The sequence below is a fragment of the Lactuca serriola genome, chromosome 9, assembly GCF_051521515.1.
Source record: "Lactuca serriola cultivar US96UC23 chromosome 9, Lser_US96UC23_V15, whole genome shotgun sequence".
In the NCBI taxonomy this organism is placed as follows: Eukaryota; Viridiplantae; Streptophyta; class Magnoliopsida; order Asterales; family Asteraceae; genus Lactuca; species Lactuca serriola.
This window is the reverse complement of record NC_136416.1, coordinates 91176533-91320711: the sequence shown is the minus strand read 5'-3', so window position 1 is coordinate 91320711 and position 144179 is coordinate 91176533. Positions and strand designations below refer to the sequence as shown.

Below are 144179 nucleotides of genomic sequence, written 5' to 3'. Positions count from 1 at the left end.
TCATTTTATTTTTCATTTATAAATAAGTTAAATAACTCAAAAGAATAATATATATATATATATATATATATATATATATATATATATATATACATATATATATATATATAAAGGATAAAATACTCACTATAACTTATTTCAAATCTTTCATGGACCAAAGCTAAAATAAATTTTTTATATGGGGCCGACGGTACAATCCCAAAATATTTTGGAAATAAACCAGAAGGACCAAATTTGCAATTTGGTCTTAAAAGTTTAAAAAAGAAAAATTCACATGATTTGTCAATAAAAAAAAAGAATTGAAGGACCGTTTTTTGTAATTTAAATATTATAGGATTAAAAGAAAAAATGTGAGGGGCTATTTCTGTAACGATGCATCCGTAATTAACATCATCATTCGATTCAGGCGCACAATAGCAAATCCCATTCTGACAATCAAATATTCTCCTCCCCAATCACACACCACCTTCGTCAAATACACGCGCCTCACATTCTGGTTCTATTTCTACAAAGCTATACGAAGCTGTCATTTCAATTATCCTCTCGACGCAGAAGCAGAAGGCGTTAGCTAAATCGAGAGACTCTGAGCTTTTATTACGAATTCAAGAACACTGTGAGTATGTATTAAATCATTAATGCATGTGTTATTTTTGTGTATTCTATTGATTACAAATTCCGAATATTTAGAGATTTGTTTTCTACGTGGAAATTATGACATAATGTTTGTGTAAATCGATTATTAAAAATGTTTGAAATATATATACAAGTCAATATGATGAAAATTAGCAGGTAATCAATTGAAATCTCATTTGAACTTAAAATAGAAGATATCATGCTTGAAAGTGTATTTGTTCATAAAAATATCTGAAACTTTTGAAATTTGAAATTAATAGTTTCCGAGATTTCAACATATAATGTATTTGGAAAGCAATTTTGAATGGAAATAGAGCCTAAATTTAAGGTTTACATTAATAAGGAACCAATTTTGTAGTTGTAAGTTTGGAAAGAATTCAAGTATCATTTTCATTCAATTCCTACATTTAATTTCCTAATATAACGGATTGACTTCTTGTTTGATCAAGGTGACGTAAGCAAATTGATCTAAGGGTGTAAAACCTATAAAGAAAACACAATCAACGATCCAGATTGTTTTAGATAATGCATAAGGTATCTCTTCTAATTATATTTAGATATTTCTTTCCTACGTGGAAATTATAACATAATGTTTGTGTAAATCGATTAGTAAAAAGGTTTGAAATATATATACAAGTCAATATGAAGAAAATTAGCAGGTAATCAATTGAAATCTCATTTAAACTTAAAATAGAAGATATCATGTTTGAAAGTGTATTGGTTAATAAAAATATCCATAACTTTTGAAATTTGAAATTAATAGTTTCCGAAATTTCAACATATAATGTATTTGGAAAGCAATTTTGAATGGAAATAGAGCCTAAATTTAAGGTTTACATTAATAAGGAACCAATTTTGTAGTTGTAAGTTTGGAAAGAATTCAAGTATCATTTTCAATCAATTCCTACATTTAATTTCCTAACATAACGGATTGAATTCTTGTTTGATCAAGGTGATGTAAGCAAATTGATCTAAGGGTGTAAAACCTATAAAGAAAACACAATCAACGATCCAGATTGTTTTAAATGATATCATAAGGTTTCTTTTTGAATAATATTTAGATATATATATATATATATATATATATATATATATATATATAGAGAGAGAGAGAGAGAGAGATACATGTTGGGAATGAGCGAGTGGGTTTGGAATTTTCATTTTATTTTTCATTTAAAAATATGTTAAATAACTCAAAAGAATAATATATATATATATATATATATATATATATACATATATATAAAGGATAAAATAGTCACTATAACTTATTTCAAATCTTTCAAAGACCAAAGCTAAAATAAAATTTTTATATGGGGTCGACGGTACAATCCCAAAATATTTTGGAGATAAACCACAAGGACCAAATTTGCAATTTGGTCTTAAAAGTTTAAAAAAGAAAATTTCACATGATTTGTCAATAAAAAAAAGAATTGAAGGACCATTTTTGTAATTTAAATATTATAGGAATAAAGCATAAAACGTGAGGGGCCATTTCTGTAACGATGCATCCGTAAATAACACCATGATTCGATTCAGGCGCACAATAGCAAATCCCATTCTGACAATCAAATATTCTCCTCCCCAATCACACACCACCTTCGTCAAATACACGTGCCTCACATTCTGGTTCTATTTCTACAAAGCTCTACGAAGCTGTCATTTCAATTATCCTCTCGACGCATAAGCAGAAGGCGTTAGCTAAATCGAGAGACTCTGAGCTTTTATTGCGAATTCAAGAACACTGTGAGTATGTATGAAATCATTAATGCATGTGCTATGTTTGTGTATTCTATTGATTACAAATTTCGAACATTTTGCAAAAATGAATTTTGTTTTAGAGGATAGATACACAATCAACGATACAGATTGTTTTAGATGATGTCATAAGGTTTCTCTTTTAATAATATTTAGAGATTTGTTTTCTACGTGGAAATTTTGACATAATGTTTGCGTAAATCGATTATTAAAAAGGTTTGAAATATATATACAAGTCAATCTGATGAAAATTAGCAGGTAATCAATTGAAATCTCATTTGAACTTAAAATAAAAGATATCATGCTTGAAAGTCTATTGGTTCATAAAAATATCTGAAACTTTTGAAATTTGAAATTAATAGTTTCCGACATTTCAAAATATAATGTATTTGGAAAGCAATTTTCAATGGAAATAGAGCCTAAATTTAATGTTTACGTTAATAAGGAACCAATTTTGTAGTTGTAAGTTTGGAAAGAATTCAAGTATCATTTTCATTCAATTCCTACATTTAATTTCCTAATATAACGGGTTATTTTTTGATCAAGGTGACGTAAGCCAATTGATCTAATGGTGTAAAACCTATAAAGAAAAAACAATCAACGATCCAGATTGTTTTAGATAATGTCATAAGGTATCTCTTTTAATAATATTTAGAGATTTGTTTTCTACGTGGAAATTATAACATAATGTTTGTGTAAATCGATTATTAAAAAGGTTTGAAATATATATATACAAGTCAATATGAAGAAAATTAGCAGGTAATCAATTGAAATCTCATTTAAACTTAAAATAGAAGATATCATGCTTGAAAGTGTATTGGTTCATAAAAATATCCGAAACTTTTGAAATTTGAAATTAATAGTTTCCGAGATTTCAACATATAATATATTTGAAAAGCAATTTTGAATGGAAATAGATCCTAAATTTAAGATTTACATAAATAAGGAACCATTTTTGTAGTTGTAAGTTTGGAAAAAATTCAAGTATCATTTTCATTCAATTCCTACATTTAATTTCCTAATATAACGGATTGATTTCTTGTTTGATCAAGGCGACGTAAGAAAATCGATCTAAGGCTGTAAAACCTATAAAGAAAACACAATCAACGATCCAGATTGTTTTAGATAATGTCATGAGTAATAATATTTAGAGATTTGTTTTCTACGTGGAAATTATAACATAATGTTTGTGTAAATCGATTATTAAAAAGGTTTGAAATATATATACAAGTCAATATGAAGAAAATTAGCAGGTAATCAATTGAAATCTCATTTAAACTTAAAATAGAAGATATCATGCTTGAAAGTGTATTGGTTAATAAAAATATCCGTAACTTTTGAAATTTGAAATTAATAGTTTCCGAGATTTCAACAGATAATGTATTTGGAAAGCAATTTTAAATGGAAATAGAGACTAAATTTAAGGTTTACATTAATAAGGAACCAATTTTGTAGTTATAAGTTTAGAAAGAATTCAAGTATCATTTTCATTTAATTCCTACATTTAATTTCCTAATATATCGGATTGACTTCTAGTTTGATCAAGGTGACGTAAGCAAATTGATCTAAGGGTCTAAACCTATAAAGAAAATACAATCAACGATCCAGATTGTTTTAGATGATGTTATAAAGTTTCTTTTTTAATAATATTTAGATATATATATATATATATGTATATATACAGAGAGAGAGAGAGAGAGAGAGAGACGTTGGGAATGAGCGAGTGGGTTTGGAATTTTCATTTTATTTTTCATTTAAAAATAAGTTAAATAACTCAAAAGAATATTATATATATATATATATATATATATATATATATATATATATATATATATAAAGGATAAAATAGTCACTATAATTTATTTCAAATCTTTCACGGACCAAAGCTAAAATAAATTTTTTATATGGGGCCGACGGTACAATCCGAAAATATTTTGGAAATAAACCACAAGGACCAAATTTGCAATTTGGTCTTAAAAGTTTAAAAAAGAAAAATTCACATGATTTGTCAATAAAAAATAGAATTGAAGGACCATTTTTTGTAATTTAAATATTATAGGAATAAAGGAAAAAACGAGAGGGGCCATTTCTGTAACGATGCATCCGTAAATAACACCATCATTCGATTCAGGAGCACAATAGCAAATCCCATTCTGACAATCAAATATTCTCCTCCCCAATCACTCACCACCTGCGTCAAATACACGCGCCTCACATTCTGGTTCTATTTCTACAAAGCTCTACGAAGCTGTCATTTCAATTATCCTCTCGACGTAGAAGCAGAAGGCGTTAGCTAAATCGAGAGACTCTGAGCTTTTATTACGAATTCAAGAACACCGTGAGTATGTATTAAATCATTAATGCATGTGTTATTTTTGTGTATTCTATTGATTACAAATTCCGAACATTTTGCAAAAATGAATTCTGTGTTAGAGCATAGATACACAATCAACGATCCAGATTGTTTTAGGTGATGTCATAAGGTATCTCTTTTAATAATATTTAGAGATTTGTTTTCTATGTGGAAATTATAACATAATGTTTGTGTAAATCGATTATTAAAAAGGTTTGAAATATATATACAAGTCAATATGAAGAAAAATAGCAGGTAATCAATTGAAATCTCATTTAAACTTAAAATAGAAGATATCATGCTTGAAAGTGTATTGGTTCATAAAAATATCCGAAACTTTTGAAATTTGAAATTAATAGTTTCCGAGATTTCAACATATAATACATTTGAAAAGCAATTTTGAATGGAAATAGAGCCTAAATTTAAGGTTTACATTAATAAGGAACCAATTTTGTAGTCGTAAGTTTGGAAAGAATTCAAGTATTATTTTCATTCAATTCCTACATTTAATTTCCTAATATAACGGATTGACTTCTTGTTTGGTCAAGGTGACGTAAGCAAATTGATTCAAGGGTGTAAAACCTATAAAGAAAACACAATCAACGATCCATAATGTTTTAAATGATGTCATAAGGTTTCTTTTTTAATAATATTTAGATATATATATATATATATATATATATATATATATATATATATATTTAGATATATATATATATATATATATATATATATATAGAGAGAGAGAGAGAGAGAGAGACACGTTGGGAATGAGCGAGTGGGTTTTGAATTTTCATTTTATTTTTCATTTAAAATTAAGTTAAATAACTCAAAAGAATAATATATATATATATATATATATATATATATATATATATAAAGGATAAAATAGTCACTATAATTTATTTCAAATCTTTCATGGACCAAAGCTAAAATAAATTTTTTATATGGGGCCGACGGTACAATCCCAAAATATTTTGGAAATAAACCACATGGACCAAATTTGCAATTTGGTCTTAAAAGTTTAAAAAAGAAAAATTCACATGATTTGTCAATAAAAAAAAGAATTGAAGGACCATTTTTTGTAATTTAAATATTATAGGAATAAAGGAAAAAACGTGAGGGGCCATTTCTGTAACGATGCATCCGTAAATAACACCATCATTCGATTCAGGAGCACAATAGCAAATCCCATTCTGACAATCAAATATTCTCCTCCCCAATCACTCTCCACCTGTGTCAAATACACGCGCCTCACATTCTGGTTCTATTTCTACAAAGCTCTACGAAGCTGTCATTTCAATTATCCGCTCGACGCAGAAGCAGAAGGCGTTAGCTAAATCGAGAGACTCTGAGCTTTTATTACGAATTCAAGAACACTGTGAGTATGTATTAAATCATTAATGCATGTGTTATTTTTGTGTATTCTATTGATTACAAATTCCGAAAATTTTGCAAAAATGAATTCTGTGTTAGAGCATAGATACACAATCAACGATCCAGATTGTTTTAGGGGATGTCATAAGGTATCTCTTTTAATAATATTTAGAGATTTGTTTTCTACGTGGAAATTATAACATAATGTTTGTGTAAATCGATTATTAAAAAGGTTTGAAATATATATACAAGTCAATATGAAGAAAATTAGCAGGTAATCAATTGAAATCTCATTTAAACTTAAAATAGAAAATATCATGCTTGAAAGTGTATTGGTTCATAAAAATATCCGAAACTTTTGAAATTTGAAATTAATAGTTTCCGAGATTTCAACATATAATATATTAGAAAAGCAATTTTGAATAGAAAATAGAGCCTAAATTTAAGGTTTACATTAATAAGGAACCAATTTTGTAGTTGTAAGTTTGGAAAGAATTCAAGTATTATTTTCATTCAATTCCTACATTTAATTTCCTAATATAACGGATTGACTTCTTGTTTGATCAAGGTGACATAAGCAAATTGATCCTAGGGTGTAAAACCTATAAAGAAAACACAATCAACGATCCATAATGTTTTAAATGATGTCATAAGGTTTCTTTTTTAATAATATTTAGATATATATATATATATATATATATATATATATATATATATATATTTAGATATATATATATATATATATATAGATATATATATATATATATATATAGAGAGAGAGAGAGAGAGAGACATGTTGGGAATGAGCGAGTGAGTTTGGAATTTTCATTTTATTTTTCATTTAAAAATAAGTTATATAACTCAAAAGAATAATATATATATATATATATATATATATATATATATATATATATATAAAGGATAAAATAGTCACTATAACTTATTTCAAATCTTTTAAGGACCAAAGCTAAAATAAATTTTTTATATGGGGCCGACGGTACAATCCCAAAATATTTTGGAGATAAACCACAAGCACCAAATTTGCAATTTGGTCTTAAAAGTTTAAAACAGAAAAATTCACATGATTTGTAAATAAAAAAAAGAATTGAAGGACCATTTTTTGTAATTTAAATATTATAGGAATAAAGGAAAAATCGTGAGGGGCCATTTCTGTAACGATGCATCCGTAAATAACACCATCATTCGATTCAGGCGCACAATAGCAAATCTCATTCTGACAATCAAATATTCTCCTCCCTAATCACACACCACCTTCGACAAATACACGCGCCTCACATTCTGGTTCTATTTCTACAAAGCTCAATTAAGCTGTCATTTCAATTATCCTCTCGACGCATAAGCAGAAGGCGTTATCTAAATCGAGATACTCTGAGCTTTTATTACGAATTCAAGAACACTGTGAGTATGTATTAAATCATTAATGCATGTGCTATGTTTGTGTATTCTATTGATTACAAATTCCGAACATTTTGCAAAAATGAATTCTGTGTTAGAGCATAGATACACAATCAACGATCCAGATTGTTTTAAAAGATGTCATAAGGTTTATCTTTTAATAATATTTAGAGATTTGTTTTCTACGTGGAAATTATGACATAATGTTTGTGTAAATCGATTATTGAAAAGGTTTCAAATATATATACAAGTCAATATGATGAAAATTAGCAGGTAATCAATTGAAATCTCATTTGAACTTAAAATAAAAGATATCATGCTTGAAAGTCTATTGGTTCATAAAAATATCTGAAACTTTTGATATTCGAAATTAATAGTTTCCGACATTTCAAAATATAATGTATTTGGAAAGCAATTTTGAATGGAAATAGAGCCTAAATTTAAGGTTTACGTTAATAAGGAACCAATTTTGTAGTTGTAAGTTTGGAAAGAATTCAAGTATCATTTTCATTCAATTCCTACATTTAATTTCCTAATATAACGGGTTGACTTCTTTTTTGATCAAGGTGACGTAAGCAAATTGATCTAAGGGTGTAAAACCTATAAAGAAAACACAATCAACGATCCAGATTGTTTTAGATAATGTCATAAGGTATCTCTTTTAATAATATTTAGAGGTTTGTTTTCTACGTGGAAATTATAACATAATGTTTGTGTAAATCGATTATTAAAAAGGTTTGAAATATATATATACAAGTCAATATGAAGAAAATTAGCAGGTAATGAATTGAAATCTCATTTAAACTTAAAATAGAAGATATCATGTTTGAAAGTGTATTGGTTCATAAAAATATCCGAAACTTTTGAAATTTGAAATTAATAGTTTCTGAGATTTCAACATATAATATATTTGAAAAGCAATTTTGAATGGAAATAGATCCTAAATTTAAGGTTTACATTAATAAGGAACCAATTTTGTAGTTGTAAGTTTGGAAAGAATTCAAGTATCATTTTCATTCAATTCCTACATTTAATTTCCTAATATAACGGATTGACTTCTTGTTTGATCAAGGTGACGTAAGCAAATTGATCTAAGGGTGTAAAACCTATAAAGAAAACACAATCAACGATCCAGATTGTTTTAGATAATGTCATGAGTAATAATATTTAGAGATTTGTTTTCTACGTGGAAATTATAACATAATGTTTGTGTAAATCGATTATTAAAAAGGTTTGAAATATATATACAAGTCAATATGAAGAAAATTAGCAGGTAATCAATTGAAATCTCATTTAAACTTAAAATAGAAGATATCATGCTTGAAAGTGTATTGGTTAATAAAAATATCCGTAACTTTTGAAATTTGAAATTAATAGTTTCCGAGATTTCAACATATAATATATTTGGAAAGCAATTTTGAATGGAAATAGAGACTAAATTTAAGGTTTACATTAATAAGGAACCAATTTTGTAGTTATAAGTTTAGAAAGAATTCAAGTATCATTTTCATTCAATTCCTACATTTAATTTCCTAATATAACGGATTGACTTCTTGTTTGATCAAGGTGACGTAAGCAAATTGATCTAAGGGTGTAAAATCTATAAAGAAAATACAATCAACGATCCAGATTGTTTTAGATGATGTTATAAAGTTTCTTTTTTAATAATATTTATATATATATATATATGTATAAATATACAGAGAGAGAGAGAGAGACGTTGGGAATGAGCGAGTGGGTTTGGAATTTTCATTTTATTTTTCATTTAAAAATAAGTTAAATAACTCAAAAGAATAATATATATATACATACATATATATATATATATATATATATATATATATAAAGGATAAAATAGTCACTATAATTTATTTCAAATCTTTCATGGACCAAAGCTAAAATAAATTTTTTATATGGGGCCGACGGTACAATCCCAAAATATTTTGGAAATAAACCACAAGGACCAAATTTGCAATTTGGTCTTAAAAGTTTAAAAAAAAAAATTCACATGATTTGTCAATAAAAAAAAGAATTGAAGGACCATTTTTTGTAATTTAAATATTATAGGAATAAAGGAAAAACGTGAGGGGCCATTTCTGTAACGATGCATCCGTAAATAACACCATCATTCGATTCAGGAGCACAATAGCAAATCCCATTCTGACAATCAAATATTCTCCTCCCCAATCACTCGCCACCTGCGTCAAATACACGCGCCTCACATTTTGGTTCTATTTCTACAAAGCTATACGAAGCTGTCATTTCAATTATCCTCTCGACGCAGAAGCAGAAGGCGTTAGCTAAATCGAGAGACTCTGAGCTTCTATTACGAATTCAAGAACACTGTGAGTATGTATTAAATCATTAATGCATGTGTTATTTTTGTGTATTCTATTGATTACAAATTCCGAACATTTTGCGAAAATGAATTTTGTGTTAGAGCATAGATACACATTCAACGATCCAGATTGTTTTAGGTGATGTCATAAGGTTTCTCTTTTAATAATATTTAGAGATTTGTTTTCTACGTGGAAATTTTGACATAATGTTTGTGTAAATCGATTATTAAAAAGGTTTGAAATATATATACAAGTCAATCTGATGAAAATTAGCAGGTAATCAATTGAAATCTCATTTGAACTTAAAATAAAAGATATCATGCTTGAAAGTGTATTGGTTCATAAAAATATCTGAAACTTTTGAAATTTGAAATTAATAGTTTCCGACATTTCAAAATATAATGTATTTGGAAAGCAATTTTGAATGGAAATAGAGCCTAAATTTAAGGTTTACGTTAATAAGGAACCAATTTTGTAGTTGTAAGTTTGGAAAGAATTCAAGTATCATTTTCATTCAATTCCTACATTTAATTTCCTAATATAACAGGTTGACTTCTTTTTTGATCAAGGTGACGTAAGAAAATTGATCTAAGGGTGTAAAACCTATAAAGAAAACACAATCAACGATCCAGATTGTTTTAGATAAAGTCATCAGGTATCTCTTTTAATAATATTTAGAGATTTGTTTTCTACGTGGAAATTATAACATAATGTTTATGTAAATCGATTATTAAAAAAGTTTGAAATATATATACAAGGCAATATGAAGAAAATTAGCAGGTAATGAATTGAAATCTCATTTAAACTTAAAATAGAAGATATCATGTTTGAAAGTGTATTGGTTCATAAAAATATCCGAAACTTTTGAAATTTGAAATTAATAGTTTCCGAGATTTCAACATATAATATATTTGAAAAGCAATTTTGAATGGAAATAGAGCCTAAATTTAAGGTTTACATAAATAAGGAACCAATTTTGTAGTTGTAAGTTTGGAAAGAATTCAAGTATCATTTTCATTCAATTCCTACATTTAATTTCCTAATATAACGGATTGACTTCTTGTTTGATCAAGGTGACGTAAACAAATTGATCTAAGGGTGTAAAACCTATAAAGAAAACACAATCAACGATCCAGATTGTTTTAGATAATGTCATGAGTAATAATATTTAGAGATTTGTTTTCTACGTGGAAATTATAACATAATGTTTGTGTAAATCGATTATTAAAAAGGTTTGAAATATATATACAAGTCAATATAAAGAAAATTAGCAGGTAATCAATTGAAATCTCATTTAAACTTAAAATAGAAGATATCATGCTTGAAAGTGTATTGGTTAATAAAAATATCCGTAACTTTTGAAATTTGAAATTAATAGTTTCCGAAATTTCAACATATAATGTATTTGGAAAGCAATTTTGAATGGAAATAGAGACTAAATTTAAGGTTTACATTAATAAGGAACCAATTTTGTAGTTATAAGTTTAGAAAGAATTCAAGTATCATTTTCATTCAATTCCTACATTTAATTTCCTAATATAACGGATTGACTTCTTGTTTGATCAAGGTGACGTAAGCAAATTGATCTAAGGGTGTAAAACCTATAAAGAAAATACAATCAACGATCCAGATTGTTTTAGATGATGTTATAAAGTTTCTTTTTTAATAATATTTATATATATATATATATGTATAAATATACAGAGAGAGAGAGAGAGAGAGACGTTGGGAATGAGCGAGTGGGTTTGGAATTTTCATTTTATTTTTCATTTAAAAATAAGTTAAATAACTCAAAAGAATAATATATATATATATATATATATATATATATATATATATATATATATATAAAGGATAAAATAGTCACTATAATTTATTTCAAATCTTTCATGGACCAAAGCTAAAATAAATTTTTTATATGGGGCCGACGGTACAATCCCAAAATATTTTGGAAATAAACCACAAGGACCAAATTTGCAATTTGGTCTTAAAAGTTTAAAAAAAAAAATTCACATGATTTGTCAATAAAAAAAAGAATTGAAGGACCATTTTTTGTAATTTAAATATTATAGGAATAAAGGAAAAACGTGAGGGGCCATTTCTGTAACGATGCATCCGTAAATAACACCATCATTCGATTCAGGAGCACAATAGCAAATCCCATTCTGACAATCAAATATTCTCCTCCCCAATCACTCGCCACCTGCGTCAAATACATGCGCCTCACATTTTGGTTCTATTTCTACAAAGCTATACGAAGCTGTCATTTCAATTATCCTCTCGACGCAGAAGCAGAAGGCGTTAGCTAAATCGAGAGACTCTGAGCTTTTATTACGAATTCAAGAACACTGTGAGTATGTATTAAATCATTAATGCGTGTGTTATTTTTGTGTATTCTATTGAATACAAATTCCGAAAATTTTGCGAAAATGAATTCTGTGTTAGAGCATAGATACACAATCAACGATCCAGATTGTTTTAGGTGATGTCATAAGGTTTCTCTTTTAATAATATTTAGAGATTTGTTTTCTACGTGGAAATTTTGACATAATGTTTGTGTAAATCGATTATTAAAAAGGTTTGAAATATATATACAAGTCAATCTGATGAAAATTAGCAGGTAATCAATTGAAATCTCATTTGAACTTAAAATAAAAGATATCATGCTTGAAAGTGTATTGGTTCATAAAAATATCTGAAACTTTTGAAATTTGAAATTAATAGTTTCCAACATTTCAAAATATAATGTATTTGGAAAGCAATTTTGAATGGAAATAGAGCCTAAATTTAAGGTTTACGTTAATAAGGAACCAATTTTGTAGTTGTAAGTTTGGAAAGAATTCAAGTATCATTTTCATTCAATTCCTACATTTAATTTCCTAATATAACAGGTTGACTTCTTTTTTGATCAAGGTGACGTAAGAAAATTGATCTAAGGGTGTAAAACCTATAAAGAAAACACAATCAACGATCCAGATTGTTTTAGATAATGTCATCAGGTATCTCTTTTAATAATATTTAGAGATTTGTTTTCTACGTGGAAATTATAACATAATGTTTATGTAAATCGATTATTAAAAAAGTTTGAAATATATATACAAGGCAATATGAAGAAAATTAGCAGGTAATGAATTGAAATCTCATTTAAACTTAAAATAGAAGATATCATGTTTGAAAGTGTATTGGTTCATAAAAATATCCGAAACTTTTGAAATTTGAAATTAATAGTTTCCGAGATTTCAACATATAATATATTTGAAAAGCAATTTTGAATGGAAATAGAGCCTAAATTTAAGGTTTACATAAATAAGGAACCAATTTTGTAGTTGTAAGTTTGGAAAGAATTCAAGTATCATTTTCATTCAATTCCTACATTTAATTTCCTAATATAACGGATTGACTTCTTGTTTGATCAAGGTGACGTAAACAAATTGATCTAAGGGTGTAAAACCTATAAAGAAAACACAATCAACGATCCAGATTGTTTTAGATAATGTCATGAGTAATAATATTTAGAGATTTGTTTTCTACGTGGAAATTATAACATAATGTTTGTGTAAATCGATTATTAAAAAGGTTTGAAATATATATACAAGTCAATATAAAGAAAATTAGCAGGTAATCAATTGAAATCTCATTTAAACTTAAAATAGAAGATATCATGCTTGAAAGTGTATTGGTTAATAAAAATATCCGTAACTTTTGAAATTTGAAATTAATAGTTTCCGAAATTTCAACATATAATGTATTTGGAAAGCAATTTTGAATGGAAATAGAGACTAAATTTAAGGTTTACATTAATAAGGAACCAATTTTGTAGTTATAAGTTTAGAAAGAATTCAAGTATCATTTTCATTCAATTCCTACATTTAATTTCCTAATATAACGGATTGACTTCTTGTTTGATCAAGGTGACGTAAGCAAATTGATCTAAGGGTGTAAAACCTATAAAGAAAATACAATCAACGATCCAGATTGTTTTAGATGATGTTATAAAGTTTCTTTTTTAATAATATTTATATATATATATATATGTATAAATATACAGAGAGAGAGAGAGAGAGACGTTGGGAATGAGCGAGTGGGTTTGGAATTTTCATTTTATTTTTCATTTAAAAATAAGTTAAATAACTCAAAAGAATAATATATATATATATATATATATATATATATATATATATATATATATATATATAAAGGATAAAATAGTCACTATAATTTATTTCAAATCTTTCATGGACCAAAGCTAAAATAAATTTTTTATATGGGGCCGACGGTACAATCCCAAAATATTTTGGAAATAAACCACAAGGACCAAATTTGCAATTTGGTCTTAAAAGTTTAAAAAAAAAAATTCACATGATTTGTCAATAAAAAAAAGAATTGAAGGACCATTTTTTGTAATTTAAATATTATAGGAATAAAGGAAAAACGTGAGGGGCCATTTCTGTAACGATGCATCCGTAAATAACACCATCATTCGATTCAGGAGCACAATAGCAAATCCCATTCTGACAATCAAATATTCTCCTCCCCAATCACTCGCCACCTGCGTCAAATACATGCGCCTCACATTTTGGTTCTATTTCTACAAAGCTATACGAAGCTGTCATTTCAATTATCCTCTCGACGCAGAAGCAGAAGGCGTTAGCTAAATCGAGAGACTCTGAGCTTTTATTACGAATTCAAGAACACTGTGAGTATGTATTAAATCATTAATGCGTGTGTTATTTTTGTGTATTCTATTGAATACAAATTCCGAAAATTTTGCGAAAATGAATTCTGTGTTAGAGCATAGATACACAATCAACGATCCAGATTGTTTTAGGTGATGTCATAAGGTTTCTCTTTTAATAATATTTAGAGATTTGTTTTCTACGTGGAAATTTTGACATAATGTTTGTGTAAATCGATTATTAAAAAGGTTTGAAATATATATACAAGTCAATCTGATGAAAATTAGCAGGTAATCAATTGAAATCTCATTTGAACTTAAAATAAAAGATATCATGCTTGAAAGTGTATTGGTTCATAAAAATATCTGAAACTTTTGAAATTTGAAATTAATAGTTTCCAACATTTCAAAATATAATGTATTTGGAAAGCAATTTTGAATGGAAATAGAGCCTAAATTTAAGGTTTACGTTAATAAGGAACCAATTTTGTAGTTGTAAGTTTGGAAAGAATTCAAGTATCATTTTCATTCAATTCCTACATTTAATTTCTTAATATAACAGGTTGACTTCTTTTTTGATCAAGGTGACGTAAGAAAATTGATCTAAGGGTGTAAAACCTATAAAGAAAACACAATCAACGATCCAGATTGTTTTAGATAATGTCATCAGGTATCTCTTTTAATAATATTTAGAGATTTGTTTTCTACGTGGAAATTATAACATAATGTTTATGTAAATCGATTATTAAAAAAGTTTGAAATATATATACAAGGCAATATGAAGAAAATTAGCAGGTAATGAATTGAAATCTCATTTAAACTTAAAATAGAAGATATCATGTTTGAAAGTGTATTGGTTCATAAAAATATCCGAAACTTTTGAAATTTGAAATTAATAGTTTCCGAGATTTCAACATATAATATATTTGAAAAGCAATTTTGAATGGAAATAGAGCCTAAATTTAAGGTTTACATAAATAAGGAACCAATTTTGTAGTTGTAAGTTTGGAAAGAATTCAAGTATCATTTTCATTCAATTCCTACATTTAATTTCCTAATATAACGGATTGACTTCTTGTTTGATCAAGGTGACGTAAGCAAATTGATCTAAGGGTGTAAAACCTATAAAGAAAACACAATCAACAATCCAGATTGTTTTAGATAATGTCATGAGTAATAATATTTAGAGATTTGTTTTCTACGTGGAAATTATAACATAATGTTTGTGTAAATCGATTATTAAAAAGGTTTGAAATATATATACAAGTCAATATGAAGAAAATTAGCAGGTAATCAATTGAAATCTCATTTAAACTTAAAATAGAAGATATCATGCTTGAAAGTGTATTGGTTAATAAAAATATCCATAACTTTTGAAATTTGAAATTAATAGTTTCCGAAATTTCAACATATAATGTATTTGGAAAGCAATTTTGAATGGAAATAGAGACTAAATTTAAGGTTTACATTAATAAGGAACCAATTTTGTAGTTATAAGTTTAGAAAGAATTCAAGTATCATTTTCATTCAATTCCTACATTTAATTTCCTAATATAACGGATTGACTTCTTGTTTGATCAAGGTGACGTAAGCAAATTGATCTAAGGGTGTAAAACCTATAAAGAAAATACAATCAACGATCCAGATTATTTTAGATGATGTTATAAAGTTTCTTTTTTAATAATATTTAGATATATATATATATATATATATATATATATATATATATGTATATATATACAGAGAGAGAGAGAGAGAGAGAGAGAGACGTTGGGAATGAGCGAGTGGGTTTGGAATTTTCATTTTATTTTTCATTTAAAAATAAGTTAAATAACTCAAAAGAATAATATATATATATATATATATATATATATATATATATAAAGGATAAAATAGTCACTATAATTTATTTCAAATCTTTCATGGACCAAAGCTAAAATAAATTTTTTATATGGGGCCGACGGTACAATCCCAAAATATTTTTGAAATAAACCACAAGGACCAAATTTGCAATTTGGTCTTAAAAGTTTAAAAAAGAAAAATTCACATGATTTGTCAATAAAAAAAAGAATTGAAGGACCATTTTTTGTAATTTAAATATTATAGGAATAAAGGAAAAAACGTGAGGGGCCATTTCTGTAACGATGCATCCGTAAATAACACCATCATTCGATTCAGGAGCACAATAGCAAATCCCATTCTGACAATCAAATATTCTCCTCCCCAATCACTCGCCACCTGCGTCAAATACACGCGCCTCACATTTTGGTTCTATTTCTATAAAGCTATACGAAGCTGTCATTTCAATTATCCTCTCGACGCAGAAGCAGAAGGAGTTAGCTAAATCGAGAGACTCTGAGATTTTATTACGAATTCAAGAACACTGTGAGTATGTATTAAATCATTAATGCATGTGTTATTTTTGTGTATTCTATTGATTACAAATTCCGAACATTTTGCAAAAATGAATTCTGTGTAAGAGCATAGATACACAATCAACGATCCAGATTGTTTTAGGTGATGTCATAAGGTTTCTCTTTTAATAATATTTATAGATTTGTTTTCTACGTGGAAATTTTGACATAATGTTTGTGTAAATCGATTATTAAAAAGGTTCGAAATATATATACAAGTCAATCTGATGAAAATTAGCAGGTAATCAATTGAAATCTCATTTGAACTTAAAATAAAAGATATCATGCTTGAAAGTGTATTGGTTCATAAAAATATCTGAAACTTTTGAAATTTGAAATTAATAGTTTCCGACATTTCAAAATATAATGTATTTGGAAAGCAATTTTGAATGGAAATAGAGCCTAAATTTAAGGTTTACGTTAATAAGGAACCAATTTTGTAGTTGTAAGTTTGGAAAGAATTCAAGTATCATTTTCATTCAATTCCTACATTTAATTTCCTAATATAACGGGTTGACTTCTTTTTTGATCAAGGTGACGTAAGCAAATTGATCTAAGGGTGTAAAACCTATAAAGAAAACACAATCAACGATCCAGATTGTTTTAGATAATATCATAAGGTATCTCTTTTAATAATATTTAGAGATTTGTTTTCTACGTGGAAATTATAACATAATGTTTATGTAAATCGATTATTAAAAAAGTTTGAAATATATATACAAGTCAATATGAAGAAAATTAGCAGGTAATGAATTGAAATCTCATTTAAACTTAAAATAGAAGATATCATGCTTGAAAGTGTATTGGTTCATAAAAATATCCGAAACTTTTGAAATTTGAAATTAATAGTTTTCGAGATTTCAATATATAATATATTTGAAAAGCAATTTTGAATGGAAATAGAGCCTAAATTTAAGGTTTACATTAATAAGGAACCAATTTTGTAGTTGTAAGTTTGGAAAAAATTCAAGTATCATTTTCATTCAATTCCTACATTTAGTTTCCTAATATAACGGATTGACTTCTTGTTTGATCAAGGTGACGTAAGCAAATTGATCCAAGGGTGTAATACCTATAAAGAAAACACAATCAACGATCCATATTGTTTTAAATGATGTCATAAGGTTTCTTTTTTAATAATATTTATATATATATATATATATATATATATATATATATATATATATATATAGAGAGAGAGAGAGAGAGAGAGAGACGTTGGGAATGAGCGGGTGGGTTTGGAATTTTCATTTTATTTTTCATTTAAAAATAAGTTAAATAACTCAAAAGAATAATATATATATATATATATATATATATATATATATATATAATATATAAAGGATAAAATAGTCACTATAACTTATTTCAAATCTTTCAAGGACCAAAGCTAAAATAAATTTTGTATATGGGGCCGACGGTACAATCCCAAAATATTTTGGAGATAAACCACAAGCACCAAATTTGCAATTTGGTCTTAAAAGTTTAAAACAGAAAAATTCACATGATTTGTAAATAAAAAAAAGAATTGAAGGACCATTTTTTGTAATTTAAATATTATAGGAATAAAGGAAAAAACGTGAGGGGCCATTTCTGTAACGATGCCTCCGTAAATAACACCATCATTCGATTCAGGCGCACAATAGCAAACCCCATTCTGACAATCAAATATTCTCCTCCCCAATCACTCACCACCTGCGTCAAATACACGCGCCTCACATTCTGGTTCTATTTCTACAAAGCTCTACGAATTTGTTATTTCAATTATCCTCTCGACGCATCAGTTGAAGGCGTTAGCTAAATCGAGAGACTCTGAGCTTTTATTACGAATTCAAGAACACTGTGAGTATGTATTAAATCATTAATGCATGTGCTATGTCTGTGTATTCTGTTGATTATAAATTCCGAACATTTTGCAAAAATGAATTCTATGTTAGAGCCTAGATACACAATCAACGATCCAGATTGTTTTAGGTGATGTCATAAGGTTTCTCTTTTAATAATATTTAGAGATTTGTTTTCTACGTGGAAATTATTACATAATGTTTGGGTAAATCGATTATTAAAAAAGTTTGAAATATATATACAAGTCAATATGATGAAAATTAGCAGGTAATCAATTGAAATCTCATTTGAACATAAAATAAAAGATATCATGCTTGAAAGTGTATTGGTTCATAAAAATATTTGAAACTTTTGAAATTTGAAATTAATAGTTTCCGAGATTTCAACATAAAATGTATTTGGAAAGCAATTTTGAATGGAAATAGAGCCTAAATTTAAGGTTTACATTAATAAGGAACCAATTTTGTAGTTGTAAGTTTGGAAAGAATTCAAGTATCATTTTCATTCAATTCCTATATTTAATTTCCTAATATAACGGGTTGACTTCTTTTTTGATCAAGGTGACGTAAGCAAATTGATCTAAGGGTGTAAAACCTATAAAGAAAACACAATCAACGATCCAGATTGTTTTAGATAATGTCATAAGGTATCTCTTTTAATAATATTTAGAGATTTGTTTTCTACGTGGAAACTATAACATAATGTTTGTGTAAATCGATTATTAAAAAGGTTTGAAATTTATATACAAGTCAATATGAAGAAAATTAGCAGGTAATCAATTGAAATCTCATTTAAACTTAAAATAGAAGATATCATGCTTGAAAGTGTATTGGTTCATAAAAATATCTGAAACTTTTCAAATTTGAAATTAATAGTTTCCGACATTTCAAAATATAATGTATTTGGAAAGCAATTTTGAATGGAAATAGAGCCTAAATTTAAGGTTTACGTTAATAAGGAACCAATTTTGTAGTTGTAAGTTTGGAAAGAATTCAAGTATCATTTTCATTCAATTCCTACATTTAATTTCCTAATATAACGGGTTGACTTCTTTTTTGATCAAGGTGACGTAAGCAAATTGATCTAAGGGTGTAAAACCTATAAAGAAAACACAATCAACGATCCAGATTGTTTTAGATAATATCATAAGGTATCTCTTTTAATAATATTTAGAGATTTGTTTTCTACGTGGAAATTATAACATAATGTTTATGTAAATCGATTATTAAAAAAGTTTGAAATATATATACAAGTCAATATGAAGAAAATTAGCAGGTAATGAATTGAAATCTCATTTAAACTTAAAATAGAAGATATCATGCTTGAAAGTGTATTGGTTCATAAAAATATCCGAAACTTTTGAAATTTGAAATTAATAGTTTTCGAGATTTCAATATATAATATATTTGAAAAGCAATTTTGAATGGAAATAGAGCCTAAATTTAAGGTTTACATTAATAAGGAACCAATTTTGTAGTTGTAAGTTTGGAAAAAATTCAAGTATCATTTTCATTCAATTCCTACATTTAGTTTCCTAATATAACGGATTGACTTCTTGTTTGATCAAGGTGACGTAAGCAAATTGATCCAAGGGTGTAATACCTATAAAGAAAACACAATCAACGATCCATATTGTTTTAAATGATGTCATAAGGTTTCTTTTTTAATAATATTTATATATATATATATATATATATATATATATATATAGAGAGAGAGAGAGAGAGAGAGACGTTGGGAATGAGCGGGTGGGTTTGGAATTTTCATTTTATTTTTCATTTAAAAATAAGTTAAATAACTCAAAAGAATAATATATATATATATATATATATATATATATATATATAAAGGATAAAATAGTCACTATAACTTATTTCAAATCTTTCAAGGACCAAAGCTAAAATAAATTTTGTATATGGGGCCGACGGTACAATCCCAAAATATTTTGGAGATAAACCACAAGCACCAAATTTGCAATTTGGTCTTAAAAGTTTAAAACAGAAAAATTCACATGATTTGTAAATAAAAAAAAGAATTGAAGGACCATTTTTTGTAATTTAAATATTATAGGAATAAAGGAAAAAACGTGAGGGGCCATTTCTGTAACGATGCCTCCGTAAATAACACCATCATTCGATTCAGGCGCACAATAGCAAACCCCATTCTGACAATCAAATATTCTCCTCCCCAATCACTCACCACCTGCGTCAAATACACGCGCCTCACATTCTGGTTCTATTTCTACAAAGCTCTACGAATTTGTTATTTCAATTATCCTCTCGACGCATCAGTTGAAGGCGTTAGCTAAATCGATAGACTCTGAGCTTTTATTACGAATTCAAGAACACTGTGAGTATGTATTAAATCATTAATGCATGTGCTATGTCTGTGTATTCTGTTGATTATAAATTCCGAACATTTTGCAAAAATGAATTCTATGTTAGAGCCTAGATACACAATCAACGATCCAGATTGTTTTAGGTGATGTCATAAGGTTTCTCTTTTAATAATATTTAGAGATTTGTTTTCTACGTGGAAATTATTACATAATGTTTGGGTAAATCGATTATTAAAAAAGTTTGAAATATATATACAAGTCAATATGATGAAAATTAGCAGGTAATCAATTGAAATCTCATTTGAACATAAAATAAAAGATATCATGCTTGAAAGTGTATTGGTTCATAAAAATATTTGAAACTTTTGAAATTTGAAATTAATAGTTTCCGAGATTTCAACATAAAATGTATTTGGAAAGCAATTTTGAATGGAAATAGAGCCTAAATTTAAGGTTTACATTAATAAGGAACCAATTTTGTAGTTGTAAGTTTGGAAAGAATTCAAGTATCATTTTCATTCAATTCCTATATTTAATTTCCTAATATAACGGGTTGACTTCTTTTTTGATCAAGGTGACGTAAGCAAATTGATCTAAGGGTGTAAAACCTATAAAGAAAACACAATCAACGATCCAGATTGTTTTAGATAATGTCATAAGGTATCTCTTTTAATAATATTTAGAGATTTGTTTTCTACGTGGAAACTATAACATAATGTTTCTGTAAATCGATTATTAAAAAGGTTTGAAATTTATATACAAGTCAATATGAAGAAAATTAGCAGGTAATCAATTGAAATCTCATTTAAACTTAAAATAGAAGATATCATGCTTGAAAGTGTATTGGTTCATAAAAATATCTGAAACTTTTGAAATTTGAAATTAATAGTTTCCGAGATTTCAATATATAATATATTTGAAAAGCAATTTTGAATGGAAATAGAGCCTAAATTTAAGGTTTACATTAATAAGGAACCAATTTTGTAGTTGTAAGTTTGGAAAAAATTCAAGTATCATTTTCATTCAATTCCTACATTTAATTTCCTAATATAACGGATTGACTTCTTGTTTGATCAAGGTGACGTAAGCAAATTGATCCAAGGGTGTAAAACCTATAAAGAAAACACAATCAACGATCCATATTGTTTTAAATGATGTCATAAGGTTTCTTTTTTAATAATATTTATATATATATATATATATATATATATATATATATAGAGAGAGAGAGAGAGAGACACGTTGGGAATGAGCGAGTGGGTTTGGAATTTTCATTTTATTTTTCATTTAAAAATAAGTTAAATAACTCAAAAGAATAATATATATATATATATATATATATATATAAAGGATAAAATAGTCACTATAACTTATTTCAAATCTTTCAAGGACCAAAGCTAAAATAAATTTTTTATATGGGGCCGACGGTACAATCCCAAAATATTTTGAAGATAAACCACAAGGACCAAATTTGCAATTTGGTCTTAAAAGTTTAAAACAGAAAAATTCACATGATTTGTCAATAAAAAAACGAATTGAAGGACCATTTTTTGTAATTTAAATATTATAGGAATAAAGGAAAAAACGTGAGGGGCCATTTCTGTAACGATGCATCCGTAAATAACACCATCATTCGATTCAGGTGCACAATAGCAAACCCCATTCTGACAATCAAATATTCTCCTCTCCAATCACTCACCACCTGCGTCAAATACACGCGCCTCACATTCTGGTTCTATTTCTACAAAGCTCTACGAATTTGTTATTTCAATTATCCTCTCGACGCATAAGCTGAAGGCGTTAGCTAAATCGAGAGACTCTGAGCTTTTATTACGAATTCAAGAACACTGTGAGTATGTATTAAATCATTAATGCATGTGCTATGTTTGTGTATTCTATTGATTACAAATTCCGAACATTTTGCAAAAATGAATTCTGTGTTAGAGCCTAGATACACAATCAACGATCCAGATTGTTTTAGGTGATGTCATAAGGTTTCTCTTTTAATAATATTTAGAGATTTGTTTTCTACGTGGAAATTATTACATAATGTTTGTGTAAATCGATTATTAAAAAGGTTTGAAATATATATACAAGTCAATATGATGAAAATTAGCAGGTAATCAATTGAAATCTCATTTGAACATAAAATAAAAGATATCATGCTTGAAAGTGTATTGGTTCATAAAAATATTTGAAACTTTTGAAATTTGAAATTAATAGTTTCCGAGATTTCAACATAAAATGTATTTGGAAAGCAATTTTGAATGGAAATAGAGCCTAAATTTAAGGTTTACATTAATAAGGAACCAATTTTGTAGTTGTAAGTTTGGAAAGAATTCAAGTATCATTTTCATACAATTCCTACATTTAATTTCCTAATATTACGGATTGACTTCTTGTTTGATCAAGGTGACGTAAGCAAATTGATCTATGGGTGTAAAACCTATAAAGAAAACACAATCAACGATCCAAATTGTTTTAGATAATGTCATAAGGTATCTCTTTTAATAATATTTAGAGATTTGTTTCCTACGTGGAAGTTATAACATAATGTTTGTGTAAATCGATTATTAAAAAGGTTTGAAATATATATATACAAGTCAATATGAAGAAAATTAGCAGGTAATCAATTGAAATCTCATTTAAACTTAAAATAAAAGATATCATGCTTGAAAGTGTATTGGTTCATAAAAATATCCGAAACTTTTGAAAATTGAAATTAATAGTTTCCGATATTTCAACATATAATGTATTTGGAAAGCAATTTTGAATGGAAATAGAGCTTAAATTTAAGGTTTACAGGAATAAGGAACCAATTTTGTAGTTGTAAGTTTGGAATGAATTCAATTATCATTTTCATTCAATTCCTACATTTAATTTCCTAATATAACGGATTGACTTTTTGTTTGATCAATGTGACGTATACAAATTGATATAAGGGTGTAAAACCTATAAAGAAAACAGAATCTGCGATCCAGATTGTTTTAGATGATGTCATAAGGTAAGGTTTCTTTTTTAATAATATTTATATATATATATATATATATATATATACAGAGAGAGAGAGAGAGAGAGAGAGAGAGAGACACGTTGGGAATGAGCGAGTGGGTTTGGAATTTTCATTTTATTTTTCATTTAAAAATAAGTTAAATAACTCAAAAGAATAATATATATATATATATATATATATATATATATATATATATATAAAGGATAAAATAGTCACTATAACTTATTTCAAATCTTTCAAGGACCAAAGCTAAAATAAATTTTTTATATGGGGCCGACGGTACAATCCCAAAATATTTTGAAGATAAACCACAAGTACCAAATTTGCAATTTGGTCTTAAAAGTTTAAAACAGAAAAATTCACATGATTTGTCAATAAAAAAACGAATTGAAGGACCATTTTTTGTAATTTAAATATTATAGGAATAAAGGAAAAAACGTGAGGGGCCATTTCTGTAACGATGCATCCGTAAATAACACCATCATTCGATTCAGGTGCACAATAGCAAACCCCATTCTGACAATCAAATATTCTCCTCTCCAATCACTCACCACCTGCGTCAAATACACGCGCCTCACATTCTGGTTCTATTTCTACAAAGCTCTACGAATTTGTTATTTCAATTATCCTCTCGACGCATAAGCTGAAGGCGTTAGCTAAATCGAGAGACTCTGAGCTTTTATTACGAATTCAAGAACACTGTGAGTATGTATTAAATCATTAATGCATGTGCTATGTTTGTGTATTCTATTGATTACAAATTCCGAACATTTTGCAAAAATGAATTCTGTGTTAGAGCCTAGATACACAATCAACGATCCAGATTGTTTTAGGTGATGTCATAAGGTTTCTCTTTTAATAATATTTAGAGATTTGTTTTCTACGTGGAAATTATTACATAATGTTTGTGTAAATCGATTATTAAAAAGGTTTGAAATATATATACAAGTCAATATGATGAAAATTAGCAGGTAATCAATTGAAATCTCATTTGAACATAAAATAAAAGATATCATGCTTGAAAGTGTATTGGTTCATAAAAATATTTGAAACTTTTGAAATTTGAAATTAATAGTTTCCGAGATTTCAACATAAAATGTATTTGGAAAGCAATTTTGAATGGAAATAGAGCCTAAATTTAAGGTTTACATTAATAAGGAACCAATTTTGTAGTTGTAAGTTTGGAAAGAATTCAAGTATCATTTTCATACAATTCCTACATTTAATTTCCTAATATTACGGATTGACTTCTTGTTTGATCAAGGTGACGTAAGCAAATTGATCTATGGGTGTAAAACCTATAAAGAAAACACAATCAACGATCCAAATTGTTTTAGATAATGTCATAAGGTATCTCTTTTAATAATATTTAGAGATTTGTTTCCTACGTGGAAGTTATAACATAATGTTTGTGTAAATCGATTATTAAAAAGGTTTGAAATATATATATACAAGTCAATATGAAGAAAATTAGCAGGTAATCAATTGAAATCTCATTTAAACTTAAAATAGAAGATATCATGCTTGAAAGTGTATTGGTTCATAAAAATATCCGAAACTTTTGAAAATTGAAATTAATAGTTTCCGATATTTCAACATATAATGTATTTGGAAAGCAATTTTGAATGGAAATAGAGCTTAAATTTAAGGTTTACAGGAGTAAGGAACCAATTTTGTAGTTGTAAGTTTGGAATGAATTCAATTATCATTTTCATTCAATTCCTACATTTAATTTCCTAATATAACGGATTGACTTTTTGTTTGATCAAGGTGACGTATACAAATTGATATAAGGGTGTAAAACCTATAAAGAAAACAGAATCTGCGATCCAGATTGTTTTAGATGATGTCATAAGGTAAGGTTTCTTTTTTAATAATATTTATATATATATATATATATATATATATATATATATATACAGAGAGAGAGAGAGAGAGAGACACGTTGGGAATGAGCGAGTGGGTTTGGAATTTTCATTTTATTTTTCATTTAAAAATAAGTTAAATAACTCAAAAGAATAATATATATATATATATATATATATATATATATATATATATATATATATATATATATATATATATATATAAAGGATAAAATAGTCACTATAACTTATTTCAAATCTTTCAAGGACCAAAGCTAAAATAAATTTTTTATATGGGGCCGACGGTACAATCCCAAAATATTTTGAAGATAAACCACAAGTACCAAATTTGCAATTTGGTCTTAAAAGTTTAAAATAGAAAAATTCACATGATTTGTCAATAAAAAAACGAATTGAAGGACCATTTTTTGTAATTTAAATATTATAGGAATAAAGGAAAAAACGTGAGGGGCCATTTCTGTAACGATGCATCCGTAAATAACACCATCATTCGATTCAGGTGCACAATAGCAAACCCCATTCTGACAATCAAATATTCTCCTCTCCAATCACTCACCACCTGCGTCAAATACACGCGCCTCACATTCTGGTTCTATTTCTACAAAGCTCTACGAATTTGTTATTTCAATTATCCTCTCGACGCATAAGCTGAAGGCGTTAGCTAAATCGAGAGACTCTGAGCTTTTATTACGAATTCAAGAACACTGTGAGTATGTATTAAATCATTAATGCATGTGCTATGTTTGTGTATTCTATTGATTACAAATTCCGAACATTTTGCAAAAATGAATTCTGTGTTAGAGCCTAGATACACAATCAACGATCCAGATTGTTTTAGGTGATGTCATAAGGTTTCTCTTTTAATAATATTTAGAGATTTGTTTTCTACGTGGAAATTATTACATAATGTTTGTGTAAATCGATTATTAAAAAGGTTTGAAATATATATACAAGTCAATATGATGAAAATTAGCAGGTAATCAATTGAAATCTCATTTGAACATAAAATAAAAGATATCATGCTTGAAAGTGTATTGGTTCATAAAAATATTTGAAACTTTTGAAATTTGAAATTAATAGTTTCCGAGATTTCAACATAAAATGTATTTGGAAAGCAATTTTGAATGGAAATAGAGCCTAAATTTAAGGTTTACATTAATAAGGAACCAATTTTGTAGTTGTAAGTTTGGAAAGAATTCAAGTATCATTTTCATACAATTCCTACATTTAATTTCCTAATATTACGGATTGACTTCTTGTTTGATCAAGGTGACGTAAGCAAATTGATCTATGGGTGTAAAACCTATAAAGAAAACACAATCAACGATCCAAATTGTTTTAGATAATGTCATAAGGTATCTCTTTTAATAATATTTAGAGATTTGTTTCCTACGTGGAAGTTATAACATAATGTTTGTGTAAATCGATTATTAAAAAGGTTTGAAATATATATATACAAGTCAATATGAAGAAAATTAGCAGGTAATCAATTGAAATCTCATTTAAACTTAAAATAGAAGATATCATGCTTGAAAGTGTATTGGTTCATAAAAATATCCGAAACTTTTGAAAATTGAAATTAATAGTTTCCGATATTTCAACATATAATGTATTTGGAAGGCAATTTTGAATGGAAATAGAGCTTAAATTTAAGGTTTACAGGAATAAGGAACCAATTTTGTAGTTGTAAGTTTGGAATGAATTCAATTATCATTTTCATTCAATTCCTACATTTAATTTCCTAATATAACGGATTGACTTTTTGTTTGATCAAGGTGACGTATACAAATTGATATAAGGGTGTAAAACCTATAAAGAAAACAGAATCTGCGATCCAGATTGTTTTAGATGATGTCATAAGGTAAGGTTTCTTTTTTAATAATATTTATATATATATATATATATACAGAGAGAGAGAGAGAGAGAGAGAGAGACACGTTGGGAATGAGCGAGTGGGTTTGGAATTTTCATTTTATTTTTCATTTAAAAATAAGTTAAATAACTCAAAAGAATAATATATATATATATATATATATATATATATATATATAAAGGATAAAATAGTCACTATAACTTATTTCAAATCTTTCAAAGACCAAAGCTAAAATAAATTTTTTATATGGGGTCGACGGTACAATCCCAAAATATTATAGAGATAAACCACAAGGACCAAATTTGCAATTTGGTCTTAAAAGTTTAAAAAAGAAAATTTCACATGATTTGTCAATAAAAAAAAGAATTGAAGGACCATTTTTTAATTTAAATATTATAGGAATAAAGGATAAAACGTGAGGGGCCATTTCTGTAACGATGCGTCCGTAAATAACACCATGATTCGATTCAGGCGCACAATAGCAAATCCCATTCTGACAATCAAATATTCTACGCCTCAATCACACACCACCTTCGTCAAATACACGCGCCTCACATTCTGGTTCTATTTCAACAAAGCTCTACGAAGCTGTCATTTCAATTATCCTCTCGACGCATATGCAGAAGGCGTTAGCTAAATCGAGAGACTCTGAGCTTTTATTACGAATTCAAGAACACTATGAGTATGTATTAAATCATTAATGCATGTGCTATGTTTGTGTATTCTATTGATTACAAATTCCGAACATTTTGCAAAAATGAATTCTGTGTTAGAGCATAGATACACAATCAACGATCCAGATTGTTTTAGATGATGTCATAAGGTTTCTCTTTTAATAATATTTAGAGATTTGTTTTCTACGTGGAAATTATGACATAATGTTTGTGTAAATCGATTATTAAAAAGGTTTGAAATATATATACAAGTCAATCTGATGAAAATTAGCAGGTAATCAATTGAAATCTCATTTGAAATTAAAATAAAAGATATCATGCTTGAAAGTGTATTGGTTCATAAAAATATCCGAAACTTTTGAAATTTGAAATTAATAGTTTCCGACATTTCAAAATATAATGTATTTGGAAAGTAATTTTGAATGGAAATAGAGCCTAAATTTAAGGTTTACATTAATAAGGAACCAATTTTGTAGTTGTAAGTTTGGAAAGAATTCAAGTATCATTTTCATTCAATTCCTACATTTAATTTCCTAATATAACAGGTTGACTTCTTTTTTGATCAAGGTGACGTAAACAAATTGATCTAAGGGTGTAAAACCTATAAAGAAAACACAATCAACGATCCATATTGTTTTAAATGATGTCATAAGGTTTCTTTTTTAATAATATTTATATTTATATATATATATATATATATATATATATATATATATATATATATATATATATAGAGAGAGAGAGAGACACGTTGGGAATGAGCGAGTGGGTTTGGAATTTTCATTTTATTTTTCATTTAAAAATAAGTTAAATAACTCAAAAGAATAATATATATATATATATATATATATATATATATATATATATATATATATATAAAGGATAAAATAGTCACTATAACTTATTTCAAATCTTTGAAGGACCAAAGCTAAAATAAATTTTGTATATGGGGACGACGGTACAATCCCAAAATATTTTGGAGATAAACCACAAGCACCAAATTTGCAATTTGGTCTTAAAAGTTTAAAACAGAAAATTTCACATTATTTGTAAATAAAAAAAAGAATTGAAGGACCATTTTTACTAATTTAAATATTATAGGAATAAAGGAAAAAACGTGAGGGGCCATTTCTGTAACGATGCCTCCGTAAATAACACCATCATTCGATTCAGGCGCACAATAGCAAACCCCATTCTGACAATCAAATATTCTCCTCCCCAATCACTCACCACCTGCGTCAAATACACGCGCCTCACATTCTGGTTCTATTTCTACAAAGCTCTACGAATTTGTTATTTCAATTATCCTCTCGACGCATCAGCTGAAGGCGTTAGCTAAATCGAGAGACTCTGAGCTTTTATTACGAATTCAAGAACACTGTGAGTATGTATTAAATCATTAATGCATGTGCTATGTTTGTGTATTCTATTGATTACAAATTCCGAACATTTTGCAAAAATGAATTCTGTGTTAGAGCCTAGATACACAATCAACGATCCAGATTGTTTTAGGTGATGTCATAAGGTTTCTCTTTTAATAATATTTAGAGATTTGTTTTCTACGTGGAAATTATTACATAATGTTTGTGTAAATCGATTATTAAAAAGGTTTGAAATATATATACAAGTCAATATGATGAAAATTAGCAGGTAATCAATTGAAATCTCATTTGAACATAAAATAAAAGATATCATGCTTGAAAGTGTATTGGTTCATAAAAATATTTGAAACTTTTGAAATTTGAAATTAATAGTTTCTGAGATTTCAACATAAAATGTATTTGGAAAGCAATTTTGAATGGAAATAGAGCCTAAATTTAAGGTTTACATTAACAAGGAACCAATTTTGTAGTTGTAAGTTTGGAAAGTATTCAAGTATCATTTTCATTCAATTCCTACATTTAATTTCCTAATATAACGGATTGACTTCTTGTTTGATCAAGGTGACGTAAGCAAATTGATCTATGGGTGTAAAACCTATAAAGAAAACACAATCAACGATCCAAATTGTTTTAGATAATGTCATAAGGTATCTCTTTTAATAATATTTAGAGATTTGTTTCCTACGTGGAAGTTATAACATAATGTTTGTGTAAATCGATTATTAAAAAGGTTTGAAATATATATATACAAGTCAATATGAAGAAAATTAGCAGGTAATCAATTGAAATCTCATTTAAACTTAAAATAGAAGATATCATGCTTGAAAGTGTATTGGTTCATAAAAATATCCGAAACTTTTGAAAATTGAAATTAATAGTTTCCGATATTTCAACATATAATGTATTTGGAAAGCAATTTTGAATGGAAATAGAGCTTAAATTTAAGGTTTACAGGAATAAGGAACCAATTTTGTAGTTGTAAGTTTGGAATGAATTCAATTATCATTTTCATTCAATTCCTACATTTAATTTCCTAATATAACGGATTGACTTTTTGTTTGATCAAGGTGACGTATACAAATTGATATAAGGGTGTAAAACCTATAAAGAAAACAGAATCTGCGATCCAGATTGTTTTAGATGATGTCATAAGGTAAGGTTTCTTTTTTAATAATATTTATATATATATATATATATATATATATATATATATATACAGAGAGAGAGAGAGAGAGACACGTTGGGAATGAGCGAGTGGGTTTGGAATTTTCATTTTATTTTTCATTTAAAAATAAGTTAAATAACTCAAAAGAATAATATATATATATATATATATATATATAAAGGATAAAATAGTCACTATAACTTATTTCAAATCTTTCAAGGACCAAAGCTAAAATAAATTTTTTATATGGGGTCGACGGTACAATCCCAAAATATTTTAGAGATAAACCACAAGGACCAAATTTGCAATTTGGTCTTAAAAGTTTAAAACAGAAAATTTCACATTATTTGTAAATAAAAAAAAGAATTGAAGGACCATTTTTACTAATTTAAATATTATAGGAATAAAGGAAAAAACGTGAGGGGCCATTTCTGTAACGATGCCTCCGTAAATAACACCATCATTCGATTCAGGCGCACAATAGCAAACCCCATTCTGACAATCAAATATTCTCCTCCCCAATCACTCACCACCTGCGTCAAATACACGCGCCTCACATTCTGGTTCTATTTCTACAAAGCTCTACGAATTTGTTATTTCAATTATCCTCTCGACGCATCAGCTGAAGGCGTTAGCTAAATCGAGAGACTCTAAGCTTTTATTACGAATTCAAGAACACTGTGAGTATGTATTAAATCATTAATGCATGTGCTATGTCTGTGTATTCTATTGATTACAAATTCCGAACATTTTGCAAAAATGAATTCTATGTTAGAGCCTAGATACACAATCAACGATCCAGATTGTTTTAGGTGATGTCATAAGGTTTCTCTTTTAATAATATTTAGAGATTTGTTTTCTACGTGGAAATTATTACATAATGTTTGTGTAAATCGATTATTAAAAAGGTTTGAAATATATATACAAGTCAATCTGATGAAAATTAGCAGGTAATCAATTGAAATCTCATTTGAAATTAAAATAAAAGATATAATGCTTGAAAGTGTATTGGTTCATAAAAATATCTGAAACTTTTGAAATTTGAAATTAATAGTTTCCGACATTTCAAAATATAATGTATTTGGAAAGTAATTTTGAATGGAAATAGAGCCTAAATTTAAGGTTTACATTAATAAGGAACCAATTTTGTAGTTGTAAGTTTGGAAAGAATTCAAGTATCATTTTCATTCAATTCCTACATTTAATTTCCTAATATAACAGGTTGACTTCTTTTTTGATCAAGGTGACGTAAACAAATTGATCTAAGGGTGTAAAACCTATAAAGAAAACACAATCAACGATCCATATTGTTTTAAATGATGTCATAAGGTTTCTTTTTTAATAATATTTATATTTATATATATATATATATATATATATATATATATATATATATAGAGAGAGAGAGAGAGAGAGAGAGAGAGACACGTTGGGAATGAGCGAGTGGGTTTGGAATTTTCATTTTATTTTTCTTTTAAAAATAAGTTAAATAACTCAAAAGAATAATATATATATATATATATATATATATATATATATATATATATATATATATATATATATATATATAAAGGATAAAATAGTCACTATAACTTATTTCAAATCTTTGAAGGACCAAAGCTAAAATAAATTTTGTATATGGGGCCGACGGTACAATCCCAAAATATTTTGGAGATAAACCACAAGCACCAAATTTGCAATTTGGTCTTAAAAGTTTAAAACAGAAAATTTCACATTATTTGTAAATAAAAAAAAGAATTGAAGGACCATTTTTACTAATTTAAATATTATAGGAATAAAGGAAAAAACGTGAGGGGCCATTTCTGTAACGATGCCTCCGTAAATAACACCATCATTCGATTCAGGCGCACAATAGCAAACCCCATTCTGACAATCAAATATTCTCCTCCCCAATCACTCACCACCTGCGTCAAATACACGCGCCTCACATTCTGGTTCTATTTCTACAAAGCTCTACGAATTTGTTATTTCAATTATCCTCTCGACGCATCAGCTGAAGGCGTTAGCTAAATCGAGAGACTCTAAGCTTTTATTACGAATTCAAGAACACTGTGAGTATGTATTAAATCATTAATGCATGTGCTATGTCTGTGTATTCTATTGATTACAAATTCCGAACATTTTGCAAAAATGAATTCTATGTTAGAGCCTAGATACACAATCAACGATCCAGATTGTTTTAGGTGATGTCATAAGGTTTCTCTTTTAATAATATTTAGAGATTTGTTTTCTACGTGGAAATTATTACATAATGTTTGGGTAAATCGATTATTAAAAAAGTTTGAAATATATATACAAGTCAATATGATGAAAATTAGCAGGTAATCAATTGAAATCTCATTTGAACATAAAATAAAAGATATCATGCTTGAAAGTGTATTGGTTCATAAAAATATTTGAAACTTTTGAAATTTGAAATTAATAGTTTCCGAGATTTAAACATAAAATGTATTTGGAAAGCAATTTTGAATGGAAATAGAGCCTAAATTTAAGGTTTACATTAATAAGGAACCAATTTTGTAGTTGTAAGTTTGGAAAGAATTCAAGTATCATTTTCATTCAATTCCTACATTTAATTTCCTAATATAACGGGTTGACTTCTTTTTTGATCAAGGTGACGTAAGCAAATTGATCTAAGGGTGTAAAACCTATAAAGAAAACACAATCAACGATCCAGATTGTTTTAGATAATGTCATAAGGTATCTCTTTTAATAATATTTAGAGATTTGTTTTCTACGTGGAAACTATAACATAATGTTTGTGTAAATCGATTATTAAAAAGGTTTGAAATATATATACAAGTCAATATGAAGAAAATTAGCAGGTAATCAATTGAAATCTCATTTAAACTTAAAATAGAAGATATCATGCTTGAAAGTGTATTGGTTCATAAAAATATCTGAAACTTTTGAAATTTGAAATTAATAGTTTCCGAGATTTCAATATATAATATATTTGAAAAGCAATTTTGAATGGAAATAGAGCCTAAATTTAAGGTTTACATTAATAAGGAACCAATTTTGTAGTTGTAAGTTTGGAAAAAATTCAAGTATCATTTTCATTCAATTCCTACATTTAATTTCCTAATATAACGGATTGACTTCTTGTTTGATCAAGGTGACGTAAGCAAATTGATCCAAGGGTGTAAAACCTATAAAGAAAACACAATCAACGATCCATATTGTTTTAAATGATGTCATAAGGTTTCTTTTTTAATAATATTTATATATATATATATATATATAGAGAGAGAGAGAGAGAGACACGTTGGGAATGAGCGAGTGGGTTTGGAATTTTCATTTTATTTTTCATTTAAAAATAAGTTAAATAACTCAAAAGAATAATATATATATATATATATATATATATATATATATAAAGGATAAAATAGTCACTATAACTTATTTCAAATCTTTCAAGGACCAAAGCTAAAATAAATTTTTTATATGGGGCCGACGGTACAATCCCAAAATATTTTGAAGATAAACCACAAGGACCAAATTTGCAATTTGGTCTTAAAAGTTTAAAACAGAAAAATTCACATGATTTGTCAATAAAAAAACGAATTGAAGGACCATTTTTTGTAATTTAAATATTATAGGAATAAAGGAAAAAACGTGAGGGGCCATTTCTGTAACGATGCATCCGTAAATAACACCATCATTCGATTCAGGTGCACAATAGCAAACCCCATTCTGATAATCAAATATTCTCCTCTCCAATCACTCACCACCTGCGTCAAATACACGCGCCTCACATTCTGGTTCTATTTCTACAAAGCTCTACGAATTTGTTATTTCAATTATCCTCTCGACGCATAAGCTGAAGGCGTTAGCTAAATCGAGAGACTCTGAGCTTTAATTACGAATTCAAGAACACTGTGAGTATGTATTAAATCATTAATGCATGTGCTATGTTTGTGTATTCTATTGATTACAAATTCCGAACATTTTGCAAAAATGAATTCTGTGTTAGAGCCTAGATACACAATCAACGATCCAGATTGTTTTAGGTGATGTCATAAGGTTTCTCTTTTAATAATATTTAGAGATTTGTTTTCTACGTGGAAATTATTACATAATGTTTGTGTAAATCGATTATTAAAAAGGTTTGAAATATATATACAAGTCAATATGATGAAAATTAGCAGGTAATCAATTGAAATCTCATTTGAACATAAAATAAAAGATATCATGCTTGAAAGTGTATTGGTACATAAAAATATTTGAAACTTTTGAAATTTGAAATTAATAGTTTCCGAGATTTCAACATAAAATGTATTTGGAAAGCAATTTTGAATGGAAATAGAGCCTAAATTTAAGGTTTACATTAATAAGGAACCAATTTTGTAGTTGTAAGTTTGGAAAGAATTCAAGTATCATTTTCATTCAATTCCTACATTTAATTTCCTAATATAACGGATTGACTTCTTGTTTGATCAAGGTGACGTAAGCAAATTGATCTATGGGTGTAAAACCTATAAAGAAAACACAATCAACGATCCAAATTGTTTTAGATAATGTCATAAGGTATCTCTTTTAATAATATTTAGAGATTTGTTTTCTACGTGGAAGTTATAACATAATGTTTGTGTAAATCGATTATTAAAAAGGTTTGAAATATATATATACAAGTCAATATGAAGAAAATTAGCAGGTAATCAATTGAAATCTCATTTAAACTTAAAATAGAAGATATCATGCTTGAAAGTGTATTGGTTCATAAAAATATCCGAAACTTTTGAAAATTGAAATTAATAGTTTCCGATATTTCAACATATAATGTATTTGGAAAGCAATTTTGAATGGAAATAGAGCTTAAATTTAAGGTTTACAGGAATAAGGAACCAATTTTGTAGTTGTAAGTTTGGAATGAATTCAATTATCATTTTCATTCAATTCCTACATTTAATTTCCTAATATATCGGATTGACTTTTTGTTTGATCAAGGTGACGTATACAAATTGATATAAGGGTGTAAAACCTATAAAGAAAACAGAATCTGCGATCCAGATTGTTTTAGATGATGTCATAAGGTAAGGTTTCTTTTTTAATAATATTTATATATATATATATATATATATATATATATATATATATATATATACAGAGAGAGAGAGAGAGAGAGAGAGAGAGACACGTTGGGAATGAGCGAGTGGGTTTGGAATTTTCATTTTATTTTTCATTTAAAAGTAAGTTAAATAACTCAAAAGAATAATATATATATATATATATATATATATATATATATATATATATATAAAGGATAAAATAGTCAGTATAACTTATTGCAAATCTTTCAAGTACCAAAGCTAAAATAAATTTTTTATATGGGGTCGACGGTACAATCCCAAAATATTTTAGAGATAAACCACAAGGACCAAATTTGCAATTTGGTCTGAAAAGTTTAAAAAAGAAAATTTCACATGATTTGTCAATAAAAAAAAGAATTGAAGGACCATTTTTTAATTTAAATATTATAGGAATAAAGGATAAAACGTGAGGGGCCATTTCTGTAACGATGCGTCCGTAAATAATACCATGATTCGATTCAGGCGCACAATAGCAAATCCCATTCTGACAATCAAATATTCTACGCCTCAATCACACACCACCTTCGTCAAATACACGCGCCTCACATTCTGGTTCTATTTCAACAAAGCTCTACGAAGCTGTCATTTCACTTATCCTCTCGACGCATATGCAGAAGGCGTTAGCTAAATCGAGAGACTCTGAGCTTTTATTACGAATTCAAGAACACTATGAGTATGTATTAAATCATTAATACATGTGCTATGTTTGTGTATTCTATTGATTACAAATTCCGAACATTTTGCAAAAATGAATTCTGTGTTAGAGCATAGATACACAATCAACGATCCAGATTGTTTTAGATGATGTCATAAGGTTTCTCTTTTAATAATATTTAGAGATTTGTTTTCTACGTGGAAATTATGACATAATGTTTGTGTAAATCGATTATTAAAAAGGTTTGAAATATATATACAAGTCAATCTGATGAAAATTAGCAGGTAATCAATTGAAATCTCATTTGAAATTAAAATAAAAGATATCATGCTTGAAAGTGTATTGGTTCATAAAAATATCTGAAACTTTTGAAATTTGAAATTAATAGTTTCCGACATTTCAAAATATAATGTATTTGGAAAGTAATTTTGAATGGAAATAGAGCCTAAATTTAAGGTTTACATTAATAAGGAACCAATTTTGTAGTTGTAAGTTTGGAAAGAATTCAAGTATCATTTTCATTCAATTCCTACATTTAATTTCCTAATATAACAGGTTGACTTCTTTTTTGATCAAGGTGACGTAAACAAATTGATCTAAGGGTGTAAAACCTATAAAGAAAACACAATCAACGATCCATATTGTTTTAAATGATGTCATAAGGTTTCTTTTTTAATAATATTTATATTTATATATATATATATATATATATATATATATATATATAGAGAGAGAGAGAGAGAGAGAGAGAGAGACACGTTGGGAATGAGCGAGTGGGTTTGGAATTTTCATTTTATTTTTCATTTAAAAATAAGTTAAATAACTCAAAAGAATAATATATATATATATATATATATATATATATATATATATATATATATATATATAAAGGATAAAATAGTCACTATAACTTATTTCAAATCTTTGAAGGACCAAAGCTAAAATAAATTTTGTATATGGGGCCGACGGTACAATCCCAAAATATTTTGGAGATAAACCACAAGCACCAAATTTGCAATTTGGTCTTAAAAGTTTTAAACAGAAAATTTCACATTATTTGTAAATAAAAAAAAAAAAGAATTGAAGGACCATTTTTACTAATTTAAATATTATAGGAATAAAGGAAAAAACGTGAGGGGCCATTTCTGTAACGATGCCTCCGTAAATAACACCATCATTCGATTCAGGCGCACAATAGCAAACCCCATTATGACAATCAAATATTCTCCTCCCCAATCACTCACCACCTGCGTCAAATACACGCGCCTCACATTCTGGTTCTATTTCTACAAAGCTCTACGAATTTGTTATTTCAATTATCCTCTCGACGCATCAGCTGAAGGCGTTAGCTAAATCGAGAGACTCTGAGCTTTTATTACGAATTCAAGAACACTGTGAGTATGTATTAAATCATTAATGCATGTGCTATGTCTGTGTATTCTATTGATTACAAATTCCGAATATTTTGCAAAAATGAATTCTATGTTAGAGCCTAGATACACAATCAACGATCCAGATTGTTTTAGGTGATGTCATAAGGTTTCTCTTTTAATAATATTTAGAGATTTGTTTTCTACGTGGAAATTATTACATAATGTTTGGGTAAATCGATTATTAAAAAAGTTTGAAATATATATACAAGTCAATATGATGAAAATTAGCAGATAATCAATTGAAATCTCATTTGAACATAAAATAAAAGATATCATGCTTGAAAGTGTATTGGTTCATAAAAATATTTGAAACTTTTGAAATTTGAAATTAATAGTTTCCGAGATTTCAACATAAAATGTATTTGGAAAGCAATTTTGAATGGAAATAGAGCCTAAATTTAAGGTTTACATTAATAAGGAACCAATTTTGTAGTTGTAAGTTTGGAAAGAATTCAAGTATCATTTTCATTCAATTCCTACATTTAATTTCCTAATATAACGGGTTGACTTCTTTTTTGATCAAGGTGACGTAAGCAAATTGATCTAAGGGTGTAAAACCGATAAAGAAAACACAATCAACGATCCAGATTGTTTTAGATAATTTCATAAGGTATCTCTTTTAATAATATTTAGAGATTTGTTTTCTACATGGAAATTATAACATAATGTTTGTGTAAATCGATTATTAAAAAGGTTTGAAATATATATACAAGTCAATATGAAGAAAATTAGCAGGTAATCAATTGAAATCTCATTTAAACTTAAAATAGAAGATATCATGCTTGAAAGTGTATTGGTTCATAAAAATATCCGAAATTTTTGAAATTTGAAATTAATAGTTTCCGAGATTTCAATAAATAATATATTTGAAAAGCAATTTTGAATGAAAATAGAGCCTAAATTTAAGGTTTACATTAATAAGGAACCAATTTTGTAGTTGTAAGTTTGGAAAAAATTCAAGTATCATTTTCATTCAATTCCTATATTTAATTTCCTAATATAACGGATTGACTTCTTGTTTGATCAAGGTGACGTAAGCAAATTGATCAAAGGGTGTAAAATCTATAAAGAAAACACAATCAACGATCCATATTGTTTTAAATGATGTCATAAGGTTTCTTTTTTAATAATATTTATATATATATATATATATATATATATATATATATAGAGAGAGAGAGAGAGAGAGAAAGAGAGAGACATGTTGGGAATGAGCGAGTGGGTTTGGAATTTTCATTTTATTTTTCATTTAAAAATAAGTTAAATAACTCAAAAGAATAATATATATATATATATATATATATATATAAAGGATAAAATAGTCACTATAACTTATTTCAAATCTTTCAAGGACCAAAGCTAAAATAAATTTTTTATATGGGGCCGACGGTACAATCCCAAAATATTTTGAAGATAAACCACAAGGACCAAATTTGCAATTTGGTCTTAAAAGTTTAAAACAGAAAAATTCACATGATTTGTCAATAAAAAAACGAATTGAAGGACCATTTTTTGTAATTTAAATATTATAGGAATAAAGGAAAAACGTGAGGGGCCATTTCTGTAACGATGCATCCGTAAATAACACCATCATTCGATTCAGGTGCACAATAACAAACCCCATTCTGACAATCAAATATTCTCCTCTCCAATCACTCACCACCTGCGTCAAATACACGCGCCTCACATTCTGGTTCTATTTCTACAAAGCTCTACGAATTTGTTATTTCAATTATCCTCTCGACGCATAAGCTGAAGGCGTTAGCTAAATCGAGAGACTCTGAGCTTTTATTACGAATTCAAGAACACTGTGAGTATGTATTAAATCATTAATGCATGTGCTATGTTTGTGTATTCTATTGATTACAAATTCCGAACATTTTGCAAAAATGAATTCTGTGTTAGAGCCTAGATACACAATCAACGATCCAGATTGTTTTAGGTGATGTCATAAGGTTTCTCTTTTAATAATATTTAGAGATTTGTTTTCTACGTGGAAATTATTACATAATGTTTGTGTAAATCGATTATTAAAAAGGTTTGAAATATATATACAAGTCAATATGATGAAAATTAGCAGGTAATCAATTGAAATCTCATTTGAACATAAAATAAAAGATATCATGCTTGAAAGTGTATTGATTCATAAAAATATTTGAAACTTTTGAAATTTGAAATTAATAGTTTCCGAGATTTCAACATAAAATGTATTTGGAAAGCAATTTTGAATGGAAATAGAGCCTAAATTTAAGGTTTACATTAATAAGGAACCAATTTTGTACTTGTAAGTTTGGAAAGAATTCAAGTATCATTTTCATTCAATTCCTACATTTAATTTCCTAATATAAGGGATTGACTTCTTCTTTGATCAAGGTGACGTAAGCAAATTGATCTATGGGTGTAAAACCTATAAAGAAAACACAATCAACGATCCAAATTGTTTTAGATAATGTCATAAGGTATCTCTTTTAATAATATTTAGAGATTTGTTTCCTACGTGGAAATTATAACATAATGTTTGTGTAAATCGATTATTAAAAAGGTTTGAAATATATATATACAAGTCAATATGAAGAAAATTAGCAGGTAATCAATTGAAATGTCATTTAAACTTAAAATAGAAGATATCATGCTTGAAAGTGTATTGGTTCATAAAAATATCCGAAACTTTTGAAAATTGAAATTAATAGTTTCCGATATTTCAACATATAATGTATTTGGAAAGCAATTTTGAATGGAAATAGAGCCTAAATTTAAGGTTTACAGGAATAAGGAACCAATTTTGTAGTTGTAAGTTTGGAATGAATTCAATTATCATTTTCATTCAATTCCTACATTTAATTTCCTAATATAACGGATTGACTTCTTGTTTGATCAAGGTGACGTATGCAAATTGATATAAGGGTGTAAAACCTATAAAGAAAACAGAATCTGCGATCCAGATTGTTTTAGATGATGTCATAAGGTAAGGTTTCTTTTTTAATAATATTATATATATATATATATATATATATATATATATATATATATATATACAGAGAGAGAGAGAGAGAGACACGTTGGGAATGAGCGAGTGGGTTTGGAATTTTCATTTTATTTTTCATTTAAAAATAAGTTAAATAACTCAAAAGAATAATATATATATATATATATATATATATATATATACAGGATAAAATAGTCACTATAACTTATTTCAAATCTTTCAAAGACCAAAGCTAAAATAAATTTTTTATATGGGGTCGACGGTACAATCCCAAAATATTTTAGAGATAAACCACAAGGACCAAATTTGTAATTTGGTCTTAAAAGTTTAAAAAAGAAAATTTCACATGATTTGTCAATAAAAAAAAGAATTGAAGGACCATTTTTTAATTTAAATATTATAGGAATAAAGGATAAAACGTGAGGGGCCATTTCTGTAACGATGCATCCGTAAATAACACCATGATTCGATTCAGGCGCACAATAGCAAATCCCATTCTGACAATCAAATATTCTCCGCCCCAATCACACACCACCTTCGTCAAATACACGCGCCTCACATTCTGGTTCTATTTCAACAAAGCTCTACGAAGCTGTCATTTCAATTATCCTCTCGACGCATATGCAGAAGGCGTTTGCTAAATCGAGAGACTCTGAGCTTTTATTACGAATTCAAGAACACTGTGAGTATGTATTAAATCATTAATGCATGTGCTATGTTTGTGTATTCTATTGATTACAAATTCCGAACATTTTGCAAAAATGAATTCTGTGTTAGAGCATAGATACACAATCAACGATTCAGATTGTTTTAGATGATGTCATAAGATTTCTTTTTTAATAATATTTAGAGATTTGTTTTTCTACGTGGAAATTATGACATAATGTTTGTGTAAATCGATTATTAAAAAGGTTTGAAATATATATACAAGTCAATCTGATGAAAATTAGCAGGTAATCAATTGAAATCTCATTTGAAATTAAAATAAAAGATATCATGCTTGAAAGTGTATTGGTTCATAAAAATATCTGAAACTTTTGAAATTTGAAATTAATAGTTTCCGACATTTCAAAATATAATGTATTTGGAAAGTAATTTTGAATGGAAATAGAGCCTAAATTTAAGGTTTACATTAATAAGGAACCAATTTTGTAGTTGTAAGTTTGGAAAGAATTCAAGTATCATTTTCATTCAATTCCTACATTTAATTTCCTAATATAACAGGTTGACTTCTTTTTTGATCAAGGTGACGTAAGCAAATTGATCTAAGGGTGTAAAACCTATAAAGAAAACACAATCAACGATCCAGATTGTTTTAGATAATGTCATAAGGTATCTCTTTTAATAATATTTAGAGATTTGTTTTCTACGTGGAAATTATAACATAATGTTTGTGTAAATCGATTATTAAAAAGGTTTGAAATATATATACAAGTCAATATGAAGAAAATTAGCAGGTAATCAATTAAAATCTCATTTAAACTTAAAATAGAAGATATCATGCTTGAAAGTGTATTGGTTCATAAAAATATCCGAAACTTTTGAAATTTGAAATTAATAGTTTCCGAGATTTCAACATATAATATATTTGGAAAGCAATTTTGAATGGAAATAGAGTCTAAATTTAAGGTTTACATTAATAAGGAACCAATTTTGTAGTTGTAAGTTTGGAAAGAATTCAAGTATCATTTTCATTCAATTTCTACAGTTAATTTCTAATAAAACGGATTGACTTCTTGTTTGATAAAGGTGACGTAAGCAAATTTATCCAAGGGTGTAAAACCTATAAAGAAAACACAATCAACGATCCATATTGTTTTAAATGATGTCACAAGGTTTCTTTTTTAATAATATTTAGATATATATATATATATATATATATATATATATATATATATACCATCTTATAAAGCATACATATCAAAGTCTTAATTACAAAATATAAAGTTTATTGTACAAGAGAAAAAAGCATATCTTAAAGAATTGTCTTAAAGACAATTTATGAAGCATGATGTACAAGTCTCTTTTAATTGACAATTGGGCGCTTAAAAGTTTTCAGATCCATTTCAAATTCTTTTCAAATACATATGTTCACACGCACAGGCTGTACCCACTCATGCTTGGATGGTATAGATTGATTTTGTTGTGATCCATGTCATGAAGTATTAGCCAATCACAATAAAAGATGTAAAAGCCAATGGAACATTGTATGACTATTTTGACATTATAAAAACACACACACATCCTAAATTTTCTCATTTGAAAATCTCAGTTAACTTTTCCCTCTCACACTATCGCTATCTTTCCCTACATACCATTATCTCTAAAAACCCTACCTCCTTCTACCAGCCACCATGTCATCTCCGCCGGTGCCACCTTCATCACATCCGCAAACTGCCATCACGACACACTAGCGCCTTTAACACACTATCCGCAAACTGACATCACGACACACTAGCGCCTTTAACACACTATCGCACCTCTGTCCTTCCACACCTCATACAAGTTGTCAAAAACCCAACCGCCACCACCCATCCCCATTACACCACTGCATCCAACACTACTTCATCACCAGTGAACTGATATTCCACCGCCTCACCCTCTCTCTCTCTCCCTCTCTCTCTCTCTCTACGAAAACCTTATATCTAAACACGCCATCTTCGTTAAACATCGCTATCTAATAGCCACCACAACCACGACTTGCTACCGTTCATATGTTGTCGATCTATTTCTCTAAAATAGATATATATGGTTTCTGTATATATATTGTACATCTGTGTGTATTTGTGTAATTAGATGTGTTTACGTATAAATATAGATATGCGTGGAAGATTGATGTTTTAGTTTAGAAATCTAATGGTTTTATGTTTCATGATTTCAGATCTCAAACTGCAATATATATTACATTTGCGTTTTTGTAAGCTATGTATGTTGATCTGAGTTTCTTTTTATTTATTATTTGAACAAAGTAGAACGAGTATTTTTAATGATTTAGCGTATATTTTAACTTTTTGTAGTCACATGTGTATATTTGTGTTTCTACGATATTTTCAATTAAGAAACTACAATTATGTTCATGGTTTTGGTATTCTTTTGTTCATCGTTTGCTACCATCTGATCTAATATTGTAATTGTTCTTTTTGTTGCAAATCGTATTTTATTTTTAGTTTTTGTTCATTTTCATAGAAAAAATGACTTATATTTTTATTTAAAGATGAATATGTGTTTTGGCATTTCTTTTGGTTCACCGTTAATTTTTGTTTTTTTTATTTATTAAAAAAAGATCTATAAAGAAAAAACAAATGTGGTACTATTTTAGAACAAATACATTTTTTATTATAAAAGGAACGGTTAAGCAAAAAAAATAAAATAAAATATCTATAAACTCAAAATTTATTTTAAATATTTATGTGAATATAAAAATAGATAAAAACTATCAAAGAAAGTAAGATAATTATATGATTTAAGGTTGAGGGTGGTTGGGACTTTTATCCACCTTTAAACTCATAAGAAAATTTATTAGATTGGATGTATTAAAAAATAAAGATATAATAAAGTTTGCATTTTATTATTTTATTATGGAGTATAAGTTTTTTTAGAATGTTATTTAAAAACAAATGATTTTAATATACATAAAATTTAATATATTTAAACCTTTTACTATAATATATTTTGTAATTTTCTAAATATATTAAACATAAACTTGTAAATATTAAAAAAATATATATACAAAAAGTTCATTTGTTTAAAAGAATATAATATGTTTGTGACAGAAAACTAATATTTAGAATGAAACTATTTGTTGTCGGTGCATTGTTTTATAAATTAACAATTTTTAAGTAACTAAATGCTAAAAAAAACTATTCACACTTCTACTCGCCAACACCCCCCCCCCCTCCGTCGTCGCAACATCATTTTATAAATTAGCAATTTTTAAGATAATAGAAGACATTGGTTTTATTCAATAAATTTTATTAATAATTCAATTATTTATGTATTTCACTATTAATAAAAAAATTGAAAACACAAAAACCTTAAACTTTAGTACGATCGACTTGAATTTATGTTATAATGAAAAAAAATTGTAGCTAATATAGATGAAATTGCTCAAGTATACTGATTTTACAATATGTTGGAATAATGACGACTACTACTTCATCATATATTGTAAAAACTGGCCGCAACTATAAAAAGACAAAATTGGAAGTTTAAAACAAGTTAATTATGTAAAATCCATGATATTTTAGAAAGTAATGTGATATCTAAATCTTTAGAAACAAGTTAACTCCATTTCGTAAGATGAAAGAAATACCATGATTCGTCCTATTTTATTTATTTTTTATAGTAATATATAACCTAAATAGTAGCATAGTATTATTTTTAACCAAAACAACGTACATTTATTTTTTTTAACCAAAAGACCAACGTTTTTATAATTTTTAACTAAAAACAACTTATTTTTAACAAAAATAGTAACAAAATTTTATTTTTTAACACAAATGATAACATTCACTGAAAGGAAGTTATGCACAAATTGCAAAAAAAATTGATGTCCGCCGAAGCGAACTAATTGCCGGCAGGAAACTAATAGACGAAATTAAACAAATCGCCGCCGCCGCATCACGCGGGTACACTACTAGTATATATATATATATATATATATATATATATATATATATATATATATATATATATATATATATATATAGAGAGAGAGAGAGAGAGAGAGAGAGATAGACGTTGGGAATGAGCGAGTGGGTTTGGAATTTTCATTTTATTTTTCATTTAAAAATAAGTTAAATAACTCAAAAGAATAATATATATATATATATATATATATATATATATATATATATATATATATATAAAGGATAAAATAGTCACTATAACTTATTTCAAATCTTTCAAGGACCAAAGCTAAAATAAATTTTTTATATGGGGCCGACGGTACAATCCCAAAATATTTTGGAGATAAACCACAAGGACCAAATTTGCAATTTGGTCTTAAAAGTTTAAAACAAAAAATTCACATGATTTGTCAATAAAAAAAAAGAATTGAAGGACCATTTTTTGTAATTTAAATATTATAGGAATAAAGGAAAAAACGTGAGGGGCCATTTCTGTAACGATGCATCCGTAAATAACACCATCATTCGATTCAGGCGCACAATAGAAAATCCGATTCTGACAATCAAATATTCTCCTCCCCAATCACTCACCACCGGCGTCAAATACACGCGCCTCACATTCTGGTTCTATTTCAACAAAGCTCTACGAAGCTGTCATTTCAATTATCCTCTCGACGCATAAGCTGAAGGCGTTAGCTAAATCGAGAGACTCTGAGCTTTTATTACGAATTCAAGAACACTGTGAGTATGTATTAAATCATTAATGCATGTGCTATGTTTGTGTATTCTATTGATTACAAATTCCGAACATTTTGCAAAAATGAATTCTGTGTTAGAGCATAGATACACAATCAACGATCCAGATTGTTTTAGATGATGTCATAAGGTTTCTCTTTTAATAATATTTAGAGATTTGTTTTCTACGTGGATATTATGACATAATGTTTGTGTAAATCGATTATTAAAAAGGTTTGAAATATATATACAAGTCAATCTGATGAAAAAATTAGCAGGTAATCAATTGAAATCTCATTTGAAATTAAAATAAAAGATATCATGCTTGAAAGTGTATTGGTTCATAAAAATATCTGAAACTTTTGAAATTTGAAATTAATAGTTTCCGACATTTCAAAATATAATGTATTTGGAAAACAATTTTGAATGGAAATAGAGCCTAAATTTAAGGTTTACATTAATAAGGAACCAATTTTGTAGTTGTAAGTATGGAAAGAATTCAAGTATCATTTTCATTCAATTCCTACATTTAATTTCCTAATATAACGGATTGACTTCTTGTTTGATCAAGGTGACGTAAGCAAATTGATCTAAGGATGTAAAACCTATAAAGAAAACCCAATCAACGATCCAAATTGTTTTAAATAATGTCATAAGGTATCTCTTTTAATAATATTTAGAGATTTGTTTCCTACGTGGAAATTATAACATAATGTTTGTGTAAATCGATTATTAAAAAGGTTTGAAATATATATATACAAGTCAATATGAAAAAAATTAGCAGGTAATCAATTGAAATCTCATGTAAACTTAAAATAGAAGATATCATGCTTGAAAGTGTATTGGTTCATAAAAATATCCGAAACTTTTGAAATTTGAAATTAATAGTTTCCGATATTTCAACATATAATGTATTTGGAATGCAATTTTGAATGAAAATAGAGCCTAAATTTAAGGTTTACATTAATAAGGAACCAATTTTGTAGTTGTAAGTTTGGAATGAATTCAATTATCATTTTCATTCAATTCCTACATTTAATTTCCTAATATAACGGATTGACTTCTTGTTTGATCAAGGTGACGTAAGCAAATTGATATAAGGGTGTAAAACCTATAAAGAAAACAGAATCTGCGATCCAAATTGTTTTAGATGATGTCATAAGGTAAGGTTTCTTTTTTAATAATATATATATATATATATATATACAGAGAGAGAGAGAGAGAGAGAGAGAGAGACGTTGGGAATGAGCGAGTGGGTTTGGAATTTTCATTTTATTTTTCATTTAAAAATAAGTTAAATAACTCAAAAGAATAATATATATATATATATATACATACATATATATATATATATATATATATATATATATATATAAAGGATAAAATAGTCACTATCACTTATTTCAAATCTTTCAAGGACCAAAGCTAAAATAAATTTTTTATATGGGGTCGACGGTACAATCCCAAAATATTTTGGAGATAAACCACAAGGACCAAATTTGCAATTTGGTCTTAAAAGTTTAAAAAAGAAAATTTCACATGATTTGTCAATAAAAAAAAGAATTGAAGGACCATTTTTTAATTTAAATATTATAGGAATAAAGCATAAAACGTGAGGGGCCATTTCTGTAACGATGCATCCGTAAATAACACCATGATTCGATTCAGGCGCACAATAGCAAATCCCATTCTGACAATCAAATATTCTCCGCCCCAATCACACACCACCTTCGTCAAATACACGCGCCTCACATTCTGGTTCTATTTCAACAAAGCTCTACGAAGCTGTCATTTCAATTATCCTCTCGACGCATAAGCTGAAGGCGTTAGCTAAATCGAGAGACTCTGAGCTTTTATTACGAATTCAAGAACACTGTGAGTATGTATTAAATCATTAATGCATGTGCTATGTTTGTGTATTCTATTGATTACAAATTCTGAACATTTTGCAAAAATGAATTCTGTGTTAGAGCATAGATACACAATCAACGATCCAGATTGTTTTAGATGATGTCATAAGGTTTCTCTTTTAATAATATTTAGAGATTTGTTTTCTACGTGGATATTATGACATAATGTTTGTGTAAATCGATTATTAAAAAGGTTTGAAATATATATACAAGTCAATCTGATGAAAATTAGCAGGTAATCAATTGAAATCTCATTTGAAATTAAAATAAAAGATATCATGCTTGAAAGTGTATTGGTTCATAAAAATATCTGAAACTTTTGAAATTTGAAATTAATAGTTTCCGACATTTCAAAATATAATGTATTTGGAAAGAAATTTTGAATGGAAATAGAGCCTAAATTTAAGGTTTACATTAATAAGGAACCAATTTTGTAGTTGTAAGTTTGGAAAGAATTCAAGTATCATTTTCATTCAATTCCAACATTTAATTTCCTAATATAACGGGTTGACTTCTTTTTTGATCAAGGTGACGTAAGCAAATTGATTTAAGGGTGTAAAACCTATAAAGAAAACACAATCAACGATCCAGATTGTTTTAGATAATGTCATAAGGTATCTCTTTTAATAATATTTAGAGATTTGTTTTCTACGTGGAAATTATAACATAATGTTTGTGTAAATCGATTATTAAAAAGGTTTGAAATATATATACAAGTCAATATGAAGAAAATTAGCAGGTAATCAATTAAAATCTCATTTAAACTTAAAATAGAAGATATCATGCTTGAAAGTGTATTGGTTCATAAAAATATCCGAAACTTTTGAAATTTGAAATTAATAGTTTCCGAGATTTCAACATATAATATATTTGGAAAGCAATTTTGAATGGAAATAGAGCCTAAATTTAAGGTTTACATTAATAAGGAACCAATTTTGTACTTGTAAGTTTAGAAAGAATTCAAGTATCATTTTCATTCAATTTCTACATTTAATTTCTAATATAACGGATTGACTTCTTGTTTGATAAAGGTGACGTAAGCAAATTGATCCAAGGGTGTAAAACCTATAAAGAAAACACAATCAACGATCCATATTGTTTTAAATGATGTCATAAGGTTTCTTTTTTAATAATATTTAGATATATATATATATATATATATATATATATATATATACCATCTTATAAAGCATACATATCAAAGTCTTAATTACAAAATATAAAGTTTATTGTACAAGAGAAAAAAGCATATCTTAAAGAATTGTCTTAAAGACAATTTATGAAGCATGATGTACAAGTCTCTTTTAATTGACAATTGGGCGCTTAAAAGTTTTCAGATCCATTTCAAATTCTTTTCAAATACATATGTTCACACGCACAGGCTGTACCCACTCATGCTTGGATGGTATAGATTGATTTTGTTGTGATCCATGTCATGAAGTATTAGCCATTCACAATAAAAGATGTAAAAGACAATAGAACATTGTATGACTATTTTGACATTATAAAAACACACACACATCCTAAATTTTCTCATTTGAAAATCTCAGTTAACTTTTCCCTCTCACACTATCGCTATCTTTCCCTACATACCATTATCTCTAAAAACCCTACCTCCTTCTACCAGCCGCCATGTCATCTCCGCCGGTGCCACCTTCGTCACATCCGCAAACTGCCATCACGACACACTAGCGCCTTTAACACACTATCCGCAAACTGCCATCACGACACACTAGCGCCTTTAACACACTATCGCACCTCTGTCCTTCCACACCTCATACAAGTTGTCAAAAACCCAACCGCCACCACCCATCCCCATTACACCACTGCATCCAACACTACTTCATCACCGGTGAACTGATATTCCACCGCCTCACCCTCTCTCTCTCTCTCCCTCTCTCTCTCTACGAAAACCTTATATCTAAACACGCCATCTTCGTTAAACATCGCTATCTAATAGCCACCACAACCACGACTTGCTGCCGTTCATATGTTGTCGATCTGTTTCTCTAAAAAAGATATATATGGTTTTTGTATATATATTGTACATCTGTATGTATTTGTGTAATTAGATGTGTTTACGTATAAATATAGATATGCGTGGAAGATTGATGTTTTAGATTAGAAATATATATTACATTTGCGTTTTTGTAAGCTATGTATGTTGATCTGAGTTTCTTTTTATTTATTATTTGAACAAAGTAGAACGAGTATTTTTAATGATTTAGCGTATATTTTAAGTTTTTGTAGTCACATGTGTATATTTGTGTTTCTACGATATTTTCAATTAAGAAACTACAATTATGTTCATGGTTTTGGTATTCTTTTGTTATCGTTTGCTACCATCTGATCTAATATTGTAATTGTTCTTTTTGTTGCAAATCGTATTTTATTTTTAGTTTTTGTTCATTTTCATAGAAAAAATGACTTATATTTTTATTTAAAGATGAATATGTGTTTTGGCATTTCTTTTGGTTCATCGTTAATTTTTGTTTTTTTTATTTATTAAAAAAAGATCTATAAAGAAAAAACAAATGTGGTACTATTTTATAACAAATACATTTTTTATTATAAAAGGAACGGTTAAGCAAAAAAAAATATCTATAAACTCAAAATTTATTTTAAATATTTATGTGAATATAAAAATAGATAAAAACTATCAAAGAAAGTAAGATAATTATATGATTTGAGGTTGAGGGTGGTTGGGACTTTTATCCACCTTTAAACTCATAAGAAAATTTATTAGATTGGATGTATTAAAAAATAAAGATATAATAAAGTTTGTATTTTATTATGGAGTATAAGTTTTTTTAGAATGTTATTTAAAAACAAATGATTTTAATATACATGAAATTTAATATATTTAAACATTTTACTATAATATATTTTGTAATTTTCTAAATATATTAAACATAAACTTGTAAATATTAAAAATATATATATACAAAAAGTTCATTTGTTTAAAAGAATATAATATGTTTGTGACAGAAAACTAATATCTAGAATGAAACTATTTGTTGTCGGTGCATTGTTTTATAAATTAACAATTTTTAAGTAACTATATGCTAAAAAAAACTATTCACACTTCTACTCGCCAACACCCCCCCCCCTCCGTCTTCGCAACATCGTTTTATAAATTAGCAATTTTTAAGATAATAGAAGACATTGGTTTTATTCAATAAATTTTATTAATAATTCAATTATTTATGTATTTCACTCTTAATAAAAAAATTGAAAACACAAAAACCTTAAACTTTAGTTCGATCGACTTGAATTTATGTTATAATGAAAAAAAATTGTAGCTAATATAGATGAAATTGCTCAAGTATACTGATTTTACAATATGTTGGAATAATGACAACTACTACTTCATCATATATTGTAAACACTGGCCGCAACTATAAAAAGACAAAATTGGAAATTTAAAACAAGTTAATTATGTAAAATCCATGATATTTTAGAAAGTAATGTGATATCTAAATCTTTAAAAACAAGTTAACTCCATTTCGCAAGATGAAAGAAAGACCATGATTCGTCCTATTTTATTTATTTTTTATATTAATATATAACCTAAATAGTAGCATAGTATTATTTTTAACCAAAACAACGTACATTTATTTTTTTTAACCAAAAGACCAACGTTTTTATAATTTTTAACTAAAAACAACTTATTTTTAACAAAAATAGTAACATAATTTTATTTTTTAACACAAATGATAACATTCACTGAAAGGAAGTTATGCACAAATTGCAAAAAAAATTTGATGTCCACCGAAACGAACTAATTGCCGGCAGGAAACTAAAAGACGAAATTAAACAAATCGCCGCCGCCGCATCACGCGGGTACACTACTAGTATATATATATATATATATATATATATATATATATATATATATATATATAGAGAGAGAGAGAGAGAGAGAGAGAGATAGACGTTGGGAATGAGCGAGTGGGTTTGCAATTTTCATTTTATTTTTCATTTAAAAATAAGTTAAATAACTCAAAAGAATAATATATATATATATATATATATATATATATATATATATATATATGATAAAATAGTCACTATAACTTATTTCAAATCTTTCAAGGACCAAAGCTAAAATAAATTTTTTATATGGGGCCGACGGTACAATCCCAAAATATTTTGGAGATAAACCACAAGGACCAAATTTGCAATTTGGTCTTAAAAGTTTAAAACAAAAAATTCACATGATTTGTCAATAAAAAAAAAGAATTGAAGGACCATTTTTTGTAATTTAAATATTATAGGAATAAAGGAAAAAACATGAGGGGCCATTTCTGTAACGATGCATCCGTAAATAACACCATCATTCGATTCAGGCGCACAATAGCAAATCCCATTCTGACAATCAAATATTCTCCTCCCCAATCACACACCACTTTCGTCAAATACACGCGCCTCACATTCTGGTTCTATTTCTACAAAGCTCGACGAAGCTGTCATTTCAATTATCCTCTCGACGCATAAGCAGAAGGCGTTAGCTAAATCGAGAGACTCTGAGCTTTTATTACGAATTCAAGAACACTATGAGTATGTATTAAATCATTAATGCATGTGCTATGTTTGTGTATTCTATTGATTACAAATTCCCAACATTTTGCAAAAATGAATTCTATGTTAGAGCATAGATACACAATCAACGATCCAGATTGTTTTAGATGATGTCATAAGGTTTCTCTTTTAATAATATTTAGAGATTTGTTTTCTACGTGGAAATTTTGACATAATGTTTGTGTAAATCGATTATTAAAAAGGTTTGAAATATATATACAAGTCAATCTGATGAAAATTAGCAGGTAATCAATTGAAATCTCATTTGAACTTAAAATAAAAGATATCATGCTTGAAAGTGTATTGGTTCATAAAAATATCCGAAACTTTTGAAATTTGAAATTAATAGTTTCCGACATTTCAAAATATAATGTATTTGGAAAGCAATTTTTAATGGAAATAGAGCCTAAATTTAAGATTTACATTAATAAGGAACCAATTTTATAGTTGTAAGTTTGGAAAGAATTCAAGTATCATTTTCATTCAATTCCTACATTTAATTTCTTAATATAACGGATTGACTTCTTGTTTGATCAAGGTGACGTAAACAAATTGATCTAAGGGTGTAAAACCTATAAAGAAAACACAATCAACGATCCAGATTGTTTTAGATAATGTCATAAGGTATCTCTTTTAATAATATTTAGAGATTTGTTTCCTACGTGGAAATTATAACATAATGTTTGTGTAATTCGATTATTAAAAAGGTTTGAAATATATATACAAGTCAATATGAAGAAAATTAGCAGGTAATCAACTGAAATCTCATTTAAACTTAAAATAAAAGATATCATGCTTGTAAATGTATTGGTTCATAAAAATATCCGAAACTTTTGAAATTTGAAAATTAATAGTTTCCGATATTTCAACATATAATGTATTTGGAAAGCAATTTTGAATGGAAATAGAGCCCAAATTTAAGGTTTACATTAATAAGGAACCCATTTTGTAGTTGTAAGTTTGGAAAGAATTCAAGTATCATTTTCAATCAATTCCAACATTTAATTTCCTAACATAACGGATTGACTTCTTGTTTGATCAAGGTGACTTATGCAAATTGATCTAAGGGTGTAAAACTTATAAAGAAAACACAATCAACGATCCAGATTGTTTTAAATGATATCATAAGGTTTCTTTTTGAATAATATTTAGATATATATATATATATATATATATAGAGAGAGAGAGAGAGAGAGACGTTGGGAAATGAGCGAGCGGGTATGGAATTTTCATTTTATTTTTCATTTAAAAATAAGTTAAATAACTCAAAAGAATAATATATATATATATATATATATATATATATATATATATATATATATAAAGGATAAAATAGTCACTATAACTTATTTCAAATCTTTCAAGGACCAAAGCTAAAATAAACTTTTTATATGGGGTCGACGGTACAATCCCAAAATATTTTGGAGATAAACCACAAGGACCAAATTTGCAATTTGGTCTTAAAAGTTTAAAAAGAAAATTTCACATGATTTGTCAATAAAAAAAGAATTGAAGGACCATTTTTTAATTTAAATATTGTAGGAATAAAGGATAAAACGTGAGGGGCCATTTCTGTAACGATGCATCCGTAAATAACACCATGATTCGATTCAGGCGCACAATAGCAAATCCCATTCTGACAATCAAATATTCTCCTCCCCAATCACACACCACCTTCGTCAAATACACGCGCCTCACATTCTGGTTCTATTTCTACAAAGCTCTACGAAGCTCTCATTTCAATTATCCTCTCGACGCATAAGCAGAAGGCGTTAGCTAAATCGAGAGACTCTGAGCTTTTATTACGAATTCAAGAACACTGTGAGTATGTATTAAATCATTAATGCATGTGCTATGTTTGTGTATTCTATTGATTAAAAATTCGGAACATTTTACAAAAAATGAATTCTGTGTTAGAGCATAGATACACAATCAACGATCCAGATTGTTTTAGATGATGTCATAAGGTTTCTCTTTTAATAATATTTAGAGATTTGTTTTCTACGTGGAAATTATGACATAATGTTTGTGTAAATCGATTATTAAAAAGGTTTGAAATATATATACAAGTCAATCTGATGAAAATTAGCAGGTAATCAATTGAAATCTCATTTGAAATTAAAATAAAAGATATCATGCTTGAAAGTGTATTGGTTCATAAAAATATCTGAAACTTTTGAAATTTGAAATTAATAGTTTCCGAGATTTCAAAATATAATGTATTTGGAAAGCAATTTTGAATGGAAATAGAGCCTAAATTTAAGGTTTACATTAATAAGGAACCAATTTTGTAGTTGTAAGTTTGGAAAGAATTCAAGTATCATTTTCATTCAATTCTAACATTTAATTTCCTAATATAACGGATTGACTTCTTGATTGATCAAGGTGACGTAAGCAAATTGTTCCAAGGGTGTAAAACCTATAAAGAAAACACAATCAACGATCCATATTGTTTTAAATGATGTCATAAGGTTTCTTTTTTAATAATATATATATATATATATAGAGAGAGAGAGAGAGACACGTTGGGAATGAGCGAGTGGGTTTGGAATTTTCATTTTATTTTTCATTTAAAAATAAGTTAAATAATTCAAAAGAATAATATATATATATATATATATATATATATATAAAGGATAAAATAGTCACTATCACTTATTTCAAATCTTTCATGGACCAAAGCTAAAATAAATTTTTTATATGGGGCCGACGGTACAATCCTAAAATATTTTGGAAATAAACCACAAGGACCAAATTTGCAATTTGGTCTTAAAAGTTTAAAAAAGAAAAATTCACATGATTTGTCAATAAAAAAAGAATTGAATGACCGTTTTTTTGTAATTTAAATATTATAGGATTAAAAGAAAAAACGTGAGGGGCTATTTCTGTAACGATGCATCCGTAAATAACACCGTCATTCAATTCAGGCGCACAATAGCAAATCCCATTCTGACAATCAAATATTCACCTCCCCAATCACACACCACCTTCGTCAAATACATGCGCCTCACATTCTGGATCTATTTCTACAAAGCTCTACGAAGCTGTCATTTCAATTATCCTCTCGACGCAGAAGCAGAAGGCGTTAGCTAAATCGAGAGACTCTGAGCTTTTATTACGAATTCAAGAACATTGTGAGTATGTATTAAATCATTAATGCATGTGCTATTTTTGTGTATTCTATTGATTACAAATTCCAAACAGTTTGCAAAAACGAATTTTGTGTTAGAGCATAGCTACACAATCAACGATCCAGCTTGTTTTAGATGATGTCATAAGGTTTCTCTTTTAATAATATTTAGAGATTTGTTTTCTACGTGGAAATTATGACATAATGTTTGTGTAAATCGATTATTAAAAAGGTTTGAAATATATATACAAGTCAATATGATGAAAATTAGCAGGTAATCAATTGAAATCACATTTGAACTTAAAATAGAAGACATCATGCTTGAAAGTGTATTGGTTCATAAAAATATCTGAAACTTTTGAAATTTGAAATTAATAGTTTCCGAGATTTCAACATATAATGTATTTGGAAAGCAATTTTGAATGAAAATAGAGCCTAAATTTAAGGTTTACATTAATAAGGATCCAATTTTATAGTTGTAAGTTTGGATAGAATTCAAGTATCATTTTCATTCAATTCCTACATTTAATTTCCTAATATAACGGATTGACATCTTGTTTGATCAAGGTGACGTAAGCAAATTGATATAAGGGTGTAAAACCTATAAACAAAACACAATCAACGGTCCAGATTGTTTTAGATAATGTCATAAGGTATCTCTTTTAATAATATTTAGAGATTTTTGTTTCCTACGTGTAAATTATAACATAATGTTTGTGTAAATCGATTATTAAAAATGTTTGAAATATATATACAAGTCAATATGAAGAAAATTAGCAGGTAATCAATTGAAATCTCATTTAAACTTATAATAGAAGATATCATGCTTGAAAGTGTATTGGTTCATAAAAATATCCGAAACTTTTGAAAATTTTAAATTAATTGTTTCCGAGATTTCAACATATAATGTATTTGGAAAGCAATTTTGAATGGAAATAGAGCCTAAATTTAAGGTTTACATTAATAAGGAACCCATTTTCTAGTTGTAAGTTTGGAAAGAATTCAAGTATCATTTTCAATCAATTCCTACATTTAATTTCCTAACATAACGGATTGACTTCTTGTTTGATCAAGGTGACGTATGCAAATTGATCTAAGGGTGTAAAACCTATAAAGAAAACACAATCAACGATCCAGATTGTTTTAAATGATGTCATAAAGTTTCTTTTTTAATAATATATATATATATATATATATATATATATATATATATAGAGAGAGAGAGAGAGAGAGTGAGTGAGAGAGAGAGACACGTTGGGAATGAGCGAGTGGGTTTGGAATTTTCATTTTATTTTTCATTTAAAAATAAGTTAAATAACTCAAAAGAATAATATATATATATATATATATATATATATATATATATATATACATATATATATATATATATATATATATATATATATATATATATATATAAAGGATAAAATAGTCACTATAACTTATTTCAAATCTTTCAAGGACCAAAGCTAAAATAAATTTTTTATATGGGGTCGACGGTACAATCCCAAAATATTTTGGAGATAAACCACAAGGACCAAATTTGCAATTTGGTCTTAAAAGTTTAAAAAAGAAAATTTCACCTGATTTGTCAATAAAAAAAAAGAATTGAAGGACCATTTTTTAATTTAAATATTATAGGAATAAAGGATAAAACATGAGGGGCCATTTCTGTCACGATGCATCCGTAAATAACACCATGATTCGATTCAGGCGCACAATAGCAAATCCCATTCTGACAATAAAGTATTCTCCGCCCCAATCACACACCACCTTCGTGAAATACACGCGCCTCACATTCTGGTTCTATTTCAACAAAGCTCTACGAAGCTGTCATTTCAATTATCGTCTCGACGCATAAGCAGAAGGCGTTAGCTAAATCAAGAGACTCTGAGCTTTTATTACGAATTCAAGAACACTGTGAGTATGTATCAAATCATTAATGCATGTGCTATGTTTGTGTATTCTATTGATTACAAATTCCGAACATTTTGCAAAAATGAATTTTGTGTTAGAGCATAGATACACAATCAACGATCCAGATTGTTTTAGATGATGTCATAAGGTTTATCTTTTAATAATATTTAGATATTTGTTTTCTACATGGAAATTATGACATAATGTTTGTGTAAATCGATTATTAAAAAGGTTTGAAATATATATATATATATATATATATATATATATATATATATATACAAGTCAATCTGATGAAAATTAGCAGGTAATGAATTGAAATCTCATTTAAACTTAAAATAGAAGATATCATGCTTCAAAGTGTATTGGTTCATAAAAATATCCGAAACTTTTGAAATTTGAAATTAATAGTTTCCGAGATTTCAACATATAATATATTTGGAAAGAATTTTTGAATGGAAATAGAGCCTAAATTTAAGGTTTACATTAATAAGGAACCAATTTTGTAGTTGTAAGTTTGGAAAGAATTCAAGTATCATTTTCATTCAATTCCTACATTTAATTTCCTAATATAACGGATTGACTTCTTGTTTGATAAAGGTGACGTAAGCAAATTGATCCAAGGGTGTAAAACCTATAAAGAAAACACAATCAACGATCCATATTGTTTTAAATGATGTCCTAAGGTTTCTTTTTTAATAATATATATATATATATATATATATATATATATATATATATAGAGAGAGAGAGAGAGAGTGAGTGAGAGAGAGAGAGACACGTTGGGAATGAGCGAGTGGGTTTGTATATATATATATATATATATATATATATATATATATATATAAAGGATAAAATAGTCACTATAACTTATTTCAAATCTTTCAAGTAACAAAGCTAAAATAAATTTTTTATATGGGGCCGACGGTACAATCCCAAAATATTTTGGAGATAAACCACAAGGACCAAATTTGAAATTTTGTCTTAAAAGTTGAAAACAGAAAAATTCACATGATTTGTCAATAAAAAAAAGAATTGAAGGACCATTTTTTGTAATTTAAATATTATAGGAATAAAGGAAAAAACGTGAGGGGCCATTTCTGTAACGATGTATCCGTAATTAACACCATCATTCGACTCAGGCGCACAAAAGCAAATCCCATTCTGACAATCAAATATTCTCCTCCCCAATCACTCACCACCTGCGTCAAATACACGCGCCTCACATTCTGGTTCTATTTCTACAAAGTTCTACGAATTTGTCATTTCAATTATCTTCTCGACGCATAAGCAGAAGGCGTTAGCTAAATCGAGAGACTCTGAGCTTTTATTACTATTTCAAGAACACTATGAGTATGTATTAAATCATTAATGCATGTGTTATGTTTGTGTATTCTATTGATTACAAATTCCGAACATTTTGCAAAAATGAATTCTGTGGTAGAGCATAGATACACAATCAACGATCCAGATTGTTTTAGATGATGTCATAAGGTTTCTCTTTTAATAATATTTAGAGATTTGTTTTCTACGTGGAAATTATGACATAATGTTTGTGTAAATCGATTATTAAAAAGGTTTGAAATATATATACAAGTCATTCTGATGAAAATTAGCAGGTAATCAATTGAAATCTCATTTGAAATTAAAATAATAGATATCATGCTTGAAAGTGTATTGGTTCATAAAAATATCTGAAACTTTTGAAATTTGAAATTAATAGTTTCCGACATTTCAAAATATAATGTATTTGGAAAGTAATTTTGAATGGAAATAGAGCCTAAATTTAAGGTTTACATTAATAAGGAACCAATTTTGTAGTTGTAAGTTTGGAAAGAATTCAAGTATCATTTTCATTCAATTCCTACATTTAATTTCCTAATATAACAGGTTGACTTCTTTTTTGATCAAGGTGACGTAAGCAAATTGATCTAAGGGTGTAAAACCTATAAAGAAAACACAATCAACGATCCAGATTGTTTTAGATAATGTCATAAGGTATCTCTTTTAATAATATTTAGAGATTTGTTTTCTACGTGGAAATTATAACATAATGTTTGTGTAAATCGATTATTAAAAAGGTTTGAAATATATATACAAGTCAATATGAAGAAAATTAGCAGGTAATCAATTGAAATCTCATTTAAACTTAAAATAGAAGATATCATGCTTGAAAGTGTATTGGTTCATAAAAATATCCGAAACTTTTGAAATTTGAAATTAATAGATTCCGAGATTTCAACATATAATCTATTTGGAAAGCAAGTTTGAATGGAAATAGAGCCTAAATTTAAGGTTTACATTAATAAGGAACCAATTTTGTAGTTGTAAGTTTGGAAATAATTCAAGTATCATTTTCATTCAATTCCTACATTTAATTTCCTAATATAACGGATTGACTTCTTGTTTGATAAAGGTGACGTAAGCAAATTGATCCAAGGGTGTAAAACCTCTAAAGAAAACACAATCAACGATCCATATTGTTTTAAATGATGTCATACGTTTTCTATTTTAATAATATTTAATATATATATATATATATATATATATAGAGAGAGAGAGAGAGAGAGAGTGAGAGAGAGAGAGAGACACGTTGGGAATGAGCGAATGGGTTTGGAATTTTCATTTTATTTTTCATTTAAAAATAAGTTAAATAACTCAAAAGAATAATATATATATATATATATATATATATATATATATATATATATATATATATATATATATATATAAAGGATAAAATAGTCACTATAACTTATTTCAAATCTTTCAGGGACCAAAGCTAAAATAAATTTTTTATATGCGGTCGACGGTACAATCCCAAAATATTTTGGAGATAAACCACAAGGACCAAATTTGCAATTTGGTCTTAAAAGTTTAAAACAGAAAAATTCATATGATTTGTCAATAAAAAGAAGAATTGAAGGACCATTTTTTTGTAATTTAAATATTATAGGAATAAAGGAAAAAACGTGAGGGGCCATTTCTGTAACGATGCATCCGTAAACAACACCATCATTCGATTCAGGCGCACAATAGCAAATATCATTCTGACAATCAAATATTCTCCTCCCCAATCACTCACCACCTGCGTCAAATACATGCGCCTCACATTCTGGTTCTATTTCTACAAAGCTCTACGAATTTGTCATTTCAATTATCCTCTCGACGCATAAGCTGAAGGCGTTAGCTAAATCGAGAGACTCTGAGCTTTTATTACGAATTCAAGAACACTGTGAGTATGTATTAAATCATTAATGCATGTGCTATGTTTGTGTATTCTATTGATTACAAATTCCGAACATTTTGCAAAAATAAATTCTGTGTTAGAGCATAGATACACAATACACGATCCAGATTGTTTAAGGTGATGTCATAATGTTTCTCTTTTAATAATATTTAGAGATTTGTTTTCTACGTGGAAATTATTACATAATGTTTGTGTAAATCGATTATTAAAAAGGTTTGAAATATATATACATGTCAATATGATGAAAATTAGCAGGTAATCAATTGAAATCTCATTTGAACTTAAAATAGAAGATATCATGCTTGAAAGTGTATTGATTCATAAAAATATCTGAAACTTTTGAAATTTGAAATTAATAGTTTCCGAGATTTCAACATATAATGTATTTGGAAAACAATTTTGGATGGAAATAGAGACTAAATTTAAGGTTTACATTAATAAGGAACCAATTTTGTAGTTGTAAGTTTGGAAAGAATTCAAGTATCATTTTCATTCAATTCCTACATTTAATTTCCTATTATAACGGATTGACTTTTTGTTTGATCAAGGTGACGTAATCAAATTGATCTAAGGGTGTAAAACCTATAAAGAAAACACAATCAACGATCCAAATTGTTTTAGATAATGCCATAAGGTATCTCTTTTAATAATATTTAGAGATTTGTTTCCTACGTGGAAATTATAACATAATGTTTGTGTAAATCGATTATTAAAAAGGTTTGAAATATATATACAAGTCAATAGGAAGAAAATTAGCAGGTAATCAATTGAAATCTCATTTAAACTTAAAATTGAAGATATCATGCTTGAAAGTGTATTGGTTCATAAAAATATCCGAAACTTTTGAAATTTGAAATTAATAGTTTCCGATATTTCAACATATAATGTATTTGGAAATCAATTTTGAATGGAAATAGAGCCTAAATTTAAGGTTTACATTAATAAGGAACCAATTTTGTAGTTGTAAGTTTGGAATGAATTCAAGTATCATTTTCATTCAATTCCTACATTTAATTTCCTCATACAACGGATTGACTTCTTGTTTGATCAAGGTGACGTAAGCAAATTGATCTAAGGGTGTAAAACCTATAAAGAAAACACAATCAACGATCCAGATTGTTTTAGATGATGTCATAAGGTTTCTTTTTTAATAATATTTAAATATATATATATATATATATATATATATATATATAGATATATATATATATATAGAGAGAGAGAGAGACGTTGGGAATGAGCGAGTGGGTTTGGAATTTACATTTTATTTTTCATTTAAAAATAAGTTAAATAACTCAAAAAATATATATATATATATATATATATATATATATATATATATATATATATATATATATATATATATATATAAAGGATAAAATAGTCACTGTAACTTATTTCAAATCTTTCAAGGACCAAAGCTAAAATAAATCTTTTATATGGGGCCGACGGTACAATCCCAAAATATTTTGGAGATAAACCACAAGGACCAAATTTGCAATTTGGTCTTAAATGTTTAAAAAAGAAAAATTCACATGATTTGTCAATAAAAAAAAGAATTGAAGGACCATTTTTTGTAATTTAAATGTTATAGGAATAAAAGAAAAAACATGATGGGCCATTTCGGTAACGATGCATCTGTAAATAACACCATCATTCGATTCAGGCGCACAATAGCAAATCCCATTCTGACAATCGAATATTCTCCTCCCCAATCACACACCACCTTCGTCAAATACACGCGCCTCACATTCTGGTTCTATTTCTACAAAGCTCTACGAAGCTGTCATTTTAATTATCCTCTCGACGCATAAGCAGAAGGCGTTAGCTAAATCGAGAGACTCTGAGCTTTTTTTACGAATTCAAGAACACTGTGAGTATGTATTAAATCATTAATGCATGTGCTATCTTTGTGTATTCTATTGATTACAAATTCCGGACATTTTGCAAAAATGAATTTTGTGTTAGAGCATAGATACACAATCAACGATCCAGATTGTTTTAGACGATGTCATAAGGTTTCTTTTTCAATAATATTTAGAGATTTGTTTTCTACGTGGAAATTATGACATAATGTTTGTGTAAATCGATTATTAAAAAGGTTTGAAATATATATATACAAGTCAATATGATGAAAATTAGCAGGTAATCAATTGAAATCTCATTTGAACTTAAAATAGAAGATATCATGCATGAAAGTGTATTGGTTCATAAAAATATCTGAAGCTTTTTAAATTTGAAATTAATAGTTTCCGAGATTTCAAAATATAATGTATTTGGAAAGCAATTTTGAATGGAAATAGAGCCTAAATTTAAGGTTTACATTAATAAGGAACCAATTTTGTAGTTGTAAGTTTGGAAAGAATTCAAGTATCATTTTCATTCAATTCCTACATTTAATTTCCTAATATAACGGATTGACTTTTTGTTTGATCAAGGTGACGTAAGCAAATTGATCTAAGGGTGTAAAACGTATAAAGAAAACACAATCAACGATCCAGATTGTTTTAGATAATGTCATAAGGTTTCTCTTTTAATAATATTTAGAGATTTGTTTTCTACGTGGAAATTATAACATAATGTTTGTGTAAATCGATTATTAAAAAGGTTTGAAATATATATATACAAGTCAATATGAAGAAAATTAGCAGGTAATCAATTGAAATCTCATTTAAACTTAAAATAGAAGACATCATGCTTGAAAGTGTATTGGTTCATAAAAATATCCGAAACTTTTGAAATTTGAAATTAATAGTTTCCGAGATTTCAACATATAATGTCTTTGGAAAGCAATTTTGAATAGAAATAGAGCTTAAATTTAAGGTTTACATTAATAAGGAACCAATTTTGTAGTTGTAAGTTTGGAAAGAATTCAAGTATCATTTTCATTCAATTCCTACATTTAATTTCCTAATATAACGGATTGACTTCTTGTTTGATCAAGGTGACGTAAGCAAATTGATATAAGGGTGTAAAACCTATAAAGAAAACACAATCAACGATCCAGATTGTTTTAGACGATGTCATAAGGTTTCTCTTTCAATAATATTTAGAGATTTGTTTTCTACGTGGAAATTATGACATAATGTTTGTGTAAATCGATTATTAAAAAGGTTTGAAATATATATATACAAGTCAATATGAAGAAAATTAGCAGGTAATCAATTGAAATCTCATTTAAACTTAAAATAGAAGACATCATGCTTGAAAGTGTATTGGTTCATAAAAATATCCGAAACTTTTGAAATTTGAAATTAATAGTTTCCGAGATTTCAACATATAATGTCTTTGGAAAGCAATTTTGAATAGAAATAGAGCTTAAATTTAAGGTTTACATTAATAAGGAACCAATTTTGTAGTTGTAAGTTTGGAAAGAATTCAAGTATCATTTTCATTCAATTCCTACATTTAATTTCCTAATATAACGGATTGACTTCTTGTTTGATCAAGGTGACGTAAGCAAATTGATATAAGGGTGTAAAACCTATAAAGAAAACAGAATCTGCGATCCAGATTGTTTTAGATGATGTCATAAGGTAAGGTTTCTTTTTTAATAATATATATATATATATATATATATACACACACACACACACACACACAGAGAGAGAGAGAGAGAGAGAGAGAGAGAGAGACACGTTGGGAATGAGCGAGTGGGTTTGGAATTTTCATTTTATTTTTCATTTAAAAATAAGTTAAATAACTCAAAAGAATAATATATATATATATATACATATATATATATATATATATATATATATATATATATATATATATATATAAAGGATAAAATAGTCACTATAACTTATTTCAAATCTTTCAAGGACCAAAGCTAAAATAAATTTTTTATATAGGGACGACGGTACAATCCCAAAATATTTTGGAAATAAACCACAAGGACCAAATTTGCAATTTGGTCTTAAAAGTTTAAAAAAGAAAAATTCACATGATTTGTCAATAAAAAAAGAATTGAAGGACCATTTTTTGTAATTTAAATATTATAGGAATAAAGCAAAAAAACGTGAGGGGCCATTTCTGTAACGATGCATCCGTAAATAACACCATCATTCGATTCAGGCGCACAATAGCAAATCCCATTCTGACAATCAAATATTCTCCTCCCCAATCACACACCACCTTCGTCAAATACACGCACCTCAAATTCTAGTTCTATTTCTACAAAGCTCTACGAAGCTGTCATTTCAATTATCCTCTCGACGCATAAGCAGAAGGCGTTAGCTAAATCGAGAGACTCTGAGCTTTTATTACGAATTCAAGAACACTATGAGTATGTATTAAATCATTAATGCATGTGTTATGTTTGTGTATTCTATTGATTACAAATTCCGAACATTTTGCAAAAATGAATTCTGTGTTTCAGCATAGATACACAATCAACGATCCTGATTGTTTTAGGTGATGTCATAAGGTTTCTCTTTTAATAATATTTAGAGATTTGTTTTCTACGTGGAAATTATGACATAATGTTTGTGTAAATCGATTATTAAAAAGGTTTGAAATATATATACAAGTCAATATGATGAAAATTAGCAGGTAATCAATTGAAATCTTATTTAAACTTAAAATAGAAGATATCATGCTTGAAAGTGTATTTGTTCATAAAAATATCCGAAACTTTTGAAATTTGAAATTAATAGTTTCCGAGATTTCAACATATATGTAACACCGTAAGATTTCAAAACAAATTTTTCGCATTTTATAAAAACATAATTCATTTAATATTCATCAAAAAAAACATCAATGTTTGAAACTCAATCCTTGATATATAAAAATCCTAAGATCTCATAACATAAAAATCCCGTGTGTGTACTGATCAAGCCGACGCCTTTCCACGGTCATCGCTAGTACTTGAAACAAATAACACCAAACACTGTAAGCACAAAGCTTAGTGAGCTCCCCAAAATACCAGAAATATCACATATTAGCCACTCGAGGCTATAACTCTGTGGGTCCGTAGACCCTACTCTGTGAACCCTCTGGTTCTAACTCTATGAACCTTCCGGTTCCAACTCTATAAACATGCACAACATAAATCACATAGAAATAATGCAGTACAACACATAACATACATATAGCATACAATTACTCTATCACATAACTCTGGTTACCTACTTAAGGTAAAGTATAGTGAGAAGACTCACCTCGCGTATCTCGATAACTCGCAAATCCCTGAAATCACTAGCGCTCGATCTCCCGAGCTATAGTCCTCCTATAACACAATATATCTCTAATTAACACTTTCACAACTAAGGTTGACTAACCCTATCAAGTCAACGCTGGTCAACTCTGGTCAATGGTCAACGGTCAACTTTGACCGGACTCGGCGAGTGCACTAGAGCGACTCTGCGAGTCTATACGTGTTCACTGACTCCCTCGGATCCTCTCTTGACACGTCGAGTACTTCCCTAACTCGACGAGTTCCACCTGGCATGAATCGCGGGGCCACCACGACTCAACTCGTCAAGTCTCAAGAACAACTCGGCGAGTTCCGGCTTGACTCAGCCCCCCTTTGACTCTCCCTTACTCACTGGGTCATCCCCCAACCCGGCAAGTCTACTCGATGAACAAATTATGTGAAACCCAAACCCTATTCGCCGAGTCTCAAGAACAACTCGGCGAGTTCATGCCATGCACAAACTCTATTGACCTCCTGAGGTCCGATATGTTTCCCCAAACCATAGATCTGGTCTTCCCAAGCATGAAAGTTACGTAAAGTTCGAAACTTGATGCTTGTATAACCACAACAAGGCATCAAAAGGAGATTTGGTCCCAAAAATGACAACCTAAGTCCAATAACTCCATACTAACCCAAAAAGCTCCAAGGATTAAGGTCTCTGGACCTCTTTGAGTCCAGATCCAAGGCACAAACTCGAAGAGGGACCATTTGCTTCACATAATCACTCTCTAAAGGGGTTAGAAAACCCTAACTCTAAAAATCAACCCTAAAACTGAAGGAGGTTCGAACTATTACCTCAAAATGAAGCCTCTGGACTCTGGATCTGCTTGAATCTCACCTCCTCCTTGCTCTTGTCACCTTCTTCTTGCTAAACAAAGGATACAAAGATCCAAAAGTGACTTCTTCTCTCTCAAAGCGATTTAGCTCTCATAGGGTTCTCTCAAGGGACTGGTAGCCGCAATGGGAGGCTATAAGTGCCCTTAAATCGGCTCCAAATCCAGGGAATTAGGGTTTCATTAAACAGTGTGGACTCGCCGAGTCCAGACGCGAACCCGCACCCATAACTGCGATCATACTCGGCGAGTTTGGGTTCCAACTCGCAGAGTCTCCTCACAAATCACCAAAAATACAATAATAAATAATACCTGGGAATTCGGAATGTTACAATATGATGTATTTTGAAAGCAATTTTGAAAGGAAATAAAGCCAAAATTTAAGGTTTACATTAATAAGGAACCAATTTTGTAGTTGTAAGTTTGGAAAGAATTCAAGTATCATTTTCATTCAATTCCTACATTTAATTTCCTAATATAACGGATTGACTTCTTGTTTGATCAAAGTGATGTAAGCAAATTGATCTAAGGGTGTAAAACCTATAAAGAAAACACAATCAACGATCCATATTGTTTTACATGATGTCATAAGGTTTCTCTTTTAATAATATTTAGAGATTTGTTTTCTACGTGGGAATTATGACATAATGTTTTTGTAAATCGATTATTAAAAAGGTTTGAAATATATATACAAGTCAATAAGATGAAAATTAGCAGGTAATTAATTGAAATCTCATTTGAACACAAAATAGAAGATATCATGCTTGAAAGTGTATTGGTTCATAAAAATATCCGAAACTTTTGAAATTTCAAATTAATAGTTTCCGAGATTTCAACATATAATGTATTTGGAAAGCAATTTTGAATGGAAATGGAGCCTAAATTTAAGGTTTATATTAATAAGGAACCAATTTTGTAGTTGTAAGTTTGGAAAGAATTCAAGTATCTTTTTCATTCAATTCCTATATTTAATTTCCTAATATAACGGATTGACTTCTTGTTTGATCAAGGTAAAGTAAGCAAATTGATTTAAGGGTGTAAAACCTATAAAGAAAACACAATCAACGATCCAGATTATTTTAGATGACGTCATAAGGTTTCTCTTTTAATAATATTTAGAGATTTTTGAGATTTGTTTTCTACGTGGAAATTATGACATACTTTTTGTGTAAATCGATTATAAAAAATGTTTGAAATATATATACAAGTCAATATGATCAAAATTAACAGGTAATCAACTGAAATCTCATTTAAATTTAAAATAGAAGATATCATACTTGAAAGTGTATTGGTTCATAAAAATATCCGAAACTTTTGAAATTTGAAATTAATAGTTTCTGAGATTTCAACATATGATGTATTTGGAAAGCAATTTTGAATGGACATAGAGCCTAAATCTAAGGTTTACTTTAATAAGGAACTAATTTTGTAGTTGTAAATTTGGAAAGAATTCAAGTATCATTTTCATTTAATTTCCTAATATAACGGATTGACTTCTTATTTGATAAAGGTGACGTAAGCAAATTGATCTAAGGGTGTAAAACCTATAAAGAAAACACAATTAACAATCCAGATTGTTTTAGATGATGTCATAAGGTTTCTCTTTTAATAATATTTAGAGATTTGTTTTCTACGTGGAAATTATGACATAATGTTTGTGTAAATCGATTATTAAAAAGGTTTGAAATATAATTACAAGTCAATATGATGAAAATTAGCAGGTAATCAATTGAAATCTCATTTAAACTTAAAATAGAAGATATCATGCTTGAAAGTGTATTGGTTCATAAAAATATCCGAAACTTTTGAAATATGAAATTAATAGTTTCAGAGACTTCAACATATAATGTATTTGGAAAGCAATTTTGAATGGAATAGAGCTTAAATTTAAGGTTTACATTAATAAGGAACCAATTTTGTAGTTGTAAGTTTGGAAACAATTCAAATATCATTTTTATTCAATTCCTACATTTAATTTCTTAATATAACGGATTGACTTCTTGTTTGTTCATGGTGACGTAAGCAAATTGATCACACAGTGTAAAAACTATAAAGAAAACACAATCAACGATCCAGATAGTTTTAGATGATGTCATAAGGTTTCTCTTTTAATAATATTTAGAGATTTGTTTTCTACGTGGAAATTATGACATAATGTTTGTGTAAATCGATTATTAAAAAGGTTTGAAACATAATTACAAGTCAATATGATGAAAATTAGCAGGTAATCAATTGAAATCTCATTTAAACTTAAAATAGAAGATATCATGCTTGAAAGTGTATTGGTTCATAAAAATATCCGAAACTTTTGAAATATGAAATTAATAGTTTCAGAGACTTCAACATATAATGTATTTGGAAAGCAATTTTGAATGGAATAGAGCTTAAATTTAAGGTTTACATTAATAAGGAACCAATTTTGTAGTTGTAAGTTTGGAAAGAATTCAAATATCATTTTTATTCAATTCCTACATTTAATTTCCTAATATAACGGATTGACTTCTTGTTTGATCATGGTGACATAAGCAAATTGATCAAGGGTTTAAAAACTATAAAGAAAACACAATCAACGATCTAGATTGTTTTAGATGATGTCATAAGGTTTCTCTTTTAATAATATTTAGAGATTTGTTTTCTACGGGGAAATTATGACATAATGTTTGTGTAAATATATTATTAAAAAGGTTTGAAATATATATACAAGTCAATATGAAGAAAATTAGCAGGTAATCAATTGAAATCTCATTAAAAATTAAAATAGAAGATATCATGCTTGAAAGTGTATTGGTTCATAAAAATATCCGAAACTTTTGAAATTTGAAATTAATAGTTTCCGAGATTTCAACATATAATGTATTTGAAAAGCAATTTTGAAGGGAAATAGAGCCTAAATCTATGGTTTACATTAATAAGGAACCAATTTTGTAGTTGTAAGTTTGGAAAGAATTCAAATATCATTTTTATTCAATTCCTACATTTAATTTCCTAATATAACGGATTGACTTGTTGTTTGATCATGGTGACATAAGCAAATTGATCAAGGGTTTAAAAACTATAAAGAAAACACAATCAACGATCTAGATTGTTTTAGATGATGTCATAAGGTTTCTCTTTTAATAATATTTAGAGATTTGTTTTCTACGGGGAAATTATGACATAATGTTTGTGTAAATCGATTATTAAAAATGTTTTAAATATATATATATAAGTCAATATGATGAAAATTAACAGGTAATCAATTGAAATCTCATTTAAATTTAAAATAGAAGATATCATGCTTGAAAGTGTATTGGTTCATAAAAATATCCGAAACTTTTGAAATTTGAAATTAATAGTTTCCGAGATTTCAACATATAATGTATTTGGAAAGCAATTTTGAAGGGAAATAGAGCCTAAATCTATGGTTTACATTAATAAGGAACCAATTTTGTAGTTGTAAGTTTGGAAAGAATTCAAATATCATTTTTATTCAATTCCTACATTTAATTTCCTAATATAACGGATTGACTTGTTGTTTGATCATGGTGACATAAGCAAATTGATCAAGGGTTTAAAAACTATAAAGAAAACACAATCAACGATCTAGATTGTTTTAGATGATGTCATAAGGTTTCTCTTTTAATAATATTTAGAGATTTGTTTTCTACGGGGAAATTATGACATAATGTTTGTGTAAATATATTATTAAAAAGGTTTGAAATATATATACAAGTCAATATGAAGAAAATTAGCAGGTAATCAATTGAAATCTCATTAAAAATTAAAATAGAAGATATCATGCTTGAAAGTGTATTGGTTCATAAAAATATTCGAAACTTTTGAAATTTGAAATTAATAGTTTCCGAGATTTCAACATATAATATATTTGGAAAGCAATTTTGAATGTAAATAGAGCTTAAATTTAAGATTTACATTAATAAGGAACCAATTTTGTAGTTGTAAGTTTGGAAAGAATTCAAGTATCATTTTCTTTCAATTCCTACACTTAATTTCCTAATATAACGGATTGACTTCTTATTTGATCAAGGTGACGTAAACAAATTGATCTAAGGGTGTAAAACCTATAAAGAAAACACAATCAACGATCCAGATTGTTTTAGATGATGTCATAAGGTTTCTCTTTTAATAATGTTTAGAAATTTAGAGATTATTTTATTACGTGGAAATTATGACATAATGTTTGTGTAAATCGATTATTATTAAGGTTTGAAATATATATACAAGTCAATATGATGAAAATTAACAGGTAATCAATTGAAATCTCATTTAAATTTAAAATAGAAGATATCATAATTGAAAGTGTATTGTTTCATAAAAATATCCGAAACTTTTGAAATTTGAAATTAATAGTTTCCGAGATTTCAACATATAATGTATTTGGAAAGCAATTTTGAATGGAAAAAGAGTCTAAATCTAAGGTTTACATTAATATGGAACCAATTTTGTAGTTGTAAGTTTGGAAAGAATTCAAATATCATTTTTTTTGAATTCCTACATTTAATTTCCTAATATAACGGATTGATTTCTTGTTTGATCATGGTGACGTAAGCAAATTGATCACACGGTGTAAAAACTATAAAGAAAACACAATCAACGATCCAGATAGTTTTAGATGATGTCATAAGGTTTCTCTTTTAATATTATTTAGAGATTTGTTTTCTATGTGGAAATTATGACATAATGTTTGTGTAAATCGATTATTAAAAATGTTTTAAATATATATACAAGTCAATATGATGAAAATTAACAGGTAATCAATTGAAATCTCATTTAAATTTAAAATAGAAGATATCATACTTGAAAGTGTATTGGTTCATAAAAATATCCGAAACTTTTGAAATTTGAAATTAATTGTTTCCGAGATTTCAACATATAATGTGTTTGGAAAGCAATTTTGAATGGAAATAGAGCCTAAATCTAAGGTTTACATTAATAAGGAACCAATTTTGTAGTTGTAAGTTTGGAAAGAATTCAAATATCATTTTTATTCAATTCCTACATTTAATTTCCTAATATAACGGATTGACTTCTTGTTTGATCATTGTGACATAAGCAAATTGACCAAGGGTGTAAAAACTATAAAGAAAACACAATCAACAATCCAGATTATTTTAGATGATGTCATAAGGTTTCTCTTTTAATAATATTTAGAGATTTGTTTTCTACGTGGAAATTATGACATAATGTTTGTGTAAATCGATTATTAAAAAGGTTTGAAATATATATACAAGTCAATATGATGAAAATTAGCAGGTAATTAATTGAAATCTCATTAAAACTTAAAATAGAAGATATCATGCTTGAAAGTGTATTGGTTTATAAAAATATACGAAAGTTTTGAAATTTGAAATTAATAGTTTCAGAGATTTCAACATATAATGTATTTGGAAGGAATTTTGACTGGAAATAGAGTCTAAATTTAAGGTTTACCTTAATAAGGAACAAATTTTGTGGTTGTATGTTTGGAAAGAATTCAAGTATCATTTTCATTCAATTCCTACATTTAATTTCCTAACATAACGGATTGACTTCTTGTTTGATCAAGGTGACATAATCAAATTGATCTAAGGGTGGAAAACCTATGAAGAAAACACAATCAACGATCCAAACTGTTTTAGATGATGTCATATGGTTTCTCTTTTAATAATATTTAGAGATTTAGAGATTTGTTTTCTACATGGAAATTATGACATAATGTTTGTGTAAATCAATTATTAAAAAGGTTTTAAATATATATACAAGTCGATATGATGAAAATTAACAGGTAATCAATTGAAATATCATTTAAATTTAAAATAGAAGATATCATACTTGAAAGTGTATTGGTTCATAAATGTGACAACCCCAAATCTATTTCCGTTACAAATCCCATCTTCACTAACGGAATGCGTCGCTATATGTTATTTTCTGTAATATTTGGAGTCGTCAATAAACGAATATCTAGTATTTACAAGTCTTGATATTATCATAAGTAAATATAACTTATATGTGTTAACCCCGTTTAACCAAATAGAATTATATTACTTTTCAACCACTTCACCCGGGTAAAAAGTTTTAACCCCGTTAAACTTTAGCATCGGATAGCCACGTATCGGGTGTAATACCCGAGACATATATAAACAAAGGGACACTACATTTAAGCTCTTTTACCACACCTTCACTCTCTCTCACTACTTTCTCTCTCTAGACCCGAACCCGACTCCAAAACCGCGAATTCCGACTTCCAAACGTAAGGTTTCATTCCCTATCTTATTCTAAACATACTTCATTGTATTTAGAGGCTAAAAATCATAGAAATTAGAGGATCAAGTGGAGTTTACGGCCTAAGAAGCCCCTTAGGCCGTAAACACCCAATACTTGGCCGAATACCCCATGTTTCCTTCCTTTAAGCTCATATACTAATTAAGGGATATACCTAGGGGAGTTTGGACATGAAAACTTAAGTTTTTGAAGCCTAAAAAGGAGTTTACGGCCCAAGCTTATGCTTAGGCCGTAAACACCCAAAAATCTTGGATTTAAGTCCCAAAGACTCATCTTGGGCATGTAGGAATTGAGCTATGACCCTAGGAAGTGCTTTAGTACAATAGACAACACCATTTAGAGGCAAAAAGAGGAGTTTACGGCCAAGTCTAAGCTTGGGCCGTAAACACCCAATAAAAATGCCATAATGCCCCTAAAACTTCACCTAAGGTCTTCTAGTAATTATCTAAGGTGAAGGGAAGTGTGTTGTACCATTAAGCATCTCATTTTGAAGCCAAAAGAAGAGTTTACGGCCAAGGCTATGCTTGGGCCGTAAACTCCCCAAATTTTATGTCAAAATGTCCCAAAACTCCATTTAAGGCCTTCTAGTATTTATCTAAGGTGGAGGGAAGTGTGTTGTACCATTTAAACATACATTTTGAAGAAAAAAATGGAGTTTACGGCCTAAGCACAAGCCTTGGCCGTAAACTCCCCAAAATGTCCCTAAATGAGGGCTTAAACCCTCCAAATTGGTTCAAAACACTTGCTAGTAATTTAGGGAAGTGAAATAAGGCCTTAAACTTGCACTTTGGAGGGATACATGAGTTTACGATCAAGCCTTGGGGGCTTAGGGCTGTAAACTCCCAAGGAGTGGCCTTTGGGCCGTAAACTCCAAGGGAGTGAACTCATGGACCCTCCCGTAAATCATTCTTGGCCTTGTACCACTCCCGGGAACCCCTTCTAGGCCCTAAAACCCCGAAACGATGCTAGAATGCCCAAATACTTTAATGAAAAGCATAAGATGATTAATTGATTGTAAAATACATATTTCATATGACATTAGGGTCTTAAAAAGGTGCTCAATTCGTTATTCGGTACCAAACGCTCAACCGACACTTTTACCCGATTTACGCGATTTCAGGTGAGTTCATACCCCTTTAATGAACCTTTCAAATATTTTATATGTTTTAGGGTGGGATACAAGTTGATTATACATGTTTATGGAAAGTTATATAGAACGATTTTCCACGTTACGAGAATTAATCACATGTGATTTACTATCCGTAGTTCAAATCACATGTGATTTACCACTATGCCTTATAAAATGATTTTACATTTTCAAAACTATTTTGGATAAATGAACAGGTTTTTAAGTGTTTCCTTTGGAAAAGATTTTCATTAAATAAATTTTCTTATAAAATGTATCCACTCTAATATATTTATATAAGTAAGACTTGAAGGGCTTAGGACCGGTAGCACGCCTTATTTCCTGTTCTTGTTCGATTGTGGGCTTAGGGTAGTTGTTATCCGTCCGACTGTCGTTGACTTCTTAGTTATATATCATGTATATTAGAATAGGATACGAGTGTTTCACTTCATTAGATGCCTAAACCACTAGTGATAAGAACCATACACACTAAGTTAACTATGATAGGCATAGTTAATACTACTACTACTCGCTATAGCCACTACTCTATGCACTATAATACACACTATTATGAGGCTGTACACGGACAAAAGAACACACTATGAACTATACTAAAGACTACTACACTATAACATAAAGGAAAGCACTAAACAGGCGATAACACGCTAATCCACTACGAGATACTCTATTCGCTATCCACTACGCCCGGAGTTTTCCGACAGGAAGACAACACTACATGTATAGATCTATACGGGGCAGACGCTATTACATCCCGACTGTTAACTTCAGTCCGCGCCGTACAGGCCTAGGGATGCCGCTACTTCACTATACTGTTCATGACTGGGAAGGTCATGGGATCCTCTATTATCCTCACTATCAGTAATATACAAGGAATACACTATAACCACACTAAATGCTAAGCTACATCCCGAAGTAAGTAAGTATCTATCACTAAAGGAAGCTTGCACCTCTATCACTAATTACAGGCTTAACCTATTCTATCACATTACTATTTGGAGATTTGCTAATATACTTTTACAATAAACCGTTTCAAAAATGAAGATTGCATACTTTTTCATAGATTTTCACTTGCAGTGTATTTTCTGGAAAATATAGGATTTTCTAGGTTTTCTACTGCTTATGAATGTAAATTGCACATTTTTCGTACTATTGGTTCTAATGCTTTTTATACAAAAACTCACACTAAACTCTTATGAACTCACCAGCTTTATGCAGATATTCGTTTTCAAAATAACTTGTATCCTCAGGTCAAAGATAGACAGGTACAGGTGCAGCATTTTGGAGAAGGTGGAGCATACAAGATCCATCTCTTATTTTTGCTTTAATTTTGGTGTTTGTTGAACAATACGAAACACACTTGTAATTAAATTCACTATGTAAATGCAATGGTTGTATGTTTCTTGTTTTTACTATTATGCAATTGTGATGATACTGTACATGACGTCCTCCACCCCGAAACGTATTTCGCCGTTATCGGTTTTGGGGTGAGACAGATTGGTATCAGAGCATTTTTTATAGTGAATCAAGTATATCAACCTATAAAAGATATACGAACTATAAACACTTCGGGACTCAAACACTCTGACCAAGAATATATACTGTTAAGTACCTAAAGGATCTAACTAAGTATATATATATATATATATATATATATATATATATATATATATATACACACATCACTATGAAACACAGAAATCAGTATCACACTAGAACAGAACAAAAGTATTAAGATTGTTGGGCAGCACAATTGAGCTTAGAGACATATAGTCACATTCGGGGTGATGTAGCCTGATCAACTACATTTTCCTGAGAGTGACTAGCATGTGCCTAAGTTTGGCTGTGGTGTTACAACAAGTCTAAAACTTACCAACACTACCACAATAATGTTATCATAAGAATACTATAGGAGTATTCTGTATCTCTAGATTTTAAGTATGTGACAACAAAAAGGGTCGTTACTAGTAGGACAATAGTTGCTAAGTGGATACACCACGATTACATGTGACTAGGGCGCTATAGACTCAGGATCTGCAGCCTTTGCTTCATTCCCTGTTCTTGTTTGATTGGGGGTCTGAAGTTAGGGTGGTTTATTCGAAGGACTATCTTGCTTCGGTTACATGTAATTGGTATGCACTATGCAAGTATTGGGTCGACTAATAACGATTCATCCTATAAGTATCTTAGAATAGTACGTCTATTAATCTTCTTTTCCTCTTTCTCGCGTAGATAGCATGGCTGGCTTCCACCTACCCGGCGATCCGTACTTTCCGAACCAGGGCAATGGAGGATGGCTCGAAGAGGAGTCAGACGATGATCACCCGATCCCTCTGGATGATCATCATGCTGAAGGCTTCTCGGATAGCTCGAGCTCCGAGCCAGAAGTCAACAACTAACCTCCTGAAGCCCCGAACCCTAACCCCCGTCCAGCATTTCAGGGCCCCACTCCTATGTGGGCCATATCCTTGCATCGTTGTAGCGAGGAGCAGGGTCAGCCCTTGCCTTACAATGGAGACCAAAGCTTTTACAACGTAAGCGAAGGAGGATCAGCGGATTAGGTTCTGCCCATCATGATCCGAAGGATTGCCAGGAATGTTGAGCAGGGTCAAGCTGCTATTGGTCGAGTTGTAGAAGTGGATGCCAACTCGAATCTCAACACTTTTCGCATCCGCCAACTCGAAGAAGCCATGGACAGGACAAGGAGGACCAACGAGGCTCTGCAGCATCAGCTGGCTGCATCCCGAGCTGAGGTTAGGGAACTCCGTGCACGTCAAAGGACTCATGATCGACATCTTCAAGAAGTTATGCGTCAACTAGCGGATCTGAGGATTCGCCCAACAAGGAACCGTCGCCAGTAGAAGATGTTTAACTACCTCACTTTTTTGTTTAAAGGACTAGCCTTTTTATCTCTATGTTTCGTACATCTCGTGTCTGTAAACATTCCTAGTTTAAAAGTACTCTAGTTGAACCTCTAAACTGCCAACATTTTCTCTATGGTATGATGCAAGACCTACTGCTAGGTCAATTTTCATGAACTTGTGTTGCATCCTTAATACCAGTATATTGGCAGTTGATTTTCTCTATTGATGTGACTCTCATTCTGATCTTGGATTATGTTGATTTAATCCACGAAACACTCTATTCATATTCGCAATAGGCTTTTACTATTGCTATCATTTCTATGATCTTCCAGTAAAGGATGCCTCCACGAAAGCGTCCCAGCAGAGGAAGACCCGCAACTCAAACCCCTCCTCCACCACCTCATCCTCCGCAGTTCGACCCGGTGTTATTCCAAACGGCTGTGACTGCGGCTGTAACAGCAGCCATGGCCCAAAGGAACTCGGGTGATGCGAGTGGTGGTAACTCCAGGTTCGGTGAAGTCCATCAACGGGTGCAGGGATGCACTTATAAGGATTTCATGAACTATAAACCTACCTTCTTCGACGGTACGGGAGGAATTCTGGCATTGTCCCAATGGTTCAAAAGAACCGAAGCCGTATTCGAGATGTGCTCTTGTCCCAAAGAGAGCAAAATTAAGTTCGCTACTGCTACCCTCACTAACAGGGCCTTGTCATGGTGGAACGGCCATGTCAGTGCTCTCTCCTTGGTCACAGCCAATGCCATGGGCTGGGACACTCTAAAAGATCTCATGAGAGGAGAGTACTGCCCTAGGGGCGAAGTTCAGAAACTTGAGGAAGAACTCTGGAACCTCAAGATGAAAGGGACCGACATAGTGGCTTATACGGCCAGGTTTTGCGACTTGGCGGCTATGTGTCCCAACATGATCCCCTCTAAAAGCAAGAAAATTGAACGATACATCTGGGGTTTAGTGCCCCCGTATCGAGGAAATGTTCTGGCCTCACGCCCTACCACTTTTGACAGCGCCAAGGAATTGGCCCAGAGTCTGATCAACCATGAAATCTCCTCCACTCCAGCAACAACAACCACAACAACCACTGCACCACCCGATTCATCTGACCGAAAAAGGAAACGATGGGATAAGAAGAAAGGCAATAAAACTCAAGCCGCCTCTAAGGGCCAGCAAATCGTGGCGGTCCATGATGCCACCACCCCAGCCACACCAGCTGCTCCAACCCCGCCAAAAGCTTACAGTGGAAACTTGACTAAGTGCCCCAAGTGCCCTTTCCACCACAACGGCCCCTGCCGTGAATTGCAGTGTTCCAACTGCGGCCGAAAGGGCCATACTGTCCGATTTTGGAAGGCCCCTCCCAAACCCATCACACAGGTTCCTGGTACGGGAGTGACCCCAACTTGTTATGGTTGCGGTGAAGCGGGTCATTTTAAAAAGAACTGTCCGAAGGCTGCAAATGCTGGGGGAACTGGAAGGTTACTCGCTATCGGTCACAATGAAGCGGTAGCTGATCCCACGGTGGTCACGGGTATGTTTCTTCTCAACAACTCTTATGCATGTGTCTTATTCGATAGTGGTGCACAAAGAAGCTTCATAAATCAAAACTTTAAACACTTACTCAAACAAACCCCTCAACCACTAAAAGAAACATTCGTCGTAAAAATGGCTAATGGGAAGACAGAAAGCTCTAATGAAATCTATATAGGTTGTACTCTCACGTTAGATGATCACCCCTTTTCAATCGACCTTATACCAGTCTCAATCAAAAATTTTGATGTCATTGTTGGTATGGATTGGTTAAGTCTTCACTACGCCGATATCCTATGCTCCGACAAAGCCATTCGCCTGAACCTTCCGAATCGCGAAACCCTATTGATATACGGAGATAAGCCAAGTACGAGCCTTCGTATCATCTCTAGTATCCAGGCTCAGAAATACTTGCGCAAGGAATATCGCGCCTTTCTTGCTCACGTTGTCGACACTAACCAGAAATCGAAAGATCCAAAAGACATTCCCATAGTATGCGATTTCCCTGATGTCTTCCTGGAGGATCTTCCAGGCCTACCTCCCAAACGACAGGTTGAATTCAGAATCGACCTAGTCCCAGGAGATACCCCCGTAGCTAAGTCTCCCTACCGTCTAGCGCCCGCCGAAATGCAAGAGCTATCCGGCCAACTCAACGAACTGCTCAGCAAGGGCTTTATAAGACCGAGCTTCTCACCTTGGGGAGCCCCGATCTTGTTCGTGAAGAAAAAGAATGGATCGTTTCGGATGTGCATCGATTATAGGGAACTCAATAAACTCACGGTCAAAAATCGCTATCCTCTCCCTCGTATCGACGATCTATTCGACCAACTCCAAGGAGCAAGTTACTTCTCCAAGATTGATCTTAGATCCGGGTATCATCAATTACGGGTGCTTGAGGAAGATGTTCCGAAAACAGCCTTCCGAACCCGCTACGGGCATTTTGAGTTCGTAGCAATGCCCTTTGGACTGACTAACGCCCCCGTCGTATTCATGGACTTGATGAACAGGGTTTGTCGTCCATATCTAGATCAGTTCGTCATCGTCTTTATTGATGATATACTCGTCTACTCTCGGAGCGAGGAAGAACACGGGGATCATTTACGACGAGTCCTGGAAACACTGCGATCCGAGAAGTTATGTGAAGTTCTCTAAGTGCGAGTTTTGGATCCGAAGAGTTGAATTCTTAGGACACGTGGTCAGTGAAGACGGAATCCACGTGGATCCCTCCAAAATTAAAGCTATTGAGAACTGGTCAGCACCGAAGACGCCTACAGAAATTCGTCAATTTCTAGGCCTCGCTGGCTACTACCGCAGATTCATCCAAAATTTCTCTCGAATTGCGAAGCCTCTCACTATGTTAACCCAGAAGGGTGTATCATTCGACTGGGAAGAGAAACAAGAGAAGGCATTTCAGACCCTGAAGCGAGCCCTATGCACCGCACCAGTATTATCCCTTCCCGAAGGGACAGAAGATTTCGTTGTATACTGTGATGCATCCAATCAGGGGCTCGGTTGTGTCTTGATGCAACAAGGCAAGGTTATCGCCTATGCCTCAAGGCAGCTAAAGACCCATGAAGTGAACTACACTACTCACGACCTCGAGTTAGGAGCGGTTATCTTCGCACTAAAAATCTGGAGACACTACTTGTATGGGACGAAGAGCGTGGTGTACACCGACCATAAAAGCCTCCAACATATACTGAACCAAAAAGAACTCAACATGAGACAGCGTCGATGGGTCGAGCTACTTAACGATTACGACTGTGAAATTAGATATCATTCGGAGAAAGCCAACGTAGTGGCCGACGCCCTGAGTAGAAAGGAATATTCTGGTCGAAGGACCAAGTCATTGACAATGACTATCCATTCGCATCTATCCACACAGATCAAAGAGGCCCAGCTGGAAGCCTTAAAGCCCGAGAACGTGACAAGAGAATCCCTGCGCGGAATGGATAAAAATCTGGACGTTAAGGGTGACGGAGCCTACTACTTCATGGACCGAATCTGGACTCCACGCCATGGAGGTTTCAGAGACTTGGTTATGAGGGAAGCACACAACACTCGTTACTCCGTCCACCCGGGTTCAGATAAGATGTATCTGGATCTCAAAAAGCTATATTGGTGGCCGAACATGAAAGCGGAGATCGCTACCTTTGTGAGTAAGTGCCTTACTTGCGCGAAGGTCAAAGTCGAATATCAAAAGCCATCAGGACTCCTCCAACAACCTGAGATACCGGAATGGAAGTGGGAGCGGATCACAATGGACTTTATCACCAAACTACCCAAGACAGCGGGTGGATTAGATACCATTTGGGTCATCGTTGACAGGTTGACCAAGTCCGCACACTTCCTACCCATCAAGGAGACGGACAAGATGGAGAAGCTCACGAGAACATACATAAAAGAAATAGTACGACTGCATGGCGTCCCTATATCTATTATCTCGGACAGAGATAGTAGATTCACCTCTAGGTTTTGGCAATCATTGCAAAAGGCACTAGGGACAAGGTTGGACATGAGCACAGCCTACCATCCGCAGACCGACGGACAAAGTGAGAGGACGATCCAAACCTTAGAAGACATGCTGCGAGCTTGTGTGATCGACTTCGGGAAATCGTGGGATACACACTTGCCTCTTGTGGAGTTTTCCTACAAAATTAGTTATCATACGAGCATCAAGGCAGCCCCATTCGAAGCCCTTTACGGCCGAAAGTGCAGATCCCCTCTGTATTGGGCTGAGGTGGGTGACTCTCAGCTAGCTAAAGGACGAGTTCCTGACAGCGCCCTCACTGGTCCGGAGATCATTCGAGAGACGACCGAGAAGATTGTACAGATACGTGAACGACTAAAAGCCGCTAGGGATCGATAGAAAAGCTACGCCGACAAACGAAGAAAACCCTTGGAATTCCAGGTGGGAGACCGAGTCTTGTTAAAAGTCTCGCCCTGGAAGGGCATGATATATTTGGAAAGCAATTTTGAATGGAAATAGAGCCTAAATTTAAGGTTTACATTAATAAGGAACCAATTTTGTAGTTGTAAGTTTGGAAAAAATTCAAGTATAATTTTCATTCAATTCCTACACTTAATTTCCTAATATAATGGATTGACTTTCTTATTTGATCAAGGTGACGTAAGCAAATTGATTTAAGGGTGGAAAACCTAAAAAGAAAACACAATCAACGATCCAGATTGTTTTAGATGATGTCATAAGGTTTCTCTTTTAATAATATTTAAAGACTTGTTTTCTACGTGGAAGTTATGACAAAATGTTTGTGTAAATCGATTATTAAAAAGATTTGAAATATATATACAAGTCAATATGAAGAAAATTAGCAGGTAATCAATTGAAATTTCATTTAAACTTAAAATAGAAGTTATCATGCTTGAAAGTGTATTGGTTCATAACAATATCCGAAACTTTTGAAATTTCAAATTAATTGTATTCGAGATTTCAACATATAATGTATTTGAAAGCAATTTTGAATGGAAATAGAGTCTAAATTAAATGTTTACATTAATAAGGAACCAATTTTCTGGTTGTAAGTTTGGAAAGAATTCAAGTATCAGTTTCATTCCATTCCTACATTTAATTTTCTAATATAACAGATTGACTTCTTGTTTGATCAAGGTGACGTAAGCAAATTGATCTATGGGTGTAAAACCTATAAAGAAAACACAATCAACGATCCAGATTGTTTTAGATGATGTCATAAGGTTTCTCTTTTAATAATGTTTTGAAATTTAGAGATTATTTTTCTACGTGGAAATTATGACATAATGTTTGTGTAAATCGATTATTATAAAGGTTTGAAATATATATACAAGTCAATATGATGAAAATTAACTGGTAATCAATTGAAATCTCATTTAAAATTAAAATAGAAGATATCATACTTGAAAGTGTATTGGTTCATAAAAATATCCGAAACTTTCGAAATTTGAAATTAATAGTTTCCGAGATTTCAACATATAATGTATTTGGAAAGCAATTTTGAATGAAAATAGAGCCTAAATCTAAGGTTTACATTAATATGGAACCAATTTTGTTGTTGTAAGTTTGGAAAGAATTCAAATATCATTTTTATTGAATTCCTACATTTAATTTCCTAATATAACGGATTGACTTCTTGTTTGATCATTGTGACGTAAGCAAATTGATCAAAGGGTGTAAAAACTATAAAGAAAACACAATCAACGATCCAGATATTTTTAGATGATGTCATAAGGTTTCTCTTTTAATAATATTTAGAGATTTGTTTTCTACGTGGAAATTATGATATAATGTTTGTGTAAATCGATTATTAAAAAGGTTTTAAATGTATATACTAGTAGATATGATGAACATTAACAGTTAATCAATTGAAATCTCATTTAAATTTAAAATAGAAGATATCATACTTGAAAGTGTATTGGTTCATAAAAATATCCGAAACTTTTGAAATTTGAAATTAATAGTTTCCGAGATTTCAACATATAATGTATTTGGAAAGCAATTTTGAATGGAAAAAGAGCCTAAATCTAAGGTTTACATTAATATGGAACCAATTTTTTAGTTGGAAGTTTGGAAAGAATTCAAATATCATTTTTATTCAATTCCTACATTTAATTTCCTAATATAACGGATTGACTTCTTGTTTGATCATGGTGACGTAAGCAAATTGATCAAAGAGTATAAAAACAATAAAGAAAACACAGTAAACGATCCAGATATTTTTAGATGATGTCATAAGGTTTCTCTTTTAATAATATTTAGAGATTTGTTTTCTACGTGGAAATTATGACATAATGTTTGTGTAAATCGATTATTAAAAAGGTTTTAAATGTATATACAAGTCGATATGATGAAAATTAACAGTTAATCAATTGAAATCTCATTTAAATTTAAAATAGAAGATATCATACTTGAAAGTGTATTGGTTCATAAAAATATCCGAAACTTTTGAAATTTGAAATTAATAGTTTCCGAGATTTCAACATATAATGTATTTGGAAAGCAATTTTGAATGGAAAAAGAGCCTAAATCTAAGGTTTACATTAATATGGAACCAATTTTTTAGTTGTAAGTTTGGAAAGAATTCAAATATCATTTTTATTCAATTCCTACATTTAATTTCCTAATATAACGGATTGACTTCTTGTTTGATCATGGTGACGTAAGCAAATTGATCAAAGGGTGTAAAAAGTATAAAGAAAACACAATCAACGATCCAGATTTTTTTAGATGATGTCATAAGGTTTCTCTTTTAATAATATTTAGAGATTTGTTTTTTACGTGGAAATTATGACATAATGTTTGTGTAAATCGATTATTAAAAAGGTTTGAAATATATATACAAGTCAATATGATGAAAATTAGCAGGTAATCAATTGAAATCTCATTTAAACTTAAAATAGAAGATATCATGCTTGAAAGTGTATTGGTTCATAAAAATATCCGAAACTTTTGAAATTTGAAATTAATAGTTTCCGAGATTTCAACATATAATATATTTGGAAAGCAATTTTGAATGAAAATAGAGCCTAAATCTAAGGTTTACATTAATAAGGAACCAATTTTGTAGTTGTAAGTTTGGAATAAATTCAAATATCATTTTTATTCAATTCCTACATTTAATTTCCTAATATAACGGATTGACTTCTTGTTTGATCATGGTGACGTAAGCAAATCGATCACACGGTGTAAAAACTATAAAGAAAACATAATCAACGATCCAGATTGTTTTAGAAGATGTCGTAAGGTTTCTCTTTTAATAATATTTAGAGATTTGTTTTCTACGTGGAAATTATGACAAAATGTTTGTGTAAATCGATTATTAAAAAGGTTTGAAATATATATACAAGTCAATATGAAGAAAATTAGTAGGTAATCAATTGAAATCTCATTTAAAATTAAAATAGAAGATATCATGCTTGAAAGTGTATTGGTTCATAAAAATATCCGAAACTTTTGAAATTTGAAATTAATAGTTTCCGAGATTTCAACATATAATATATTTGGAAAGCAATTTTGAATGGAAATAGAGCCTAAATTTAAGGTTTATATTAATAAGGAACCAATTTTGTAGTTGTAAGTTTGGAAAGAATTCAAGTATCATTTTCATTCAATTTCTACACTTAATTTCCTAATATAACGGATTGACTTCTTATTTGATCAAGGTGACGTAAGCAAATTGATCTAAGAGTGTAAAACCTATAAAGAAAACACAATCTACGATCCACATTGTTTTAGATGATGTCATAAGGCTTCTCATTTAATAATGTTTAGAAATTTAGAGATTATTTTTCTACGTGGAAATTATGACATCATGTTTGTGTAAATCGATTATTATAAAGGTTTGAAATATATATACAAGTCAATATGATGAAAATTAACAGGTAATCAATTGAAATCTCATTTAAATTTAAAATAGAAGATACCATACTTGTAAGTGTATTGGTTCATAAAAATATCCGAAACTTTTGAAATTTGAAATTAATAGTTTCCGAGATTTCAACATATAATATATTTGGAAAGCAATTTTGAATGGAAATAGAGCCTAAATCTAAGGTTTACATTAATATGGAACAAATTTTGTAGTTGTGAGTTTGGAAAGAATTCAAATATCATTTTTATTCAATTCCTACATTTAATTTCCTAATATAATGGATTGACTTCTTGTTTGATCATGGTGACGTAAGCAAATTGATCAAAGGGTGTAAAAACCATAATGAAAACACAATCAACGATCCAGATTTTTTTAGATGATGTCATAAGGTTTTTCTTTTAATAATATTTAGAGATTTGTTTTCTACGTGGAAATTATGACATAATGTTTGTGTAAATCGATTATTAAAAAGGTTTGAAATATATATACAAGTCAATATGATGGAAATTAGCAGCTAATCAATTGAAATCTCATTTAAACTTAAAATAGAAGATATCATGCTTGAATGTGTATTGGTTTATAAAAATATCCGAAACTTTTGAAATTTGAAATTAATAGTTTCCGAGATTTCAAAATATAATGTATTTGGAAAGCAATTTTGACTGGAAATAGAGCTTAATTTAAGGTTTACCTTAATAAGCAACCAATTTTGTAGTTGTAAGTTTGCAAAAGAATTCAAGTATCATTTTCATTCAATTCCTACATTTAATTTCCTAATATAATGGATTGACTTTTTGTTTTATCAAGGTGACGTAAGCAAATTGATCTAAGGGTGGAAAACCTATAAAGAAAACACAATCAACAATCCAAATTGTTTTAGATGATGTCATATGGTTTCTCTTTTAATAATATTTAGAGATTTAGATATTTGTTTTCTATGTGGAAAATATGACAAAATGTTTGTGTAAATCGATTATTAAAAAGGTTTTAAATATATATACAAGTCGATATGATGAAAATTAACAGTTAATCAATTGAAATCTCATTTAAATTTAAAATAGAAGATATCATACTTGAAAGTGTATTGGTTCATAAAAATATCCGAAACTTTTGAAATTTGAAATTAATAGTTTCCGAGATTTCAACATATAATGTATTTGGAAAGCAATATTGAATGAAAATAGAGCCTAAATCTAAGGTTTACATTAATAAGGAACCAATTTTGTAGTTGTAAGTTTGGAAAGAATTCAAATATCATTTTTATTCAATTCCTACATTTAATTTCCTAATATAACGGATTGACTTCTTGTTTGATCATGGTGACGTAAGCAAATTGATCACACGGTGTAAAACCTATAAAGAAAACACATTCAACGATCCAGATTGTTTTAGATGATGTCATAAGGTTTCTCTTTTAATAATATTTAGAGACTTGTTTTCTACGTGGAAATTATGACAAAATGTTTGTGTAAATCGATTATTAAAAAGGTTTGAAATATATATACAAGTCAATATGAAGAAAATTAGCAGGTAATGAATTGAAATCTCATTTAAACTTAAAATAGAAGATATCATTCTTGAAAGTGTATTGGTTCATAAAAATATCCGAAACTTTTGAAATTTGAAATTAATTGTTTCCGAGATTTCAACATATAATGTATTTGGAAAGCAATTTTGAATGGAAATAGAGTCTAAATTTAAGGTTTACATTAATAAGGAACCAATTTTGTAGTTGTAAGTTTGGAAAGAATTCAAGTATCATTTTCATTCAATTCCTACATTTAGTTTCCTAATATAACAGATTGACTTCTTGTTTGATCAAGGTGACGTAAGCAAATTGATCTAAGGGTGTAAAACCTATAAAGAAAACACAATCTACGATCCACATTGTTTTAGATGATGTCATAAGGCTTCTCATTTAATAATGTTTAGAAATTTAGAGATTATTTTTCTACGTGGAAATTATGACATAATGTTTGTGTAAATCGATTATTATAAAGGTTTGAAAAATATATACAAGTCAATATGATGAAAATTAACAGGTAATCAATTGAAATCTCATTTAAATTTAAAATAGAAGATACCATACTTGTAAGTGTATTGGTTCATAAAAATATCCGAAACTTTTGAAATTTGAAATTAATAGTTTCCGAGATTTCAACATATAATATATTTGGAAAGCAATTTTGAATGGAAATAGAGCCTAAATCTAAGGTTTACATTAATATGGAACAAATTTTGTAGTTGTGAGTTTGGAAAGAATTCAAATATCATTTTTATTCAATTCCTACATTTAATTTCCTAATATAACGGATTGACTTCTTGTTTGATCATGGTGACGTAAGCAAATTGATCAAAGGGTGTAAAAACCATAATGAAAACACAATCAACGATCCAGATTTTTTTAGATGATGTCATAAGGTTTTTCTTTTAATAATATTTAGAGATTTGTTTTCTACGTGGAAATTATGACATAATGTTTGTGTAAATCGATTATTAAAAAGGTTTGAAATATATATATACAAGTCAATATGATGGAAATTAGCAGGTAATCAATTGAAATCTCATTTAAACTTAAAATAGAAGATATCATGCTTGAATGTGTATTGGTTCATATAAATATCCGAAACTTTTGAAATTTGAAATTAATAGTTTCCGAGATTTCAACATATAATGTATTTGGAAAGCAATTTTGACTGGAAATAGAGCCTAAATTTAAGGTTTACCTTAATAAGCAACCAATTTTGTAGTTGTAAGTTTGGAAAGAATTCAATTATCATTTTCATTCAATTCCTACATTTAATTTCCTAATATAACGGATTGACTTCTTGTTTTATCAAGGTGACGTAAGCAAATTGATCTAAGGGTGGAAAACCTATAAAGAAAACACAATCAACGATCCAAATTGTTTTAGATGATGTCATATGGTTTCTCTTTTAATAATATTTAGAGATTTAGAGATTTGTTTTCTACGTGGAAAATATGACATAATGTTTGTGTAAATCGATTATTAAAAGGGTTTTAAATATATATATACAAGTCGATATGATGAAAATTAACAGTTAATCAATTGAAATCTCATTTAAATTTAAAATAGAAGATATCATACTTGAAAGTGTATTGGTTCATAAAAATATCCGAAACTTTTGAAATTTGAAATTAATAGTTTCCGAGATTTCAACATATAATGTATTTGGAAAGCAATTTTGAATGAAAATAGAGCCTAAATCTAAGGTTTACATTAATAAGGAACCAATTTTGTAGTTGTAAGTTTGGAAAGAATTCAAATATCATTTTTATTCGATTCCTACATTTAATTTCCTAATATAACGGATTGACTTCTTTTTTGATCATGGTGACGTAAGCAAATTGATCAAAGGGTGTAAAAACTATAAAGAAAACACAATCAACGATCCAGATTGTTTTAAATGATGTCATAAGGTTTCTCTTTTAATAATATTTAGAGATTTGTATTCTACGTGGAAATTATAACACAATGTTTGTGTAAATCGATTATTAAAAAGGTTTGAAATTTATGTACAAGTCAATATGATGAAAAATAGCAAGTAATCAATTGAAATCTCATTTAAACTTAAAATAGAAGATATCATGCTTGAAAGTGTATTGGTTCATAAAAATATCTGAAACTTTTGAAATTTGAAATTAATAGTTTCCGAGATTTCAACATATAATGTATTTGGAAAGCAATTTTGAATGGAAATAGAGCCTAAATTTAAGGTTTACATTAATTAGGAACCAATTTTGTAGTTGTAAGTTTGGAAAGAATTCAAGTATCATTTTCATTCAATTCCTACATTTAATTTCCTAATATAACGGATTGACTTCTTGTTTGATCAAGGTGACGTAAGCAAATTGTTGTAAGGGTGTAAAATCTATAAAGAAAACACCATCAACGATCCAGATTGTTTTAGATGATGTAATAAGGCTTCTCTTTTAATAATATTTAAAGTTGTAAAAAAATTCAAATAAAGTGTGTAAAAAATTCACAATCTAAATATATATCTAAAGTAGTTTTTCTTTTTGGCGGATATCAATTACGCACAAAGAAGCGTGATACGAACCAAAAAAAAGGACATGCGTTGATTGAGTGAGAAAATATGGACCATATTCAGCAACTACATCATCTGCTTGTTATAAACCGGAAGGTCTAAACTAGTCATCTTCTCGAAGATATCGACTGCAAAAGCAATCGGATAACATGACGACGGCGGCAGCGGCGGAGAGCAGTTCTAAAACTAGAAATTCCAGATGGTCTCTCGCCGGCATGACTGCTCTCGTCACCGGCGGCACACGTGGGATCGGCTGCGCTGTGGTGGAGGAATAGGCAGAGTTAGGGGCGGCAGTACACACCTGCTCTCGCAACGAGGCTGAGCTCAACCACCGCTTACAAGAATGGTCTTCCAAGGGCTTCACCGTCACTGGATCCGTCTGCGACGCAACTTCTCGACCTCAACGCCAACAGCTTCTAGAAAAAGTCTCCTCTATCTTCAATGGAAAGCTCAACATTCTAGTAAGTTCTTTTGATTTTATTTCACCGATAAATTAGGGAATTCTTCGATACATCAAGTTTCATCTTATTTTGCAGGAATTCCTAATCTTCTGAAACGAACACATTCATTATTCATTCTTGTGTTACTAATTGTATTCTTACAAATAATTATACAAACTTCGAAACTGTAGATAAACAATGTTGGGACGAACATAGTGAGACCCAGTTTGGAGTATACTGCAGAAGAGTATTCCCTGGTCATGGCTACAAATTTGGAATCGTGTTACCATATCTCTCAACTTTCACATCCTCTTTTAAAAGCTTCTGGATTTGGAAGCATTGTCTTCATTTCCTCTGTTGCAGGTTCTGTATGTTCATGTTAATTATACATCTATCTACGGACCCACTAAAGGTAATACTTTGATTTTCCTGATCATTGTAATTGGTGTTACAAGAAATTTTAAGCTTCCATTTTCTGTTCGTAGCTGCTATGAATCAACTTGCAAAGAATTTAGCTTGTGAATGGGCTAAAGATAACATTCGGAGTAATGGTGTAGCTCCAGGGTGCACTAGGACCCCGCTTGTGGAAAGTGTAATATACCTCAATTTTAGCCTTCTTTCTATTTGTATTATTTTGATCGTATTGTAAGAATTTATTTTGTGTTGTGTAGTTGCTTAATAGTGAGGAGTTTTTAAATACAATGGTATCAAGAATACCTTTGAAACGCGTGGCTGAAGCGAATGAAGTGTCATCAGTGGTCGCGTTTCTTTGTATGCCTGCTGCTTCTTATATCACTGGCCAAACGATTCTTGTTGATAGAGGATTTTCCATTAATGGTTTCCCGTGAGTCGACTTCCAAAATGGTTCATTCGTTCGGACTTTGGATTGATTAAATTAACAGAAATTTGTTGGTACGTAAAGTTTTTTTTTGAAAGAGACTAAAGTCTCGGCAAATGTTGGTATGTAAAATTACTTGAAGATAAAGATGATCTATTTGTTAAAGCAAGTAATAGATAATTATATATTTATTATATAATAATAAGTAAAATGAGAAAAAAAAAAGACCAAAATTGTAATTTTCTAAATTAAAAACTAAAGAGTATAAATTCTTAAATTTGAAAAATTATAGTGACCAAAACTATAACTATTCTGTTTTCTTATAGATTAAAAAAAAACTATACGAACTAAAAATGTTATTTTATAAGTTAAAAACTATAAGGACGAAACATGAATTTCAGTCATTTTCTACATTATAAACTAAAGAACTAAGAAGAGAAAATAATATAAGAGTCATTAAGTTTACACTTAAATTTTAATTTGAGGTTGTGTTTATATATTATTATATTTTAGTCTCAAATTTGAGAACGTGTTATTAATTTTATTTTAAATGTAACCATTGTACATGTTGTCTTAAGGTCAAACAGTTTGCACTTTAATGACTAGGTCATTAGCTTATGTGGCATCCATCTAATATCTTAGATGGCAGTAACAACTTTATAAATGAATATTAACCTCCTTCACTCTTATTTCCCTTGATCCATCGTTACTTTTCTTCTCAGTTATTCAAGAGCACTATGCAATGGTCTCTCTCTCTCTCTCTCTCTCTCTCTCTCTCTCTCTATATATATATATATATATATATATATATATATATATATATATATATATATATATATATATATATCCCACAATGGGGTAATTAAATCAACCAGTGGTCCCTCTAGGACGTGCTACTATGGACCAGAAGTTCCTTTAGCTGCAAGTACCGACCTGATGAAGATGAAGAATGTGGTTAATCTGGTGAAGTAAGTTCATGGTACAAGGAACTTATGTGTGAAGTTATGTCAAAAAGAAAAAAAAACCATTGGAAAAGGAAAAGAGAACCCTTATCATGGTGAAATAACTATGCTAGCTCTTCCTAGGGTTGTGATTGCCTTGCTTGTCTTTTTAATAATCATGGTAGGGATTTGGATATGGATGGCATATAATGGGCAAGTAGTATATTGTGGTAGGTTGTTAAGTTTGAAGTAGTGTCTGGTAATGTCCAATGTTAACCATTTTTGTGTGTGTGTAGATAGATGTACAAAATTGTAGTTTGTATAGTCCAGATCGATTTTGATATATATATATATATATATATATATATATATATATATATATATTACTACTGGATTTTTATGAGAATGATAGGGAAGTTTATATGTTTATGACAATGATATATGATGCAAGTGGACCAAACTACCCTTACCTTATGTACCAAACCATTGACCAAAATAGAAAGGACCAAACTACCCTCATGTAAAAAGTATGATGCTATATGATGCAAGTATGCCAAACTATCCTTACCTTATGTACCAACAAAAAAGACCAAACTACCCTTATGTAAAAAGTTTGATCTATATGATGCAAGTGGACCAAGCTACCATTACCTTATATACCAAATCAGTGACCAAAATAGAAAAGACCAAACTACCCTTACCAATGTAACCAAAATACACATACATGTTGAAACCAATGTGAACAAAACCATATACACATACCAAATAACAAAAACCATATACACTATAATGACCATAACACAAATAACCAAAAAAATATTGAAAAATGATGATCAAAATGAAAATAATTAAAATAACAACTAGATCGCCATAATGACCATAATCATCATAACAAGGTAACATAAATTGTTACCAACAAAATCCATATATGTTGACCATATTAACCAATACCATTTACAAAAGGGGTAGTAATGTTTGGGTATAGCATATATGTTGACCAGATTGACCCATACCATTTACATACTCTCATATTGAGTATACATGTTAATTATCAAATGGGTTAAGATCACAGAATATCAACTTACTTACTAGAGAACCACAATAGTAGCTTTTTAAAAGCTTTTGCAAACCAAAAAGCTTTTAAGAAATGAAAAAGCTATTGGATGAGCTTTTTCAAAGAACTTGTTAATTAACAAGCTCTTGCAATGAGCTTTTTTAATTGTTGTGTAGTTCCCAAATTGTGGATGCTAGTCATTACACTTACATGCCACATAGACACCATGTCAGCAAAGCTTAGTTGTATACCTGTTAACTAGTGACCTACTTGGAACATTCTTGTAATTAGAATGATAACTTAACTGTTATTAAATTGTTTTTTCGCGATTTTATTCTTACATTTGGCAATCCATCTAACAACTTGCAAATTTTTTGAAAGACAAAGGTGTTAAAAATGGGAAACTGCCAATCACAATGATGGCTTGTGCTCACATTGGTGTTGTCCACTCGGTAAAAGCCATTCAAATTACATAGTGTTTACTATTATAATTTTATTTAACATTGAATTTCATTTTGATTTTCAGGTTGTTTTTGTTGGATACTCTGTAGAATCACTTCTTCAAAGAATTATGGATTGCAAACCAAAGATTGTAGTAGCTTGCAATGTGGTTAAAAGAGGGAAAAAAGTACTCAATCTCAAGGATATTGTTGATGTTGCACTCTCAGAATCATCTAAAAATGGAATATCAAGGAAATGTTATCAGAAAGCATATTTATATTTATTTACCTCTTCATGAAATTGATTTCTATGTTGCAAAATGGATTCATTTTAGACGTATGAAAATGAATCAGCCATGAAGAAGGAAGATACTAATTGGCAAAAAGGAAGAGATATTTGGTGGCATGTAGTACTACTAATACTATTTAATTTCACAGATATTATTATATGATCATGTTGATTAAACTTTAGGCCTTTTGGTCTTTTTTTCCATTATACTTTTTTTTTGCAGGATGTTGTTCCTAAATACTCTACTATGTGTGATGTGGTGTGGATAGATGCAGAGGATCCACTTTTTCTTCTTTGTACAAGTGGAAGAACCGAAAAGCCGAAGGTATTTAAGTTTGTTATAATTTTGAACTACTTTTATTTTCTCATATTTTTTAATGAATCATGTCGGTGCACGTGATAGGGTGTTCTGCATAACACACAGGAGAATACATGATCAAATATGCATTTGATTACAAAGAATCTGATATGGCATTGCACTTTCCGAGGCAATTGGAATTGACTATACTGACACTGAAGAGGTCAGTAGAAAAAAGAAACCATAATACAAATTTCAATTTAAAAAAAATGAAAGTAGGAGTCTAACTCAATCTTTTGCAGCTGGAGTTGTTGGTTACAACGCTAACTGATCTTAATACAATGGATGGTAAATGGAATGTGTCTTTATTGACAGAGTGTTCAAGTTCTCTTGATGTCAATACAAGGTACATCTTTTCGTACAAAATGACTAAAACATGCTTCTTCAATGAGGGGGTATTTAGGTCATTTGGACAATCTGTTGTGTCATGTCTTGACAGATTGGAACATTATTGCGGAAAAGCATTGGCTAATGCTTTGTCAGCTGCACCATCGATGTGGACCCTTGGCAATGCAGGCATGAGAGCGTTATAGGTAACTGATTTTATTTTCATGAGGATTGTGTTTTTATAAAATATTGGAGTTTAGGATAGTGATAGCTTTGATGTTGGGTACTTTTTAAGTTTTTTAAAATAATATTTCATGATATAAACTTTAAATAATATGTGCATATTTTTTTTTTCATATTTGTCAGCATTTGATTTCCAGAGCTCTTGGGTGGTACCAACAACTTTATTGATAAGGTTGGTTGCGATCAAAAAAGGGCCAATGGCACCAGAGACCATGAAGGTTAGTTCTGTAATTTTCATCCAAATTAAAAAATTATGCATCCATTTTTATAAATGCTTAATGTGCTATTAGTTTTGGTATGTGGTAGATGGTCCATAATGGTCAATACAAATGTTCAAAGATCAAATCCTAAAAGAGAAATTTTTGAAGACCAATATGCAAACACATTATTTTCTTTCAACAACATGTTTTTATATATATTTTTTGGTCGGAATCGGAATTCAATTCCATTCTAGTCCTGCATTTAGTTTAGCTTCAAATGAGTAGACAATAATGTCCATTGCAGAAAAGCATGCTTCCAACAAATACCATGTCTCCTTCCATTGCAGGAAAAAGTAACTAGAACTTGGTTCGCCTAATTCCATGGGATTTAACAGGAATCGGAATCCAATTTCATTATGGTCATTCTTTCGGATGCTATGCAAGATATGAAGCAATAGAGAATATGTATGTGGAAATGCAAAATATGAGACAAAATTGAGATTATGGTACATTATACTTAGAAATAAATATCAATCAATATTAAACTTTGATATTTGATGATTTTGATCGTTTTGGTAAACATTGATATTTGACGTTTGGTTAAACTTTGATATTTGATTTTGGTATTTTAATATTAGAGTTTTGTTTTGGATTGTATAATTATTTTGATTCCTTTGGTATTAATTTGTTATTGATTGTATAATTATTTGATGTTTTTAGTATTTTTTTTATTTGTAATAAAAAATAATTACTACTATATATTTGCGAGGGATTAACGACGGAAACAAAAAAAAATCACATATAAAATTTCCTAGTGATCAGCGACGGAATATAAAAAGACAGATATAGAGGTTTGCAAGGGATTAACGACGAAAATTTTTTGTTGCTGATGTCCTAAATAAAGGTATTAAGGGACGAATTTGCGATGGATATTCCGTTGCTAAAGTCGTCGCAAGGAAAAACAAGTCCGTTGCTAAATCTCTAGCTAAGTCATTAGCCACATTTTATTTGGCTATGGAGTAAGTCTGTCACAGATCTGTCACAAGAGACCTTTAGTGACGGAATTGCAACGGATTCATACTTTGCAAAAACCCATGTTTCTAGTAGTTATATGTTTTATTACATATTCATATATAATTTTTTGTATTTATTTTCTAGTTACAAAATATATATTATCTATTCTTATACAATGCTCCGTTATTTATTTCATCAAAAGTTCAAGAAAACGCATGTGATTCTAGTGGTGATCATTCAGTTAGAGTTACAGAGAAAAATGATATAGGTATGTGTTTGATTAATATATTATTAGTCATTTAGTTGTATTTCATTTTGTAGTTTTTGTTAGCATAATTATATTAAGCTTGATTATTAATTGTGTTTATTATATTTTGAGTGCAGCCCATTCGTGGCATTTATGTTATGTATTCTGTATATATACAATTCATTAATGAAAGTATGATTAACGGGAAAATACATATTAACATGATATCATACTAGGTAATCTAACCCTAGATGATCCTTGATTCCCACTTCCTATTCTCTTCATCTCGGAGGTTGCTCTCTTCCTTCTTCTCTTTTCTTCTCATGGCTACAAATCTTAACGATAAAACTTCTTCCACCATTAATATCAAGACTCTGTCCCTCTTGTTCTTGATCTTGATCGTATGAATTATGATATATGAAGAGAATTATTTGAAACTTATTGTCTTGAGTTTGCTATTTATTAGCCAACATTAATGTCTCCTGTACATCTTCTATTTTGTGTGTATGTAATTGTATGTTTTCTAATTCTTTGAGGATGTATCTTGTAAATTCCTTTTGTATAAATCTATTGTCTCTCCACCTTATTTGGTGTGACGAGTTATATTCTCATGGTATCAGAGCTTAGGTCGGCTCACTTTCTTCCCTAATCAATCCATCCGTATCTCTTCTTCTTCCCTCTGTTACTTCCTGTCTCCTCTTTCTTCTTCATCTATGGCTTCCTCTTCTCAAGATTCTACCCTCCCAATGAACACAATTTTTCATCTTATCACCAATCGATTATCCTCTTCTAATTATCTCCTTTGGAAAAACCAAATGACCCCTCTTTTCACATATCAAAATCTTATGGGACATGTGGATGGAACTCTCTCAAAACCAGCCCCTGAAATTCTTGTTGATGGGAAATCTGTACCAAATCCGGCTTGTTCTTCTTGGGTCTTGGCTGATCAGCGAGCAATTATTCTCCTTCAAGCCTCTCTAACAGAGGAAGCATTCTCATAAATTGTTGGCTTATCTACTGCCTATCAGATTTGGACAACACTTGAATGTACTTACAACAATTCCTCAATTGAGCGTGTTCAAGCCTTGCGTGATCAGCTTCGCCAAAACTCCAAAGGTTCGTCTACTGTTGCTGATTTTGGTCGTAAGTTTAAATCTATTTGTGATCAGTTATCTGCTGTTGGTCACCCGGTTGATGAATCGGATAAAATTCATTGGTTTTTATATGGTATCGGGTCTGTTTTTGAGACTTTTTCTACTGCTGTTCGTGCTTCTCGATCTCCTACTACACTTCGAGATCTTGCCCGAGAGAAGCACATGAATTATTTTTACAATTCTTTCACGGAACTACCTCTTCTGCTGTTGCATTCACTGCTGACACCAGACCACCAAATTCCTACTGTGGTCGTGGTGGTCGGTTTAATAAGGGTGGTCGCGGTCGCGGTCGCCGTCCTCCACATTGCCAGTTGTGTCGTAAGGATGGTCACTACGCCAATACATGTCCACATCTTTCTTCCTATGCCACTCATAAACCCGGCACAGATACGGAATTAGCAAAAGCTTTCCATGCTCAGTGTCATGTTACTACAAACGCTCCAGACTGGTTTGTTGATTCCGGAGCTACAAATCATATGACGGCTTCCACAAATTCTGTTACACAACCTGCTCCCTATGATGGTCATGCAAATGTTATTTTTGGAGATGGTAATTCTCTTCACATCTCCCATGTTGGTCAATATGTCCTTCATAATAATGGTCGGCTACGGGATGTGTTGGTAGTCCCAAATATTACCAAAAATTTATTGTCTATTAGCAAGTTGACAACTGATAACAATGTGGATGTTTTGTTTTCCCAACCCAATTTTTTTATTCAGGATCGAGCAACGAAGCGGATTCTAGCAAAGGGCCGATGTGAACAAGGACTATATGTTCTCTCTCATGAATCTCAAGCACTTACAGCTGTTGCACCTTCAAGACTGAGGGCATCATTTGAACTTTGGCATTCCCGTTTGGGTCATGTCTCTTTTGATACTATTTCTCTATTAAATAAATTGGGACACTTATCGGTGACATCTCTATTACCGTCACCCGTTGTATGTTCTCCTTGTGACATCTCTATTACCGTCACCCGTTGTATGTTCTCCTTGTCAACTTGCTAAAGCACATCACTTACCTTTTAAACTTAACGATAAACGCGCTTTACATGTGTTAGATTTAGTTCATTGTGATCTATGGGGACCCTCACCCGTGGATTCTATTGATGGTTATCGCTATTACGCTCTCTTTGTGGATGATTATTCGAGATTTATGTGGTTCTATCCTCTCAAAACCAAATCAAGTTTTCATATGGTTTTTAGGGCTTTTATCAATTTTGTTCAAACACAATTTTCTTCAAAAATCAAGGTTTTTCAAAGTGATGGGGGCACGGAATTCATAAATCATCATGTTAGCAATTTGCTTGAAAAAATGGCACATTTCATCGCATTTCTTGCCCGTACACTCCACAACAAAACGGGAGGGTGAAACGAAAACACTGTCACATCGTTGAAACCGGACTTGCTATGTTATTCAATGGGCACGCTCCTTCTTCTGATTGGGTTCATGCATTTCGTACTTCAGTCTACGTTATTAATCGTCTCCCTACTTGGGTGTTGCAAAATAAGTCACCTTTTGAAGCATTGTTTACTCGGGCTCCATCTTATGATCATTTTCGACCGTTTGGGTGTCGAGTATATCCGTACTTACGTAACTATGCGGATCATAAATTTTCTCCGTGAAGCCTTCCTTGTATCTTTCTTGGGTATTCCGTACAATATAAAAGCTATCTATGTCTCGAGCCTGCTTCATCTCGTATTTATGTTACCTGACATGCCAAGTTCGATGAATTCTCATTTCCCTTTTGTGGCTCTTCCTCTCCCACTTCACTTAATGACGTTCTTTTGGTCACTTTTCACGATGATACCCTATGTTCACAACCTTCATCTCCCATTACCTTTTCCCCTTCACCCACCAACTTCAATAATTGTGGCTTGTGTGATGAAAACCCACAACATGTGGGTTGTCTTGATGACTTAAACCAATCATCTTCAACCCCAACTGATCATGTTTCATCATCTCCATTACCTGAGGCAACTCAAACACCTCCAACCCCCTCGACACACTCACCAGCCCCCTCGGCCCAATCGTCGATTGTATGTTTTCTAATTCTTTGAGGATGTATCTTGTAAATTCCTTTTGTATAAATCTATTGTCTCTCTACCTTATTTGGTGTGACGAGTTATATTCTCACTATTAAAGATCATCTTCAACCCCCTGCCCATCCTGCTCCTGCATAAGTATCCTCCTCCTCAACTGATCCCAAGGACAAAGCCAAGGCTGTGGAAATTGATCTCAAGTAATGGACTAGAATCGACTCTATTGTTAAGTCTTGGATATACAATACCGTTTCTCAACCTCTTCTCCACAAGATCTTAAAGAAAAAGTCCACCGCCTATGGTGTTTGGAAATGTCTGGAAGATCTGTTTAGTGCTAATAAATACAACAAAGCTATGCAACTTGAGAACTAACTTAGGAATATGACAATGGGTGACCCGTCTATCACTTATTACTACACTAGAATCAACACCATCTATGACATGTTGGAAAATCTTGGTTCTCCTATTCCCGAACACAACCTCTTGTCCATCACGCTCAATGGCTTATCTCAGAAGTTTCATGTTATTGCCACCACCATCAAGTACACGAAACCTACCCCCTATTTTATGGAAGCTAGATCCATCTCGTGTCTTGAAGAACAAACTATGGTGCAGGATCAACAATAACAAATCACTCCTTCTCATTCAGACACTTCTTCTTTTTTAACGATTCTTGTGATAGAAGAGTCCAATAATGGTGGCGTACTTGGTTATTTACGGCGAGGCAGAGGGGGTCAACATGGAGGAAGAGGCAGTTGTGATCGTAGTGGTGGTCAGTTTGGTGGTGCGCGTCAACAACTGACAACCCCTAATGGGTGGGGTTTGGCTAATACCCTTTACCTAGAGGAAACAATCAATCGGGGCTTCTACCAAGCTCACATGTACCTGCATCAGGTAATGGAGATGACGAAACATGATCAGTTGGAGCCTAACTTCTGTTATCGTCTACCTGGCCAAATCCTAATTTGCTGTAGCCATTTAACTTTTTTGGCCAACAACAAAATCATCCTCATGCTTACTTCACTCAATTTCAGGTCCAATAGCCTTCATGGTGTGCTACAACATGCTTGAATTCTCCTCAACAGTCCACATCCATTCCTCAAGTTTTCAAACAACCTCGGTGACGAATCTAGGAACATAAGGGTGGTTCATTGACAAAGGTGCTACTTCTCATCTACATGCAGATGCATGTATTTTTCTAAAGTTTCTAATAAGAGTAATTATTTTTCCTCTGTTTTCGTTGGAGATGGATCTTCAATACCTGTAAGTAAAGTTGGTCATTCCGTTCTTTCGCCGTCTAACCCTTATCATACTCTTGTCTTACACAATGTCTTAATCACCCCTCAAATTATCAAAAATCTTATATATGTTCGTCAATTTTATTGTGAAAATAGTTGTTCCATTAAATTTGAATCTTATGGTTTTTCTGTGAAGGATTTCAAAACCAAGCAAACTCTCATGAGATGTGATAGCACCTAAGATCTCTATACGGTCACCACTCCTACTGCTCAAGCTCTTCTCACCATTACTCCTCTCACTTGGCATCAATGTCTCGGGCATCCCGATCATCATGTTCCCAAACACTTAGTTGATAGTCGTTTTATTTCAAGTTCTTCTAATAATATTCCTACTTTATATGAACCGTGTCAATTAGGAAAACATATTAAGTTACCGTTTTCTTTACCAAACACTTTTTCTCATTTTCCATTTCATATTGTTCATTTCAATATTTAGACCTCTCCAGTTGAAAGTTATAGTGGTATTAAATATTATGTCATCTTTCGTGATAACTGTTCTCATTATGTGTAGATTTATCCTAAACGTGTCAAATCTGATGTGCTCTCTAAATTTCTTCATTTTTGTGCCTTTGTCCAAAATCACTTCAATAGATTAAAATTATACAATGTGATAATGGTGGTGAATTCAATAATAACCAATTTCAGAATATTTGTGACCAAAACGACATCAAAATGTGTTTTTCGTATCCTTACACATCTCAACAAAATGGAAAATCTGAGTGTATGATTTGTATAATCGACAACATTGGTCGTACCCTTCTCTTACATGCTCGTCTTCCATCCGAATATTGGGTGGAAGCTCTTCATATGGCTGAACGTCTCCTCAACATTCTTCCTTCCATTACCCTTCACAACAACACTCGTTTCCATAAATTATACAAGAAAATACCCACTTATACTCATCTTTGTGTCTTCGGTTGTCTTTGTTTTCCTAATGTTGTCGAACCTCACAAAATCTCCCCTCGGTCGACCCCAAGCATTTTTCTTGGATATCCAACCAATCATAAGGGATATCGGTGCCTTGATCTTCAAACTAAAAAGACAATTATTTTCCACCATGTTTTCTTTGATGAATACTCTTTTCCTTTTCGTTCTTTGACACCCAATTCTGCTCCCTCACAATCTTTACTTAATTATATTGCACCGTTTTACCGAAATGTTCCTCACTTATACAGTCCCATTGATCCATCAGACCAATCTCCTAATATGAATATCCACACACCTCAACCAACCGACTCATCGGTTCACCCTCATGACTCATCGGCCCAAACAACTGATCTCATTCCTAATCTGTCTTACGACCAACCTTTCATAGTTGTTCTTTCGATAACCTCTTCTCAACCGGTTGCTACTCCTCTGTCTCAGCATCCTATGCTCACTCGTCTTAAAAACAGTGTTACAAAATATATTACACGATTAAATCTTCATGTTGATTCCTCTTCTCCTATTCCTAAGTCTTACTTACAAGCATTTGAAGTTCCAAATTGGGTAAATTCAATTCAAGAATAATACTCTGCTCTCATCACCAACAATACATGGGTTCTTGTTCCTTTCCCAGCTTCTGCAAATGTTATTAATTGCGTATGGTTGTTTAACAAGAAGCTAAATGTGGATGGTTCGTTGTCCTGGTATAAGGCACGTTTAGTTGTTAACGGTTGTTGTCAGCGACCTAGTAGTGATTATGATGAGACTTTTAGTACTGTGGTTAAACCAACTACCATTCGTACGGTTTTGAGCATTGCAGTTACTCATAAGTTACCTATCAGACAGTTTGTTGTGAAGAATTCTTTCTTTCATGGTCATCTTCAAGAGACAGTTTATATGCAACAATCTCCTATTTTCCGTGATTCTTCTCGACCTCATCATGTTTTCCTTCTTCAAAGGTCTTTATATGGTCTTAAACAGGCACCAAGGCATGGTTTCATAGATTTACTATGTTTATCTCTCGAATTGGTTTTATTAATAGAAAGTGTGATTCTTCTATGTTTATATGTTTATTTACAGGCAGGGCTCTCATATTGCTTACCTGGTACTTTATGTGGATGATATTGTCCATGGGTAGTTGTACACAGGCAGGGCTCTCTATTCATGAGTGAAAGTACCCGTTTCATGTTATCTAGTGTTCTGTACGGATAATGACTTAAAAGGGTAATATATTTTTCGATTTGCATACTGAGTCTTTTTTTCATCCACATTTACCCCCTTTAACTTGTTAAATTGTACACATTTAGTATTAATGACCGGTTACTCCAACTTAGCCGGTAAAAATGACTTAATAGGGTAATATGTTCTCTCACTTTGTACACATTTAGTCCTTAACATTTTTGTATACGTTTAGTACTTAATATTTTTTTTGTTGCAAAATAAGTCATTTTTGTTTTTGTATTCATTCAGTACTTATGAATGACTTCTTTAGGTTTTTCTCATGACATTTTACATGAGACAATTATTAATGAAGTGTTTAGGGCTTTTGATACTTATGTCTATCGCGATCTCGACTACTAGCTTGTTTAGGTCATGTGTTATGAACGTCATAACTTCTTCATACAATCTCGGATTTTAACGATCTTTATATCCATAAGTCCGTATTTTTACGTACGGTCTATATATCCATACGTTTTTCATGAATGCATGTATGGATGTTTTTTTAATAAAGTCGTAAGTAAAAAATATTACATTTTAACGGGAGCAATTATCGAAAGTTGTAGTAGATTCAAAAAACGAACAAGTGGATATAAAGATCGTTAATTTTTGATATCTTATGAAGAAGTTACGATGTTCAAAATACAAGACCTAAGTCAAACCACAATACCTACACAACCAAGCAGTCGATATTGCGATTGACATAAGCATCAATACCCCCAAACACCTCATCAATGATTGTCCCACGTAAGATGTCATGAGAAAAACCTAAAGACAACATTCATAAGTACTGAAAGAGTACAAAAAACAAAAATGACTTATTTTGAAACAAAAAATATTAAGGACTAAATGTGTACAAAAATATTAAGGACTAAATGTGTACAAAATCAGAATATTGCCCTATTAACAATTTAAAGGGATAAATGTGGACGAAAAAAATACTCAGTGACCAAATGTGTACAAATCAAAAAATATATTATCCTTTTAAGTCATTATCCCGTTCTCTATATTCATCATTTGTACTTGTTGGATATTAAGATATATAGGTGAGTTTTTGTAGTAACTTAGATGTTATTCTTCAGAAGAATATTTAAGTAATATCTACCTAATTTTGACTTCTAATGAATTCAAATTATAAGCCTTTTTAGAGTTTTTCAACCCCCAAATATTCATGAAAATTGAAAAACTAGTGGGTGAGTTTTTTTAAAAGCCATGTTATTTCATAAAACATATTAATTAACAAACTATTGTAAAAAAAATTTCAATAATTTGATGGCCTCATAAGTTTTCAACAAAATGTAAATGGATAACTTATATAAGGGCTCTAAAAAAACTAACTGATCTCATGCGGATAAAATGAATGTTTTCATTTGAAGTTTTTAGTGAAAAAAACTTCAACAAAAAATTCTCTAGAACCTCTTAGGGTTTATTGTTGTCCAAGGGTTTTATAATCATACTAAAACTAAATTATCAACAACATCGGAAAAAAGCCCTAAAATCGTCGAAAAGGACCCAAAATCGCCGGCAAAAACACCCTGATGATGTTCATGTTTGTGGGTGGTGATAATTATAGAAAACGAAATAAGGTTCAACTGGAACAATTGATTACAGTTTCTATCTTCTAATTTAATCGATAAAGAATCTATATACATCAAAATATCCAAACGGATATATATATGAAAACAAATTATAATCCAACCAAGAAACTAGGAATAAAAGAAGGATAAGATAAACATAAGAAAAGATAAGATAATCTCGATTATTTTCTTCACTCCCCCTCCAGATGGAACGTGAACGTGAAGATCACGAACGCCCATCTTGCCCGGTAGAGAACGAAATATGTCCGTCCCAAGAGGTTTAGTAAAAAGCTATGCTGTTAGTTGATCTTTAGTGTGGATATCAACTCGAAATATTTCTTTGGACTGAACTCGCTCACGAATGAAATACCGATCCATCTTCCCATGTTGAGTGCGTTCGTGAAATATCGGGTTGTTAGCAATATGTCGTGTAGCTTGATTATCATAATAAAGTTGAGTAGCAGCCATTTGAGGAGCTTGAAGGTCCTTTAACAACAAACGAAGCCATAAAATTTCATGCACTTTAGTGGCCATGGATCGATACTCAGCTTCAGCAGAAGAGCGAGACACTACGAATTGCTTCTTTGTCTTCCAAAAGATTGGAGCACCTCCAAGAGTAATAAAATAACCGGCCTTTGAACGTCTCGTAAAGGGCAACCAAGCCAATCATAATCACAATATGTAACCAACATTAAATCACCATCGACCGGAAGGAAAATCCCTTGACCAGGAGTGGCTTTAAGGTATCACAACACACGGAGAGCTGCGTTCCAATGATTTGTCGCAACAACTTGGTTGAACGTATTTAATGCAAACGTTATGTCAGGTCGGTGACTTGTAGGTACAGAAGACGACCAATAAGCCGCCTATACTTCCCAACATTAGTAGTAAGACGAATATTATGTTCCATAGGAAAAAAAAACCTTGGTCTACACCTGTAACGCCTGTGTTTCTAGGCTAGGCATTAATGTTGATGTAATAGTCTAGGTTAACCTTTGTAACTCGTTTTGAAATAATAAGAATGTATTATTTGAGTATTATGTGTTTTATGCTTAATTGTATGACTTAAATGAATTAAGAATAAAAATAAGTGTAGTAATAAAATATTAGATAAGCCCAATATCTATGAAGGAAGTTGTAGTGGTCGTGACAAGGGTTCCGAATATATAAAGAATGCCGAAATCCGAGTTATAACGAAGAAGTTATGACATGTCGAAGTTTCGCGACAGAACCGGTACGACACTGCGTGACGTAAATAGTAAATTTACGATAGAGCGATATTTAGCCTTAATGATCTAAACAAAAGTCGTAGAATACGTTAAACCGAGAGTGTACATAAAAAAACGTCTAAATCTGACTTCGTATAAGGAAATTATGATTTTTCGAATTTTCGACTTAGCAGTATGCAACCCAAAGTTCGAATATGAGATCGAGTGGTTTCTAGCCGGAACAATCTAAACGATAATTGAAGATCTCGTTGATAGTAGTCCAACGGTGAAAAGACAAACAAAAACGGACATCAGATGAAGAAGTTATGAATTTCTAATGGAGTTTTCCTGTCCCGGCCTACTAAAAATAATATAATAAAAATAAAGTCAAAATTAGCCGATGGAGTCTAAACAAGAGCTGTAGAGCATAATCTCACCTACGCGTGGGTATAAAGAACGTCGAAAACGGAGATCGAATGCGAGAGTTATGATTTTCTGAAGTTCGAGGCGCGCATCCCAAAAGGGAACGCCCCGCGTTCGTTACTTGGCCCCAGATTGGCCACGTCGATGCCGCATCAAACAGATAAGAGATAAGACAGAACCCCGCTCCTACGCGCCGTGTTCGAAGGGAACGCCCAACGTTCCTTTAGGGAACGCCCTGTGTTCGAGACCAACTCCAACCCTATAAATAGATGTCGTGGGTTGTCGAGTTTTATTGCTCAAATTCTTCTCTCTCACTCGTTATTGCCTCGTTTTGCGTGAAAGTTATACCCTGAACCCCCGGTATCATCCCGACACTCGAAGCAAGTCCCGAAGCCCCGAAGATCCCGAGAAATAGAGTTGTCGAGCCGAAACTCTGCCCGTGAGAAGCCCGGTTTTTGGAAGATATCCCGGTTTCATCGAAGATTATTATTTTAAGAGCCGTAGTGCTGTCCGAGCATCGTCTTATCAAGTGAGTGTATATTCCTTTTCTTCTAACACATAGATACGAAGTATTCTCTACAAAATACGTGTTATGTGTTTGTATATTATTTGCTTATTTGAAATAATTGTTGAATGAATGATTTGTAGAGGTTTTAAGTTGTATATAAATGTATATATTTTTATCTACTAATATGTTGGGTAGAACATGGGTAGACAGTTGTTGTGTGATGAAATAAAATGAACTCGATGTTGTTTTTGATCTAGTCATCTAGCGGAGTATGGATGACGACCACAGACTCTTTCTATACAGTGCAGTGGAACGCTGGTAGGTTCATAACCTGTAGGTGTTGTGAACGATGTGTTCACCGGTGTACTCTATCCCCCTCATGGTTTCCTTTAGGACAACTATTGTTGAGGAAACCCCTTTGCAGTAATGTCCGTCCCGATGAAAATCCTAGATTAGGTCCTTTGTAATAGTTGTTATCATAGGGACGTAAGGTGAGGATAACGAGAATGGGTAATCGGGTTATCGTTGGTTGGTGAAATTAAATATAATTAATTATTGTGGGTTGAAAACCCTATATGCTCACCAGGTTCCCAAGCCTGACCCACTCAGTTTTATTTGTATTACAGGTAGTGGCGCGAGAGCATAAGTTGGACAACTTGTGAAGATATTTTGTTTATAGGCTAGTAGTTGTGTATAATTGTTGTAAGGCTTATAATATGCCGTTTATGCTTTTGTGTCTGTATCGGAACATGACATCCCGAGTTTTGATATATAATGAAAATACATCCTTTAAGGAATGCTTTGATAAATTATATTTATCATATTTTGTTTTGGGAACAAATTCCGCAACTTTTTTAAATTAAAGGATTACTCTGAAAATTAGTTTAAAAGCATAAATTAAATCGGTCTTTTCTAGCCGTGATTTTGGGTATGTCACAACACCCTTCCAAACTGCTGCCAACAAGTATATCAGGAGTATACTTCCTTTGGCTAAGAACCATTCCATCCGGTGTTCGTGCCACTTCAATTCCAAGAAAATATTTCAACGTTCCCAAGTCTTTGATACTGAACTTGCTGTCGAGAAAAGTTTTAATTTTAGCAATGTGACGATCATTATTCCCCAAATGAATAACATTGCCAACATAGATAAGAGCTGAAATAAAAATATCCTTTTCTTTGAATAAAAAAAGTGAGCAATCAACCTTAGAATGCTTGAAACCAATTTAGAGAAGAGCTCCAGTGAATTTATTGTACCAATTTCGTGAGGCTTGTCATAAACCATACAAAGACTTTCGTAGACAACAAACTCGCGTATCCCCTTCCTTTGCAAAACCTTGTGGAAGCTTCATATATACTTCTTCATTTAAATCTCTATGTAAAAAGGCGTTATTTACATGGAGTTGGTGAATCATCCATCGTTTTTGAACAACAATTGATAATATGGTTATGACTGTCACTAGCTTAACAACCGGTGCAAACATCTCATTAAAGCCAATGCCTTCAATTTGGGTGAAACCCTTTGCAATTAGACTTGCCTTGTAGCGCTCTACTTCACCAATCGATTTGTATTTGATTTTTTAAACCCACATTGATTCGATATCTTTCTTTCCGTATGGCAAATTTATCAATGTCCACATGTTGTTATTTTCAAGAGCTTAAATCTCCCTTTGCATAGCATCCCTCGAATGCTGACTTTTAACCGCTTTAGAAAAGTGTTTGGGCTTATCTTGAAAAGATATGGCAGTTAAGTAAGATTTGTGGGAGTTAGTAAAACTTTTATAAGACACAAAGTGTGATAAATGGTGTATCGTCTAAGAAGTCGTGTTCACATGGGAGTGAGAATGGTCAATGGAAGGTGGCAAATCAACTTCAAATTCTTGCAGACGTGCAAGATTGGTTCGAGTTCATTCAGGATGAGTGCTTTGGGCTGGATGATGGGTTGGGCCGACATCAGAATGATTGGCTTGGGCCGATGTAGACTCGCCAGTAGAACACGTCCTAGTTGAGCTGCGTTGTGGGCTAGTAGAAGCACTTGAATTGTTGTTTGGAACCGGATGATCAACAACATGCACGTGATCAGTAGTATCAAGAATGGTATCTGTCTCATCATCATAAGTATCATCAAGAGGATTTGAACCTACATGGTTCCTGTTTCGATTTTCATCTTTGATGTTGTACTCTTCAATATTATGCAAACGAAAGATGCTTTTTATGAACTTCACATCTCGAGAAACAGTGATCCTTTTTTTGGAAATCAAAAACTTGATACCCTTTTTGTCCTTGTGGATATCGGATATCCTATGAAAACACAAGGCCTCCCCCTTTCTTCAAACTTGTCCTTTCCAGCTTTATTTTCTGTGACATATAACAAGCAACCCAAAACTTTCATAAGATCATACAGAGGCTTAATTTTGAAAAGAACATCATATGGGGTTATATTTTGGATGGACTGAGAAGGTAATGTATTTATGATGTAAGTTGTCGTAAGAACACATTCTCCCCAAAACTCGATAGGAAGACTAGCTTGAAAACGTAAAGCTCTAGCTATCTCTAAGAGGTGCTTATGTTTCCTTTCAACGATTCCATTCTGTTGTGGGGTATGGAAGCATGAAGTTTCAAGTAAAATCCCATGTTCTTCATAGAATTTATGCATATTTTTTGAAACAAACTCTCCCATATTATCACTCTTAATTCTTTTGATTTTTAATTCAAATTGGGTCTCAATCATTTTGTATAAGGTTACAAGACTTGAGCTTGCATATAATTTGTGTTTTAACAAATCAACCCAAGTGGAATGGCTATAATCATCAACAATTGTGAGAAAGTATCAGGCTCTAGAAAGCGAAGGAACCCAATACCCCCCACCATATATCACAGTGAATCAAGTCAAGAGGAGCAGAAGTTTTAATAAAACTGACTTGAAATGGTAATATGGTTTGTTTAGCTTTAATACATGAATCACAATGATCTATTTCTCCTATAGTATTAAAAAACTGATATTTTGAAGTCTAGAATTTGAAACATGTCCCAACCTTCTATGCCAACTTTTTGTATCAACTTTGATTGCTATTGATTTGATGCTTGCATCCATATCTTCCACGTTGTAAAGACCATCCTTACACCTCCCCATGCCTATTAGTTTCCTCAACTGTAAGTCCTGTATGTAACAAAAATCCGAAAAAAACGTTACAAAACAATTGTGATTTTTGGTGAATTTACTAATAGACAATATGTTGTATTTGTAATCTGGTATGTAAAGGACATTATCGACACTCAAATCACTTGGCAAGCAAGAACTCCATATTCCTTGAACATGGACATTGTCACCATTTGGTATCTTAACAGGAGCACCATCAGGTGATTCCTTTAAATTGATTAAGACAGAATCATCATAAGAGATATGTTCAGTTGCTCTGGAGTTGATGACCCACGACCGATGAAAACTTATCCTACCAGCCATGTTAGCTTCATGCTTAGTTTCATTGCTTAATTATTGCAACAATTTCTTATATTGTTTGACATTAAGCCTAGGAATGGGGGTGAATTCGATTCCAACTGCAAGACCTTTGGGTTTCAGGTTTATCAGTTTCTTTTGATTGTTTGGAGCCCTTCGTTGTCGATTTTCCCACCAGTCAGGATACCTGATCTTTTCAAAACATCCATCGATCGTATATCCGACTTTATTGCAGTTCTTACACTTCAGGCCTTCACGAATGATGCGTTTTCCTGGGTAGTTGGCTTTAATTTTCAATGGTGCTCGTATCTGATAAGTTGCTTCCTTCACCGCCATTTTCTTTATTGTGATGGTGTTCTTTTGTTGTTCGTCTTCAGCTACTTACTAAATGGTAGACATTTCCAAACTTGGTATGGGTTTGGTGCTGAGAATTTGGGTTTTTATGGTCCCAAAACTGTCATCAAGACCCATCAGAATTCGTATATGCGTTCCTTTTCTTTGGACTCCATGAGTCTTTTTCCTAAGTTGCAGGAACATTTATTGCAAGTACATGTTGTTGGAGGTGAAATAGATTCAATTTCATCCCATATACCCCTCATCATTGTGAAGTAGGAAGAAACAGATTGATTGTCTTGTCTTATAGTTGTTAGAGTTCTCATAAGCCCTTGGAGCACTTTTTTTTCCCAAATCTTTCTTGGAGGTCTTCCCAAATCTGTCTAGCAATCCTTGCGTACTATACACTATTTCTGATTTCTTTTTCCATGGCAGTCGTGATCCATCCCTTGACGATGGCGTCACTGCGCAACCATGCTCTGCAGTCTTATGCATCCTCTAGCAGTTTTGGAAGAGTTCCATCGATGAAGCCAACCCTATTTTTGGCGATAAGGAAGTTACTCATCTCCTAAGACGAGTCTGCGTAGCTGTTGTCGTTTAAATAATCATTCACATGCATCTGACGGGGATAATCAATGGGGTGAATGTATTATGGCGAGTCTGGATCAGAAGAAGTGTTCTTGGCTTTTTCTTTCCCACACCTTTCGATGCCATCTGTTGATCCAGCCATGGAGGTTTCTGGTTTGTGATTTTAGCGGATTAGAGGACCCGCTGTGATACCAAATAAAAAACGTAATAAGGTTCAACTGGAACAATTGATTTCAGGTTCTATCTTCTTATTTAATCGATTATATATATATATATATATATATATATATATATATATATATATATATATATATATATATATATATATATATGAAAACAAATTATAATCCTACCAAGAAACTAGGAATAAAAGAAGGATAAAATAAACATAAGAGAATATAAGATAATCTCGATTATTTTCTTCAGATAATCGATACTCGACCGGTGAAATCAGTAAAATTCCACTCGATTGGACTGATGAGCGTTATAATTGCCGGAGAGGAAAAGAGGTGATCCACGAAAACTGAGAAAGCCGACAATTAGACTGATTTTATCAATCATGCTTTAGCAGCGATGATCAATAGCATCAACATTTTATGGTAAATGGAAGGAACATTTCGCGGTCATTTTTTAGGGCATCAGCGGCGACTATGTCATAGCTATTGCTATTGTACGGATGATCACAAGTGATTGTTGGATTGAATGTGAGATCGATGGCTAGGATGCAGCTGTGAAAAAAGATGCAAATCGTGGTTTTGTAGTAGTATCAACGATGGTATTACCGACCACATGAGCATTAGTGGCGGCGTATTTCTTATGTCGTCGCTAATGTCTTTGTCTCCGGTAATATCGTCGTCCCCGGCATTACTTGATAGTGTGATTGTCCAAGGGTTGGTGATAAGGTGTTTTTGTTTGTTGCAAGCAATCGAAGAAATTCGTTCAAGGGGCATGAATAAATAGAAAATGAACAAATTATAAACATTTTGTTATATTTGCATCAAGTCTTAATCTATAAAAACTAATTAAATATTTATAGAGCGATAAGCTAATAAAAATTAAAGAAATTATTATTTGCATTTTCATCTATATCGCATATCTTTTGACAATGAAAGACAACCATATTCTAATTATTTTAAGTTGTGTTAAGTTCTTTAAATGATCTCGACCTATCGCTAATTGTTAATTGTAGTATTTGTGTTTTTTTATTTGGTTTACTTAAATTGTATTTCATTACTCTTTTTCTTACTAATTGCGAAACTAATTTCGTCTCTCATTACAAATCCTTTGTCCCTGTTCCACAGATATGATCAAAACGACTACGCCGGAGAGCCTTTCTGCAACTACAAATCCCAGATGGTCTCTCGCTGGAATGACTGCCCTCGTCACAGGTGGAACACATGGGATCGGCTACGCTGTGGTGGAGGAACTGGCGGAGTTAGGGGCGGCAGTACACACCTGCTCTCGCAACGAGGCTGAGCTCAACCAACGCTTACAGGAATGGTCTTCCAAGGGCTTCACAGTCACCGGATCCGTCTGCAATGCAGCCTCTCGTCCTCAACGTGAACATCTTTTAAAAAAAGTCTCCACTATCTTCAATGGAAAGCTCAATATCTTAGTAATTAATTTCTTTTTGCTTGCTGTTTTGAACGATTTTCTGTTTCGTTATTATGATAAACGTAAAGAAAGCTACTATATATAATGTATAGATCCTTTTACTTATTGTAGATAAACAATGTTGGGATGAACATAATGAAACCTACTACGGAGTATACTGCAGAAGAGTATTCCCTGATCATGGCTACCAATTTGGAATCTTGTTACCATATCTCTCAACTTTCACATTCTCTTTTAAAAGCTTCTGGATTTGGAAGCATTGTGTTCATTTCATCTGTTGCAGGTTCTACTCATGTTTTTTCTGGATCTATCTATGGAGCCACTAAAGGTAAGATTATCCATTATCCCTAATCATATTTGGTGTTGTGTGAGACTATAATTATAGGGGTTTTAACTTCGATTTTGTGTTTACAGGTGCAATGAATCAGCTTGCAAAGAATCTAGCATGTGAATGGGCTAAAGATAACATTCGGAGTAATAGTGTATCACCATGGTTCACAAGAACCCCGCTTGTCGAACATGTAATATTAATATACATCCATCGATGATTCTACCATTCTTTCTTTAAAATTTATAGATAAGCCATGTAAATTTTCTTTTGTTTAGTTGCTAGGTAATAAGGAGCTTTTAGATAGAGTGGTATCTAGAACTCCTCTAAAACGCGTTGCAGAAGCAAATGAAGTTTCATCAATGGTGGCGTTTCTTTGCATGCCTGTTGCTTCTTATATCACTGGCCAAACAATTGTTGTTGATGGAGGATTTTCAGTTAATGGTTTCGCATAACATACAAAATGCTCGACGAGTTCTTTTTTGTTATGTTGATGTGAAGAAGCTTGGGTGGTAACTATAATTCTCTTTTATTCTTTCTGTAACAAGGGTAAAAGCATAAAGGAAATGAATTGTGTTAATTTATATATTAGTTTACTGCCTAAATGAGTATATGCGCATGCTAATTAGATGTGTCATGTTTGTCAATAATACATATTACATATTTTGTTAATTTGTTTATATTGCTAAAACAGTGATCGTTAATTTAATTGTATTTGTTTTATTGTTCATCCGTTTAGTTTGTTTGTGTGTGTGTGTTTTACATTTAAATTGTTAAATTGTATTAATGTGGTTTAAATTTGGATGTTTGTCTAATTATTATTAAGAATTTAGTAAATTTAGTAAATTACATAATCGTCCGTGTCATTTGGGGTCAAATACATGTTTTATCCTCAACTTAATTTTTAACTTTGACCCATGTGGTTAAAATTTGTTTCAATTTTGGTGAGGTTTGAATGAAAATGATTATTTTACTTTTAATTTCTTTTTAAATAGTTATGTTATTATGATACGTGAAGATCCTACCTTAACAATGTTCCCCTCCATCTTTACCCTTTCCACTTTCCTCTTTTCATGTATCTATCTCATCTTTCCCCTAAACCTTATGGCCGAATGCACACCTTATATATTTCACCACCATCAAAGTTGGTCTTCTGCACAACTGACAACAACCCCATCAAAATCCTATTATGGAAAACACCAAAAATTGAACAACTCCTTCCTTCTACATTTATTTCGCTCAATCTCACAACTCTCGTTGAAAAGAAGGCTCGTTGGTTCCCATTTTTTTTTGTTGGAACAATCAAATGAAATGAATTATTTGAAGTTTGGCTGGTTGTTACTTTTTTTTCGTTGGAATAATTAACTGAAATGACCGATATACATACCTAAGATATGGATCCAGTTGTGAAAGAATGGGGTGATTAGTGAACAACACACGTAAAACATATGTTGATCGAAAAAACGGCAATGGTGGTCTGGGTTATGGTTCGATTTTAGCAAGGGGTGGGGTAGGTAGAGGAGAGGTGTTTGTGTTTCTAGAGAGAGAGAGAGAGAGAGAGAGAGAGAGAGAGAGAGAGAGAGTTGGAAACTTGTTTTGCAAAACTAACTGATAGTTTTTTGTTAAACGCTATATGAGGCAACTTTTAGATTTGAAATGTTTTATTTAAACTAAATTCTAAAAACTTATAGTGTCAAAATTTTTTTTTGTTTAAAATGAAATGTTTTATCAATTGTTAGAAGCTATAAGCTCCAAACACTTTCAAACGTTTTGTGTCAAACACACTATTTGACGAATATTTAGTGACTTGATAGAAACATAGAAGAGGAGTTTGATATAGGAGGTGAGGTGCGATTAGGTGGGCCTAAATTTTTTTTTTCTAAATTATAGACAAAATTGCAAGAATGGTCCCTAAGGTATGTCAAAACTAGCAACTTTGGTCCAAAATGGGTTTGGCTTGCAAGAATGGTCCAATAGTTTCGTTTTGTTGCGAGTTTGGTCCAATTTTCTATCAACTTTTTTATAATGACGGATTTGCCCTTTATTATTTTATTTTCCATTTTTCTTTTATTACAACAACTAAAAAACAATAAAAAATGAAACAAAAGTAAAATACTCTCTCTCTCCACCGTATTCCCCCATATTTTTATTCCTTTTACCCAAGAACAGTTCATCTTCTTCATATCTTCCTTCTTAATCAAGATGGGTTTGTGTATACCAGATTCTGATGTTTTTGGATCTAATCTCCATGATTCCAACATCGCCTCTCAAAAACCCATAAAGCAATGATGAAAACCCAGGAAATCGACTTCATGGATGTTTTTGAAAATTTCTGAAAAATAACGAGGGGTGAGTTTTTGAAAATCGACTCCATGAATGTTTCCAATGTGGGGGTTTTTTGGATATCTAATCCATGTCATCGCCGCTCATGGCCACCGTCAATATATCTCCGTCTGATGGCCTTCAGCAGCTACCTAGCAGCCCTGTGAAGATCTGAAAGAGCACCGCCACAGTTGTCTTTTTCCGATTATCCCTCTCACCGTCGATCTGAAGCCCTTATCAGTGTTTTAATTCCCTTCACCACCACCTGAATCACTTTCTACTATGAAACCTAAACCTAAACTTGAATCATTTCATCACCCCTAAAATCATTGTCAGATCCGAAGACGAAATGATGGATGACAAAACATATCGAAGATGGTGCGTCACTAGGGTTTCGTGTGTGCTTGTATTTAGGGTTTTAGTCGCCACCCTTCTAGTTTTCAGGGTTTCAGCTGTCATTTAGCGTTTCAAATGAAAATCCTCATGCCGAAGAGAGAGAGAGAGATAGCGTTTCAATGTTTTATTTTCAACAACATATAATCAAAATTTATCAAGATATTAAACTATCAAATTTAATACTTGTTGGAAAGAGACACAAAAAGTAACATGAAAATGAACTTTGCATAGTTGCTCCTCTTTTTTATCCATCTTGAACACTTCATTAATGATTGTCATACGTGGTTCAGTCTAGCATGCTCTTCATCAACCCGTTGCCAAATTTTGCACTTTCTACCTGGTTTCTTTAGTAACAAAACACAAAATTTATGCATGGAAGAAAGAAGGTCAATTTGAAAAAAAAAAAAAAAAAATAAAAAAAAAAATAAACGGATTTGTAGAAAAAATGGTCAAAGTTGACATACCAAGAAATTATGGAAAACTCTAACTTTCTGCTTGTGTATTCTTTTGTCTTGGAAATGCAAATTCGAGTCGCAAGGAAACAATCACAAAGAATCTCGAGGTACTGAAGAGTCAACCCATTAAGAAAATACTCCTCAAGCCTAAACCGGGAAGGCGAGCTAAATAAGTAATTAAGGTGGGGGAACATGATATTGAATATTTTCCTTGAACCAACAACAACTTCTTGACATAAATACCAAAAGACGTACAACATCCACCTTAAAGCTAAACTCCCACCGGCTTGCAAGATAAGACAAGGCCTGAGGAAACCTAGATGCTACACACAGATAGAGCATCAAGTAAGGATGGATCAGGCATCGGTCGAGTCTTGAAGAGCCTTCAAGAGGAAGAAGTCATATATATACTCCGATTCAATTTCCACACCTAACAGAATAATTAACAAAACACAGATTTTGTAAATTCTGTAACTTCTTCATACGAACTCCGTTTTTGACGTTCTTTATATCCCCAGAAAACTCTCGACGAGATCTAAAAATTTCCTTTAGACCCTAACAACTAATTCTTACTTTATTTTTTCATCCATATTTTTATAGAATTAAATCATTTTGCTAAAATCATAACTCTCTCGTACGAACTCTGTTATTGACATTCTTTTTTTTCTCAAAATTATTATCTTAAAGAGTACTATGATTCTCCTTTTGGTCACTTTAGCTAAAGGTCAACCATTTTCTTTGTAGCTTCTTATGTCACACATTCCTTGTACGCAACTTACTTTTATATCTTATAAAAATCATATCTAATTCATACAGAGTAAAATTTCTACGAAAGTTATATTTTTGTGATCGGGATGACTTGTACTATATATATATATATATATATATATATATATGTGTGTGTGTGTGTGTGTGTGTGTGTTTTGGCGTACTCATTTTTACGATTTACAGATAATTCAATTTATTTTTCCTATTTTTCTTGGGCTAAAGAGTAATATATTTATACTTCGAATTATAGAAACATTTGTAGGTTCTCATTTTTATATATCTTATTATGTTAGTAATGGAAAAAAAAAACTTTAAAATATTGTGTATAGCGGCTGAGCGGAGGAAGGAAAAAACATAGAGCCAAAACAAAAATTAGTATGGATGACTAAGAGACATATAATTCTTCTAAAATAATAATATCATTTGGCCTCTCACTACCATCGATAGAATGACTATATGGATATTAATTATGGTTTTTTAAACCCTTAATAAAAAATCGATTCACAAATCACAATAAATCGATTACGGTTTTTCACACATCCTTCTGATTTTTTATTTTCGATTTGAATTTTGATGTTCTGATTTCTGATTTCAATATTTCTCAATACATCGATTATGATAATCTTAATTCACGCATCCTATCAATCTTGTATTCGTGTTAGTCTGATTTCCGATTTCAATATTTCTCAATACACCGATTGTGATAATCTTAATTCACGCATCCTATCAATCTTGTATTCGTGTTAATATGATTTCAAGCAGAATTGTTGATTCAAATTTATGATTCGTATAAATTGTAAGATTTCGTTATTGTTCTTTAATTCTTTCATGTTAGTTTTTTGATAAAAAAAAAAAAACTAATTTAAGCATTTTCTTTTTGAAATTCTTGTTGAAACTTGAAACTTCAACATCACAAGTTTTGAAATCACTGTTGTTGGGTCCTAGACAACGGTTAAAAGCCAAGTGATTTCATTTCCTTTACTTATTTTTTTTCTAATTGTTTTATAAGTTTAAAATAATAACATTTTGCTTAATAAATATGTATCTGGTACTAGAAAAAGGAAAAATCAAAAACAAAAAAACCAAACAACTAAAATTACAAAAACGATTTAAGGATAAATTTATCAGAAGGCCCCATTCAAGAAAAACAAAACAAAAAAAACATGCACTTTCCTTCACTACTTTTTTTAACGTAAAAGCCATATCTTTTTTATTTGTCCGGAGTTTGAAATCGGCTTGGACCGGTCCTAATTATAAAGAGACCCACGTCCGTTCGATTCTTGTCTCCGTTATTATTATTTTTCCTATAACGTTTAACAGATCTTCTAACAATATACTTCATCCGTCCCATATTAATAGTTCATGTTTCCTTTTTGGTTTATTCCAAAATAATAGTATATTTTTAAAAACACATATCACATTTACTAAAATACCCTCAATTATTTGTTAACCTATCATTAAATTAAATGTAACAAAAAGATGTAATTAAATTAAAGAAAATTGTACAATTGTCATTTTATTTAATAAAATTAGTGGTAATTAATGTTTTCGTAATATGTATATTTTTCGTGTGTGGATAATAATTTTGGTACGAGTGGAATATCATATTAAAGAAGATTAAAAATTGAAAACGAATATTGGCCTGGTGGGCATATTGGCTTAGTGGTACAATTGGCACTTCCCTTGGTTGAGGTTTCAAGTTTTGATACCAAGCATAGTCATTTTTTTAATAAAATTAGAATAAAAGAATTCAGTAGTCGATATGTATAAAAATAAGATTATGGTTAATTATATATAAAAAAAAGAGTTTAATGGAATATTTTTTAATAAAACAAATAGACAATTTGCAAGGTTGTCAAGATCGGGATCATACGTATGATCGTTTTTGGGTTTGTAATATCAGAATTGTAAAGTCGGGATCGAGATCCCAAGATCCCACAAAATAGAACATAATTTTAATTTATAATTTTAAAACATGAAAAAAAATTCAAACATTCAATTTTTTGTTCAAACGATATAAAAACTTCAAAATATTAAACATAAGTTACAATACAAAATGATAAACATTAAATTAAAAAAACGTAAAGATATAAAGTGGTAAAAAAAGTTTCATTTACAAAAATAAATATATAATTAAATAAAAAAATCAATGAAAGGTAGGATAAGATCGAACCAACTAGGGATGAGCATAGGCGGATACCTTCCTCATTTGGCGAGAACTGGAACCAGAACCGGAACCGGCGGTTCCTAGAAAGTTAGAACCGAAACCGGAACCGCTCTAGGCAGTTCTTAAATGTTTGGAACCAGTCCTGGAACCGGCGATTCCGGTTCCAGGAGCGGATAACCCGGTCACATTAACTTTGTTAACTTTTATCGACAAAACCGCAATTTAGTTCGATCCAAATAAGACGGACAAAATCGGACCAATATATTCTAAACCGATCTAAGTAACACACACACACACACACACACACACACACATATATATATATATATATATATATATATATATATATATATATATATAAACCGGTTCCGGCGGGTACCCAACGGGTAGCGGTTCCGAAAATACGAGAACCGGAACTGGAACCACTTAAGGCGGTTCCATAAGTTTAGGAACCGGAACCTTAAACGGTTCATGTTCCAAAACCAGCAGTTCCGAGGCGGTTCCGATTCCAAAAACGGATATCCGGTTCCGATGGTCCCTAGAACCAACCCATTCTATCATTCTATGGTCCTACCCAAAAAACGAGCCCTACTTAGGTCCCTACGACAGCAATGCAAAAAGTTCAAATAAAATACGTAAAAAGATACGTGATAGGCACGGAAAAAAAAAAGGCGTCCATTGAGTGGGAAAAATCTGGACCATACAGCAACTACGCTGATCCGCTTGTAACAAATCGGAAGGAGTGAAATCAGTCATCTTGTCGAACATATCGATATTCCACTGCAATATTTCAAAACAATCTGTTAAAATGACGACGGCGGCGGCGGCGGAGAGCGGTTCAGAAACTAGAAACTCCAGATGGTCTCTCGCCGGAATGACGGCTCTCGTTACAGGTGGTACACATGGGATCGGCTACGCTGTGGTGGAGGAACTGGCGGAGTTAGGGGCGGCAGTACACACCTGCTCTCGCAACGAGGCTGAGCTCAACCACCGCTTACAAGAATGGTCTTCCAAGGGCTTCACAGTCACCGGATCCGTCTGTGATGCAGCTTCTCGTCCTCAACGCGAACAGCTTCTAGAAAAAATCGTGGAATTCTTGCATACATCATGTTTGATCATATATTGAAACAAACACATTTATTCTTGTGTTACTAATTTGTATATATTCTTACAAATGATTATACAAACTTCCAAAACCATAGATAAACAACGTTGGGACCAACATAGTGAAGCCTAGTTTGGAATATACTGCAGAAGAGTATTCCCTGATCATGGCTACCAATTTGGAATCTTGTTACCATATCTCTCAACTTTCACATCCTCTTTTAAAAGCTTCTGGATTTGGAAGCATTGTGTTCATTTCCTCTGTTGCAGGTTCTGTTCATGTTAATTACACATCTATCTACGGACCCCACTTGTGGAACGTGTAATATAACTCAATCCTAGCCTTCTTTTTAATTGTTATATTTATTGACATTTTTTGATCCTATCGTAAGAATTTATTTTGTGTTGTGTAGTTGTTTAATAATCATGATGAGTTTATAAATACATTGGTATCAAAAACACCTTTGAAACGCATTGCTGAAGCGAATGAAGTGTCATCAATGGTGGCGTTCCTTTGTATGCCTACTGCTTCTTACATCAGTGGCCAAACGATTCTTGTGGATGGAGGATTTTCTGTTAATGGTTTCCCGTGACTTCCAAAATTAATAGAAAATGTTGGCATGTAAAATTACTTGTAGAAAGGCACAAAGATGATATTTTCTTGTTTATAAAACGAGAAATGAGTATGAAAATAGATGATGTAGAAATCATCATGATGGTGAAGAAGGTTCTTGTTACAAATACTGATATGATATCTCGTATTTTAACAAGGTCTTGAATGTTGACTAACACAAAATCCATGAATTAACTTAGCTCATGTTTGATAGCTCATGTTTGATAGTTGTTAACTGAGAATGTAACGACTGGAAATATCCGAGTAATAAATTCGGACCGAGTAAAAAACCATGTTGTTTGATTGTATATCTGACTTAATGGGATGACTGATGCAAAATAACTATTTTATCTTCTAGTGATAGATAATAATAATAAAATAATAATAATAATAATAATAATAATAATAATAATAATAATAGTTCTCTATACAATCCTTCATTTCTCTTTCTTTTTCTTTTATTTTTCCTTGCTATCATGAAATATACAATCCTTCCTTTCTCTTTCTTTTTCTTTTATTTTTCCTTGCTATCAAGAAACACACCACTGGTGGTGGTTGTTTTCTTTTTCCGGCGAGATCAAAGAGGCAACAAGCTCTTGCACCTCTTCTTCCTGTTGACCGGAGCACACGGAGAAGCCACACCCAAACACCCATTTCCTTCGCGTTTTGTCGGGAAAGAAGAAGCAAGAGGAGCTGCCGGAGCAGCCCCCTTGCCACCCCTGTTGTCGACAATAGCCACCAATTTCCGCCTCTGCTTCCTCCTATATTCCTCGATTTGCTTTCGACGACAAGGACAATGAGACCAGAGGATCACCGGTTGCAATAACTTCAACTTCCTCGACAGATTTACCATCACCGGACGATTTCCTTCCTTCTTGTCTCGATCGAACACCACATAACCACCCCTACCTTGTAACAACCGTAAAATTCATGAGAAATTTAAACTTTTTTAAACAACCCAAAAATCATCATTGTTTACAAAATAGTTTCCAAAACATGTCTAATATCAGAGTTTGCCCAAAATCACAAAAACAATATGAGGAGGGTGCACAATCACGCCTTCGCCTTCCCGCGATCCCTTGAGGTACCTGAAACATAATCCAAAATTGTAAGCCCAAAGCTTAGTGAACTCCCCCAAAGTACCGACACACAAACAATAACACATATAGAAACAACATATTATGGGCCCAATCAACCATCGGGTTGGAATACCCTTGACCCAGTCAATCATAGAGTCCAGTCATCCTCGGGATGGAATACCCCAGATTAGAATGCCAACATACTATGGGTCCAATCAACCATCGGGTTGGAATACCCCTAGGCCCCTCAATCATCAGGTTGGAATGCCAACATACTATGGGTCCAATCATCCTCGAGATGGAATACCCTCAGGCCCAATCAACAATCGAGTTGGAATGCCCCATCCTATTGGCTTATGCACAAAGCAGAGAAGCCTCAGCCACCAATCAAACATGTGCACATATAACAGATAATCATATAATAATCTACAGCCAGTCAAACAGATCTACAAATCACTAGGCATAGGGACATCCTATCTACCAAGATACCGATCTAATAGATCATAACAATACAATACCATGCATAACACGATATCAATCCAATGGGCCAACATTGGTGCCTTCGACCTGCAATTATAGTGTGGACAACTCACATCACACTGTCAAATCACACTAAAAGTCTCCGGTTGCTGGCTCACTAAAACCCCCACGCTATCACAACAAAATAAACATCCAATTAATAATTGGATTACAATCCTTGACTGATAATCCATACTTAGGGTAAATGGCCACTTTAACCTTTCCATAGTTGGGCTAAGACCCAGACCCAAATCTCAATTCAAAAACGCTCAAAAATAAATAATCACTTAAGGCCCATAATTGGCCTAATTTTCCAAACTGTGCCCAAAATCCTTCTTGGGCCTTATCCTAAGGTCTAACTCTTCACTTAGCTCAACACACTTATACTCAGATAGTCCAATAAGGGCCCAATCATTCAAGCCCAAAAGGTGGCCCAAAATTCGAAGCCCAAAATCTTAAACCCAACTGACTGAGTATACGGGCCGGGTGTACCCAGTTGTACGCCCAGCATACTCCACATTGACCCAGAATTACGCCTCTAACAACGTACGCCAGCGTATGTGGTGGCCATGCAAGACTTTGATTAAGAGCTTATCATTAGGGGAAAGATCTATGGGATCACTAGAAGCGTTGATGTTGATGTTGATGTTGTTGTTGTTGTTGTTGTTATTATTATTATTATTATTATTATTATTATTATTGTCGTTTATTGCTATTCCTAATTGTCAATGCACCATTTGTATTTAAATTCATGGTACTATAAAAACATAATTTGATGTAATATTTATTCCATAATATAAGTGATATTTATGTTATATATTTTTGTGTATTGTTTAACGTAATCAATATCTATGAGCCACGACATCGGCGCACAACCCGGGTGTGTCTGTAATCGGTCGGGGCTGTGACAGCAATCATCATTCTCTTAAAACTCAAGTAGCAGACCTCTATCATTTACAAATAATAGTAAAAAAAACATAAATCAAATCAAAATGTTATATTACACAATCAGAAAGAAACTATGATTTTCTTCTAATTAAAAAAATTAGAAATGAATAAGTTACCTTCTAAATTTGGACGCTTCAAAAAAATCTGAAATCAGATACCTTTAAACTTCCAACATGGATTGAAAGTCAATAGATTGTTGTTTCAATGCTTATGAGTTTTAGAAAATAGGGATCATAAAGAATGAAAAAAATAACTAATTTTCTACTAAACAATATCAGAAATGTACAAATGGATATAAAAAATGTATAATAACAACTGATTTTGACGCTTGAAGACAATTTGAAATCAGAAACATGTAAGTCGCAAAGCTAGATTGAAGGTGGACATATTGTTGCTTTAATCTTCTAAATTCGAGGAAAAGGGAATCAGAAAAAAAAAATAATCTACTTCTAAAGAACATCATAAATGAGTTAGATAGATAAAAAATATGAACAATACCTTTTGATTTTTGTCCCTAGACCCGGTCCCAATTCTAATTTTCGAAACTTCACTCCCGATTTCACTAATTTTTTAAGCCTCGTTCTCAATATAGATTCTCTGATTATTTTTAAGATCTATGATAAAAGAGTCAAGAAGAAAGAATTATGAACTAAAAGCTTCTCATTGAGTGATTTAAGATCGTTGCAATTTCTATTTTGTTTTTAACATATTCAGTTAATAACAATGTATGTATGTGTTTTTTTTTTAATTTAAAAAGCCAAAACTCTTATTTCAGCATTTTTCCTAATTTATCTCTGTCTTTGAAAGGTTATATCTCGGTCATGGAAAACCCAAGGACTTAATTTGAATAAATGAAATAGTTGTCAATATTTAATACTAAAATTAAATCCATATAACATTTAACATTCGGTAAATTATACTTTATGATTTTATCAAAATAAATAAAATAGTTATCAATATTTAATGCAGTGAAAAAAAAGTATATTGGTTGTCAATATTGGTTTAAATTAAATAACCTTATTATAGAAGGATCGTTTAACTAGAATGTTTATGATTATATAACAATATAATTAAGTAACTTTTTTAAATAATTGAAAAATAGAATAACATGTTTATGATTATATAACAATATAATTAAGTAACTTTTTTAAATAATTGAAAATTAGAATAACGACAAGTGAAAAATAATTAATTCAAAAATACCAAAAATTATCAGGCGGCAAAATGAACGAGAAAATAACATGTGACAAAATTATTTCTATTTATTATGATATATATTTTTTATATTGCTTTAACTTATTTTTTTACTGTGTCGGCTTTTTATAATTTAATATGTACTTTTTTTTATATTTTCCACCGCATTTAAGAATTTATATTTTGACGACTTACACGTTTCCTTAATCAAATTCAAACTTTCTAAAATCGGATTACAAACCTAGAAATTTAATCGTCATTATTTTCATCTATAATTTCATCAATTTAAAAATGTATTTTCCTTATATTATTTTTTTTAATGGTCCCGATTTTTCCCTCCAAAGATATTTCAAACATTTATTTCTTACGTGTTTCTTTATCAAATTCAAATTTGTATTTTTCTTATATCCATAAAAAAATTTATTTTGATAACTTACATATTTCTTTTATCAAATTTAAACTTTGTAAATTCGGATTCAATTGTAAGCTACCAATTTAATCATCATTAATTTCATCCATAACTTCACCCAATATAAATTTGCACTTCCCATATATAAATGTTTTTAATGATCCCGATTTTCCCTCTAAAAATATTTCATGCATTTATTTTTAGATAATGGTGTCCAATTATAATTATTATTTTGCTCATATAAAATAATAGAACTTACCAATATATATATATATATATATATATATATATATATATATATATATATATATAAGCAACATTAACAATAAAAACAAAGCGATTACTTTTTTTTTGTATAACATACCAGCCTATTTTGTTTTATCTTTATATAGTAAAAATAAAATTTATAAATTTATACAACAAATATACATATTTCGAATTTTTTCATAGTATTATACCTTACAAAATACAATTCCTTCCAAAATAATATTTGTCACGTAATTTCATCCATAATCTCACCCAATCTAAATTTATAATTTTTTTTTGTAAAAATTCTTTTTATGATCACGATTTTTTCCCTCCAAAAATATTTCAAACATTTATTTCTTAGATAATGTTACATCATTATAATTATTACTTTCTTCATATAAAATATTAAAACTTACCAATATGCCTATATATGAATATTTAAATTTTATAAGAAACATTAACACTAAAACGAAGTGATAGATTCAAGTGACGATTCATTTTCTTAAAGAAAAAAAAAACTAAAAGTCTTGTCCCTAATGTTTTACTCATCAATCTTTCGTCAAATTACACTAATGTAGTTATTTATGATTTTGAAGGTACTTATATGCGACAAAGAATGTCGTTCTACTAATAAGATAAAAAATGTTGTCTACAAAAAGGTTCAACGATTATTGATATTTATTGATTTCAATGTATCTTCTATACATTTCAATAATACCAATAACCATAAAAATGTTTTTTAATAATTATTATACAATATCTAGATACATTTCTATGTTTGTTTATTCGTTTAACACGAGTTATAATCTAAGTCAGTTTATAGTTTAATCCAAACATTTGTTTTTTGAATATAAAAGTCTTGATTATTTAATTTTATACAATAATTTGTCATAAGAAAAAAAAAATAATGATTGTTCCATTAATTTGGACAAAATATAAGATAATTAGGGATTTTCTGTTTAAAAAATAAAAGTTAAGATTAAACCATAAACTTGCTTAAAATATTAAGGTTTTATTGAAGATTTCCTTAAAGATATAAATGAAAATTTAATGGAATATTTTTAATAAAATAAAAAGACAATTTAGTAAATAACTAGATTATAACCCGCGTTAAACGCGGGGAACACATAAATAAAATGCAAATTTATATAGATATTACAAAATAATTATAAAAAAAGTAGGGTTATTGGTATTATTGAAATGTGTAGAAATTACATTAAAATAGGTATATATATATATATATATATATATATATATATATATATATATATATATAGCGTTAAAGGACCTCTTTATAGACAACATTTTTTGTTTTATTAGTTCAATAACCTTGTTTGTCACATATAAGTACCTTCAAACATTTTTTACTCGTGACACGGAAAACAACTATATATAGCCAACCATGCGTGAAAATGGGTCTACACAAGTATAATCCAACATTTAACAATGTACTTTCAAAATACATTGTTATTTTATGGCTATATTGCGAAATATAACTGTTTATTTCAAAAAATAGCGATTTATTTATGTTCTTTCAAAATGAACCACATAAAACCCCCCACAATATTTAATATAAAGAAACTATAACCAATAAATCTGCAATGAAGCTAATCACCTCCCTCCACTTCATCTCTAATATCATATCCTTTTTTTTTCCTTAATCTAAGTTATTGTCACTATCACCGAAATTTTAAGATCCATTGATGGCTTCTTTTTTATTTTAGGGATAATATGAAAGAAATCATTTATCAGGTCGATCATTTATGTTTATATCTTCATTTTTTTGTTGATTTTGATATGCCTTCTTCGGTTTACCACCATCTTTTTTTTCAGGCTCCTTTTTTTTTATGAAATAACATTTTTTTTTGTGAAATTCTTTCTACGGTTTTGAGTATGTGCAGGTATGTTGATTTTTTTTGAAGTAAAGAAAGTAGGGTTTTTGTTCGATGTTGGTTCCTAGGTTTGGTTCTTATTTTTTGTGATTTCTCATAATCCATTGTGTTTTATTTTCCATCTTTATCTATAATCTTTATGTATAGAACACTTTATCCATATAGTCATTCACTATAGAGTTTAATGAAGGAAAAAAGAAACACCCCTTTAGTTTTATTTACTTTGCAAATTATCGAGTCTCCATGCAAAGCTTACAACATAATGAAAAAAAAAAACAAAAACCCTTATGAGGTAAATGCCAATTACGATTCTACCCCTTTTCCTCTTGTAACAATTATCTCACTTCAAAACATCTACTTTTGTGTTTCAGCGTATTATTGATAGCATGAAAGATCCAAGCATTGTTGCATTTTGGTTAAACACAATGCCTCAAATTATCGGAGGATTTAGCTATGGTGATGAGGTCAAACATAAAAGATGGTGATAATACAAGGTTCTTCTATTTCTTATATATTTATTTACTTATTTTTTAATTCAACTTTATTACGAAATTAAATAGCTTCTTTTGTTGATATTAGTGTTTCTTATTTAGAAAAATATGCGATATGATCAACTTCGTGATGCTATACCAATACGAAAACTTGGATGAGCAGGAAGTGAGATAAGTTTATAATTTATTAACTTCAATGAGAAATTAATTAATTACAATTTTGTTATTGAATTTTAAATACAACACGGATTATATCAATGGATCCTGAACGTGCAAGAAATGATCAAGTGGTAGTAAAGAACATTCCTTACTATAAAGCAAAGAGCAAATTAGGGGCATAAGTGGGGGGGGGGGGGTGGGGGGATCAGTATAAACAAAAGTTTTTTCATTTATTTTTAGTGATTTACATATTTGATCCCTGTGTTTAGTTGATTTTTTTGGTTTTGGTCCCTAAAAGAATCAGGTTGTAGTTTTTGGACCTTGTTTCACTGTTTCATAAAACTTTTATGATTGCCTAAGTTAACAGCCTAGCTACTAGTTTTTTTTTTTTTAAATCACCATTTTGCCTTTGAACCAAAACTAAAAAACATATAGCATAACAACAAAATTTATATATATATATATATATATATATATTACTTAAGTTTATAGTAGATTACATTTTTGGTCCTGGAGTATACCTGATTTTTTTTTCAGAAGGTTCTGAGGGGCGTTTTTGGTATTTCACGGTCAAATGCTGACTTTAGTTGAGTGCACACTTCTGTTATACCGTGCATTCTTACCTACCCATGTATGGTACCGATTCTTTTTGAAAAAAGAATACGGAAGCCTATTTTCATCTTTCACATCATGCTTATATTTAACTTTAAAGCTCACATAAATTGTTCAGAAGGTATATTTCTTATTCTTATTTTGTTACTACCGGAGACATAAAAAAACTTTCTGGCGAGGGCGTTCATGTCTTTTGTACAACCCGTCTGTTATATTATGTCATGCCATCTCTTGTCTTGTCTATTGATTTTTTACAAAGGTATACACACATATGTAACATCATAATTTCATTATATATAACATCCAATTTTAACATTGAGTTTACTGTTTTCGAAAATAGGAACATAGTTACCGATTAAAAAGATGGAACCAAGAACCGAACACAACATCAAAAAAAAAATTCAAAAACAACATTATACATCCAAATTATAAGTATTCAACAAAGAACCATACGAATGAGTAAAAACATATAATTTTGAAAACAATATCAAACTTATAGATTAAAATGATTTAAGGAAGAAATACATACATTTATTCGACTAATCAGACTGATGGGAAGGTTGAAGTTTTTTTGCATTTGTTTTTTACGTGGGAATTATGACATAATGTTTGTGTAAATCGCTTATTAAAAAGGTTTGAAATATATATACAAGTCAATATGATGAAAATTAGAAGGTAATCAATTGAAATTTCATTTAAACTTAAAATAGAAGATATCATACTTGAAAGTGTATTGGTTCATAAAAATATCCGAAACATTTGAAATTTAAAATTAATAGTTTCCGAGATTTCAACATATAATTTATTTGGAAAGCAATTTTGAATGGAAATAGAGCCTAAATTTAAGGTTTACATTAATAAGGAACCAATTTTGTAGTTGTAAGTTTGGAAAGAATTCAATATCATTTTCATTCAATTCCTACATTTAATTTCCTAATATAACGGATTGAATTCTTGTTTGATCAAGCTGACGTAAGCAAATTGATCTAAGGGTGTAAAACCTATATAGAAAAGACAATCAACGATCGAGATTTTTTTAGATGATGTAATAAACTTTCTCTTTAAATAATATTTAGAGATTTGTTTCTACGTGGAAATTATAACATAATGTTTGTGTAAATCGACTATTAAAAAGGTTTGAAATATATATACAAGTCAATATGAAGAAAATTAGCAGGTAATCAATTGAAAGCTCATTTAAATTTAAAATAGAAGATATCATACTTGAAAGTGTATTGGTTCATAAAAATATCCAAAACTTTTGAAATTTGAAATTAATAGTTTCCGAGATTTCAACATATAATGTATTTGGAAAGCAATTTTAAATGGAAATAGAGCCTAAATTTAAGGTTTACATTAATAAGGAACCAATTTTGTAGTTGTAAGTTTGGAAAGAATTCAATTATCATTTTCATTCAATTCCTACATTTAATTTCCTAATCTAATGGATTGACTTCGTGTTTGTGTCATACCCCAAAACCGGAACGGCGGAAACGTTCTGGGGTGGATGACGTCATGTCAGGTATCACAACATATGTAGTATAGTAATCAAAGTACAACAACCATTGCATTAATAGTAATAGTTTTACATAGTTTACATTGTATAGAATCATCAAAGTAATACAGAAACTAGTATAAATGCAGCTTGGCACAAAACCGTCTTCAACAGAAGCTCCTGGAATGTACCTGTCTAATGCTGACATGAGAATACAAGTTATTTGAAAAGCGAGTATCAGCATTTTTACAAATGCTGGTGAGTTCATAAGTATTTAGTGTCATTTATTATAAATAACTTTATATAAGTAGTAGTTTTCAAGTATATAGTGAAATAGAGTCCTTTCCAGAAAATCCTATATTTTCTAATTAAAAAAGCAGTCTTCTACCAAGACTGGTCAGAGTTATGTGGTAAAAAGTAGTTTTCCCTTAAACACTATCATTATCAAAATACGGTGTTTGATTTTTAAAGAAAGTAGGAGAATATCAGGGAAAATAACATATGCCTCAGCAGTGAAGACTGCCGACTAAGGAAAAAGAAATCATAGACTCCAGGAGAGTACCGAATGAACGGTATGCCTAGCTCAGTCTAACAAAAAGGAGACACATACCCTAGACGGTATCAAATGAAAGATACGTCTAGTAAGGTCTAAAAACAGTGAATACAGACCCCAGCCAGTATCAAATGAATGATACGTCTAGCAAGGTCCAAAAAACAGTGAATACAGACCCCAGCCAGTATCAAATGAATGATACGTCTAGCAAGGTCTAAAAACAGTGAATACAGACCCCAGCCAGTATCAAATGAATGATACATCTAGTAGGGTCTAAAAATAGTGAATACAGACCCCATCCAGTATCAAATGAATGATACGTCTACCAAGGTCTAAAAACAGTGAATACAGACCCCAGCTAGTATCAAATGAATGATACGTCTAGCAGGGTCTAAAAACAGTGAATACAGTGAATACAGTGAACACAGTAAATACAGTGAGTACAGTGTATAAAACCCGTTACCTTAAAGCCATGAATTATAAGGTAACCCCGGGATACTCGTAACCATACTGATAGACACTAGAGAACTTGACGCCCTGCAAGCGTCAGTTTGAATATGACATTTGTCACCCCTTGGCTTGGAAAGTCGTGGACTGTAGCTAGCAGTCAGGGTGCGGGGGTGTCAATACCGTATAGATCTATACACACAATGTACGCTCTCCCTACTAGAGACTCTGGTTACCAACTTGACAACGGAGAAGGCCGTGTATTGAAGATGTATCTCGTGTAGTGAGATCTGATGTAAAATACTAGACTAATGATAGAGACTCACAACTGAACTGACTAATGTAAACCTATATGACTATGCTTGTATACATAATATATAACTAATGATCAAACGACCTTCGGACGGACATCCGATCCCACCAGACCACATCTCAACGAAGAAAAGGAAATAGGGCGAACAAGCCTTCCTAAGTCCTTCGAACATTATTTATATGCATCTATACAAGCACATGCGTACATCTAACTATGTTTAAGTGTTTAACAAGTGGAAGCGTATCGTGAAGTATAAGCGAATCGTGAAGCATAAGCGAATCGTGAAGCATAAGCGAATTGTGAAGTATAAGCGTATCGTGAAGCATAAGCGAATCGTGAAGCATAAGCGAATCGTGAAGTATAAGCGTATCGTGAAGTAGGAGTGTTATCAAGTATAAGTGAAGTATAAGCGTTAACAAGTATAAGCGCATCACGAAGTGAAAGCGTTATCAAGTAGGAGTTTAAACTAAGTAGAAGTGAAGCAGTAGTATCTAACAAGTAAGAGTATAAAAACATGGAAGAAAACCTCAATGAAAACTTGGGAAAACCTTTATACTTAAGAAAATCACAACTTGGTATTCTTTTGTAAAATAAGTTTAAAAACCTTTAGAAATCCTTTGGGAATCTTTCATAAACAAGTTTTTAAACGAAACTTTGATAAAACATTATAAGTAAAAGCTGAGCAAGTAACGATGTTTTAGAAAACCATTTTCAGTATAATTCTCGGTAAAACAGTTAACAGTGTAGTAAATCCTTGTGCATGCGGGTTATCAATCACATGTAATTGATATGATAACTGGCATGTTTAACTTGTATTCCCCCCCCCCCCATAAAAACATGTAAAACATTTAAAAGGTTCATTCAGGGGTATGAACTCACCTGATGTAAGTGGATCCGACGAAGGTGTCGGTTGGGTGCTCGGTGTCAAGTAAAGACTTGAACACACTTAGTGACCTATTAACATATGATAACATATGTTTACATACAATTAGTACATATAATACTAATAAACAAATGTAATCACCCTAAAGTGCGGAAAACACCTTGGTTGAGAGCTTGGGGTGTCCCGGGTAACATTTAAGGGCTTGTATGGCCTAGGTAGGGAGTTTACTCTTCAAGAGTAAACTCTATATAGATTCACGGCCCTAAGACCATGTCCCCATGACTTTACGGCTGTAAACTCATGGTGGGAATGCTCTAAGATGTTAAATGGCCTTATATCACTTGTAGATTTATGCTAGGTCCAAATATAATGCATATGAAGGGGTTTAAAGCTCTTAAGGAACCATTTGAGGAGTTTACGGCCCGAAACAAGGAGTTTATGGCCGTATGCTCCTATACACTCATTCCTTTGATGTATAACGGTCTTAAATGGTAGGAAATAAAGTTCTATGCATTTTCCAAGTCAAATGAAGGAATTTAGGCATCATTTGGGCACTTAATGGGAGTTCATGGCCGTAAACTCCTATTCCCTTGGTTTTATTGAAGTTTAAAGCCTTTACAACAATGGAATTGCTTCAAGACATTTTTCCAAAGTCATAGGAGGTGTTTGTGGGCATTTCTAACACCTAAACTTGAGTTTACTCCCCATGAAGAGGAGTTTACGGCCCAAGCAAGTTCTTGGGAAGTAAACTCAAGTTTACTCCCCAAAATTATAGTTCAAGGTGTTCTAAGTCCGATTCCATAAGCCTACAAGTCATATCTAAGCCTTAGGGCAATTTGGAGGGGTTTTGGGGCTTAAAAACCCCATTAAACGGTGTTCACGGTCCAAGAGTGTTCTTGGGCCATAAACACATAATTTTGTCCCTATTTTAAGTCTTAAACTCGAATTTGCATGTTAGATAAGCTATACAACAAGTTAGGATAGATGGCTTACTCATTTGGGGCTCGAAACGGACGATTTTGGCTTAAAATTTAGTTGTAGAGAGAGAGTGTAGAGAGAGAGTAAAAAGGGTGGAAATGAAGTTTACTCTCCCTTATATAGGGGTTGGAGTTGGGGCTCAGTGGAAATCTACCCAATACTACCGTTAAACGGGGCTTTTTGGTCGCACCCGATTAAACGGTCAAATTTTTGACTTGGTTGTAACTAAACATTTTTAAGGGCAGTTTGTGGGTGTTTCTAATTTGTTTCAACTCTTACCAAGTCATTATTAAAGTCCCAATTTAATTAACCAGTCCAAAATTTAACGGACAGTTAAATAAAACGAGGCTTATTAACGGGAAAAGGGGTTAAAAATGACGGAATAAATTTCGGGTTATCACAGTTTGATCAAGGTGACGTAAGCAAATTGATCTAAGGGTGTAAAACCTTTAAAGAAACCACAATCGACGATCCAGATTGTTTTAGATGATGTCATAAGCTTTCTCTTTCAATAATATTTAGAGATTTGTTTTCTACGCGGAAATTAGGACATAATGTTTGTGTAAAGCGATAATTAAAAAGGTTTGAAATATATATACAAGTCAATATGAAGAAAATTAGCAGGTAATCAATTGAAATCTCATTTAAACTTAAAATAGAAGATATCATGCTTGAAAGTGTATTGGTTAATAAAAATATACGAAACTTTTGAAATTTGAAATTAATAGTTTCTGAGATTTCAACATATAATGTATTTAGAAAGCAATTTTGAATGGAAATAGAGCCTAAATTTAAGAGTTATATTAAATAAGGAACCAATTTTGTATTTGTAAGTTTGGAAATAATTCAAGTATCATTTTCATTCAATTCCTACATTTAATTTCCTAATATAACGGATTGACTTCTTGTTTGATCAAGGTGACGTAAGCAAATTCATCTAAGGGTGTAAAACATATAAAGAAAAACCAATCAACGATCCAGACTTTTTTAGATGATGTCATAAGGTTTCTCTTTTAATAATATTTAGAGATTTAGAGATTTGTTTTCTATGTGGAAATTATGACATAATGTTTGTGTAAATCGATTATTAAAAAGGTTTGAAATATATATACAAGTCAATATGATGAAAATTAACAGGTAATAAATTGAAATCTCATTTAAATTTAAAATAGAAGATATCATAATTGAAAGTGTATTGGTTCATAAAAATATCTGAAACTTTTGAAATTTGAAATTAATAGTTTCCGAAATTTCAACATATAATGTATTTGGAAAGCAATTTTGAATGGAAATAGAGCCTAAATTTAAGGGTTACATTAATAAGGAACCAATTTGGTAGTTGTAAGTTTGGAAAGAATTCAAATATCATTTTTATTCAATTCCTACAGTTAATTTCCTAATATAACTGATTGACTTCTTGTTTGATCAAGGTGACATAAGCAAATTCATATAAGGGTGTAAAACATATAAAGAAAACACAATCAACGATCCAGATTGTTTTAGATGATGTCATAAGGTTTCTCTATTAGTAATATTTATAGATTTTTTTCTACGTGGAAATTATGACATAGTGTCTGTGTAAATCGATTATTCAAAAGGTTTGAAATATAGATACAAGTCAATAAGATGAAAATTAGCAGGTAATAAATTGAAATCTCATTTAAACTTAAAATAGAAGATATCATGCTTGAAAGTGTATTGGTTCATAAAAATATCCGAAACTTTTGAAATTTGAAATTATTAGTTTCCGAGATTTCAACATATAATGTATTTGGAAAGCAATTTTGAATGGAAATAGAGCCTAAATTTAAGGTTTATATTAATAAGGAACCATTTTTGTAGTTCTAGGAAAGAATTCAAGTATCATTTTCATTCAATTCTTACATTTAATTTCCTAATATAACGGATTGACTTCTTGTTTGATCAAGGTGACGTACGCAAATTGATCTAAGGCTGTAAAACCTATAAAGAAAACACAATCAACGATCCAAATTGTTTTAGATGACGTCATAACGTTTCTCTTTTAATAATATTTAGAGATTTGTTTTCTACGTGTGAATTATGATATAATGTTTGTGTAAATCGACTATTAAAAAGGTTTGAAATATATATATATATATATATATATATATATATATATATATATATATATATATATATATATATATATATATATACAAGTCAATATGATGAAAATTAGCAAGTAATCATTTGAAATCTCATTTAAACTTAAAATAGAAGATATCATGCTTGAAAGTGTATTGGTTCATAAAAATATCTGAAACTTTTCAAATTTGAAATTAATAGTTTCCGAAATTTCAACATATAATTTATTTGGATAGCAATTTTGAATGGAAATAGAGCCTAAATTTAAGGTTTACAATAATAAGGAACCAATTTTGTAGTCATAAGTTTAGAAAGAATTCAAGTATCATTTTCATTCAATTCCTACATTTAATTTCCTAATATAACGGATTAACTTCTAATTTGCTCAAGGTGAGGTAAGCAAATTGATCTAAGGGTGTAAAAGTTATAAAGAAAACACAATCAACGATCCAGATTGTTTTAGATGATGTCATAAGGTTTCTCTTTTAATAATATTTAGAGATTTGTTTTCTACATGGAAATTATGACATAATGTTTGTGTAAATCGATTATTCAAAAGGTTTGAAATATAGATACAAGTCAATATGATGAAAATTAGCATGTAATAAATTGAAATCTCATTTAAACTTAAAATAGAAGATATCATGCATGAAAGTGTATTGGTTCATAAAAATATCCGAAACTTTTGAAATTTGAACTTAAAATAGAAGATATCATGCTTGAAAGCGTATTGGTTCAAAAAATATCTGAAACTATTGGAATTTGAAATTAATAGTTTCCGATATTTCAACATATAATGTATTTGGAAAGCAATTTTGAATGGAAATAGAGCCTAAATTTAAGGTTTACATTAATAAGGAACCAATTTTGTAGTTGTAACTTTGGAAAGAATTCAAGTATCATTTTCATTCAATTCTTACATTTAATTTCCTAATATAATGGATTGACTTCTTGTTTGATCAAGGTGACGTAAGCAAATTTATCTAAGGGTGTAAAACCTATAAAGAAAACACAATCAAGGATCCAGATTGTTTTAGATAATGTCATAAGGTTTCTCTTTTAACAATATTTAGAGATTTAGAGATTTGTTTTCAACGTGGAAATTATGACATAATGTTTGCGTAAATCAATTATTAAAAAGGTTTGAAATATATATACAAGTCAATATGATGAAAATTAACAGGTAATCAATTGAAATCTCATTTAAATTTAAAATAGAATATATCATACTTGAAAGTGTATTAGTTCATAAAAATATCCGAAACTTTTGAAATTTGAAATTAATAGTTTCCGAGATTTCAACATATAATGTATTTGGAAAGCAATTTTGAATGGAAATAGAGCCTAAATTTAAGGTGTACATTAATAAGGAACCAATTTTGTAGTTGTAAGTTTGGAAAGAATTCAAATATCATTTTTATTCAATTCCTACATTTAATTTCCTAATATAACGGATTGACTTCTTGTTTGATAAAGGTGACGTAAGAAAATTGATCTAAGGGTGTAAAACCTATAAAGAAAACATAATCAACGATCAAGATTGTTTTAGATGATGTCATAAGGTTTCTCTTTTACTAAAATTTAGAGATTTGTTTTCTTCGTGGGAATTATGACATAATGTTTGTGTAAATCGATTATTAAAAACGTTTAAAATATATATACATGTCAATATGATGAAAATTAGAAGGTAATCAATTGAAATCTCATTTGAACTTAAAATAGAAGATCTCATGCTTGAAGGTGTATTGGTTCATAAAAATATCCGAAACTTTTGAAATTTGAAATTAATAGTTTCCGAGGTTTCAACATATAATGTATTTGGACAACAATTTTGAATGGAAATAGAGCCTAAATTTAAGGTTTATATTAATAAGGAACCAATTTTGTAGTTGTAAGTTTGGAAAGAATTCAACTATCATTTTCATTCACTTCCTACACTTAATTTCCTAATATAACGGATTGACTTCTTGTTAGATCAAGGTGACGTAAACGAATTGATCTAAGGGTGAAAAACCTATAAAGAAAACACAATCAATGATCCAGATTGTTTTAGATGATGTCATAAGGTTTCTATTTTAATAATATTTAGAGATTTGTTTTCTACCTGGAAATTATGAGATAATGTTTGTGTAAATCGATTATTAAAAAGGTGTGAAATATATATACAAGTCAATATGAAGAAAATTAGCAGGTAATCAATTGAAATCTCATTTAAACTTAAAATAGAAGATACCATGTTTGAAAGTGTATTGGTTTATAAAAATATCCGAAACTTTTGAAACTTGAAATTAATAGTTTCCGAGATTTCAACATATAATGTATTTGGAAAGCTATTTTGAACGGAGATAGAGCCTAAATTTAAGGTTTACATTAGTAAGGAACCAATTTTGTAGTTGTAAGTTTGGAAAGAATTCAAGTATCATTTTCATTCAATTCCTACATTTTATATCGTAATATAACGGATTGACTTCTTGTTTGATCAAGGTGACGTACGCAAATTGATCTAAGGCTGTAAAACCTATAAAGAAAACACAATCAACGATCCAAATTGTTTTAGAAGACGTCATAACGTTTCTCTTTTAATAATATTTAGAGATTTGTTTTCTACGTGGGAATTATGATATAATGTTTGTGTAAATCGATTATTAAAAAGGTTTGAAATATATATACAAGTCAATATGATGAAAATTAGTAGGTAATGAATTGAAATCTCCATTGAACTTAAAATAGAAGATATCATGCTTGAAAGTGTATTGGTTCATAAAAATATCCGAAACTTTTGAAATTTGAAATTATTAGTTTCCAAGATTTCAACATATAATGTATTTGGAAAGCAATTTTGAATGGAAATAGAGCCTAAATTTAAGGTTTATATTAATAAGGAACCATTTTTGTAGTTCTAGGAAAGAATTCAAGTATCATTTTCATTCAATTCTTACATTTAATTTCCTAATATAACGGATTGACTTCTTGTTTGATCAAGGTGACGTACGCAAATTGATCTAAGGCTGTAAAACCTATAAAGAAAACACAATCAATGATCCAAATTGTTTTAGATGACGTCATAACGTTTCTCTTTTAATAATATTTAGAGATTTGTTTTCTACGTGTGAATTATGATATAATGTTTGTGTAAATCGATTATTAAAAAGGTTTGAAATATATATATATATATATATATACAAGTCAATATGATGAAAATTAGCAAGTAATCATTTGAAATCTCATTTGAACTTAAAATAGAAGATATCATGCTTGAAAGTGTATTGGTTCATAAAAATATCTGAAACTTTTGAAACTTGAAATTAATAGTTTTCAAGAATTCAACATATAATGTATTTGGAAAGCAGTTTTGAATGGAAATAGAGCCTAAATTTAAGGTTTACATTAATAAGGAACCAATTTTGTAGTTGTAAGTTTGGAAAGAATTCAAGTATCATTTTCATTCAATTCCTACATTTAATTTCCTAATATAACGGATTGACTTCTTGTTTGATCAACTTGACGTAAGCAAATTGATCTATGGCTGTAAAACCTATAAGGAAAACACAATCAACGATCCAGATTGTTTTAGATGATGTCATAATAGTTCTCTTTTAATAATGTTTAGAGATTTGTTTTCTACGTAGGAATTATGACATAATGTTTGTGTAAATCGATTATTAAAAAGGTTTGAAATATATATATACAAGTCAATATGATGAAAATTAGTAGGTAATGAATTAAAATCTCCTTTGAACTTAAAATAGAAGATATCATGCTTGAAAGTGTATTGGTTCATAAAAATATCCAAAACTTTTTAAATTTGAAATTAAAAGTTTCCTAGATTTCAACATATAATGTATTTTGAAAGCAATTTTGAATGAAAATAGAGCCTAAATTTAAGGTTTACATTAATAAGGAATCAATTTTGTAGTTGTAAGTTTGGAAAGAATTCAAGTATCATTTTCATTCAGTTCCTACATTTAATTTCCTAATATTACGGATTGACTTCTTGTTTGCTCAAGGTGACGTAAGCAAATTGATCTAAGGGTGTAAAACCTATAAAGAAAACACAATCAACGATCCAGATTGTTTTAGATGATGTCATAAGGTTTCTCATTTAATAATATTTAGGGATTTGTTTTCTACCTGGAAATTATGAGATAATGTTTGTGTAAATCGATTATTAAAAAGGTGTGAAATATATATACAAGTCAATATGATGAAAATTATCTGGTAATTAATTGAAATCTCATTTTAACTTAAAATAGAACATATCATGCTTGAAAGTGTATTGGTTCATAAAAATATCCGAAACTTTTGAAATTTGAAATTAATAGTTTCCGTGATTTCAACATATAATTTATTTGGAAAGCAATTTTAAATGGAAATAGAGCCTAACTTTAAGATTTATATTAATCAAGAACCAATTTTGTAGTTGTAAGTTTGGAAAGAATTCAAGTATCATTTTTATTCAATTCTTACATTTAATTTCCTAATATAGCGGATTAACTTCTTGTTTGATCAAGGTGACGTAAACGAATTGATCTAAGGGTGTAAAACCTATAAAGAAAATACAATCAACGATCCAGATTGTTTTAGATGATGTCATAAGCTTTCTCTTTTAATGATATTTAGAGATTTGTTTTCTGTGTAGGAATTATGACATAATGTTTGTGTAAATCGATTATTAAAAAGGTTTGAAATATATATACAAGTCAATATGATGAAAATTAGCAGGTAATCAATTGAAATCTTATTTGAACTTAAAATAGAAGATATCCTGCTTGAAAGTGTATTGGTTCATAAAAATATCCGAAACTTTTGAAATTTGAAATTAATAGTTTCCGAGATTTCAACATATAATGTATTTGGATAGCAATTTTGAATGGAAATAGAGCCTAAATTTAAGGTTTATATTAATAAGGAACCATTTTTGTAGTTCTAGGAAAGAATTCAAGTATCATTTTCATTCAATTCTTACATTTAATTTCCTAATATAATGGATTGACTTCTTGTTAGATCAAGGTGACGTAAACGAATTGATCTAAGGGTGAAAAGCCTATAAAGAAAACACAATCAACGATCTAGATTGTTTTAGATGATGTCATAAGGTTTCTCTTTTAATAATATTTAGAGATTTGTTTTCTACGTGGAAATTATGACATAATGTTAATGTAAATCGATTATTAAAAAGGTTTGAAATATATATACAAGTCAATATGAAGAAAATTAGCAGGTAATCAATTGAAATATCATTTAAACTTAAAATAGAAGATATCATGCTTGAAAGTGTATTGGTTCATAAAAATATCCGAAACTTTTGAAACTTGAAATTAGTAGTTTTTGAGATTTCAACATATAATGAATTTGGAAAGCTATTTTGAATGGAGATAGAGCCTAAATTTAAGGTTTACATTAATAAGGAACCAATTATGTAGTTGTAAGTTTGGAAAGAATTCAAGTATCATTTTCATCTAATTCCTACATTTAATTTCCTAATATAACGGATTGACTTCTTGTTTGATCAAGGTGGCGTAAGCAAATTGATCTAAGGCTGTAAAACCTATAAAGAAAACACAATGAACGATCCAGATTGTTTTAGATGATGTCATAAGGTTTCTCTTTTAATAATATTTAGAGATTTGTTTTCTATGTGGGAATTATGACATAATGTTTGTGTAAATTGATTATTAAAAAGGTTTGAAATATATACACAAGTCAATATGATTAAAATTAGTAGGTAATGAATTGAAATCTCCTTTGAACTTAAAATAGAAGATACCATGCTTGAAAGTTTATTGGTTCATAAAAATATCCGAAACTTTTGAAATTTGAAATTAATAGTTTCCGAGATTTCAACATATAATGTATTTGGAAAGTAATTTTGAATGGAAATAGAGCCTAAATTTAAGGTTTATATTAATAAGGAACCAATTTTGTAGTTGTAAGTTTGGTAAGAATTCAAGTATCATTTTCATTCAATTCCTACGTTTAATTTCGTAATATAACGGATTGACTTCTAGTTTCCTCAAGGTGACGTAAGCAAATTTATCTAAGGGTGTAAAACCTATAAAGAAAATACAATCAACGATCCAGATTGTTTTAGATGATGTCATAAGGTTTCTCTTTTAATAATATTTAGAGATTTGTTTTCTACCTGGAAATTATGAGATAATGTTTGTATAAATCGATTATTAAAAAGGTTTGAAATATATATACAAGTCAATATGATGCAAATTAGCAGGTAATCAATTGAAATCTCATCTCTAAATATTATTAAAAGAGAAACCTTATGACATCATCTAAAACAATCTGAGCCGTTGATTGTGTTTTCTTTATAGGTTTTACACCCTTAGATCAATTTGCTTACGTCACCTTGATCAAACAAGAAGTCAACCCGTTATATTAGGAAATTAAATGTAAGAATTGAATAAAGATGATACTTGAATTCTTTCCAAACTTACAACTACAAAATTGGTTCCTTATTAATGTAAACCTTAAATTTAGGCTCTATTTCCTTTCAAAATTGCTTTCCAAATATATTATATGTTGAAATCTCGAAAACTTTTAATTTCAAATTTCAAAAGTTTCGGATATTATTATGAACCTATACACTTTGAAGCATAATATCTTATATTTTAAGTTTAAGTGAGATTTCAATTGATTACCTGCTAATTTTCATCATATTGACTTGTATATATATTTCAAACCTTTTTAATAATCAATTTACACAAACATTATGTCATAATTCATTTGCAGAAAACAAATTCAAAAAAACTTCAACCTTCCCATCAGTCGGATTAGTCGAATAAATGTATGTACTTCTTTGTTAAATCCTTTTAATCTATAAGTTTGATATTGTTTTCAAATTTATATGTTTTTACTCATTCGTATGTTTCTTTGTTGAATACTTATAATTTGGATGTATAATGTTGTTTTTGATTTTTTTTTTGATGTTGTATTTGGTTCTTGGTTCCATCTTTTTAATCGGTAACTATGATCCTATTTTCGAAAACAGTAAACTCAATGTTAAAATTTGATGTTATATATAATGAAATTATGATGTTACATGTGTGTGTATACCTTTGTAAAAAATCAATAGACAAGACAAGAGATGACATGACATAATATAACAGACGGATTGTACAAAAGATATGAAAGCAAATATACCTTCTCAACAATTGATGTGAACTTTAAAGTTAAATATAAGCATCTTGTGAATGATGAAAATAGGCTCCCATATTCTTTGTTCAAAAAGAATCGGTACCATACATGGGGAGGTAAGAATGCACGGTATAATAGAAATGTGTACTCAACTACAGTCAACATTTGACCCTGAAACACCAAAAACACCCCTCAGAATCTTCTGGAAAAAAAAATCAGGTATACTCAAGGACCAAAAATGTAATTTACTCTAAACTTAAGTAAAAAAAAAGAAAAAAAAAGAAAAATATAAATTTTGTTGTTATGCTATATGGTTTTTAGTTTTGGTTCTAAGGCAAAATGGTCAATTAAAAAAACTAACAGTTAGACTATTAACTTAGGCAATAATAAAAGTTTTATGAAATAGTGAAACAAGGTCCAAAAACTACAACCTGATTCTTTTAGGGACCAAAACTGACAACTAAACAAAGGGACCAAATATGTAAATTACTAAAAATAAATGAAAAAACTTTTGTTTATACTGATTCCCCCCCCCCCCACCACACACACACACACACAATTTTGAGGTCATGGTGGTGGATAGAGCTTCATCACTTTTGCCTCTAATTTGCTCTTTACTTAATAGTAACGAATGTTCTTTACTACTACTGGATCATTTCTTGCACATTCAGGATCCATTGATATAATCCCTATTATATTTCAAATTCAATATCAAAATTGTAATTAATTAATTACTCATTAAAGTTAATAAGTTATGAATTTATAGTTTTCTCATTGCTATAGCATCAAGAAGCTGATCATATCGCACATTTTTCTAAATAAGAAACTCTAATATCAATAGAAAAAAGCTATTTAATTTTGTAATAAAGTTGAATTAAAAAAATAAGTAAAGTAAATAAATAAATAAGAAGAAGACGAACCTTGTATTACCATCATATTTTATGTTTGACCTCATCATCATATTTAAATCCTTCCATAATTTGAGGCATTGTGATTAACCAAAATGCAACAATGCTTGGATCTTTCATACTATCAATAATATGTTTAAACACAAAAACAGATGTTTTAAAGTATTGAAGTGAGACAATTGTTACAAGAGGAAAATGGGTAGAATCGTAATTGGCATTTACCTCATAAGGGTTTTTTGTTTTTTTTTCATTATGTTGTAAGCTTTGCATGGAGGCTCGATAATCTGCAAAGTAAATAAAACTAAGGGGGTATTTCTCTTTTCCTTTATTAAACTCTATAGTGAATGAATATATGAATAAAATGTTCTATACTTAAAGATTGTAGATAAATATGGAAAATAAAACGCAATGGATTATGAGAAATCACAAAAAATAAGAACCAAACCTAGAAACCAACATCGAACAAAAACCCTACTTTCTTTACTTCAAAAAAATCAACGTACCTACACATACTAAAAACCGTAGAACGAATTTCACAAAAAAAATGTTATTTCATAAAAAAAGGATTCTGAAAAAAAAAAAAAAAAAAAAGATTGTGGTAAACCGAAGAAGGCATATCAAAATCAACAAAAAAAAAACAAAGATATAAACATAAATGATGGACCTGATAAATGATTTATGTCATAGTTATCCCTAAAATAAAAAAGAAGTCATCAATGAATCTTAACATTATCGATGATAGTGACAACAACTCAAATTAAGGAAAAAAAGACCTAATATTAGAGATGGAGTGGAAGGGGATGATTACTTTCGTTGCAGATTTATTAGTTATAGTTTCTTTGTGGGGGTTTTATGTGGTTCATTTTGAAGGAACATAAATAAGTTGATATTTTTTGAAATAAACAGTTATATTTCGCAATATAGCTATATAATAACAATATATTTTGAAAGTACATTGTCAAATGTTGGATTATACTTGTTTAGACCCATTTTCACGCATAGTTGGCTGTATATAGTTGTTTTCCGTGTCACAAGTAAAAAATGTTTGAAAATAATTATATGCGACAACCACGGTCATTGAACTAATAAAACAAAAAATATTGTCTATAAAGAAGTCCTTCAACGTTATATATATTTACCTATTTTAGTGTAATTTCTAAA

General features: G+C 30.4%; 1 protein-coding gene, 1 long non-coding RNA gene and 2 pseudogenes across 4 annotated transcripts; all 4 read left to right on the top strand.

Annotated features, from left to right (window-relative positions):
- The first annotated feature begins 89819 nt into the window (after window positions 1–89819).
- LOC145073030 (tropinone reductase homolog At5g06060-like) lies at window positions 89820–91195 on the top strand (annotated as a pseudogene).
- Window positions 91196–91844: 649 nt separating this feature from the next.
- LOC145073031 (uncharacterized) lies at window positions 91845–95433 on the top strand. 2 transcript variants are annotated; one of them, XR_013691218.1, is made up of 8 exons: window positions 91845–91998; window positions 93407–93477; window positions 93552–94079; window positions 94158–94275; window positions 94355–94458; window positions 94552–94645; window positions 94806–94900; window positions 95230–95433. It is a non-coding gene; the product is annotated as an uncharacterized LOC145073031 (long non-coding RNA). The 2 variants fall into 2 exon arrangements; XR_013691217.1 differs by lacking the exon at window positions 91845–91998 and having other exon boundaries at window positions 92360–93477.
- Window positions 95434–112067: 16634 nt separating this feature from the next.
- Window positions 112068–113481, top strand: LOC145072788 (tropinone reductase homolog At5g06060-like). 2 transcript variants are annotated; one of them, XM_079019264.1, is made up of 4 exons: window positions 112068–112446; window positions 112593–112809; window positions 112896–113002; window positions 113088–113481. In XM_079019264.1, the coding sequence occupies exons 1-4, from the start codon at window positions 112171–112173 to the stop codon at window positions 113262–113264; spliced, it is 777 nt and encodes a 258-aa protein (XP_078875390.1). In that variant the 5' UTR covers window positions 112068–112170; the 3' UTR covers window positions 113265–113481. The 2 variants fall into 2 exon arrangements, with proteins under 2 accessions (XP_078875390.1, XP_078875389.1); XM_079019263.1 differs by having other exon boundaries at window positions 112068–112482.
- A 6146-nt stretch (window positions 113482–119627) lies between these two features.
- LOC145075932 (senescence-associated protein 13 pseudogene) lies at window positions 119628–120733 on the top strand (annotated as a pseudogene).
- The last annotated feature ends 23446 nt before the right edge of the window (window positions 120734–144179 follow it).

What these genes read in the sequence shown, in the direction of transcription:
- LOC145072788 (XM_079019263.1), top strand. Translation starts at nt 112,171, where the DNA reads ATGATCAAAACGACTACGCCGGAGAGCCTTTCTGCAACTACAAATCCC. An exon ending in ATGGAAAGCTCAATATCTTA is followed by an intron (nt 112,483 to 112,592) that starts GTAATTAATTTC and finishes TACTTATTGTAG; the next exon opens with ATAAACAATGTTGGGATGAA. An exon ending in GAACCCCGCTTGTCGAACAT is followed by an intron (nt 113,003 to 113,087) that starts GTAATATTAATA and finishes TCTTTTGTTTAG; the next exon opens with TTGCTAGGTAATAAGGAGCT.